At 34.3% G+C, this 144,179-nt stretch overlaps 8 protein-coding genes and 1 pseudogene across 21 annotated transcripts; 7 read left to right on the top strand and 2 right to left on the bottom strand.

Annotated features, from left to right (window-relative positions):
• Nucleotides 1-3,110: 3,110 nt before the first annotated feature.
• On the top strand, nt 3,111-14,963 carry LOC115955929 (O-glucosyltransferase rumi homolog). Of its 2 annotated transcripts, none has more exons than XM_031074342.1 (6): nt 3,111-3,293; nt 5,771-6,321; nt 8,143-8,335; nt 11,954-12,018; nt 12,160-12,373; nt 14,437-14,963. In XM_031074342.1, the coding sequence occupies exons 1-6, from the start codon at nt 3,138-3,140 to the stop codon at nt 14,701-14,703; spliced, it is 1,446 nt and encodes a 481-aa protein (XP_030930202.1). In that variant the 5' UTR covers nt 3,111-3,137; the 3' UTR covers nt 14,704-14,963. The 2 variants fall into 2 exon arrangements, with proteins under 2 accessions (XP_030930202.1, XP_030930201.1); XM_031074341.1 differs by having other exon boundaries at nt 11,939-12,018.
• Nucleotides 14,964-21,675: 6,712 nt separating this feature from the next.
• On the bottom strand, nt 21,676-22,757 carry LOC115957007. The gene is made up of 2 exons (XM_031075256.1): nt 21,867-22,757; nt 21,676-21,750 (listed from the first exon to the last, which is right to left on the bottom strand). The coding sequence occupies exons 1-2, from the start codon at nt 22,755-22,757 to the stop codon at nt 21,676-21,678; spliced, it is 966 nt and encodes a 321-aa protein (XP_030931116.1).
• A 19,567-nt stretch (nt 22,758-42,324) lies between these two features.
• LOC115957006 lies at nt 42,325-44,625 on the top strand. The gene has a single exon (XM_031075254.1). The coding sequence runs from the start codon at nt 42,325-42,327 to the stop codon at nt 44,623-44,625; it is 2,301 nt and encodes a 766-aa protein (XP_030931114.1).
• Nucleotides 44,626-44,765: 140 nt separating this feature from the next.
• LOC115955931 lies at nt 44,766-46,813 on the top strand. The gene is made up of 4 exons (XM_031074345.1): nt 44,766-44,957; nt 45,038-45,140; nt 45,227-45,983; nt 46,732-46,813. Exons 1-4 carry the CDS (start codon nt 44,860-44,862, stop codon nt 46,743-46,745), a joined length of 972 nt encoding a protein of 323 aa, XP_030930205.1. The 5' UTR covers nt 44,766-44,859; the 3' UTR covers nt 46,746-46,813.
• On the top strand, nt 46,736-54,986 carry LOC115955930. 2 transcript variants are annotated; one of them, XM_031074344.1, is made up of 7 exons: nt 46,736-46,864; nt 47,526-47,770; nt 47,881-48,105; nt 53,000-53,092; nt 53,194-53,295; nt 54,403-54,792; nt 54,965-54,986. In XM_031074344.1, exons 1-6 carry the CDS (start codon nt 46,747-46,749, stop codon nt 54,661-54,663), a joined length of 1,044 nt encoding a protein of 347 aa, XP_030930204.1. In that variant the 5' UTR covers nt 46,736-46,746; the 3' UTR covers nt 54,664-54,792; nt 54,965-54,986. The 2 variants fall into 2 exon arrangements, with proteins under 2 accessions (XP_030930204.1, XP_030930203.1); XM_031074343.1 differs by lacking the exons at nt 46,736-46,864; nt 47,526-47,770; nt 47,881-48,105 and adding exons at nt 49,375-49,503; nt 50,165-50,409; nt 50,520-50,744.
• Nucleotides 54,987-62,800: 7,814 nt separating this feature from the next.
• On the top strand, nt 62,801-81,935 carry LOC115957005 (annotated as a pseudogene).
• Nucleotides 81,936-87,354: 5,419 nt separating this feature from the next.
• LOC115955867 (protein STRUBBELIG-RECEPTOR FAMILY 2-like) lies at nt 87,355-91,717 on the bottom strand. 9 transcript variants are annotated; one of them, XR_004084213.1, is made up of 5 exons: nt 91,039-91,717; nt 90,911-90,942; nt 89,629-89,721; nt 88,110-88,175; nt 87,355-88,015 (listed from the first exon to the last, which is right to left on the bottom strand). XR_004084213.1 is itself a non-coding variant. In XM_031074246.1 (5 exons), the coding sequence occupies exons 1-5, from the start codon at nt 91,159-91,161 to the stop codon at nt 87,949-87,951; spliced, it is 273 nt and encodes a 90-aa protein (XP_030930106.1). In that variant the 5' UTR covers nt 91,162-91,715; the 3' UTR covers nt 87,355-87,948. The 9 variants fall into 9 exon arrangements, 3 of the variants coding, with proteins under 3 accessions (XP_030930106.1, XP_030930105.1, XP_030930107.1); XR_004084212.1 differs by having other exon boundaries at nt 89,629-89,714; nt 91,039-91,716; XR_004084214.1 differs by having other exon boundaries at nt 89,629-89,714; nt 91,147-91,714.
• Nucleotides 91,718-110,865: 19,148 nt separating this feature from the next.
• LOC115954841 (O-glucosyltransferase rumi homolog) lies at nt 110,866-119,836 on the top strand. Its single transcript, XM_031072799.1, has 6 exons — nt 110,866-111,007; nt 112,374-112,924; nt 114,618-114,810; nt 116,990-117,054; nt 117,195-117,408; nt 119,364-119,836. Exons 1-6 carry the CDS (start codon nt 110,927-110,929, stop codon nt 119,631-119,633), a joined length of 1,374 nt encoding a protein of 457 aa, XP_030928659.1. The 5' UTR covers nt 110,866-110,926; the 3' UTR covers nt 119,634-119,836.
• A 14,698-nt stretch (nt 119,837-134,534) lies between these two features.
• Nucleotides 134,535-142,954, top strand: LOC115958393 (protein O-glucosyltransferase 1-like). Of its 4 annotated transcripts, none has more exons than XM_031076809.1 (6): nt 134,535-135,076; nt 140,040-140,605; nt 140,800-140,992; nt 141,086-141,150; nt 141,232-141,457; nt 142,569-142,954. In XM_031076809.1, exons 1-6 carry the CDS (start codon nt 134,939-134,941, stop codon nt 142,929-142,931), a joined length of 1,551 nt encoding a protein of 516 aa, XP_030932669.1. In that variant the 5' UTR covers nt 134,535-134,938; the 3' UTR covers nt 142,932-142,954. The 4 variants fall into 4 exon arrangements, with proteins under 4 accessions (XP_030932669.1, XP_030932668.1, XP_030932671.1 ...); XM_031076808.1 differs by having other exon boundaries at nt 142,566-142,954; XM_031076811.1 differs by having other exon boundaries at nt 134,536-135,076; nt 141,247-141,457.
• Nucleotides 142,955-144,179: the final 1,225 nt, after the last annotated feature.

The raw sequence follows: 144,179 nt of genomic DNA, 5'->3' as shown, positions 1-144,179 counted from the left end.
ACATCTTAATGTTCCTAATTATATATCTCTATGTTTTCTCAATATATATATGTGTGTGCGCGCGTGTGTGCACGCATTCATGCTATTTAGAGCATTGGATTAAATTGTACTACTAAAAGAGGAATTAGCACCATTGTGTAGACTAAACCTTTTGCTTAAAGAAGTTTTTTATTCTGTTTTGCTAAAAGAATTTACCAATAAGATTTTTTTTTCCTGTTTTTGAGAACAAATGATCTGTTTTTTAAATTTTTAAGCAATGCATAAGCAGATTTGGTATCTTCCAATCTAAATTGCAATGTGAAATGCAAAAAACTTAATTCAATTTTAATAGGGTAAATTTCAAATTACACCCCTAAAGTTTGGAGGTGTTTGAATTTTACATCATGAAATTTCAGAATTTGAATTTTACCTCCCGAAGTTTGGGAGTATTTGGATTTTATATCCTAATGTTTCAGAATTTGTATTTTACCTTCTAAATTTTAGGAGTGTTTAGATTTTATTCCCTAAAGTTTGGGAGTGTTTGGATTTTACACTCTAAAGTTTTAAAATTTGAGGATGTAAAATCCAAACACCTCAAACTTAATGGGGTTAAATCCAAATTCTGAAATTTCAGGGTGTAAAATTCAAACACCTCCAAACATTGGAGGTGTCATTTGTAATTTACCCATTTTAATATAAAGAACTTAGACAAATGATGTCACAAAAGCTTATATAGCTAAATATTAAGAAATCAATCAAAAGTCAAACGTCTTCGGTTTTATGTACATAATTATAGATTATGATTATATACGAGACGATAGATTAAAGATATTATATAATATTAATCCATTATTTTGCATGAGTACTAAATGTCTCTCACAATTAAAAATAAATAAAAAAATCCAAAGCTATTAAACACAAGAGACAAAATAGGAATCTTGCAATTCCCTCCAATTCCCTCCAATTCCCTTCCATTTTGTGAAACACAATATATGATATTTATTTTAAGAGTTTGAATTTGGTAAGGACCTGGTGTAAACCCCTTAGTTTACCCCTCCAATACCGCGGCACCACATTAGCGTTTTACAAATAAATGAATAGAGCCTCCCACACACAATATTTCCTCCCTATTACAGAAAATCAAATCCTATTGAATTAAAAGCTCTTGCTCCTACCATGGAAGGACCACCACCTTCAACCCCACAAAGACGCCACTGGAATCTGAAAGGCGATCATTAAACCCATCCCTCCAATTCCATTAATGCAAAAACCAAAATCCCTTTATCAAACAAGCCAAATCTCAAAGTTTCTACCCAAAATATCACCTATGTTGCTAGACGATGGTCCCTGGAGTTGGTGAAGTTGCTGTCACTCCTTTTGATGCTACTACTACTTAGAGTGTGTTTGGATACTATTTATTTTATTGAAAACTTATTGCTGAAAACAATAAAAAAAATTAATTTTTGGGTTACCGTTCACTCCCCTAAACATTGTACATTTGCCTTAATGCACTATTCATGTCCCCCCATGAACAATGCAAGAGGCGCTGGTAAAAAAAAAAAAAAAAAAAACAAAAAACAAAAAACAAAACGCAGACGTAAGGAGAATAATTTCTATCCAAATGCATACTTATTCTATTTATGCCAAAACCTTTCTTTAGCGATTTTAGAGCTTGCCCATAAGAACATCTCCATTTATCTGAGAGCTTGAAAAAATAAATGAACCTTGCACATAATTTCTAGACTGAAAATCTTTTGGAGTTTAGCTTGAAACCTTTCCTTCCATTACATCTCATTCTCCTGCGGTCCTGCTGTTGACATCCTTCCATCGTAGGAAGCTAGGAGCTTTGGTTTTTTAATTGAATGGGATCTGATTTTCTGTAATAGGAAGGAAGTATTGTGTGTGGGAGGTTCTATTCATTTATTTGTGTATCATTGTGAAATACTGATGTGGTATCATGGTATTGGGGGTGTAAATCAAGGGTTTTACACCAGTCCTTATAGAATTTAAACTCTTATTTTAAATGTCATGTATCTTACATCTAAATAAAAATGAGAGGACATAGTTCTCGTTAGCTCAATTAATAAAGTCTTTTAGGGTATGTTTGGTTTAGTGAATTTTAGGGAGGATGGAAAAAAAAAAAAAAAAAGAGGGGAGAGAAAATGGGGGATTAAACATTTTTGGTGAGTGTTTGGTTGGAAAGAGAGGAAGGAAAAAAAAGACAAAAATGTTTTCTCCCCAAAATGGGGAGAAAACTGGGTGGGGATTCTAAACATCTTGATTGATAAAAATGCCCATGTGCACTTGCACACAGGCAATTCGTTTAGTTCTTTCTTTCTTTTTCTTTTTAATTTTTTTTTTATTCTTTTGATTTCTTGGGCTGTGGGTGTGATAGTTGTTGTTGTTATTGGTTTTTTGTTTTTTGTTTAACTAGACATGATTTTTTTTTTAATAAATTGGGTTATTGCTTTGTTTTTTGGTCGTTTGTCACTTTTTTTGTTTTAATAGGGCATTATTTTTTAATAAGGGTATATAAGTAAATTTAAATAAACTTACTTTTTCCAAACCTCCACTTTTCCACTCCCAACCAATAAAAAAAGAGAGAAATTAAAATATTTTCTACCCTCTACCATTTTCTATCCTTCCACTTTTCCACCACTCCAACCAAACGGACCCTTACGATTGAATGAAAAATCTGAGGTTCTGTTCCCGCTTATACGAAAAATTGATTGGTGTCTTAGTCTAATGATAAAAAATAAAATTATTAGAAGTGGACGCCATAACTTGAAATTCTATAAAAAATAAAAAATAAAATGAGAGGAAATTGAAAGATTCAATGGATGAGATATTATGCCTGATAATTAAGTCATACATCAAACTTCAAGCTAGCCAAATGGACAGCCTTGTTAGAAAGTCTAATGGCCACAGATTTTAGAAGAAAAGTTAAAAGACGAATTTGGACAAAGAATTGATTCTCCTATTTGGTATTGTTGTTTGTTTAAATAACAGTACACATATTTTCACAACATTTTTACACTCACATGTATTTTCACAACATTTTACCAATTTTATTAGAAATCTCTTACCGACTTAAACCATTATCACTATTTCAAGTCAAAGAGATAGAAATTTAGTGGTTGTTATATATATATATATATATGGATATGGGAACTTGTTTTCATTCGGTTTTCGGGTTTTGGTCACAAGGAGCTCCATTGTGTGGTCATTTTTCGATGTCTTATGGGAAGAGATGGGCCTCCATAACTATTTTCATCTTCGTCTTTGTCATCAGCTTTGTCTATTGGATTGACAAGGTACGTCCCTCCCACGCTATCTATTATCCTCTCAAGTCCCAAGTTTGTTTGTTTTTCTTTGCTTATTAACATAGTTAATAACAATTTCTTTTTCCTTTTAAAAGTTATAGAGGTGTTTTACGTGGTTGTTGACCATAACCTTCGTTACAATGTCCAGAGTTTTCTCATTTTCCGAAGTCATAAACCAAAGACCTGTATGTTTATTGTTGTCTATATTGATCAAGCCCACTCTTGATAGTCATGTCCTAAATCACTCACATCTCATCTTTATATTTAAACCAAACATCTACTGTTTTTTCTATCTTACCCTGCCCTTCGGCAAGTTTGGGCCGTTTGGCCACCCAACACCAATATCGGCGACAACGACGACTACCAACGACCGAAGTCAATCATTGCTTTGGGAAGAGAAGAGAGAAATTAAAGAGAAAGGGACCTTGGGTTTTTAGGAATAGAAATAGAGGGAGAAAATTAAAATTATTATAAAAAAAAAGGATAAAAGGTACTAGAGTAATGAGTCATGCTATTTTTGATAATGACTAATGAGTAATGACCATTTGAATCTATCTTTTAGCTAGGTTCCATTATTGCCAGGACTAACTATGGAGAACAGCTGTAGCATTTTTATCAACTTGCTCAGTGGTAGTTATCAAAAAAAAAAAAAAAAAAAAAAACCTGCTGAGTGGAAACTAGTGGGATGCAATATGGTTTTTATGAGTGACTTGCAGTGATTTGACTAGAAAAATAAAGGAAAATTACACGGCGCAAGACTTGTGTCCAGTGAAAATTTTCACTGGACATGTTGGATCTTGGACACGTATCCTACTCTAACTTCTGCCGAGGTTTTACATTATCATACTTAACTCTTATCTAGTTTAAAATAATAGGTTTTACTACCATAAATTATATTCCAAACAACACTTTGTACTCTAAACTTTTAGAATACATAGTTAGTACCATAAACTATAACATGTGTTACACTTTGCATCTTGCTATTAATTTTGCTGTTATCTTGGATAGAAAACAAAAGTTTAGGGTGCAAAGTGTGATTGGAAGTATAGTTTAGGGTGATAAAGTATAATTTCTCTTTTATTTTTAAGAGATTGAGAAGATAGACAATTGAGTCTTTTTACATGATGCCATCCAAGATAATGGCAGAATTAATGACATGGTGTAAAGTGTAACATGAGTTATAGTTTAGAGTGCAAATTGTTCATTTTGAAAGTTTAAGATGCAAAGTGTAATTTTGAATATAGTTTAGGGTGATAAAGTGTAATTTTCCATAAAACTATCAAATTATAGATATAACCCCTTCCCCTCTAAATGATCGGAAAGGGGTTATAAACGTCTTAAATTTTATCCTCTACTTTAATTGTTGTCCACTCAACCCCTAATAAGAAATTCAAGATTTTTTTAAGCCTTTTCTTATGGGATTTTTTAAAACTATTTTTTTAGCCATTTAGGAAAGGTTAGTGTCTTATTTTAAATTAGAGGGAAATATAAGTGCAATAAAAAAAAAAAAAAAACTTTAAGGGAAGTCAGTATAATTTTCCCAAAAATAATATGGCTAGTCGGGAGTGAATGTTCTTTTGGTTAATATTGGTTAGCCCTGTTCTTAATTTCTTGAGTCTAAAGAAACAATTGAAAGCCATTATATATATAGTTTTTAGTATGTATTGCTTTTAGAATCCAATTCCCATAATCTATTACACAATATTTTATTTTAATGGCCTTCGTAATCGAGTGGCATCTTGGATTAGACTTATGACTAAGGATAAATTAGTACTATTTTTTTAGACTACTACACCTTTTACTTAAAAGAAGTTTTTTTTATTCCGTTTTTGCTAATCAAGACTCATAAGCTACACCAGATTGGCTAACCTAGGAATTATTCAAGGTATATTCCCCTATATTTACAAAACTTTCAATATCGTTGATCTTGGAGAAAGCTCAGTTTGAGATTTTGAATACATTGGTCCCCACTTCCTTTGGCTAATTAATTAGAACTAAAACCCTGTTTTCAAAACTTGATTTGAAAGGGTGTGATAAGCAGATTTGATAGCATCCAACCTAAATTGTAGTGTGAAATACAATAAATTTATTCAATTTCAATTTAAAGAACTATCTATTAACAGTCATAACTAGCTGAAACTAAACTTATAATTTGTGCTTTCTTTTTCGCTTAAAGAAAACAAGTACAATCTTTAATTTGAAAGGTATTACATTCACAATATTTTTACAACATTTTCACAACAATCATAGGTGATTGATTGATATTGGTTCAAATTTGAACTTATCATTAAGATTACTTTTTTGCCCCAACATGTACAATAACAACCAGTAACAATCTGACACTTAAGATTTGTTATAAAAACGTTCTGAAAATGTTGTGGACATATCATTTATCATTTTCTCAATTGTGCATTTTCAATTAGAATGCATATATTTTTCTTATAAGTTTCTTCATTTTTTTTTTAAAGTCTGCCTTAACAGGTAACTACTTCTTTAGGACATTTGCAACCACAATAAGTCCTAAAAAGTCCTCTGTCCAAGTTGAGTTTCCATTCAAATTCAATTGCTCCAATTTGAACTTAACATGTCCAACCAATTACCCGGTGACAATTGAGAAAGAGGGATCATCCCCTGTGGCATGTCCAGAGTACATGCGGTGGATTCATGAAGATTTACGGCCATGGAAGAGTGCTGGAATCACGAGGGACATGGTGGAAAGTGGAAGAGTTTATGCAAATTTTAGACTTGTTATTGTAAAGGGAAAGGCTTATGTTGAGAAATATAAGGGGTCATATCAAACTAGGGATGTCTTTACAATATGGGGAATTTTGCAGCTTCTGAGGTTGTACCCTGGGAAGGTACCAGATTTGGAGCTGATGTTTTGGTGTGGAGACGAAACCGTGATTAAAAAACGTGACCACCAAGGGCCTAAAGCCACGTCGGTGCCACCGGTGTTCCATTATTGTAATGATGATGAAACACTAGACATTGTCTTCCCTGATTGGTCCTTCTGGGGTTGGTAAGTTTCAATTCCTTTTCAAATTTAATTACAATTTACTTCTAAGAAAAATTACAGTTTGATTGCAAAAGTTACTCGGAGCATGGGTGTTTTTGCTACATATATACAAAATAGAATACCATGTATCCAACCCATGTGAGGGTGGTTACATATATATCAAATTATCAAATACATATAGTATGACTCTCACAAGAAGTGATCCTCATACACTATTGGGGTTTACAAGTTTTGGGAGACCAGTAGTATGTAATGAAAATAGCAAATATTTCCTCCAAAAAGAGGAATGCGACAATAAGTATTTATATAATGAATGTATACAACACAATTTCGCGTCTAAACATACACTTGTAAATCACACAAACATGTGATTAATACCCATAAGATGAGGTACTCGTAAACTCACACCCCTAAAATTTCTTTATAGCATGGTTGCTGTTGATATATTGAATAATACATTTGTGGGGGGTAAAAGACCAGTAGGCCCATGTCAATGTCTATGTTGGGCCAAACGCCTAGCCCAAGGAAAAATCCCTCCTCGACCATGGGGAGGAAAAACCCCTACTCGGCCATGCGGAGAATCCTCCTTGGCCATGTGGAGAATCCTCCTCGGCATGGATGTAGCCGAGGATAAAGGAGACAACCTGCCACTGGTAGCGGCACTCCAAATCGTTTCACGGAACAAGAAAAGTACTAAAACAGAAAAGGACAACGGAGAAAATGGAAATGTCAGAGGGAAAAGCTGCCATGACTGCACTTAGTGCCTTGTGTTTCACATAGCTATGCTTTTCTACCTTTACAACCATTCTCAACAACTGGAGGGAAGGGCTGATGGGACAAGTACCTACCCAAGGAACCCCATTCAGAAGGAAGGAAACTACTATAAAAAGGGAGGGTAAGGAGACAGAGGGGCGGGGCTAAGACCCCCCATCACATCAAAGGCACCAGAAAAAGCTCTCCGGATCGCGCCGAGGACCAATCCTCTCTGGTAAACTCAGTCCATGAAGAATACCGTGATTACCGTTGTCCATACACTAAAGCCTAGCTCTTTGACCCACTCTCTACAAATTCATTGTACCGGGCTCACTAGTCTAAGGTCCCATGCATCTTGGGCCTGCCTTGAAAAACGTGACCCTACAACATCAAATAAATATGGTTAATTATTTATTTCAATCTGATTTAAAAAAAAAGAATTATGTACTCCAACTACAAGGAGATATATCCAATAATTTTTTTAATTAGGTATGATTTAGTAATATACAGTGTATATACTGTGTATTCCTCCCTTTGGATGTTCTGGCCTAAGAGATATATTGTTTATTCCCAAAATTAATAGGATTTGATGAATCAAGGTGAAGGTAGCCTTTCTTTGCACTGTCCAATAAAAGGAGAATAGTTTTGCAAGATGGTCCGATTTTATAATTATGAGAACCGCTATGTTCATAATATTTTTATAATAAATCATATGTGGTAAGTTGTTATTGGTTCTAATTTGAATTTACAACTTAAATTACTTTTTTGCTCACCTGTAACAATCAATAATAATTTACTACCTAGGATTTGTTGTGAAAGTGTTGTGAAAATATTGTGGACAACATTTCTCTATAATTATAGGCTTACTGATCTAATTAAGTAAACTTGTAAAAAAAGGGTTATACTTCTTTGTTTTTTCATATGATTCAGCTTGTACAGGTGGTTATTCTAAAATAATAATAAAAATTATAATAGGAGTTGCACTCCTTTGTTTTCTCACATGATTCATAATTATAATAAATTTTTTTTTTTGGTTCAAAAAAATAATTAACAAAAATTTTCCTTTGTTAGGCCTGAGATTGATATAAAGCCATGGAGAACTACGTTGGAGGCCCTAAAAGAAGGCAATAAAAGGATCGAATGGAAGGATAGAAAACCCTATGCCTTCTGGAAAGGAAACCCATACATGTCTCGAACAAGAATGGAACTTATGAAGTGCAGGATCTCTGACAAACAAGATTGGAATGTTCATTTATATATCCAAGTAAATTTCTTTATCAAATTCCTTGATTTTTATTTTAAGGAATATTCATACAATTCTAGAATTAATGGGTGGATGAGTTTAGTTATCGGGACATTTTTAATAATAATATGTAGTAAAAGAAAAGATATTAAATACCAAATGTAAGGACACAATTTTTAACGACCAAAGGATGGGCTCGTATATAAAAGGGGCCCGAACAATACGATTTGTAGAGAGTGGGCTTTGGAAGGCTGGATCTTGGTCGTTGGGCGACGGCTTGGTTGAGATTTTCATGGAAGCCCATACAAAGGTAAGTTTGGCCTGCATGGCTAAGCTTTACCCGGATGTGATGAGAAGATCTTTCTCCTCGGAATTAGTCCGAGGAGCGTCTTGTCCTCACCGTTCTTCTTTCTCATGAGTTCGTTCTCCCCTCCTCCTTTTTTCTCTGGTTCTTCCAAAAAGAGTCCCTCCTCTAGAAAAGAGTCCCCCCCCTTTTTCAATACCACGAGCTTCCCTTTTATACTAGTATTTCCTTCCCAATCTTCATCTACGTGTCCGTTTCCCCTTGTTCAAGGTGGTTACTTGTCTTATCAATCCTCACATCAGAGTGGTTGGGGAAAGCTGGATAGCAGGGTATGAGTATGGGTTTGTCAGGCGCTGGGCTCCATATTAAGGTGCTGGCAGCCTTCTCCCCTGTGCTGAATCTGTCCTTTTCCTCAGGCCTTTTTGTGAGATGTTGGGCATAAAGTCGTCCTCGGCAATATCCTTGGACCTTTCAAGGAGTTTTCATTGCGCGTTCTTTGCATTAGGGCTCCTCGGACTGGGCTTTGAGCTTTTAACACAAAATGGGCTGGGACCTCAGATTTTGGGCCCCACACCAGAGTTGGATACAATTTGAGTTATTTTATGGTAAAAATTTAAATGAGTTTTTTCATATTTAATTATCACTTAAATAATATTTAGTTTATTAACTATCAATTTAGTTAATATTTTATATATATTATATTATATTTTTATTATTAACCACCGAATATTCTTATTTTTAGTATGATTAATTCACTTAAGCAATGTTAAGGATATTATAAATTTTACTACATAAGCCTTACATAATAATGTATCAGCAATTGAAAAGACTGATTCAAATATTCATTTATTATATTGTTTATGTAACAACAATCACATTCTTGCCATTTAAATCTGTCTACAGTGGGTTAATCCTGTTGGGGATATTACACAAAGTAATGATGGAAGAACAATGTCAATAAAAAAGACAAACAGAAAATAGATAATTAGGAAGCATAATATCGTTTTTCTTAGACAATATTTGCCCCCACACTAATATTGCTAAAGGGTTATCACAAATTTGTCCCCAGGATATAACTAAGTTGTTGGGTTCTACAGATAGCAATTCTAGAGAATGACCACATGATTTCTTGTGTTTCTTTGTAACCTTTATTTAAACCTATAGGATTCTATTTCACCACAAGGCATGTATGAAGAGTTAAAATGTTTCATAAAATCGTTCACAATGCTTGAAACATTTTCAAACGTTCAGAGTAGTTACTGAAAATTCTGCAAAAAATTTAGTTTTACAAGTGTTGAGGTCTAAAAAATCACAGTATTGCGCCAAGGCCCAAAACAGCACAAAGGATTGAACTATAGAAAAAAATAAAATATTTGGGCCTTCAAAAAAAGGAAAGGGAGGAGAAGCTCAAGCCCATCAAGGGTCATAAGGAGGAACCCAAATCCATGAATGGGTAAAGGTCTCATGAAACAAAGGGAAGAAAGAAGCCTAGCCTGCCAAGGTCAGAAAATCACTAGAGAGCCCAGGGAAAAAATTGGGCTGCGATACTGGGGATTCCCAGGAGCTTGGGATCCTTGGGACATGCAGCAAAGTTAGGTTTGGATTAAGACAGTTTAGAGCGGGTGCTAAGAAACATAAGGAACAAGAACAAATATGTCCTTGTCAACCACCCAATGATGCAGTAAAGGGGTCAGAGGGCCTGGGAACCAACAACTCATGAGTAAGAGCCTAGTACCTCAAGGAACTCAGGAAGAAGAACCAGGAAGGAAGGAGGCTTAGGATCTTTCGGCCTGACGGAAAAGAATCAGCTCACATGGGAAAATGACAAAAGAGAAAGCAGCCAAAAAGTGGGTCTGAAAAAGTGGAATCTAGAAACTTTGGAGAAGAAAAGAACAAAAAGCCAGCCTTCTAGGACCCCCAGATCGGGAAAGTCAGCTAGAGGCTTTTGAAGAAGAAATCTCAAAAGAAGAAAATAATGAGGAATGAGAAAAGGATCAGCATTCAATGATTCTAACATAGCATTGGTTCTAGTATCTAGGGGAGCAAATGGAGGGAATCAGTGGTATCTCGGAAATCCTAGGATGACACTATAAAAGGGGAAGTAACCAACATTGAAAGGGCATTCAACAACAGTGAATTAGAGTAAAATCATTGAGAAAACTCTGTCAGAATTCAAAAAGAAGAGAGAAAAGAGAGGGAAATACCACTCGGTATCCTCAAACAGCCACTAGAGAACACACTTGGATTCAAAGGGATTCAAACTTTGCAAGTCTTAGAGGCCTGAAGAGCCATTTAAGTCTGTGATTTTTAAACTTATTTGGACCTTGTAACACGTCCTAGTGAGCATAGTGTATTACACAATTAAGAAAGTAATGAAGTATTTTATATTATTTTAAGGATCTCTAACGCTTTATTTTACGTTCTTTCTTTATCATTGCGTTCCTTTGTTGTTTCTTGCTATTCAATGCATATATTTCTTGTATGTTAGCATGTATGTGTTGTAGAATTTTTGCTCTGTGCACCACCTAGTTCGAAATTAGCCAAATTTAGCCGCGATGAACCAAGTCCAGTCCCTTAAAACAATAAGTATTGAGCCCAGGATCCTTATTTCTACTTGGACCTATGTGCTAAAAAAAAGAACCCACACAACAAGTCTCAATTGATCAAGAGTTCCTTTTGATCGATGGAATGTTCTTTTCGATCTATTGAACAGGAATCGAGCATCGATAGAACCAGGCTGAGACTCCAAAACAATTTCACTCATCACTTCGATCGATCGAGGAAAGATTTTGATCGATCGAAAATACTAAATTTCGAATTTCACTTAGAAAATTCCAGAACTTAAAATTTCACTTTATAAACTTTATGAAACAATATTCTCCAAACTCAAATATAATTATTACAACCTATTCATTTATATATCTATATATATAACAAATCCCACATTGGAAAATGAGTGTGAATTAAAGAGGTTTAAAACTTGTGCTGTATAACCAAGAGTTAGGCCATTTTGGATATACACCACTGTCGGTTTCTTTAAGACCTTTCCCCCTCTTCTCGTGTGTGTGAGTATGTGTTAAAATACTCAGTATTCTTAAAAAAAAAAAAATGTCTACAGTAATTCTCTTGATCTCAGTCCATTCATTGTATTTACTTAGTTTCGTCTATTTACTAGACTCATGAATTTGGCAACCATGATTAATAGATTCTTATACTTTAATTTCAACTTTCAAATGATGAGGAGTGTCACTAGGTTTTGTTAAGAGGAGGCTTATGATTCATCAGCAACAATTTCTTTAATAAATATTTATTTCAACTAGTTTATTTGTATTCAGGATTGGGGAAAAGAATCTAAACAAGGATTCAAGAACTCAAAACTAGAAGATCAATGCACCCATAGGTAAATATTACGCTTCTTTAATTTCTCAACAATTTCTTTTTCTTCATTTTTCTTATAATTTCCTTTGAAATATGTCATAATACATTCATAGTGTTATTAATGACATTATTTTCTGTTTTGTTTGCCTTTTTCCATCTGAAGATATAAAATTTACATAGAAGGATCGACATGGTCAGTGAGTGAAAAGTACATTCTAGCTTGCAATTCCATGACCTTGCTACTGATGCCTCAGTACCACGAATTTTTCACAAGAAGCTTGGTGCCCATGCAACACTACTGGCCCATCAAAGTAACTGACAATATATGCAGAGATCTTAAGCTTGCTGTCGAATGGGGCAATAATCACACCGACAAAGTAAACCTCTTTTCTCTCTTCCCCTATTGACACAACCAAATTTAGCCTGTGGACATGCATGTGTGGCTTTGCTTTCCTCAAACAGTTATCTTTTCTTGAATTATGAAAAACATAAACAAATGTAGAACACATATATAGAAATGCACTATTTAAAAGTGATAGTTTTTAGACCCCTTAAAACACAATTGATTTAACCTAGGTAATTAGTCAAGTTGTTACTTAGTTCAATTTAACAAATCTAGGTTATCACAATTACAAAGATCATATCATGCAAAGTAGCGGAAAGATAAATAACATAAGATATGATCACCCAGGAAACCAAACCGGTAAAAACCTAGGGAGGATTTGACCTAGCTATCCTCAAGGTAAACTTGAATCCACTATCTTGAAAGAATCGAAGTTCATACAATAAGACTTACAAGCCCCCACGCTTGACTTCTTATTGCTACCAACCAGTAAAATTTACTGACACGACCACGTGCAAACTCCGAATCCACGGACTCCTTCTTTCTTGGATTCACCACCAGATACAAGCACACCCGCTTGTGTTTTCTTTAAGCTTCAATGGCAGCAACCGAGTTGATCATCAAGGTGTAGAAAATATCTTCTCCTTGAAAACCTTAAGTTTGTGTAAAGGAAAGCTCCTCTAGATCTCACAAGAGATTTACACAAACAGCAATATGAGCAACACTAAAACGTGGCTAGGGTTTGCCTTTTATACTTAGAACAAATTAAAAAACCCTAAAACGTTTTAAACAACTAGGGGTGAGTTGGAAATCTGCAGAAAAAAACATTCTGCCCGATATTCGATCGATCGAGCCTAAGCTTCGATTGATCGAGCCAGGCCGAAATGCATAATTCTTTTTGCATTAGCTCGATTCCAACTTTACATAAAATACACAACTTTGAGCAAGACTAAAACACTTCTAAACACATTATTTTGATCATGGTTTGCCCATAATACACATTAGAGTTCTAAATACATAAATACCTAAGTCTTTAGAACCTAACAAAAAGCCTTCTCAAAATGGTTTTAATTGTTTTTGTTAATTTTTTATTTTTCCTTAAAGAAACAACATGATTTTTCTGATTTTCTCGTAGGATGCTTGTAATATACTTAGTAGTCTAGTATGACATATTTTGGAAAAGAGTGATGATAAGAATACTACAAATTTTATTACATAAACCTTGCACATATTACTGACATTTCACTGATCACAAAAAACTAATTTGAAAACATTAAGACTACTACCAATTTTACTACAAAGATTGTAAATGTCACTTTAATAACATAATAAATAAATTGGTTAAATTATTAGTTTGATCCTCCAACTACTAAGTAAAGTCGGCTAAAGTACAAGTAACACCTTTGGCTCTGAGGTTTGAGTTAATGTTAGCCAGGTCAAAAACTTTTCAAAGTTGACCAAATATATTGGTCCTAAAGCCAAATTGGACCCTAAATTGTTACTTATTTTTCTCCTTTCTCTCACAGTGATTAGAGACCAAATTAATCAGTTTTCAAAAGTTTTGAACCCGATTAACATTAGCTCAAACCTCATAGGTGTTATTTGTATTTTACCCAATAAAATTTAATTTGATCTCTCAAGTCCTCATCTATTAATTGTATCAATGTAGTCATTCAACTTTCAAAATCAAGTCACAACGTCATCCTTATGTCTCCCCCATTTAAATTTTAATGGAATCAATAGTTGAAATTTATTTAACTTAAGAATATTTACACTTTCGACAACCTAACTTATGCTATATTTCCTACATTAACTATTTTTTTTTTGGTTTTGTTTTGTTATTTTGACTTATTTAATTATAAAACTTATGTAGTAAAATTTGTAATATCCCTAAAATCACATTTATTTATTGTATTTTTAAAGTTGTTTTGATTACATTCATTGTCATGCTAGTTTATAAGCACTTTGATCGTCAATAATGGAACCCAACGTGCACTATGTTTCTTATTTTGGTGCTAGACATGCTTCAAATTTCTTTGTTTCTTTATCTAATTGTTTTTCTTCACAATTCTGTCCCCTCCAACACTATTATTTCAGGCACAGGCTATTGGAGAGGCAGCAAGCAAATTCATTCAAGAGAATCTTAAAATGGACTTTATTTACGACTACATTTTTCACTTGTTAAGTGAATACTCAAAGCTCTTGAAATTTGAACCAACAATTCCTCTAGGAGCGCTTGAGGTCTGTTCAGAAACAATGGCATGTCTAGAGGGCAATAAATTTTGGAGGATTAAGAATTTCATGGTGGAGTCCATGGTGAAATCCCCTAGGGATACACTTCCATGCACAATGCCTCCTCCTTAATGATCTTCCAAGTTCCAGCTATTGATGCCATTTCTCGATATAAAATATAATGACAGAAGTGGGTATGTGGGAGAACGAATATTGGGAGAAACTAGTTAGTTGAAATACAATAATAAGGGACTTTGTTGTTTGTGTTTGTTCGTTTTGAAGCTTAAAATATGGAGTATAATGCAGTATTTAATTTCTCGAACTTCCATTTGGCTTTGAAGGTTATTCTAACAAAATTTGTTAATTAAAAGAAAGAAAGGGCTTTGAAGGTTGGGGTAAGGACTGTGGAATAGAAATCTACATGAGTTGGGCCTGGTTTCTAGGCTTTGAAACTTTATTGATACATTTTAGTATAAGCTCGAACTTCTTAAGGGCATCATGGTGCTAAGTAGGCTTGTACATAGTATGGTGCAGTCAGTTATGGGAGTGTTTTTTGCACAACACCTATAGGGTGGGGTTTCCCCTCTTGCTTGACCGTGCCTCACTAGTGGAGGAGTAGGGACCAGTGTACGCAAGGTGCAATTAGTTCAGTTAATTCCTCCATTTTCTCAAGAACCAAATACAATGCAGTTAACTCTCCCAAACCATGCACATCATAATCATTAAATAGCCCAAATATTCCCAAAAAAAAAAAAAAAAAAAAACAAACAAACAAATTCTCAATCTCTCTCAAAAATGTCTTCTTTCAAATTGCAGAAAAAAAAAAAAAATTTTTTTTTTGGGTATGATCAGGATAGTAGTTGATGTAAGAGGTCATGTCTAGTACAAGTATTTCTCTTTAATTATTAATGAATTGTGTACATACACCTGTCTAAACAAAGAGTTTTATATCATTTATAATAGCTATAGTGCATGATTGATACCAATCATCATAATAATTTAGGTAAGAGGATTTCCTCTAATTTCCTCTCATTTTTAGCCGGAGATGCAACACATGATTTTTATTGATTTTTAAATAAATCATATCTTACCTCTAAATAAAAATTAGTAGGAATGAGTAGATTCAGTTGGATTGGAGTTCTTCCCATAAAATTATTAGTTCATTAAGGTATGTTGAAAAAGAATGCCTGGTAATACTTGTGTTCATGAAATCCACACTGTATGTTGTCATTCTTACATTGAGTTTGGAAGGAGCAAAAGATGAAAGAAAAGGAAGTCTAGGAAGGAAATGTAGCTTCTTCTCACTACAAAAAAGTTGGTTTTTTATTTTATTTTTTATTTTTAGGGCCAAAACCGTTGGAAAAAGTCTGAAAGGCCCTCAAAAAATATTATTTTGAGGCTTTGGATGACCCTTGATAACCTTTGAAACAAATTTTCTCGAAAAAGAAATTTTGATGACCTACATGACCTTCAAAACAGAAATTTCAACACCAACATGACCCTTGAAACAATTGCTTTATCTTTATCTTTATTTTTTTTAAAATAGTAGTTGTATGGAGTAGTTTATTTCGACAATTCTTCTGAAAAATCGTGACCCATGAAATAAGGTTGCTTTAAATCAAGCGCGTACATTATTTAGCGTTTATCTCTAGGGTGTTTTGTGAACCTTCGAAAAATGTGAGTTGAAACAAATCAAGTTTCTTCTAGTGTCTATTTGGTTGACAAGAGAAAAAAGAAAATGATTGAAAATTGAGGAAAAACAAATTTGTCCGAGCCCACATATTATAATCTGTCCAAATTAGTTGATACATTTTTTTTTTGTTTTTTTGTTTGTTTGTTTGTTTTTGTTTTGAGAATTTGAGTTTATATCAAAATACAATTTATATAGACATGTATTCAAATGTGCCTATCAATTATTTGAGGAATATAAATTGTAAATTTGTGATGAGGTTTAATTATCATAATAATATTTGTAATTTATTTCTCCATTAATTATCTAAGTTATTTTTTTATATAATAAATGTTAACTCATTAATGAATTATATTTGAGAATAAAACCTTATTAAACTCACATCTTAATGTGTCTACTTATATACTCTATGTTTGTTTCATGCATTCATGTTGTTTAGACTTTAGAGCATTGATAGCAGATTATCTAAAGTGAGTAAAGGGGGCGACAATTGAGAAAGAGGAAACCAATCAATATTTTAACATGATGATTGAAGCAATTATTATAAAGTCATCGTTATTTGTTCAAAGAGTAATGTTACTGTTACAAACTATTTTACAATATTTTTACAAACTATTGTTGTGGCCAAGTTCTTATTAGTTCTTATATGGGCCCACTATTAACATCATTTTTTTTTATTTACTAATAATCACTCACTATATCAGTAATTTGTAAAATTTTTTGTAAAATTTTTTGTATTTCTAGCATTTTGCTTGTTCAAATTCTATCATATCTATTAAAAAAATATTCTCAACTTTTATTATTATTATTATTATTTTTTGGGTGGAACTTTCACTTCTATGTGTATACCCAATAGTATTTTTAGTAGTATATTTGGATTGAAGGCAAGGAGAGGATAGTTTTAAATATGCTTTAAAAAAAGGGAAAATAGATTTCTAGATTAATTTTTAAGGATTTCCATTTTCTTTAATGGTTCTTTCAAATATCTAAATGTACACACCCCATTAGCCACTCATGGAGGTCTATAAAATATATATATATATATATATATTATGGGAATAATCTTTATATCTACATAGAGGATAATAACAAAGGAGTTTTATATTTAATTTAAGAAAAATGCTGCATCCATAACATTTTCACAATAAATTTTTGTTGGTAAGTTGTTGCAGGTTTTTAATTTGAATCTATCATTGAAATTATTTTCTTGTCCATCAGTAACAGCCCGTAAGTGCTGTAACAACCTATCACCTAAAATTTGTTATAAAAATATTGTAAACATAGCATTTCACTGGAGTTAAAAACACATTCTATTTTCCACGGTGTGAGAAAACCTAGTCTCTTCTGTTCCCCTTCCGTTGAACTCAAGGAGCAACTCTCACAAAATTTATGGTTTCCAATCGCTTGGGTTTCTATCAGTGCATGTAAAATTTTATTTTGTTCTTTCGTTTTGTTTTTGGTTTTTGTTTCAATTTTTTTTGACAGATGAATTCGAGAAAAGATTTATAAAAAGTGCCAAATTGCATTGAATGCCGATGATATAACTCAGCCATTCTCTGTGCCTATCAAATCTCTATTTTGCATTTTGTTTCACAAAATTTCTTTTCCTGATAATAAAATTAATTGATTAATTAATTAAGGAAAAAAGAAAGGAGCAACTTTACTTCTCTATCAACTCACTCTTCTCTTTTTGGTAGAAATCAATCACTTATGGTCTGTTTGGTTGCCATGGATTTGGATTTGAGGGGGCCCAAATCAAAATTCTTTCTTTCGGTAAGTTAAAAGAAATGGATTTGGATTGGCCTCAAATCCCACTAGAATTTGATAGGCCCAAATCCATAGATTTCAAATACCCTCAAACATGGTGGAATTTCTGAAATCTCTCATGCACGCTCCTCTATTTCTCTCTCTACTTTGGCTCGCATTTCTCTTTCTTCCTTGCAACTCAACAAGCTTCTTCTTCTCTCTCTTTCTCGCGACAACTTTAGGTTTGTCTCTCTCAACTCTTATCTTCCTCTTTAACCTCTTTATTTCTCTCTTTCTACTAAATCTAAATCCACAAAGGCTGTGTGTTTTTTCTGTGGGTTTCATTTGTTTTTGTTTTTTTGTTTTTTTTTTTTTGTTTTTTTTAGGTGGGTTTGTTTGGGTTTCATTTGATTTGTTTGTGGGTTTTATTTGGGTTTCATTTGATTTGTACATAGGTTTTGTTTGATAGTATTTTCTATGATTTGTTTCTGGGTTTATCTTTATTTTCTATTTATGTTTTTGTTTGTGGGTTAGAAATGCAAATTACATGTTTAATTAAATGCTTCTGTGAACTGTCTATGAGTTGTGTAAGTAGGACTTTTACTCTGTTATGTCCAACGGGTAGTGAATGGAGCTACTAGGTTCACATGGCTTTGTTGGATGTTCATATTTGGTAGTAGTTTAAAACAATGTTCATATTCTTAGCTTGTGTGAGTTTTGCTGGAAATAAAACAAAATACTGATGGGCCTTTTCTCTCTTACTCTCACAAACACTCACATAGTACTTAGTGTATAGAAGAGACTCACACTCACAAATTAAATAAAGGGAGAGAGAGTGGAGAGGGAAGAGTTAGAACTCTTTAAATTTTTGTATTTCTCTTCAACTCTTATTTAGAACTTGACGGATAAATGGGTTTATACAGTATACCATCCAATGTTTAACTCCCACTACATTTATTTTTCTAACTCTTACATTCATAAATCCCACACATAACTTCAATAAACCTCCCACTACATTAACTTATGAAACTCACACTTATTTATGAAAGATTAATTAAAAACAAGTTTAACTTCTAACATCCCCCCTTAAACTTGTTTTCTTGATTACTCCAAGTAATGCTTGCAGCTTGTTGAATGTGTCATACTTGAGTGGTTTAGTGAGTATATTTGCAACCTGATCATGTGACTTCATGAAATCAAGATGAACTTCCTTTATTGCAATACATTCTTGGATAAAATGATACCTTGTGTCAAAGTGCTTGCTTTGGTCATGAAAGACTAGATTCTTTGCAAGAGCTGGTGCTGACTTATTGTCCACAAATATCGTCGTAGCTTCTTCTTGAAACATCTACAACTCTTTCAATAAACTTCTAAGCCAAATTGCATGACAAACACCGGAGGTAGCAACAACGTACTCAGCTTCACAAGTGGAAAGCGTTACGATTGGCTGCTTTTTGGATGTCCATGTAAATGCAGTATCACCCATATAGAATACAACACTCGTGGTACTCTTTCTATCATCCGTGTCTCCGACCCAATCACTATCACTGTAGCCAACAAGTTCAAAATATTTAGAGGGTGAATACAACAGTCCATAATCCAGTGTACCTTTTTAATTAGTGAAGAATTCTCTTGGCAATCTTCAAATGAGTCATCGTCGGTGTTTCCATGTAACGACTAACTAGTCCAATGCCGAAAAGAATGTCTGGTCTTGTGCATGTTAGATACCTCAGACTTCCAACCAAACTCTTGAAGAATGTTGGATTAACCTTCTCTTCATCGTCATGCTTTGACAACTTCACTCCACATTCTACAGGGGTGCTAACTGGATTGGAATTTAACATCTCAAACTTCTCGAGAATATCCTTCGCATAACCTTCTTGGGAAATAAAAATTCCATCCTCCATCCACTTCACTTCAATGCCTAGATAATAGGCCATAAGTCCAATATCTATCATTTCAAACTCCTTAGTCATTGCTTTCTTGAAGTCTTCAAACATACTTGGATTGTTGCCAGTAAAAATCAAATCATCTACATACAGACAAACAATTAAGATATATCCATTTTTATGCACCTTACAATAAAGCGCATGTTCATGTGGGCATTTAAAAAACCCATTAACTTGAAAGTAGTTGTCAATTCTACTATTCCAAGTTCTTGGTGCCTATTTCAGGCCATATAGAGCTTTCTTCGACTTCAAAACTTTATCCTCCTACCCCTCTACAACATAGCCTATAGGTTGCTCAACATAAAGTTCTCCCTCAAGGTAGCCATTCAAAAATGTGGATTTTACATCCATTTGGAAAATTCTCCATTGATTCTAAGCTGTTAAAGAAATTAGCAATCGTATAGTTTCCAAATGAGCAATTGGGGCAAATACCTCATCATAATCAATACCTTGCCGTTGACTATAGCCTTTCACCACCAATCTTGCTTTGTATCTCTTTACCTCTCCTTCTGCATTCTTCTTCAACTTGTACACCCATTTTACACCAATTGTCTTCTTTCTAGTTGGAAGAGTTGCAAGCTCCCATGTATCATTCTTCTTTATTGCCTTGATCTCTTCGTCCATAGCATTTCTCCATTTTTTGTCTAGCATCGCTTCTTCAAATCCTGTAGGTTCACAATCAACAAACAAACAAAAAAAAAGTGTTACATCATATGTATCTCTATTAAATCATAAAGATCTTGAAGACTTCTCATTTTTCTTGGTTTTTCACTAGAACTTCCTTCTAATAAAGATGATGATGATGGACTTTCATGAATTGGAGATGCTGCTGCTGGTGATGGAGGTGGAGTGATAGGCTCTTCGTGAACTTCATTCCCTTTATCTTCCTCTTCAAATAGAGGAAAGAAATCATACTTCTCCTCTTGGGTGCTCCAATCCCATGTGCCTTCTTCGTCAAATTCCACATCTCAACTAACAATGACTTTTCTAGTGCTCGGATTATAGAGTTTATAGCCCTTAGAGCTTGGATCATAGCCAATGAACACATACTTCTTGCTTTTATCATCTAGCTTGGATCTTTCTTGATCTGGTACATGTGCATATGCAATGCTCCAAAACACATGAAGATGGGAAACTATAGGCTTCTTCCTACTCCAAGCTTGTTGTGGGGTTTTTCCTTGTACACTTCTTGTGGGGCAACAATTGGACAAATAGATTGCACAATCTATAACTTCAGCCTAAAATTCTTTTGGCATTTTCTTGCTCTTTAACATGCTTTTGGCTATATTAAGAATTAAATTATTCTTTCTTTTTGCTACACCATTCTGTTGTGGTGACCTCGGAACTGTTAAAGGGCGGCGAATCTCATTTACTTCACAAAATTCTTTGAATTCATTTGAGGTGAATTCACCTCCTCTATAAGATCTTAAGACCTTAATTTCATGGCCACTCTGCTTTTCTATAAATGCCTTAAATTTATTAAATGCACCAAATGCTTCAAATTTTTGCTTCAAAAAATAAACCCACGTTTTTCTACTAAAATCATCAATAAAGAGAAGAAAGTAATTACTTTTACCAAGTGACAATGGCTTGATAGGCCCACACACATTAGTATGAACAAGTTGCAATGGCTTGGTTACTCTTGTACTAGCTTCTTTTGGAAAGCTCTTCCCTGATTGCTTGCCAATGAGACATCCTTCACAAAGCTGGTTAGGATGCTTAATGGAAGGCAATCCTCTCACCATCTTCATTTTTGTCAACATCTGTAGTCCTCCAAAGTTTAAGGGCCCAAATCTTAGATGCCAAAGCCAAAAAGAATCTTTAAAACAAGCCTTCAGACATCTAATAGCATCAATTTGAATATTTAACAAGAACATTCTATTTCTTGTCATAGGCACATTAACTATCACATTATTTTGATGATCCCTTATTAAGCAATTGCGATCTTTCAACTGGATATCGTAGTCTTTCTCAAGAAGTTGTCGCATACTCAAAATATTAGTTTTTATGCTTGGCACATAATATACATCAGAAATAAATTGATGATCTCCAATCTTTAAATGGATAAGAATTTTACCTATCCCCTTCATTGAAACTTTGGATGAGTCACCAAAGGTAACATTCCCGACCACCGATTCATCAATCTCCATAAACATCATTTTATTCCCACATATATGTTTGCTAGCACCAGAGTCAAGATGCCATGCACCACTTTCTTCTCTGTCTTCTCCTTTGTATGCCAACAACAAAGTCGGCTCCACTTTTTCATTCTTATTTTCAACATAGTTAGCTTTCTCCTCAACAGTGTTAGCGGTATTTTTACATTCAGGAGCATAATGCCCATACTTTTGACAATAATAACATTTGATATTAGATTTATCATACCTTCTTCTATATGGTCTTGAGAAACTTCCTCTTCCACGATCTCTTGTGGATTGTGAACTTTGACCCCTCTCTTCATAATTGGGAGAGTTTTGACCATTCCTTCCTCCAGATCCTCTCCCTCTACCATGTCCACGTCCTCGGCCTCTTTGGCTACTTTGCTCCAAAGGCTCTTGCTTCTTCTTATTGAGCCTTTCTTCATGGGCTTGTAATGATCCCATGAGCTGGTCAATGGTCACTGAATCCAAGTCTTTTGATTCCTCAATCGCCACAACAATATAGTAAAACTTAGAAGTTAATGACCGTAGGATTTTTTCTACCACACGGACATCATCCAAGTTCTCACCATATCTCTTCAATTGATTTACAATTGCTAACACCCTTGAAAAATAATCTGAAATAGATTCAAATTCTTTCATGTTCAAACCTTTAAACTCACCTCTCAATGTTTGAAGGCGAACTTTCTTCACTTTATCAACTCCCGTTAGAGAGTTTTTAAGAATCTCTCATGCTTGCTTGGATGAAGTTGCATTTGCAACTTTCTCGAACATAGTTTCATCCCAACCTTGATAGATAACGTAAGAGCTTGTTGATCTTTCTTTCGAGCCTTTTGCAAGGCTTCCTTTTGGTTTGGGGTCAAAGATTCTTCATCTTGTCACTCCACATAACCTTTCTCCACAATCTCCCACACATCTTAAGATCCAAGCAATGCCTTTATTCAGATACTCCAATTTTCAAAGTTTTGTTTGGTAAGTTGAGGAAATTGGAATGACACCATCCCATTAGCAATAGCCATTCTCACCACGAACAGATTGGCTCTGATACCACTTTGTTGGAAATAAAAACAAAATACGGATGGGCCTTTTCTTTCTTACTCTCACAAACACTCACATACTACTTAGTGTATAGAAGAGACTCATGATAGGCCAGGAATGTATTGACTCCTTGTGATGAATTAACCAATTTATTAGCCAAGTTAATTAATTAATCCAATTAACATGCAATACGTGTGGTAGCACAAACAAATCACCAACTAAGTTAATATGTAGCGGAAAATAAAGTTGACATGGTGATTTGTTTAGAATGGGGAAAACCTCCAAGTCAAAAACTCCATTGGGTGATTTTAAGGTTACCACTCCTGAGAATCCACTATTATCACAACAAGCGGTTACAAGTAAAGGAATCCCAGTACCTTATACCAACCTACAGTTGAACCCTTACCCAATACACAATTGGACTTGTTCTGTAGTGATAATCTCTCATTTTCAATGTAATGCTCCCAGTACGTGACTAACCAATTAATGCACGGATCCAAGTACGTGACTAACCACCAACTTGAGAAGGATGTTGGCTGCAAAGTTTTTCGATTCATCAACATGATGAAGATCATGAAGCTCCTTGGTTACAAAACCCTACAGTGTACAAACGTAGTAGCTTCTTCAAGAGAAAGATAAACTAGGGCATATGTCTCCGGTCACAAAATGCTTGTGAAAAACCTTTGCATCAAGTTGCACTTACTTGCATCAGTTGTGACGGCCTTTAAAATAATCCTTATATATGTTTAGGGTTGTGAGAAAAGAAAGCCTAAATAATTATACACGAATTTGTGTGAAATCAGATCTGAAAAACTGATTTTCGTAAATCTCGATAGATAGGTTATCTATCGAGTAGCTGTCGAGCATTGGGCTGAAGATCCCTTTTAAACCTTGATAGATGCTATTTGTCGAGTTAGCTATCAAGCTTTAAAATTCAGCACTTCTTCACTTGTTTCTTGGACAGACTTGCATGACTTTAACAATTGGACTTGAACTCTTGTTCCTTGAAGTATTAAACACATCCTAGATCTACTCAATTACAAGTAAAGTGTGTTTTGTCAAAGGATTAGCCAATTGTAAATGACATATGTTCCTAACATGATTCACATATGTCCTAACAACTCACACTCACAAATTAAATAAAGGGAGAGATAGTGGAGAGGGAAGAGTTAGAACTCTTTAAAGCTTTGTATTTTGTTAGGTTCTAAAGACTTAGGATTTTATGTATTTAGAACTCTAATGTGTATTGTTGGCAAATCATGATCAAAACAATATGTTTAGTCGTGTTTAGACTTGCTCAAGGTTGGTTCATTTATGTAAAGTTGGAATAAGCTATTGCAGAATTTATTTATGCTTCTCAGCCTGGTTTGATCGATCGAAGCTTAGGCTCGATCAATAGAAAATCGGGTCAGATGCGTTTTCTGCAGAATTCCAACTCAGCCCTAGTTGTGTTTTAAAACGTTTAGAGTTTTTTAATTTGCCCTAGGTATAAAAAGAAAACCCTATCCACGTTTTAGTGTTACTCATATTGCTATTTGTGTAAATCTCTTGTGAGATTTGTGAGGAGCTTTCCTTTACACAAGTTTAGGATTATCAAGAAGGAGATTCGTTTAAGAGCTTGATGATCATTCAGTTGCTGACATAAGAACTTAAAGAAACACAAGCGGGTGTGCTTGTACTTGCTGGAGAATCCAAGAAAGAAGGAGTTCGTGGTCTCGGAGCTTGCACGTGGTCGTGTCAGTAAGTTTCTACTGGTGGGTAGCAATAGGATGTTAGTGGTCTAAGTCCTGTTGAACAACTTCGATTCTTTTATAGTGGATTCAGGTTTACCTTGAGGATAGCTAGGTTAAACCCTCCCCAGGTTTTTATCAGTTTGGTTTCCTGGGTGATCATATTTTTATGTTATTTATCTTTCCGCTGCTTTGCATGATATGATTGTTTTGATTGTGATAACCTAGATTTGTTAATTTGGACTAAGTAACAACTTGGCTAATTACCTAGGTTAATCCAATTGTGTTTTTAAGGGGTCTAAAAACTATCAAGTGGTATCAGAGCGGGTTGCTCTCTTGTTGTTGATCTTTTGATCACTGAGCTGATCCTTGACTCCTGTTGTCATGGAACATGGACATTCTCTTATTATTCCTCCTCACTTTGATGAGAATGACTATGCTTATTGGAAAGTAAGGCTAAAAACATTCCTAAAATCAATTGATGAGAAAGTCTGGAACTCCGTCGAATACGGATGGGAGAATCCCACTACTCCTGTTAGTGAGTGGCAAACTTCTCAAAAAGAAGTAGCCGCGTTTAATAGCAAAGTTATGAATGCTATCTTTAACGCTATTTCTATGGAGGAATTTAAGAGAATCTCTAATATTGAGGTTGCTCATATTGCTTGGAATATCCTCCAGATTGTGCATAAAGGCACAAAGGCTGTCAAAATCAACAAATTGCAGCAGTTAACTTCTAAATTTGAAAGCATTAGGATGTCTGATGATGAATCTTTTGATGAATTCTATGCTAAAATTAATGATATTGTTAATTCTGCATATAACTTGGGTGAAATCTATGATCAACCTAAAATTGTTAGGAAGATTCTTAGATCTTTGACTGAAGATTTTAGACCCAAGGTGACTACCATCACTGAGAGTAAGGATGTGGACTCCATCCCTGTTGATGAACTTGTAGAATCTCTTCAATCCTATGAGTTGGACCTACCTAAGACTAGCAAATCCAAATCAATGGCTCTTAAGTCAGTTAATGATGTTGATGTTGGTGGATTTGATGATGAGCTCTCTGCTACAGAGATTGCTTACCTTACCAAGAACTTTAGGAATTTCCTTAGAAACAACAACAGAAGGGCAAGAGATGAGAATACTGTTGAACTTAGAAACATTAGGAAGAATGATCCCACTAAGGTTAACAATACTGATAAACCTAGAGAAAAAGTAGGTCAATCTTCAAATAATTCTATGGGTCCTTAGTGCTTTGGATGTCAAGGGTATGGTCACATGAAATCTGAATGTCCTACCTACTTGAAGTCTAAGGATAAGGCTATGGTTGTAACCCTTAGTGATGGTGAAGTTTCTAATGATGAGTCTGGTTATGACGAGGATGGAAACTTTATTGCTTTCACTGCTACTGCTGTAGTCAATGAAAGCATATTTGCTGAAGAGAACCCTTCTGATGGGGAACTCTTTGAGGACGCAGATCTTCAGGAAGCCTACAATAAACTTTGCAAAGTTGCTGCAAAGGATGCTATGAATGTTGAATTAGGCTTGAAGAAAATTGCATCTCTTGAGCTTGATAAGAAAAATTTGCTTGTTAAACTGTTTGATGCTACTAAACTTTTGAATAATGTGAAGACTGAGAACATGTTTTTAATTGATAAAGTTAAGAATTTGGAACATGAGCTTTCTGTTGCTAGAGAACAATCTAATAGGTCTGCTAGTTCCAAACTTGATCATATGCCGAGTGTTCAAAAGTCTCCTTCTGATAAAACTGGGTTAGGTTTTGTAGAAAGCATTAACGTGTCTACACCCAATTCCACTATCTTTGTTCCTTCATCTTCTTCTGAACCCCCTGTGAGTGAGGTTGTCAAACCCTTAGAAGTTACACCTCCTAGGAAGATTAGGGTCGATCTGAAAGAGTCTAAATCTAAGCAGCCTACCCTTTCTAAGGACAAGTCACATGATAAGCCTGCATGGGTTTGTCATTTTTGTGGAAAGTCTGGACACATTCATCCAAACTGTTATAAGCTACAAGCTGCTAAGAGAGCAAACAAACCAAAAGTACCTGTAACTCAAGCACAAGATCCTATGGTACTCATTGGTAAATTGGTAAAGGCTTTAAACCTTTATTCCAATCCTGGAGTTGGTAATCATTCCCATGTGAATAAGAACTCCAATGCTCGTGGTGCATCTAAAAAGTTTTGGATGCAAAAGGCTCAATCTAATTTAGTCCTTCTGACATGGTCCTTGTGCTTCATTTCTATTCTTTTTGACCATTGTTCTTTGGTTTTTGTTTTCTCTGTTTCTAGGATTTGCATTGTATAATATTCATGCATTTCATTCTAGATTGTTTTTGTTTATTTTTTAATAAAAAAAAAAAGAAAGAAAGAGAAAAAGGAACCAAATTGTGTTTTGCACTATTTTCTTGGTTTTTGAAAACAAGGTTGGTCAATTTATTTTCACATAACATGTCATTTGTACCTTGTTTAGCCTTGATGAGCTCATTTATTGCACTTTACTAGTTGAAACTTTGTAGTGCATGTTGTGTGGGAAAGATGTTTATGGTTTTGATTACTTAGTCTTGATTTTGAAGTCACATGTCTATGACTGTCGGACTTGAACCTTTAGAGAAAGGCATAAATAACCATCTCACCACTGTTCACTAGCCAATCATGAACACCTTAGTGCATATCGTAAGATTTTGTGCTTGAGAAAGTGTAGCACATGCACAAAAAGAACATAAGGTGTAGTCTTGGTTTAAATGCTAAAATTGGTGTGTACATTATTGGACTTAATGTTAAATCAATCAAACAAAATTTGTGCGTACACTATAAGGTAAAATCAAGAAACTTACATGATTGCAAGCCTATGTGATTTTGGCATCAAGCCTAACAGTACATACCAATTTTAAGTATTAAGCAATTTAAACCGAGGCTTCACCTTATGTTCTTTTCGTGCATGTGCTACAGTTTCTCGAGCACAAAATCTTATGATATGCACTAAGGTGTTCATGATTGGCTAGTGAACAATGGTGAGATGGTTATTTATGCCTTTCTCTAAAAGTTCAAGTCCGACAGTGAAAAACATGTGACTTCAAGATTAAGACAGAGTAATCAAAAAACCATAAACATCTTTCCCACACAACATGCACTACAAAGCTTCAACTAGTAAAGTGCAATAAGTAAGCTCATCAAAGCTAAACAAGGTACAAACGACATGTTATGTGAAAATAAATTGACCAACCTTGTTCTTCAAAAACCAAGAAGAATAGTACAAAACACAATTTGCTTCCTTTTTCTTCCCTTTTTTTTTTTTTTTTTTGGTTAAAAAAAACACCTAGAATGAAATGCATGAATGTTATGCAATGCAAATCCTAGAAAACAAAAAACAAAACCAAAGAACAAATGTCACAAAGGGTAGAGCAATGAAGCACAAGGACCATGTCAGAAAGACTCAGTTAGTTCGAGTCTTTTGCATCCAAAACCTTTTAGATGCACCATGAGTATTGCATACCAACTCCAGGATTGGAATAAAGGTTTAAAGCCTTTACCAATTCACCAATAAGTACCATAGGATCTTGTGCTTGAGGCACAGGTACTTTTGGTTTGTTTGCTCTCTTTGCAGCTTGCAGCTTGTAACAGTTAGGACATATGTGTCCAGACTTTCCACAAAAGTGACAAACCCATGCAGGCTTATCATGTGTCTTGCCCTTAGATAGGGTAGGCTTCTTAGACTTAACTCTTTCAGATCAACCCTAATCTTCCTAGATGATGAAACTTCTATGGGTTTGACAACCTCACTCACAGGGGGTTTGACAGTTTCACTTACTCTCTCACTCACAGAAGGTTCAGAAGAAGATGAAGGGACAAAGTTTGTGGAATGGGGAGCAGACACAGAGATGCTTTCAACATAACCTAAACTGGATTTGTCAGAAGGAGACTTTTGAACACTCAACATTTGATCAAGTTTAGAACTAGCAGATCTAGCAACCGATAAATCAAGTTCCAAAGATTTAACTTTATCAAGTAAAAGCATATTCTCAGTTTTCACATTGTTCAAAAGTTCAGTAGCATCAAACAGTTTTACAAGCAAATTCTTCTTATCAAGCGCAAGAGATTCAACTTTCTTCAGGGCAAGTTGAACATTTATAGCATCCTTTGCAGCAACTTTGCAAAGTTTATTATAGGTCTATTGAAGATCTGCATCCTCAGAGAGTTCCCCATCAGAAGGGTTCTCTTCAACAGATATGTTGTCATTGACTACAGCAGTAGTAGTGAAAGTAATGAAGTTTTCATCCTCATCACAATCAGACTCATTATCTGAAACTTCACCGTTACTAAGGGTTACAACCATAACCTTACCCTTAGACTTCAAATAGGTACGACATTCAAATTTCATGTGACCATACCCTTGACATCCAAAACACTGAAAACCCAAAGAATTATTAGAAGATTGACCTACTTTTTCTCTAGGTTTATCATTATTGTTAACCTTAGTGGGATCATGCTTCCTAAAATTTCTAGGTTCAGTAGTGTTTATGCCTCTTGCCTTTCTGTTACTATTCCTGAGAAAGTTTCTAAAATTCTTGGCAAGGTAAGCAATCTCTGTAGCAGAGAGCTCATCATCAAATCCACCACCTTTAACATCATCAACTAACTTAAGAGCCATTGATTTGGATTTGATAGTTTTGGGTAGATCCAACTCATAAGATTGAAGAGATCCTACAAGTTCATCAACAGGGATGGAGTCTACATCCTTACTTTCAGTAATGGCAGTCACCTTGGGTCTAAAGTCTTCAGTTAAAGATCTAAGAATCTTCCTAACAATTTTAGGTTGATCATAGATTTCACCCAAGTTAAAAGCAGAATTAACAATGTCATTCAATTTAGCATAGAATTCATCAAAAGATTCATCATCAGACATCCTAATGCTTTCAAATTTAGAAGTTAATTGCTGCAATTTATTGATTTTGACAGCATTTGTGCCTTCATGCACAGTCTGGAGGATATTCCAAGCAGTATGAGCAACCTCAACATTAGAGATTCTCTTAAATTCCTTCATAGAAATAGCGTTAAAGATAGCATTCATAGTTTTGCTATTAAACACAGCTGCTTCTTTTTGAGAAGTTTCCCACTCACTAACAGGAGTAGTGGGCTTCTCCTATCCGTATTCAATGGAATTCCACACTCTCTCATCAATAGATTTCAAGAATGCTTTTATCCTTACTTTCTAATAAGCATAACTATTCCCATCAAAGTGAAGAGGAATAACTAGAGAGTGTCCGTGTTCCATGACAACAGGGGTCAAGGATCAGCTCAGTGATCAAAAGATCAACAACAAAAGAGCAACCCCCTCTGATACCACTTGATGGTTTTTAGACCCCTTAAAACAATTGATTTAACCTAGGTAATTAGTCAAGTTGTTACTTAGTCCAATTTAACAAATTTAGGTTATCACAATAACAAAAATCATATCATGCAAAGTGGCGGAAAGATAAATAACACAAGATATGATCACCTAGGAAACCAAACCGGTAAAAACCTGGGGAGGATTTGACCTAGCTATCCTCAAGGTAAACTTGAATCCACTATCTTGAAAGAATCAAAGTTAATACAATAAGACTTACAAGCCCCCACGCTCGACTTCTTATTGTTACCAACCAGTAGAACTTACTGACACGACCACGTGTAAGCTCCGAATCCACGGACTCCTTCTTTCTTGGATTCACCACCAGATACAAGCACACCCACTTGTGTTTTCTTTAAGTTTCAATGGCAGCAACCGAGTTGATCATCAAGGTGTAGATAAATCTTCTCCTTAAAAACCCTAAGTTTGTGTAAAGGAAAGCTCCTCTAGATCTCACAAGAGATTTACACAAATCGCAATATGAGCAACACAAAAACGTGGCTAGGGTTTTCCTTTTATACTTAGGACAAATTAGAAAACCCTAAAACGTTTTAAAACAACTAGGGCTGAGTTGGAAAATCTATAGAAAAAAACATTCTGCCCGAACTTCGATCGATCGAGCCTAAGCTTCGATCGATCGAGCCAGGCCGAAATGCATAAAACTTTTTTGCATTAGCTCGATTCCAACTTTACATAAATGCACAACTTTGAGCAAGACTAAAATACTTCTAAACACATTTTTTTTTATCATGGTTTGCCAACAATACATATTAGAGTTCTAAATACATAAATACCTAAGTCTTTAGAACCTAATAGAGACAACTTACATAGAGAGCGTTTGGTTTTTGGGAGTGAAATGAGGTGGTGGCGACGAGGTGGGTTGGGGTTGTTAAGTGGCATTGAGGAGGTGGATTGCGGTTCCTAGGTGGCGGCCATTGAGCGTTTGGTGGTGGTGGTGGTGGTGGGGTTGTTGTGAAAGCGGCGACGGTGGTGGGATTTTGGGTCTATGATTGAGAGAGAGAGAGAGAGAGAGAGAGAGAGAGAGAGAGAGAGAGAGAGAGAGAGAGAGAGAGAGAGAGAGAGTGAGATAGAGTTTAAAAGATAAATTGTGTTTGAGCTGGGTGTTTGGGTGGGATTTTGAGTCTTTGAAGAGTTAGAGAGAGATACAGTGAATAGTGTGTTTTGGGTCTCTGAACAGTTAGAGAGATAGAGTGAAATGAGATAGAGAGATACAGTGTTTTTGTCAAAAATGAAAAGGTGCTAAAAATGAAAAGCCAAAAAAAAAAAAAAAAAAACAGAGGGAAGATTTGGGGAGAGATGGGGAGTTAAAGGGTCTATAGTGGCAATCTAACCCGCTACTATAACTAAGAAACCGCGCCACAAAAAGTAGTCCCTATTGCGGCGATCATACAAACGCCGCTACAGATTGCATATTGTGGCGTTTTTCCCTATTGCCGCTATAGTATCTACGCAAAATGATATATTTATTGCGGTGGGTTTTTGGAGTGCCGCTATATCTAATTTACTGCCGCTAAAACTCTATATTGCGGTGGTTTTATGTTCCGCCGCTATAGGACGCTGCCAAAGACTACACCTATAGCGGTGGTCCAAAAACGTTGCAATAGTACAGATTTCTTGTAATGCATGAATCTCATAACGTGAATCTCAATATATTGAATCTCATAACAATATATAACGTGAATCTCATAAAATTTTTAATCAATTAAAAATCACTAAAATTATAAGCATAAAATGTAATGACAAATAAATAAGATAATTACTAATTCCTTAGAGAGAAAAATTATAGTGAGTTGAGAAAAGTACACAAATAATCTTTGATGTTTGAAGAACAATAAGAGTACAACTTCCTTTCCGAAACTGGGTAGAAACTCGAGCTAATAATGTGTTGTGAAATAATAAAAATAGATAAAACTAAATAAGAAGAAAACAAGAAAGATATATTGAAAAACTCTTGTATTCAAGTGGTCATCCATAATCCTTTTGATTTCTCTTAGATATCTACAATAACAGTAAAGAAATCCCACATATATATAGAACCTTAAAATGCTTGTAGAGTTCATGGGATAAGGTTGCAATAATGAGTACAATTATGGATATACATCTCCCCTATATGCTTTACATATTTCAGATTTCACACATCCCAAATAACCCTTTCATTGCCCAAGCTTTACACATTCCAATCAAAATTTATTTCTAACAAAAAATATATTTTATTGACCTTAAATCTAAATCCAAATCCAAATTTAAGTATCCAAACAATAGAATTTCAAACCCTTCATTGTTTAAAAATACCCAAACAAAGAATTTTAAAATCAATGGATTTCAAATTCAAATCCAGATCCAAATGTTGCCATCCAAACACAACCTTATAGAAATCAAACAAGTTTGGTTGTCTTGCTCTAATAGGAGTGGTGGTGGGATCCCATCAAGCGTTAGATCTCATCACAAACCTACTGGTAAACAAATTGTTCTCCCATCAAGCTACTGTTAAACAAACTGGGTCCCCCATCAAGCTTTTGATCTGAATATTATCAACCTAAGGAAAAGGGTCTCCAATCTACAAACCCAATTCACAACATGGCCAAACTTCATGGCCGGCCTCTTCGATCAGTGGGTAAAAGAGGGGAATTCATGGCTTCATCAATGAAGGGTCCGAAAGGGAAGATTCAAACTAGCTAGGAGCTCCTAAATTCTGAGAAATAGAAGTCTGCATTTTCTTTTAACTCCGTTTGGTGTCTCCATTAAAATAACCTCATGGATTAATTTTAAAAAGGGAACCCAATGTATAACAAATAAGGTACTGTATCTAAATTTTGCCTTTTAACTCCATTAGTGTTTCTATCAAAATAGCCATATGGCTTAATTTTAGAAAGGAAACTTAAGGTATAGCACATAAGGTACTATACCTAAGTTCTACCCTTTATCTTATTATTATTATTTTTTTAGAGAGTCTCAGCATAGCATTTCTCTTATTTTATCGACTAAGGGCACATTTGGTTGTGTTTCTATTACAATGTATAGTTATTCCTTATGAATAACTATTCTTTAAAATGAAGAATAATTATTCCTTATTAAGATGACCATAATAGCTATTCCTTAACCTCCTTAATAGCTAAAAATATTAAAATCCCAAAATACCCAAAAATATTAATGCTCTATTATTCCTTGTTACCAGGTTCTCTCTCTCTCTCTCTCTCTCTCTCTCTCTCTCTCTCTCTCTCTCTCTCTCTCTCTCTCAATGCTTTGGTATGCATCCACCAATCCAATGGACCAATATAACCCAACCATTTGAATTGTTTTTCATGAGTTGATAACTTGATTTGTTGTCTTTTTCTTTTTCCAAACTTGAGTTGTGAGGAATTCATGTTGACAAAATTTCTAACCTAAGTAACTTACCCAACCTACATGTACAATTAAAATTTATTTTTAAATATAAATATGTAATTTAAAATTGCTCGTTTGATTTATTTTGAATTATGAGACTTAGGTTAAGTTTATTACTTTAATTTATTTTGCTAGTTTGGGACTTAGTTTGATGACATTGGAATATTAGTTATAATTATACAAGATAAAATTATTTATTAAATAATGGAGTTGCATGGTTGAATGAAACATTAATTTTTTTTTTATTAGGCTCAACAAAATGGTGCAAACTCAACTATCATCCTTAGGTTGGTTTTAAATCTATCATCCTTAGGTTGAGATTTCTCAACTGGAGCAAGTTGGTTAGATTTGAAAATTTTATGATGATATATATAAAATCAAAATTATTTGACTTTTGGTTAATCTTATAATATTATGTCAAATTAGGTGCACTACAAAAAAACTGACCTATTGCGGCGTATCTATTGCGGCGGGTGCGAAACCCGCCGCTACATGTAGCCTATTGCGGCGGGTTTTGGGCCCGCCGCTGCACATGAGATCTATTGCGGCGTACTACTACGGCGGGCCAATGGCCCGCCGTAATAGGTATGTTTTAGCGGCCCAAAGGATGGATATAGCGGCGGTCAATGGGCCGCCGCAATAGACCCTTGCATTTCGCCCCAGACCTAAATTTTCCCACTGTTTTTTTTTTTCCCCTTTTCAGTTTTAGCGCCTTTTCGTTTTTAGCTCGTCTCCCACACAGACACACTCTCTCTCAGACACTTCGAGAAGCCCCTCCCTGTTTCGTCTCTACCACTACCCACAAACCCACAGCCCAGCCACCACCACCCACAACCACGGCCATCACCACCACCACCCAACCCCCAACCACTAAATCACAAACAAAAACATGTAAGCCCACAGTCACCGCTAGCCAACCCAACCCACAACAAACCCACAGTCACCACCAGGCACCATCAGCCACTCACCTGCCACCACCGTAAACCCCAACCCAAAATCAACCTACCACTAGCCACCACCCAACCCCCAACCACCAAATGACAAACAAAAACATGTAAACCCACAGTCACCGCTAGCCAACCCAACCCACAGCAAACCCACAGTCACCGCCAGGCACCATCACCCACCCACCTGCCACCACCGTAAACCCCAACCCAAAATCAACCTACCACTAGCCACCACCATCACAAAACACCCATCAGAAAACAAAAACCTAGCACCAAATCACCAAATCGCAAATCGCAAAACAACCACCATCACAAACACCAAATACGATCCACCACCAAACTTTGACCCACGACCTAGACCCACCATGACGAAGTGACCCACAGTGACTGCCGAAGCACTGTGACGCACCCATGGGAAATCGGTGAGAGAGAGAGAGGGACGAGCAAGAGAGGGCACAAAATATTGAAAGCCCAATCCAACATTTCAACTTAACCTAATTCAGGAAAAAAGAAAAAGAGAAAACTTTAAGACCACGTCGCCGCCGCCGCCATCGGCCACCCATATGAGTCTCACACCAGCTAATCAACCCATTGCGGCAGTGACTGACCCATCCCGCATCTCATCTGCTTCAAGTATTTTTTTTCTCTCCTTCAACTTCAAAGCCTAACATTGATTTTCATATTTAATTTGAATATGTGAATCTGTGTTTTTTCTCTCTCCACTCCTTAATGTTTGTGAATCTTTGATTGTGGGTTCTTTTTTTTTTTTTTTTTGGCTGAGGGTGATTGTGAATTAAGTTTGAATTTGTGAATCTGTGTTATGTAATTGTGTTTGGAGTCTCTGTGTTTTTTGTTTTTGCAGCTGCTGAGTGTTTGAGATTGTGAGTGTGTTCGATAAATTCATAGTAGTGGGTTAATAGTGTGTTAGATATACTCAATATTGTTATTTTGGTATATGCATATTCCTATTTCATTCGCTAGATCTAGGTCTTCTATGATTCTGCAACCACAAAGTTTGCACTGCATTTTGATTTTGTTTTTGCGTTTTCTTTTGGGTATTTAATGGGTGTTATTGCAAGTGTGATGATGAATGTGTGTATTTTGGTGATTTGGGGTTTGGCTAGGAATGAAAATACCAATACAAATATAGCTCTCCTTGAAAAAAAAATTAAAAAAAATAGCTGACTCTGTGAAGATTGAATTAAAAAAAAGCAGGCAACTGTAAAAATGGCGGTGGAGGTTCCTGTTAAGGGTAAACGGAACATCCTCATCACCAGCGCCTTGCCTTATGTCAACAATGTCCCCCATCTTGGAAACATCATCGGTTGTACGTATCTCTTAATAATTATAATATTCCTTTCCATTATTATTAGCAAGCTTGTAGGGAACAAAACAAAACAAACCCAATTTTATTGATGGAGATCGCCTAAAAGTACTGCTTCTTTTTTACTTTTACTTTTGAGTTTCTAGGGTTTCAGTCACGGTCTTGTTTGGTTTTGCTTTATTATTATTATTATTTTTTTGTTAAATGCAATTGGGTATCAGCCATTAAAGATGATCTTCTTGGGTATTAGTGTGTATTCTAATTCAGAATAGTCTGTAGCTTTTTAATGGTAATTCCTTGTTGGCGGTTCAAGTTTGTGTTGATCGTGTGAATTTGCTTTCTTCATAAAGAAACTCTTTGTAGGGCTTTGTGGAGTTTTGAGATTCTCATTGAATATCACAAAGTGGTGGAGATTTAAGTTGTTGTTTTAAATAAAAATAATTTCCATGATTGATTATGCTTCTGATTGTTTGCTGGGATTTTATGCTATATGTGTATTTGTTGTTTTAAAATTTGAAGGAGTACTAAATGGTGCACTGTGTTTGTGTGAGGGAGAGAGCTTGCTTTTCTGAAACCCAACGTTTGTGATGGTGGAAAAGGAAGATAAAGGAAGGAATTATCACTTTAAAGTGATAATTCAAGTCTTATGTTGGAATAAATCATGTGGCCCAAATGGCATTACTTTACTTTTTTTTGAGAATGGCTTTACTTTACTTTTAAGCAGAAATGTGGTAGGCTTGCATTTCTTATTCATTGTGGACTATAGATAATAACAAACAGGAAGCCCATTGAGTAGAGGTGGTGGAGATGTTATCAACACCAAATGAATAGAACGAGGCACTTTTATTGATTAGTAAACTTCATTGACAACCTACTTTGATAGTAAAAAAGAGACCTACTTTGAGAGGACAAAAGAGTCAGGAATCAACTTAGTCCAACCCCTTGTGATTGGAGTTAGGACATTTTCAAGTAGGCTTAGCTAGTGACACCACCTTCTTTTTTTTTTTTTTTTTGTTGAGAAATGACACCACTGTTATTATGCACCTCTAGGTGTTTCTAATGGAGACATCGAGGATTCAAATCTCCCTTCCCCCAACTAATGAATTATCAATAAGCAGTTATGAAAAAAAGTTGTCTTCTCATTTCATTTATTTGTCCAAAAAATTTAGAAGCATCTTATGGAATGGCAATTATTTATTTATCCTTTGTCTAAATCAGTTATCATTGACTCTTGATCAAGCTCTTCATTCTAAACAGCTAAAAACTATTAGAGTTGGTAGACATCCTATCCTCTTTAATCATGTTTTATTTGCTGATGACATTTTTCTTTTCTCTCATTCCACCATTCCTGATTGCAACACTCTCCTAAATATTTTTCATAACTTCTATAACATCTTGGGTCAGGTTTGTAGTAAAGAAAAATAAAAAATCTTCTTTTCCAAGAAAACACCAACACAGATGCAACAAACCATTGCCACTCATCTTCAAATGCCAATAGTTACAGACTTAGGAAAATATTTAGGGATGCCTCTTCTTAGGACTAGGAAAACAAATAATGCCTTCACCCCTGTAGTTGATAGAATCAACAACAAAATTTGTCATTGGCAATCCAAACTTTTGTCCCAAGCGGGTACACTGTGCTCATCAAATCTGTTCTATCACCACTAGCCTATTACAGGATGCAAACTACTATTCTCCCAAGAGGAGTTTCTGGTCAACCACGGGAGATTCAGATTTGAACTAGGGGGTTCAAGTCATGAGCCAAGTTTAATTGATCCACAAACCAATGAAACCCATATTAGAGCTGATCCAAGAACCAACAATAACAACTATGACCCGACCTTTGTCACTAAAACCCACTAGCAAAACCTACATGCAATCCCAATTCTGGAGGGGCAGCCCATAATTGTTGAGCCCATAGAAGGCAATTTAAGCCCTTTTGAGCTCCTCAACCTAGGACCAGGACTCTCATCACCTATAAGCTCTATACCCTCATCTCCATAGAACACATACCTCAGCTGCAGTGAAGCATGGGACTCAACAATAGAAATTGAAACCATCAAAGTGAGCTTTAGGAAACGAATCAGAAAGGAAATTGGGAGTTTTGGCAGAAACATTAAACAAAGGTTATGCTGTGCACTATTTCATAAAGAGGTTCTTCAGGTGAGAACTTTGATAGCTCCAGAAATATCAATAGATACTATGTACTTGAGAATTTAGTAAAGTTTTGTATCATCTTTGTAATTGAGGGTTTAGAGTCACTTGCTTATTAATTGATTGTGTCATGTGCTTAATTGTTGATTAGTTAGAAGCTATGTGCTTTACAGTTAGTTAGCTAGAAACTATTCACTGACTTGTCACCCCTTTTATACTTTCACTTGTCTTGGTATGCTTGTCTGATGGCTATGGTTAATTTTGCAGCTTAAAGATCAAGTGCAACTCTGTAAAGAACAAGAGGCAATATCACAGGTTATAAACATTTGTTCACGCCATTAAATTAGAACTTAAAATGCATGTACCAAAATTTCTTTTATTTTTTATCCATGTTTACAACATATTTAATTCAACTGTTTGCATTTCTTAAGAATTCTATTTTGAGGATTCACTTTTTTTGTTTCTGAGTTGTACAGTGCCTAAAAACACCTAGTTGCGCTGATGGGTCTGATCAAATCTTGATAAACATGGTTAATGCCTGAATGCTTCTTTTATGTTATCTGTTATAAGTTCTGTATTTGTATGTCAAAGGCTGAATTACTGTTAAATGTTGCATAAAAAATAATTTTTTCTTACCAACTCATGGTTAATTAACACTTGCTTGATAGTGGCTGCTAGCTACTTTTATATTTGTTAGGGGTGTCTATTTCTTTAGAGAATATGTTAGCTGAATGCAATTACTTTCCCTTGTATTCTATATGATAGGAGGCTTTGTATTGTTTTCTATTTTTGTATAATAAAAATATGATATTATATAATTAAAATGTGTATCACTATACACCAAGCGATTCACTAGCAACCTATGTAGTTAAAAAATGTCACATGACTATCATGAAGGCTCACATTATTATATTTTTAAATTAATTAATAAATATTTATCATAGTGGTTACATGCAATTTAAATCCGATTAAGCTGCTTGCATGTAACTTTTAGGCCAAAGATTTTTTGTTTTAATTTTTTATTATAAAGGTACCAAATTACTTGACACATCAACACAAATTATCACAAGCATAACAACTTGCTTGATAATGTCGGCTTCAGACACTTTTTTTAATATTTTTATATTTTAATTTTTAATTTTTGATTTTTTATATATGAGTAGAGAAATATAGTTAACAATTAATAAAAAAAATCTAATGCAAAATAACATGAAGATTGAAGAATGAAACTTCATATCATTATTAACATTGTATGACAAAATGTAATCCCAAAATTGTGTACAGTGACGCAAAATTCTTTGGGGTTTTGGTTTGCTTTAAGGGATTGCTTTGCTTCTGCTACTGTGTGTTTGTATGTGAGAGAAAAAGTTTGTTCAGCCTCAGACCAATTTCTTCACAATCCCAAAAATACCTTCTCGTCTTGTTCAGGTATCTCTCTCTCTCTCTCTATCTACTTTTCTTTCAATTTTTTAAGGTATTGTAACATTGAATTTGTTTGTGCATATGTCTATATAACTATTGATATATGTTGTTTTTATTTCCTCGGATTGGTGATTGTGGGGATTTGGAGCTTGAGAACTCTAGAGAAACTAGGTTCCATTGACCAGAGACTATAGCCATTGAAGATGCTGTCAGAGTTCTATTGCATGGTTTAGGGGAGGATATTAATAGAGAGGGTCTGAAGAAGACCCCTTTTCGTGTTGCCAAGTCACTTCGTGAAGGAACCAAAGGTGCTTTTTTTAACCTTCACTTTGTTGAATCTAACTGCCTTTGTAGTCTATTTTCACCATTGAGTTAAGTCATATTCAAGCATGATTTTCAGTCCTCTAAAAGAAATTATCACATCTGAGATACTTCTAACTAATCACATGTAGGACAGAGATGTTAGATTGGGATTGATTAGAAGGAAAGTACTTGAAATATTCTGTTTTTAGTTAACCAATTGTCTATTGATAGACATTGCTTGCTAGAGCCACTTTTGGCTGCCTTAATGTACCTTTTGTTTGAAAAGATTGTATTTAATCAGTATATATACCAGTAATACTGTTAATAGAAGTGAATAATTACAGGAAGTATCAATATAATGATAATCTTAGTCATAGTGATAACAATTAATCATGGCAATAATTGATGTTCATGAGTTCTATTCTTTGGATTTATTTCCAAGCAAGCTTCTGGTTGTGTGAGGATGAATTCCCTGTTCCATGGATTTTCTTCTGCATCCTGTCTTTTTAGTTTGCTTTTGTTGTCAAACAATGAATCATTACCAAGAATGTCATATTTCAAAGCAATTATTTTGTATATTTGGCTTAGGGTAAAAGGACTTTTTCATGTTGTGAATGTATCAATCCAACTATATATATGCATATTGTTTTTTTTTTCTCCCCAATTTTCTAATATTAAACTCTGATATGTACTTTGTTCTCGCTAATACTCTGCCCCTCACTTCACAATTCAAAATAGCTCACGTACACCATGATGTTTGTATGTATGTATATATGTATGTTGTATGTTACTTTATCTTATGTATGCCAGTGTATACCAAAAATAAATAAAAATGCCCATCTTTATAAATTAATGCATGTGACATACATTTTTTTTGGTATTGGGCGCTGAGAGAGAGAGAGAGAGAGAGAAAGGGGCAAGCATGACCGGACAGCTGACTGGTGGTGTCCACAAGACAAGACATAGATAAGCTAGTCTTGCTGATCTGGATTATGAGGTAGCAATAATGTTATGATGCTTGGGCTGTGGCTGGGGCTGGGGCTGGGCTCGGTCAATTTTCTTTTTATTTCTTCGGGGGGTGGGGGCGGTGTCGCCAATTAAATTTGCCACTCATGTAGCATGTTTTTGAAGGACGCACCTCCTCGCCACCCTTTTGTCATTTTTATTTAGAGGATAAGAATTTCATTTATAAAATTCACTACATGATTACTTTTTATCCATCGACACTTAAGAATTAATTAATTTTTTTATATTTAGGAACTCTAGATCTCTCATTCCAAGAGACTTTTTGGTATCTTTAATCATGTATTTAACCATATATGCCTCATGTTCAAAATGATTTTCATTATTTGAAATGTTTGATTTTCAAGCAAGTTGTGTTGTGTTCTTAAAGGCATGTTGTAATTCATGAAAAGTGCATGATATAGAGTCCTTTTCATCTTCTTTTTGATTGGTTTTTTTTTCTTTTCAGTGGGAGGGAATGTGATAAACACTTTGAGAGAGAGAGAGAGAGAGAGAGAGAGAGAGAGAACTATGGGTGTTTGGCTTGGGTTGTCACCACTCACCACCACAACCAAAAGCGTGGTTTAGGTTTCATTATTTTGTTTACAAAGAAAGCCTCTCTCTCTCTCTCTCTCTCACACATATATTATAGCCAGTGACAAGAATAGAATAAAAGTATAGAAAGCCAGTAAGTAACTGCAATTCCCACATGAATCCACCTCTTGTCCTTTTTCTCTTTTTTCAATAACAAAGTGGCATTAAAATAATGTTCTTAATCAGCCATTTTTGTTCTTTTCTTTGCTTGGTCCACCTCTCTGTTAGTTAACAGCCTACACATTACACCTAAGCAACATTAGCTATCATCCAGTACTCCATGACCCACAAGCCTTTACAATGCTCCAAATGGTTCTGAATCTTCTGATACACTACTTTAATTCAACTTCTCAACTTGGGGCATGTGAAGTTTGGTCTAATCAAATGTTAATGTAGAAAATCCGATCAGAATTTTCTTCTTTAATTGATTCAATATGATTTGCACCAATGCTAACTTCTTCTTTTTTCTTAAGAAGGAAAAAAAAAAATTAATTTACTAGTTAAACAAAGAGGGAGTGTTGGTTGTTTTGTGTAATATTAGATGATTGTTGTTGAGTTGTTTTTATTTGATTAATTCATTTTAAGGGCTTTTCTCTATCTTTTTGACATACACATGTGAAACGCTAAAATAGAATTGCATATTTAAAGAGATGAGCTCTTCCTAAAGAATATTGTTACTAACGATGTTATAGTTGCCAAATGTATTGATAACTTCCTTATGCATTTAAATTCATTGTTTGATTAGGAAAATAGCTAAAAGTGAATGATTAAAAATGATTTGTTTCTTAAATTAAAGTGAAATTGTGTAAATGAAATGTGTGTTAACTCTTGGTTTTTGTTTTCATGACATCACATTATAGGTATTTTTTGTAAACTACTTTATAGCAATGGATAAGAGTTGGATGAAAATTACCAATAGAAGGTCGCAAGAATATTTAGATGGAGTTCAACAATTTTTGAATTTTGCATCTAACCATGCACATCCAGATGGAACGATTTCATGTCCGTGTAGAAAATGTGTGCATACAAATTCGTGGCCTATAGATGTTGTACAAGCTCACTTAGTATCAAAAGGGATTTGTAGGGGTTATAATCCTTGGATTTTTAATGGGGAATCATCGTCTGCAAAGACTTCTACTGAAATTCCTAATAGTTATGTCCAAGAAAACCCGATAGAGTATGCTGATCTTCGTGACATGTTGCATGACATGTTTCCCATAACAGATATGGCATCTGGGCCAACGGAAGAAGTCCCTAGTGTGCACCAGCCCACAGAAGGTCCTAATGAAGATGCAGTTCAGTTTATGAAATTGCTTGAAGATGCTAATCAACCTTGTTATGAAGGTTGTAAGCATTTTAGCAAATTGTCAGCCATTGTGCATTTGTACCACATGAAGTGTCTTAATGGTTGGACCAACAAATCATTTACCATGTTGCTGCAATTTTTGATTGATTTTGTTCCTTCAAATGCTAAATTGCCAAAAGATTGTTATGAGGCTAAGAAGATTATTAAGGATCTGGGCTTGAGCTATGAAAAGATTCATGCTTGCCCTAAAGATTGTATTTTATACTGGAAGGACAATGCCAACCTTGAAGCTTGTCCAAACTGTAACCTTTCAAGATGGGAAAGTGATGAGTCTAAAGGTCAACAAAGCACTAATGCTTCCTCTAAGAGAAGAAAAAAGAAAGCTGCAAAGATCCTACGGTGGTTTCCCTTAAAGCCAAGATTGAAGCGACTATTTATGTCTCCTGAAACAGCCAATCATATGAAGTGGCATGCTAATGGTCGTGTGAATGACGGGTTAATGAGACATCCTGCTGATTCTGAGGCTTGGAAATCATTTGACTCTAAGTACATAGAGTTCTCATCCGAGCCTCGTAATGTAAGGCTTGGATTAGCAGCCGATGGATTTAACCCGTATGGAAATATGAGTACTACTCATAGTACATGGCCTGTCATTTTGATCCCATACAATCTCCCTCCATGGATGTGCATGAAAAAGTCTTATTTTATGTTATCATTATTGATTCCTGGTCCAACCTCACCCGGGAATGATATAGATGTGTACTTACAACCTCTAGTAGAAGAACTGAAAGAGTTATGGGATGTTGGAGTAGAAACGTTTGATGTGTCTTCCAAAAAATCTTTTCAAATGCATGCTGCACTATTATGGACCATAAATGATTTTCCTGCATATGGTGATATCTCGGGTTGGAGTACCAAAGGTTCTCTTGCATGTCCCTCTTGTAACTATGATAATCAGTCTCGTTGGTTAAGATATGGAAGGAAATTTAGTTACATTGGACATAGGCGATTCTTGGATAGGGATCATAAATTTCGTAAGCAAAAAAACTCATTTGATGGGCATGTTGATATGAGATCAGCTCCTATTACAATATCCGGAGGGGAAATCATGTTACAAACGGATGCTGTAGCCGATCATGTGTTTGGGAAGAAAAAAGTTAATTTGACCAATAAAAGAAAAAGAGGGGAGGAATCATTAACTGTGTGGAAGAAGAGAAGTATACTTTTTACCTTGCCGTATTGGGAGGACCATATGTTGCGTCACAATCTTGATGTGATGCACATTGAAAAGAATGTAGTCGATAATATAATTGGTACATTATTGAACTTGGATGGCAAGACAAAGGATAATTTGAAGGCACGTCAAGATTTAAAGGATATGGGTATAAGAAGTGGACTTCACTTGGAAAAGTTTGGGAATGATCAGACACGTATGCCACATGCTTGCTACCATATGAATGCTAGTGAAAAAGATGGTTTTTTGCAAGTTTTGAAAGATGTAAGAGTGCCAGATGGATATTCTTCGAACATCTCACGTTGCGTTAAACTTAAAGAATGCAAAATTAGTGGGTTGAAGAGCCACGATAATCACATCTTAATGCAACAACTTTTTCCAATAGCAATACGCGGATCTTTGCCCCCTGAAGTGAGTAGGAGTTTAATTGACTTATCTTGTTTCTTTAGGGAGATATGTTCTAAAGTACTAAATGTGGAGGAACTTGGGGCTCTAGAGAAGAGAATTGCAGTGACATTGTGCGAGTTGGAAAGGATATTCCCTCCCTCTTTCTTTACAGTGATGGTGCATCTAGTCATGCGTTTGGCTAGTGAAGCCAAAGTTGCTGGCCCAGTTCATTATCGTTGGATGTATCCTATTGAGAGGTAACATATATTAACTTGGTCTATTTGGTTTTATTTAACTTACCAATTTTCCGTTATTGATCTTGGGTCTTCCAATAGGTACTTATCAAGACTTAAATCTTACGTGCATAATAAAACCTATCTAGAAGGTTCCATTGCAGAAGGGTATATAGCAGAGGAATGTTTGACATTCTGCTCACGCTATTTTAAATCTGTTGAAACTGCATTCAATCGGCCTGTAAGGAATGTTGAGGAATCCATGGGTGCGGTGGTAAGCATTACACTAGATTCAAATTCATGGATCCAAGCACATCGTTATGTGTTATTCAATTGTGCAGAAATAACCCCATTTCGCGAGTAAGTTATGTCTTTGCGTATCCTTTAACTACATTCCAATATAATACTCTAGATTAACACTAACATGTTTGTCTACGCAGTATACACATAGCGGAGATCAAGGCTGGTTTGCCTTTTGATGTGAGTGATAATGTTATTCAAAAGCAGCATATAGAGGAATTCTGCAGTTGGTTTAGGGAATATGTAAGTAAAGCATATATATATAGAACTATTTTTGGTCGTAACACTTTAGATAGTATACTTATAATAAAAGTCTTTCTCTATAATAGGTGATGTCAATGGATGCCTCTGAGAGAAAGGAACTCTCTGATAAAGTTAGATGGTGTTCTCGATATCCAGATAATGAAGCAAAACGGTTCAAGCGTTATGTCCTAAATGGTTTCAAGTTTCGCACCAAAGATTCTGAGACAGCTAGGAAAACTCAAAATAGTGGAGTTTGTGTTGTTACTGAAGGTGGTGCTACTTATTATGGTGTACTAATCGATATTATTGAGTTAAACTATTCTGATAAGTATCGATATGTATTATTCAAATGTCAATGGGCTGATGTTATTAGTGGGAGAGGATGCAAAAAAGATGACTTTGGATTTCCCCTTGTTAATTTTTCAAGATTGATACACACGGGTGATCGATTGATTGACGAACCTTATGTATTAGCATCTCAAGCTTTGCAAGTATTTTACGTGGAGGATGTGAGACATAAAGATTGGATGGTGGTGGTCAAAACAAAACCTAGAGAGGTGTTTGATGTTGGTATTGAAGTTGTAGATGATGATGAAGAAGTGGATACATATATGGAGAATGTCCCTTATAATGTAACTACTGATGATGCATGTGATGATGCAAATGACAATCATGCTTGGGCTCGAGTTAATGAAGAAGGAACCATTTATGATACACCATTGATTAGTGAGGATGAATTGCTTGAACAAGATTTTATTGATGATGAAGAGCTTAGTGATGATGTTTATCAGTCTACTGATGATGAGTCCAATGATGATGAATCTAGTGATGATGACTTTAGTGGTGATGACTCTAGTTAATACTTTTGTATCGCTCATTATATTTTAGGTCTTGGTTTCCATGCTTGTGAAATTGCATGAAAATTTATCTATAAAACTTTATCTTATTTTGGGTATTTTGATGGTGTAATCTGGCCTTTAGTTTCCCTTTTATGTTCTTTAATTTGATTGTTAGATGCTGAAATTTGTGGTATATGCTACTGAAATAAGAGAGATATTTAGGACTCTTGTTGAAAATATTGTATTTGCGTTGTTTAAGGGTAATCTTATATAGATTTGCTTTATGAGAAGTTTTAGTGTTGCAATTACTTGTACCATTAATTGTCATTGTGCTAATTATATACTTGTTTATTTTAGACTTCAGTGGTGATGATGAGTCTAGTTATGATGACTTTAGTGGTGATGACTCTAGTTAATACTTTTGTATCACTTATTATATTTTAGGTCTTCGTTTCTATGCTTGTAAAATTGCATGAAAATTTATCTATGAAACCTTATCTTATTTTGGGTATTTCGATGGTGTAATTGTTTCTTTAGTTTCCCTTTTATGTTCTCTAATCTAATTGTTAGATGCTAAAATTTGTGATATATGCTACTGAAATAAGCTCAATATTTGGGGCTCTTGTTGAAAATATTGTATTTTCATTGTTTAAGGGTAGTCTTATATAGATTTGCTTTATGAGAAGTTTTAGTATTGCAATTACTTGTACCATTAATTGTCATTATGCTAATTATATACTTGTTTATTTTAGACTTTGACTCTTGAAATGGGAAAACGAAAGACAAAGCTGCGCACTCGTTCCAAGAGTGTAACATTGGAAAGAGCTTCTTCACAAGATGTGGATGAAGTGGGGAATCAAGAAATACATGAAGCTTTTACACAAGGTATGGGCTTTTTACTCAATAGTTTACCATTTATACACAAGATATGGGCATGTAAGTTGTGAACCCTTATACACAATACCCTAATTTGTATTATGCACTATCAACAATTTTAATTTAAAAAAAATGTAAGTGCCCCTTAAATTGTAGTTTATTTGCCTGATTTTCATACTAATTAATGAGTTATACCTATAAGCCTATAACTAGTCTCTTCTATTCCTGCCCAAAAAGGCCCCATTCATTTTGAAACTTAACTTTGATCTAATACTTTTGTACACAGGACTAGTCTAAATCATGACATGTAGGCTGTAGCCAGAAAGAAACATGTCTTATAAATCTAAAGGATTGGCATACCCAATACTAATACACTGAATCCCATCAAAACTTTTGATGTTATGATGTTTATGTTGTGTTTGGATTCAAGAAGGAATTCTTGGTATATTGATATGAATAAAAATGTAAAAAAAAGTGTCTTTATATAGGCAAACATATGAGTACTATACAAGTAATATGAGTGTAGTATAAGTATAATTCAGCATGTTTCTAATATTTTGTTTTCTTTAGCATATAATGACCACTTGTTTAATAGAATATTTACACTCATCCTTAGCTTTGTATGCCTTGTTGTTTGACATTGGTTGATATTATATTCTTCAAAATTCAGATGTGCAGCCTCCTGTACGTGTTACTCGTGGGCCAAGCAAGTACTTGGATATTTGGGATCTTCCCGATGAAGAAGAAATTGAGTTGCCGCTAAATAGTATGCATCAGCCAGTTGATGAGGGGGCGAGGACTTTCACTGGTTTCTTGGGTACGATTGCGCGGAAACCTCACATGTGCCCGATAAGATTTCTTAATTGGAAGAAGGTAGCAGAAGAATTTAAAGAAGAGTGTTGGCGTCTTGTAGAGGTATTAAAGAAGTTATAATACTTATAATTATGACATTTCGTACTAAGTTTTACATAAGCATTTTAGCATGAAAATATTTGTAATTTGATAATTTAATTTTTTGACTGTAGCGAAAATACAGTGTCCCTGCTGATCCTATTGCATATGCGGCTTTGAAGACATTTACCTTGCAAAAAATTGGGAAGTCTTGGAGGGATCATAAGTCTAAGTTGAAGAAACAATATTATATTCCTCATTCAAGAAACAAAGCATGCGTAAAGAGCCACACACCCCCGGGATGCATAACACAAGATTGGGAAATACTTGTTGAGCATTGGTATACCGATGATGCAGTGGTATGTTTGTTTTCTCTCTCTTTTCCATCATGGATCATATGAAAACAAGAATGATTGTTGAGAAATTGAGAGAATAATATTGGATTGCTTTAACATAGGATTTGTTACTTTTGTGGACTTTTTGGTGAAATTAGTATATATGAGAAGTTGTGTTTCATATTTCATAAGATAAAATTCAACAAAGCTCTTTGATGGTGTATAGTTTGTTAGTACTGAATTAGATGGCTTGTCGTTGTTTTATGCTAAACTCCTTTTGTGGCTTCACCATTGTTATATGCTTAATCACAAAGCAAGCATGGCAAACAGTCTATACTCCTGTTCTAGTACGTAGATTGTATTGAAAAAATAAATAAATAAAAAGAAGATGGGACATAATGGCATAACACTCTTTGAAAAATTTGGACCCAACATGACTATACAGTCTATACTTCATTTAGTTTAGCCTTAGAAATAAGGTCAATTTACATTTTGAAATAATGATGAAAATATAGATTTGCTTTATGAGAAGTTTTAGTGTTGCAATTACTTGTACCATTAATTGTCATTGTGCTAATTATATACTTGTTTATTTTAGACTTCAGTGGTGATGATGAGTCTAGTTATGATGACTTTAGTGGTGATGACTCTAGTTGATACAAAATAATTGTTTCTTTAGTTTCCCTTTTATGTTCATTAATTTGATTGTTAGATGCTGAAATTTGTGGTATATGCTACTGAAATAAGAGAGATATTTAGGACTCTTGTTGAAAATATTGTATTTGCGTTGTTTAAGGGTAATCTTATATAGATTTGCTTTATGAGAAGTTTTAGTGTTGCAATTACTTGTACCATTAATTGTCATTGTGCTAATTATATACTTGTTTATTTTAGACTTCAGTGGTGATGATGAGTCTAGTTATGATGACTTTAGTGGTGATGACTCTAGTTAATACTTTTGTATCACTTATTATATTTTAGGTCTTCGTTTCTATGCTTGTAAAATTGCATGAAAATTTATCTATGAAACCTTATCTTATTTTGGGTATTTCGATGGTGTAATTGTTTCTTTAGTTTCCCTTTTATGTTCTCTAATCTAATTGTTAGATGCTAAAATTTGTGATATATGCTACTGAAATAAGCTCAATATTTGGGGCTCTTGTTGAAAATATTGTATTTTCATTGTTTAAGGGTAGTCTTATATAGATTTGCTTTATGAGAAGTTTTAGTATTGCAATTACTTGTACCATTAATTGTCATTATGCTAATTATATACTTGTTTATTTTAGACTTTGACTCTTGAAATGGGAAAACGAAAGACAAAGCTGCGCACTCGTTCCAAGAGTGTAACATTGGAAAGAGCTTCTTCACAAGATGTGGATGAAGTGGGGAATCAAGAAATACATGAAGCTTTTACACAAGGTATGGGCTTTTTACTCAATAGTTTACCATTTATACACAAGATATGGGCATGTAAGTTGTGAACCCTTATACACAATACCCTAATTTGTATTATGCACTATCAACAATTTTAATTTAAAAAAAATGTAAGTGCCCCTTAAATTGTAGTTTATTTGCCTGATTTTCATACTAATTAATGAGTTATACCTATAAGCCTATAACTAGTCTCTTCTATTCCTGCCCAAAAAGGCCCCATTCATTTTGAAACTTAACTTTGATCTAATACTTTTGTACACAGGACTAGTCTAAATCATGACATGTAGGCTGTAGCCAGAAAGAAACATGTCTTATAAATCTAAAGGATTGGCATACCCAATACTAATACACTGAATCCCATCAAAACTTTTGATGTTATGATGTTTATGTTGTGTTTGGATTCAAGAAGGAATTCTTGGTATATTGATATGAATAAAAATGTAAAAAAAAGTGTCTTTATATAGGCAAACATATGAGTACTATACAAGTAATATGAGTGTAGTATAAGTATAATTCAGCATGTTTCTAATATTTTGTTTTCTTTAGCATATAATGACCACTTGTTTAATAGAATATTTACACTCATCCTTAGCTTTGTATGCCTTGTTGTTTGACATTGGTTGATATTATATTCTTCAAAATTCAGATGTGCAGCCTCCTGTACGTGTTACTCGTGGGCCAAGCAAGTACTTGGATATTTGGGATCTTCCCGATGAAGAAGAAATTGAGTTGCCGCTAAATAGTATGCATCAGCCAGTTGATGAGGGGGCGAGGACTTTCACTGGTTTCTTGGGTACGATTGCGCGGAAACCTCACATGTGCCCGATAAGATTTCTTAATTGGAAGAAGGTAGCAGAAGAATTTAAAGAAGAGTGTTGGCGTCTTGTAGAGGTATTAAAGAAGTTATAATACTTATAATTATGACATTTCGTACTAAGTTTTACATAAGCATTTTAGCATGAAAATATTTGTAATTTGATAATTTAATTTTTTGACTGTAGCGAAAATACAGTGTCCCTGCTGATCCTATTGCATATGCGGCTTTGAAGACATTTACCTTGCAAAAAATTGGGAAGTCTTGGAGGGATCATAAGTCTAAGTTGAAGAAACAATATTATATTCCTCATTCAAGAAACAAAGCATGCGTAAAGAGCCACACACCCCCGGGATGCATAACACAAGATTGGGAAATACTTGTTGAGCATTGGTATACCGATGATGCAGTGGTATGTTTGTTTTCTCTCTCTTTTCCATCATGGATCATATGAAAACAAGAATGATTGTTGAGAAATTGAGAGAATAATATTGGATTGCTTTAACATAGGATTTGTTACTTTTGTGGACTTTTTGGTGAAATTAGTATATATGAGAAGTTGTGTTTCATATTTCATAAGATAAAATTCAACAAAGCTCTTTGATGGTGTATAGTTTGTTAGTACTGAATTAGATGGCTTGTCGTTGTTTTATGCTAAACTCCTTTTGTGGCTTCACCATTGTTATATGCTTAATCACAAAGCAAGCATGGCAAACAGTCTATACTCCTGTTCTAGTACGTAGATTGTATTGAAAAAATAAATAAATAAAAAGAAGATGGGACATAATGGCATAACACTCTTTGAAAAATTTGGACCCAACATGACTATACAGTCTATACTTCATTTAGTTTAGCCTTAGAAATAAGGTCAATTTACATTTTGAAATAATGATGAAAGATTATATATGTTCTGTGAAACGTTTTTTATTTGCTTGGTCTTGAATTTATTATTATTTTCTAGACAATTGGAGTGTTGCCATATTTTGTTTTATCATTAGTATTTTACCATCCAATGTACGTAATACTAAATTTTTTGGGTTTCATGAAGCCTGACTTGCAGCAACTTCAAAAGTATTATTCAAAAATGAATTTTACGTTCTCTTCTATTTGATAAAATTGGAGATTCCTATCGTTAGTCATATTTTAAAAATTCTTTTAATCTCACATTTTAATACAAAACAATAAAAATAATAATAAAAAAACTCACCTTTTTAACACCCATTGTTTTCACATAATTCACCTTTGGTTATTTCTCTTTTCTCTTTTGGAAAGTATAATTTGGTGAATATTGTCAAGTGAAGAGAAAACATAAGGATAGAGTTTATAACAAAATCATTAAAGTGACTATGGTTAGCTTGGTTAGAAGATTAACTACCAGTTTTGCCAATAGGTGTTGTTACTTGGTTCTTTCTATTCTACTCAACCTTGGTTCATAATCATAATAATAATAATAACAACTTGAAGAAACAACAATTTTTTTATATCTTATTTCAATTATTTGAATAATTATAATATAGATATTATATCAAGGAAACATACACACAAAAAATTTAATAACTATTTTAGTTATTTTGTTTAAAAAAAACTCTTTTGTAATTTGAACTCGTTGAGAATTGATAAAATAATTATTATGTATAAACATTAGAAAAAATAAAATTTTAGAATTTGGTGAATTTGTTTTTTTTTTTTTTAAATAATAAAAAAATAAAAAATAAACATAACAATATTTGGCTTCTTCTTTTTTCGAACGTGCATGTGACTTGCTACAATGTTCTGTAGTGCCTGTATAGGGTGTCAATGCCTTGAATACAAAGTTAAGTATCAACATAAATCTTTTAGGTCGATGGTGGACCCACCAACCAAGCTCCCTCATAAATCTTATCTGTAATTCAATTAAGAAAAGTAAAATAATTGAAATATGAATTGGATTAACAAATTAGTCATGTTGCTTTCATGCAAAAGTCATTTGTTGTCCGGCCCACCATGTCATCTGGCATATGATGGCACGACCCACATCAAAACCATCTAAAGTCCAACTAGTATATGGAAGATATAACCCATAACAATTAAAAAAGTTAATTTATGATTCATTATCAATCACATGTAATTTTATGAATTCCAAATATTTACCAGAATATTGGCAAAATATCCATAAATCCTAGAAGAAAGGTCTATAACAGCCATTGTCAAGCTTCTTCATCACAAAGCAAGCATGACAAACAATATTAACTGCAATTTTTTTTTTTTTTTTTACTTATCAAAAAAAATTTGCAGTTTGGTTTTAGTGTATTTACAAAAATGATTAAGCATTTAATTTTGTTTGCCATGCTTGCTTTGTGATGAAGAAGCTTGACAATGTACTGTGTGAAGATCATATTTTATGCACATGAAAGGTAGACTAGAGATTCATTGTTTTATTCAATGTTTTATGTTATGCAAAGTTGAAATGACATATTGGAATTTAATGAATGATACTTAATTTTTATTTCATGTGAAAAACTCATGATTATGATAAAAGTGGCTTTGGATTTTGACATATTGGATTTTATTTAATGAATGATACTTAATTTTATGCACTTCATATTGTTTGCATTTTGGCTTTAGCTAAAAGTGGCTTTAGATACTCAAAGCATACTGTATATAAACATATAATTTTGTTGAATGTAGTTAGAGTCAGATAAGAATAAGGAGCGTCGTGCAAAACAGGATGACTTACATACTGCTGGTTCTTGTAGCTTTGCTGTGCACGCTGCAAAAAAGGTAATAAGTATTATTACTATTTTCTAAATGATTTTCACTTCTCCTAAAGTTTATGTGGAACTGATATTTATCACTATATAAATATGCTGTTCTTAATGTAGGCAAAAACGGATGGACGTCCTGTAGAGCGTGCAGTATTATATCCAATACTACATACTCGTAAAGATGGATCTGCAGTTAATCCTGTAGTGAAAGCAAAGATGGTGAGTAATTTCTCCATTGTAGTGGGGGGTAAACAAAATAGGAATTCAATTAATGATAATTGTTGTTAATGATTGATGGTAAAATTTGATGGTTCTTAGTAGTGTAGACCAGTAGTTTGTGCCTAGCTTTGGAATGATAAAGAGAGAAGTAAGCTCAAAGCTAATTATGTCATGGCTATTGCTAGATGTGTTTTTACTGTACCATTATAAATATCTTTTTTTTGTCATTGAATTAAAGAAGGGTAAGTATATACTATTATCAATGTTTCACCTTCATGATTGAAATGATGGGATTAATATGACACCCTCCTTTTTTTTCTTTTAAAGAATGATTTCATGAAAGGTGTAACTCCCTCCGATTGATTAGGTTTGAATTGCCTAGACATTTCTTGAAGAACCAGATACAAAATAACAAGATGTAATTCCAATGTTTCCATCAGGTGACAACATTTTTGAAGTTGACATTTTTCCACAACATACACATATACATGTGGAATTCATTACATAGGTGAGATGACCACACAAATCACACTTCTCAACCTTGTTTGAATGCTGCTTCAATAGCACTTCAATTTTGTTAATGCTAGATTTATACAGAAATCCTAGATAATCAATAATGCTGTCCTTGCATGTGCCTTCTATAAGGTTTATCTCAAAAGACCAGTTAATCAATGTTGAATCATCACCATAATCTACAAGTTTTAATGAATTTAGAGACCCATCTAAGCCAATATTGCTTGCTTCCATTCTATAAATATAACTATGTGATGATGAGCCAATATTGTTTGAATGCTTGCTTCCATTCAGGTAGCTTTTTAGTTTGAGAAACCATGGTCCACACTTTGTCAATGGGTGCACCTAGCATGATTACCAACTCATCCATTCCATTTCCCATTTCCCATTTCCAATTCTTGCAACAAAGTGAAAATTTGAAACTCACAATTTGTTGATTAAACTCAGAACTAATTTCCTTGCCAGCAGTATGGATAATCTTTCTTATATTGGTAGTTGCTTGTCTCATCCTATATATATGTATATATATGTTGTAGTGTCATTTTAACTATATGATTTCTAACTTTTTCTGTTTTGTTCAAACCCAAATATCAGGACAAAATGAAGGATTTGTTGGATGATTCTTCGAATCATTTGCAGTCATCTGAGATAACTGGTAGTATTGTATGGTCAACAGAGGATGTGTTTGCCAAAGTGATGGGTAAGGAGCGCAAAGGTCGTATTCGTGGGGTAGGATTTGGTCCAAGCCCAAGTGCTCGAAGTAGCAAGACTGCTCTCACAGACATTGAAATACACTCAAGTCAAGCAAGGGACAATGAAGTTGCACAACTGAAGGCTTCCTTGGCTACTATGTAGGATAAACTTGAAAGTTTTGACGAAATGAAGGAAAGACTTAGTCAATTTGAAGAAATGGAGCAAAGAATGGAGCAAAGAATGGCTCGCATGTTTCAACAAATGCAACAAAGTTCTTCCCAATGCAATCAGGTATATTAACAAAGACTTAGTCAATGTTTTCTCTTTGTAAGCACTCCGTTGTTGTTGTGAGTGCATATAAATGTCTTCATTTAACTTATTTCCATTTTTTGCCTTAGTAATATTTTCTTCTCATCCTATTTCATTTATGTATACTTATTGAGTTATCATATTTTGTATGTAGGATGTTCCTTTGCCTCAACAATCTCCAGCTCTCCAAAAATCGTCAGCCGCATCCTATCAACCAAGTAGTTTATAAATTTTATCTTGGTGTTCAAGAACTTTTTTGTGTACAAAGAACTACGGAAGACCAACCACATTTTTTGCAAGTGTTGGATAGCGGTTGCTTTAGTCAAAGGACCACATCTTTTTTTGTTAAGCTTATGATGGTGGTTATAGATAAAAGGACCACATCTTTTTTTGTTAAGCTTATGATGGTGGTTATAGATAACGTTATATATGTATTTGATAATTGATACTTCTATATTAATATTACGTTAATTTGGAAACATTTGTAGTGTTGCTAATTAATTACAATTGTGGTAATGTGTTAGTAGAGCTAAAACTGTTACAGGTTTGAAATAGCTCTGAACAATATATTTGTCACAGGTTTAAAAAATATCTTCAGTGAGAATGGTAGTTTTAAAGCCCACTGAGGGAAAAAAAAAAAAAAAAAAAAAGGCCTATAGCGGCGGTCGAAAAACGCTGCAATAGTTCAGATTTTGCAGTTTAAATAAACCCTATAGCGGCGGGCATACCCGCCGCTAAAGGGGCAATTAGCCCGCTTTACTGAATCGCCTATAGCGGCGGGATACCTCCCGCCGCTAAAGGTGGACACAATAGCGGCGGGCATACCCGCCGCTAAAGGGGCAATTAGCCCGCTTTACTGAATCGCCTATAGCGGCGGGATATCTCCTGCCGCTAAAGGTGGACACAATAGCGGCGGGTATATCCCGCCGCTAAAAGTCAGTTTATACGAATTTGAATGCCATATGGCGGCGGGTTTATGCCCGCCGCAATAGATCAAAATCACCGCTAAAAGTTGAATCTATAGCGGCGCTTTTTTTCCCCGCCGCTATAGACCTATAGCGGCATCGCAAGGGTGGCAGGATCACCCGCCGCTAAAGGTCCATTCGACCTTTAGCGGCGTTTTTTGGCCCACCGCTATAGGTCGTTTTTTTTGTAGTGGTGTAACTTTAAGCAATGTTATACAACTCAATATTTTTTAATTGGATGCAAATTTTAACAAATTTACCATTAGATTACATTATTTTCGTATATTCTAAATGCTTGCAAAATTTCATGGTAATAAAAAATTAATAGCCATGTCATCAATCAATTGTTGAAATTCAAGTTTTTGTGGTTTAAAATAATGTCTAAAAGATGAGTATGAATCAAATGGTAAATAACATTCAATTGACATAAAAATTGGCATGAATGTTAAGAACATATAGAATATATAATTCAATGGTAGAATTTTCAAAATATGAATTCTATAACAAGTTATTGGGGTGGTGTAACATTGTTTATACACCAGGTGTGACTTGAACCCGACCTTCTATATATATAATTTTAGTAAATTATATTAGACTTTTTATTAATCTTAGTACATTATATTAATGTGTAATTTTATATACAAACAATAAAGGCCTATTAATAGAATATAAAGTTCTATAATGAATATGTGAGAGATTGCACCCCTGGCCCCTTTTTATAAGATGTTGGGTGAAATCCATGTAAATGGGTGGAGTCGTGTTGTTGCCTCTCAAAATGGAGGTTCGACTAGTTATATTTTCCCCTTTAGATTAAAGGTTTTACAATGAAGTTGCCACTTATTTAATTATTGGAATAAATAAGAAAACCAAAATTGAAAAAAATTCCTCATTTTATTTATTTGAAATTGAATTTATATTGATCATAGGAAATTACATGGTTTTGGTCCTAGATACAATCTAAGATAAAGTACGTTGCTTTGTTTCCTAGTTACAATCTAAAAATCGAAAAATACATGGATAAGCATTTGATCTACTAACCCTTGATCTAAACTCGGAGGCTATGTTACAAGGTGGGAAGGTGTTAGGCACCCACCTTACCCGGTAAACCCGATCTTCTAGACTATGGTGGCCAACATTCATATCACATCATCCAATATGTTATCAATCAATTTGCATGTTGAATTTAAAGTGTGTGCATATGATAAACCCTAATTCAATTTATTAAGCATTTCATTTGGATTGACAAATAAATTCTAGTGAATGTGTGTAGATGGTGATATCCTAGATTCAAGAATTTAAAAGAATTATTAAACAAATATATTTTTCATGTTTTTTTATGTGGATTTAAGATCAAAACTAGTGTCATGCATGAACATGTGATGAACAACCAAGACCATGTGAAGAACATATAAGAAAAATTAAGAATATTCAAACATATTCAAAGGAATTTAAATGATTATTATCATGTTTTAATCTTAAACTCTCATCATGGCAAACAATTAGGGAAAAAAATTATACTTTCATGCAAGATCCATATGGTGAAGGAGGAGACTCTTGAGGGAGGTCCTAAGAATGGAGGAAAAAAAGAGTTAGGAGAGGAAGAGTGAGTCTCAATCAATACGTTGAGTCTAGGGAAGACCAAGATATGACAAGACTACTTAACTTCACTAGAATTTAAGAGAGGGGAAGAGAGGGGTTTTTTTGTGTCTTTGAATGAAGGAGAGCAGGGGGGTTTATATAGTAGTGGTAGAGGAAATATGAATGGAATGTCATTTAATGAGAGTTGATAAAGAATCATGAACATAAACTTCATTTTAGCATTGGGGGAAATCTGGTGCATTAAATGGAAAGATTGGTGGGAGTGAGGAGCAAGCCAAAATTCGGTTTTCCCGTAGCTGCTGTAACAACCTGTAAAGCCAATTTCGAATAATCATATTTGACTCAATTATGATCGGAATTGTCTCATTCTTGTACTCAAATTGAAGCCTTGGATGTCTAGTTTCTAGGAAAATTAACCTCATTCACAGATTCAAAATATTCTGAGAGATATTGATGAAATGGTGAGAAGAGGTTATTTGTTAGAAAATGATTTCAACACAATTAACATTAATCACTCCAAATTAGCTACCAATTAACATTAAATGACTCCAATAACTCCCATTTCAGACTTAATTGGTTCCAAATTTACCTTAATTAAAAGACAATTGCACAAATTACTCATTGAATAATTAATGTTTAACTATCTAGTTAATTAGGTGTATGCAACCTCACCATAAAATGTAGTCCTAACCAATCAAATTATGACACATCATTAATCCCAAATTGATTATAATTATAACCAATCGGAATCAATTGTTCATAATCACATATAGTCGGACTCAATTTGTGATAGTGCATCTCAGCCATTAAAACTTGATTTGATGATAACTTTCAATCTGATAGTCCGATTAGGGCTTATGACTAGTTGATTTGATCGTTACAACATCAAGATCATTTTGGTAAAATGAGGTTAATGATCTAATGACCAGAATAAAGATGCATATTTCCAAGGTGAAATTACCCTTTTACCCTCCATGTGAGGTTAAATGTGGGTTGCAAAATAGGATGTCAACAGAATACAAATTCTCTATACTACTTTTTGTGTTCCAATTTATATTCCACCCATCACAACTTACCATGTATTTAATTGTCTTTCCTTATCAAACAGCCAAAACTTAATATGAAAAAAAAAAATCAAATACATGACAAGTTATGATTAATGGAACACGAAAAATGATATAGAGGATTTGTATATCCCTATTTTTACCTTTTAATAAGTTTTTTGAAAATGTTTTCACTTTTTTCACAATTTTTTTTTTGAAAGAATTTCAACCTATGGCGTCCGCTCTTGATGATAACTCTTTATCACTAGACCAAGACACCAATCAGTTTTTGGTGTAAGCGGGGATTGAACCCCAAATCTCTTATACAACCATCAGAAACTTTACCAGTTGAGCTAACTGGAACCCACAAACTTTTTTCACTAATTTAAATTAATGTTAAAAAATCATTTTTATTTTCAACTCTTTTATTTTCATAAACTTGGCAAGCTCAACACATAGGAGAGGCAACAAGCAACTTCATATAGGAGGATCTAATGATGGACTAAGTATATAATTACATGTTTCATTTGTTAAATAAATATGCAAAGCTCCTAAAATTCAAACCATCTATACTTCGAGGAGTGGTTGAGCTATGTTTAGAAATGATGGCTTGCCCAGCTAAGGGTACATGGGAGAAATTCATGGTTGAGTCCATGGTTAAGTCTCACAGTGATTTAACCCCATGCACCTTGCCTCCTCCTTATGATCCTTCGTCACTATGAGGTTTTCTTGAGAGAAAGGATAAATCCATAAAGCAAGTGGAAATGTGGGAAAATAAGGGTATGTTTGGTAATTGTTTTTCCCCCTTTATTTTCTTCTTCCAAAACCAATTTTCTATTTTTGAGACTAAAAAACTTGTTTGGCAACCCAAAATGAACAGAAAACAAAAACTATTTTCAAAACTCAATCTATGAAGGAAGCTAAAAACATGCAAGAGATTGTTTTCAGTTTCTAATTTTCAAAAATCAATAAAAACACGCATTTAATTAATGAATCTGTCTCATTTAATGAGTTAGCATTAGAATTCAAATTCTAGTAACAACATATTTTAGTATTTTCTATTTTTTTCTTAAAAAAACTATCTTTACTAAACAAACATGTTTTCTATTTCAAAAATACAAGAAAATTGTTTTTTCTTTATATTCTCAAAAACAAGATTTTAAAAATAGAAAACAAAAATTGTTACCAAACATAACCTAAGTATTGGACAAATCTAAAAAGAAGCAATAAATGCCTTTTTTGAGTTTCAACTTTCATTAAATGTTAGGATTATTTTAATAAAGAAAAAATAGAAAATAATATTTGTAATCTATTTCCCCATTAATAATATAAATTAAATTTTTACCATAAATGTTCACCCATCAATAAATTATAGGCTAAAATGCAAAACATACCCTTTAAGTTTCTTTAGAATTCATTTTAGTTCTCTAACTTTGCGTTTGTTCATTTCAGTCCTCGAAGTTTCAAATTTGTTCAATTAAAGCCTTTCCACCAACTTTTGTTAAAATTTTTTGAAAAATATAATCTAGAAAATATTTTTCAATCATTAATTTAATTTTTTTAATTCAAAAAATTTGAAGAAATATTTAAAAATTTTGAAAATTAAATTACAACATATAACAAAAGTTGATGAAAAATTCTTAATTGAATAAATTTGAAAGTTAGAGGACTGAAATGAACAAAAGCAAAGTTAGAGGATTGAAATGAATTTTGGTAAAATATAGAGGGTGGGTTTTGCATTTTAGCCTAAATTATACTTGAGAATTAAAACCTTATTAAACTCACATCTTAATGTACTTAATTATATATCTCCATGTTCTTTTTTATTCATTCATGTTGTTTAGAGCATTGGTAGCAGATTATCTAAAATAGGTAACCAAACACCTAAAAACTTTTCACACCAATTTACCCATTAACTTACTCATACATGTACCCATTTAAGTTACAATGGTCACCTATATTTCGGGATAGGAAATTTGATGTTGGTGAAAAAGAAAGTTGTTTCCTAAAACATGAAAAGTAACAAATAGGGAGAAAAATATAGGTAAACTTGTTGGTGCAAACACAATAATAATGGAAATAACACAAAAAGAAACTGAATAATACTTCTGAATATTATAAATTTAAAAAGAAAAATTACACAACACTATTTGGACCGAGGCGCGGCACTTGCTCTCTTTAAGGAGATTCAAGCCCTTGGTTGGCTAAACTTTATAATCGGTGCAGACTTTCTCTGACTTGTCTCCCCCAGAATACAACAGCCCAATAAGTGTCATATGGTTAGAACAACCTCTGCACAAAGTGTTCAAGCCCAAAATTCCACCAAAAAGAACACCTTCCCTTGCCAAGAACCTGTCTTTCTTTTTTTAGTGTATATTGCAGTTGTGTGGATTAGGTCTGAATAAGTCTATTTATAGGCTCAATGGGCCTCACGAAATTACTACCCAAATTAATTTGATTAATTAGGTCCATTATTTTGATATAGTGGGTGTTACAAGATTAATTGTTGGATATTAATCTGATGGGCTGGAGTTACACAATTAATGTTGAGATACCGCCACTCTTCACCTCCCCCTTGCGCACGTATCTAGCCCAATATCTGAGTCAATTCATATTAACCCATTAATCACCACAATTAAAAAGTATAAAATAATCTCTTTCCTTTTCAATGTGGGATTAAACATTTTCACTAACTCCTCATCTTCCATATTCACTCCCACATCTTTACATTATGTTGTAATATTTATTCATTTTAATTAATTAATATTAAAATGCTCCAACACAATTGTTCTAAAGCAGGGAAAATTATTGAATACTCCAGAAGTACCATAAATGCATACTCCCCCCTCTCACATTAATTAGTGAGATCCACAATTATGTGAAAGAGGGGAGTACGCATTTATGGTACTTCAGGAGTACTCAATAATTACCCTTAAAGCAGTAACCCAAATGAACATATAGTAAAAAAAGTTATGGTAGTGGACATTTAAAGGCATGTTTATTTAGGAGTTTATGACCACTTTATTAAATTTTGTTGGTTTCCTTTTAAAGAGAATTAATTGATAATGACTAAAAGGAATTAATGAAGGTTAGAGGAGTCATTTTATTCATACTCTTGTATGCATCTTTACTTTTACAAAAAATGGCACGTGTCATTATTATAGGAAAATGTTTGGCTCCAAACAGATTTGGAGCTTTGGACTCCAACCACTAATAGAAAATAACATGTATCCCATCATGTGCAATGCACGTAATCCACTTGATTGGTTAGGTTAAGTGAGCCATGTGTAGTGTACATTAATGACAAATGTCATCTTTCAATTGGTGCTTGGAGCCCAATGCTCTAAACATGTTTGGAGCCAAACTTTGTCCATTATCATATGTAATGACAAATGGACACTTGCCCTTATTTTGTGCAACCATCAGTTTTAAGATCTAACTTTTATAATATATACTAGTTGGTAATCGGTGCAATGCACAAAATTTTTTAATATAATATATATATATATATATTTTGTCTAAATATAAAATTTTAAAATTAGGATAATTATTAAGAATTTATTATAAATGTGGTTGAATATGGAATTAAATACTCTACAATTAGGAATTTATTATAATTGTATACTGAATAATATATTTACCATCAAAATAAAATAAGATGTACAAAGATTCTAATGGAAGGATTTAAATATTGAATGAAATATAATGTGAAAAATTTTATGTCGCAAAATATTATCAAATCAATCAAAAGTAAAATGTTTTCAATTTTATATATTAGGGAAAATTACACTTTACCACCCTAAACTATACCTCATGTTACACTTTAGACCCTAAACTTTTTTAATGCACTTTTTGCACCCTAAACTATGTCTCATGTTACATTTTGCACCTTGTCTTTAAGTTTGTTGTTAACTTGGATGAAAATTCAAAGTTTAGGGTGCAAAGTGTAATAAGGAGTATAATTTAGGATGGTAAAGTGTAATTTATATTTTGTTTTTAAAGCCTTGAGAAGAGGGGACAGCTTTACATTTATTGTCACATTAAATGGCCAACTTTATATTTATTGTCTTGAGAAGAGGGGACAGCTTTACATTTATCGTCACATTAAATGGCCAACTTTATATTTATTGTCATAGTAATTTGTAAACTTTATATACTAAAACTTTAAGTACATTGAGTATTTATTGTCACGATAGTTTGTAAACTTTTATATAATAGTACATTTAACATTTTCCTTATTAGAAAGTCTATTGGGCATAGAATTCAGAAGAAAAGTAAAAAAAGAAGAAGATGAATTTGGACAAAGAAGTGGTTCTTAATAAACCATTATCACACTTCTAAATTAAGAAGATAGAAATTGAGCTGGTTATTAATGTAAAAGGTATGGGAACTTATTTTCATTCAGTTTTCTTGTTTTGGTCACGAGCAGCTCGATTGTGTGGTCATTTCTCAAAGTCTGCTAAGAAGAGATGGGCCACCATCACTATTTTCATCTTATCATTTGTTAGCATCTCCCTCTGTTGGATTTGGATTCAAAAGGTAAGTCCCTCCCAATTAAGTTTGTTTATATGTTTGTTTGTTTCTCTTTGCTTATTAGCACAGATAATAGAAAAAAAAAAAAAATTGATTTGCTTGCTATATATTTTTGGAAGTGAAATGAGCATTGAGTGGGGAAAAATACACCCTGTTACGGGTGCATGTTTCCTCTCCCTCACATCTATGGGGAGCAAGAAACATACACTCGTAACAAAGTATACTTCCTCGTTGAGTGGGGTTTTGTTTCTTCTTTATTATTATTATGAAGGTGTGGGGGCATTGGTGAGTGGTCACTGGTGACCATCCAATTTTATTTATTAAATAGGGTATAGGGATATTTGGGAGCTATTATAAATGATTTCTTGGTTGGTGACCATACTTATTTGTAAGAACTTTTGCAAAAAAATTAGATTCACTATTTTTTAACAAAACAAAAATTAGATTCACTATAGATATGTCATTCTGCATAACTTTCATGACATGTCAAGAGTTTCTCACAATCATAAAACAAAAGCCTGTATCAATTCTTGTGATCAATTGAGGATAGGCCCCCTCTTTATAGCCATATTTTAAAGTACTCACATCTCAATTTCAAAAATTTAATTATAATTATGTCTTAGTCCGAGTGGATATAGCATTTATCTTCTACATGTCCATGGAGTTTATTTAAATTAAAAATATACTTTCTTCTATTTTTATGGATCATGTGGGAGAAAGCTCTGTTTAAAAAATTTGAATACATTGGTCCCACCTAAATTTGACTAAATTTTGTTATACACTCGTTATTGCACATTTCATATACACTTCACACTCTCATAATTTTAACTAAAATCATGTTTTCAAAATATGATTTGAAAGAAAGTGATAAGTAAATTTGGTAGCTCCCAACTTAAATTATAGTGTGAAATGCAATAAATGTATTCAATTTCAATCTAGAGAACTATCTATTAACAATTTAACAGTAATAACTAGAAGAAACTAAATTTATAATTGGTGCTTTCTTTTTCGCCTAAAGAAAACAAATATAATCTTTAATTTTCTCGGTTGCGCATTTTCTATTAGAATGTATACATTTTTCTTATATAATTTCTTCTTCTTTTCAAGTCTGTCATAACAGATATTGTAACCACAACAAGTCCTAAAAAGCCCCCTGGCCAAGTTGATTTCCCACTGAATTGCTCCAATTTGAACTTAACATTAACGTGCCCAACCACTTGCCCGGTGACAATTGAGAAAGAGGAATCATCTCCTGTGGCATGTCCGGAGCACACCCAGTGGATCCATGAAGATCTACGGCCGTGGCAGAGTACTGGAATCACGAGGGACATGGTGGAAAGTGGAAGAGTTTATGCAAATTTTAGACTTGTTATTGTAAAGGGAAAGGCTTATGTTGAGAGATATAAGGGGTCATATCAAACTAGGGATGTCTTTACAATATGGGGAATTTTACAGCTTCTGAGGTTGTACCCTGGGAAGGTACCAGATTTGGAGTTGATGTTTTGGTGTGGAGACGAAACCGTGATTAAAAAACGTGACTACCAAGGGCTTAAAGCCACGTCGGTGCCACCAGTGTTCAATTATTGTAAGGATGATGAAACACTAGACATTGTCTTCCCTGATTGGTCCTTCTGGGGTTGGTAAGTTTCCTTTTCAAATTTAATTACAATTTGATTGCAAAAAGTTACTTGGGGCATAGGGTTTTTTGCTGAATATGAAAATGATATCATATATCCATTTCCATGTGAGGATGGTTTACAGGTATCAGATATATATGATATAGTAGCTCAATATATGTAGTAGGTTTCTCACAAGTGAACCTCGTGCGTTATTGGGGTTTACAAATTTTGAGAGATCCGTTGTATGCAATGGAAATAGAAAATACTCCCTCCAAAAATGGGTGTATTCAACACTCCCTTCACATATATATTAAACACACGAACAATTGTAAATCTCACATACCTAATATTGTATATCCATAAGATGAGGTACTCGTAAACAGTAAACTCACCCCCATAATTGTTTTGCAAGATGGTCGACGTTATAATAATAGCTTTACTGATCTTTCTTTTTCTTTCTTTTTTTTGATGAGAAATACTTGAATTTTATTAATAATGAAAAAATAGCAAAGCATCCTGAATCATTGCGGATTCAATAAAAGATGGAATTTCTTCTATCCAAGTTACAAAGTTATCAAGACCATTGGCGTGGCATGCCAAGAGGTGAGCTAGTGTGTTTCCTTGTTGCTTGACGTGCAGCATTTGGTGTTGTCTAAAGTGCTGTAGCTTGGCGTGGATACCTGTGATGATATTTTCAATACTGATGGGTACCTTTGACTTGTCCAAGAGAGCTCCAATAAGGACTGAACTATCTGACTCGAAAGTGACTTCTTGTAGGCCAATGTCCTTTGCGAAAGAGATGGCTATGTCCATTGCTTTTGCTTCAGCTTCAAGTGGACCCAGTGGCAGCGGAAGTTGCGTGCTCAAAGCAGCAAGCACGTCACCCACATGGTCCCGAATAATGATCCCAATGCCGACCGACTTTGTGTTCTTCAAAACCGCAGTATTCATGTTGACTTTATAGCATGGGAACATAGGAGTGGTCCACCTAACTTCTTCTGCAGAACTGGGATTGCAGTACCGAAAGTGTGCAAGGTGGAAGTCATGTAGCATGGATCGGGCTTTCATAATGATGTCATGACTGGACTGCCGAGGAGAGCCAAGTCGAGTTTTGTTCCTATTATACCACATGCACCATGGAATCATGATTAGCAACTCAAGCATGTCCTTACCTGCATGTTGAATGAAGATAAGGTGCCAGAGAAGGTCCACATATTCCCTGAAGCACACGCCTCTAATGTCCAGTGGTAGACCTGTAGCTATCCATGTGTCACGAGCTTTGATGCACTCCCAGAACATGTGTCCACTAGTTTCCTCCCCAAGGCGGCAAGCTTCGCACGTGGCATCCTCTATAACCCCACGATGATAGAGATTGACTTTGGTAGGGAGTATATTGCGACAGGCTCTCCATGCAAATATTTTGAGTTTTGGTGGGACGTTAAGACTCATCATTGGAAGCTCGTGCCGCATGGGTATGATTTAATAATGAAAGGGCTACCTTATAGGCACTACGAACTGTGAAGGTGCCTCTTGGGGTGTAGGCACATACCAGTCGGTCAGCAGCTTGACTATGGCTGCGTGGCATGCTGAGGATCACATCGGAGTCATCTTGCATGAAAATATGCTTGACCAAGCCACTCCTCCATTCGCCTGTAAGTTCATCCAACAGTGAACTGACCCTTGCATCTCCAGGCAAGGTATTTGGTGGTGTTGTGGGGTGAAAAGAGGATGGTCATGGGAGCCACCTGTCATGCCAAATCCGGGCAGAGTCACTGTTACCAATCTGCCATCTGCAACCTTCCCTAACGACACACTGTGCTGCGATGAGGCTTCGCCATGCAAAGGATGGCTTGGAGCCTAACTCAGCTTGTAGAAAATTAGTGTGTGGAAAGTATCGGGCTTTTAGAACACGGGACACCAGAGAGTGGGTGTTGATTTGTAGTCGCCATCCTTGTTTGGTGAGGAGTGCCAAGTTGAAGGATTTGAGATGACGAAAGCCTAAACCACCCATTTCCTTAGGAGTATAGACTTTGTCCCAAGATAGCCAAGCCATTTTATTTTTTCCAATGGATTGTCCCCACCAAAAAGCACGGATCATGCTAGTCATTTCATCACAAAGCATATCCGGAAGCTTGAAGACACTCATAGTGTAGGCTGGGATTGCTTGAGCCACCACTTTAATGAGCACTTCCTTCCTTGCTTGTGAGAGCATTTTCTCTTTCCAGCCAGACAGCTTGTTATCAAGTCTCTCTTTTAGTTCTCGGAAGGTGTTCTTCTTCAATCTACCCACCAAGGAAGGTAGTCCCAGGTATGTCTCATGTTGTTTTATGACCTCAGCTCCAAAACGTTGCTTTATGTCTTCCTGAATGTCCAGTGTGGTGTTGTGACTGAAGAATAAGGTAGTTTTGTCTCGGTTTATTTTTTGGCCAGAAGCATGTTCATACATGTCCAAGACTTGCTCAAGATGGGTGCATTCTTCCTTTGTGGCCTGGCAAAAAATGATGCTATCATCTGCAAAAAAGAGGTGTGAGATCCATGGACCTTGTGGGCAGGCTGCTATTCCATGAAGTGTGCTGGTTGAAGTGGCTTGTTGGAGAAGAGATGAGATTCCTTCTGCACAAAATAAGAAAAGGAAAGGGGAAATGGGGTCTCCTTGTCTCAAGCCCCTAGATAGGACAATGTGTCCACGGGGTCTGCCATTCAACCTGATTGAGTAAGTAACAGAAGTAACACATTGCATCATAAGGTTTACCCATCTACCATCAAAACCCATTTTTATCATTACATCTCTAAGGAAGCCCCATTCTACCCTATCAAAAGCTTTACTCATATCAAGTTTCAAGGCCATCTCCCCATTTTTACCTGTCCTCTTTTGATTTAGATAATGCATGGTCTCAAAAGCAATAAGAATATTATCAGTAATAAGGTGTTCAGAAATAAAGGCACTTTGATGTTCACTGATAATTTTTGGGAGGAAACGTTTTAGTCTATTAGCAATGACTTTAGAGGCTAGCTTGGAGATGACATTGCTCAAGCTAATTGGCCTATACAGTGTTATCTTGGTGGGATTTTTTATTTTTGGAATCAAGATAATATGAGTTTCATTAAACTTTGGTGGAATGATGCCCAAATTAAGAAAGTCAAGTACAGATTTTGTAACACACTCACCAGATAGAGACCAAAAGTGCTGAAAGAAAAGGGGTGGCATACCGTCAAGACTTGGTGATTTTTTTGGGTGCATCTGTTTGAGTGCTTTGTGGACCTCATCTGCTTGGAAAGGTTGAAATAAAAATCTGTTCATGGAGTCAATGACCACTGGTTGGATGGCATCAATAATTGTAGATGTGCCAATGGGCCTGTTTGTTTCGAATATATTAGAAAAATTATCTAATATTATATTCTCCACAGTTTGGTCATCTTCTTGCCACACGCCAGTATCGTCAGTAAGGCCATGGATGGTATTTCTCTGCTTGCGGTTTGAGGCTTTCTGGTGGAAAAAAGATGTGTTGCAATCTCCATCAGTGATCCATATGTGTTTTGCCTGTTGGTGCCACATAGTATTCTCAGCATCCAACCAAGAGTTGAGTGATTTACAGACACTCTGTATCTGTTCGAAGTTGTGCTGTGGGTTGTGTTCAAGGACTTGTAGTTCCTTTTCCAACTGAGTGATCTGCCTTCCCACGTGGCCAAATTATGTTTTGTTCCAATGAGCTAAACGTGCCTTGCAATTGTCAAGGCAGTTGGTGATAGGTACACCTACAGTTTTGCATAAACCCTCACTTCAAGCTTCCTGGACAACTTCGGCGCACCGAGGATCCCTTAGCCACATTGCTTCGAAGCAAAATGGACGTTGGGTTCGATGTCATGGATGGTGTCTGTGGGGTTGCAAGTGTACTGCCAACATGGAATGGTCAATGGTGGACATGGAGATGTGGTGGACCGTGGCATTCGAGAAGAGAGCTTTCCATGAAATTGTGGCTAGTGCTCGGTCAAGGCGAATGTGGATTCGGCCTTCAATAGGGTGGTTCCGAGACCAGGTGTACAAAGAGCCTACAAATCCTAAGTCAGTGAAGCTGCATGTATAAATGACAAAGCGAAAACGATCCATCTATTAGGTAGGGCGTAAGGAGCCTCCACTCTTTTCCGTGCGACTAACAATTTCATTATATCACCAAGGCAAAGCCAGGGGAGGTTTGTAGAGTTCCGCAGAGATTCAAGCAAAGTCCATGTTTCCTCTCGTTTGCATGTTTCGGGGTGGCTGTAAAAACCAGTGAGTCTCCACTTTGTACCTGTACTATCACAAACTATATGAGCATCAATAAACCAACGGGAGAAATTTTGGACGTGTACCTAAGTTCCGGGTTTCCATAAAAGAGCAAGACCGCCACTGAGACCATCTCTTGAGACTATGAGGCCTTGGCTGTAAACCCAATCTTGTTTCATGTTATATAGTTTTTCTGTGGTGAGCTTTGTCTCCATCAAGAAGACACAAATGGGATCTTTTTGCTGCATTGCTCTCTTAAGAGCTTTAACTGTTCGGGGGTTCCCAAGCCCCCAACAGTTCCAACTTAAAACACTCATTGTTCCTGGCGGTGCTGCCTAGCAACCACCGTTGATCCCAGGTTGTCAGCCATGAGTTTCCCCAAAGCTTTTGCTTCTTCCTCCAAAGTCCTATGTTTTTTCTGAATGAAAATGGCACTCTAAGTATCAAGAACTTGACTTTTGCGTTTTGGGCCCAGTATGGGCTCATTTGAGGATTCCATTGCATGGGGGGTGGGGGGGTTAATCCTACACCAAGTTGCAATTTTTGGGCCCACAGTTTGTATGGTGCTGAGGTGAGTGGAGGTTTTGGCATCGTGTTGTGAGTCAGGGGATTTCGACGCAATGATTGTGTGTTGGTCGTACTAGTGGAAAGTTTCCTCAAAGTTGGAGCTTTCCTTGTGTGGTACAGTTGACTTGGGAGCATTTGAGAGGGCATAAGTCTCAGGTTTAGGGTCTTGTGCCAGCTATGTTATTGGTGTCATGGAGTTTGGATTTGGAGAGGAGTTTAATGCATGGTCAATGTCTGTGATGTGTGAAAGGAAAAGATCAGGGTCAGATAATATTTCCTTATTTGTAGGCATCGATTTTTGGGGTGTAGCTAAGGGTAGTCAATGGGTCGGGTCGGGCCGGCCCAGCCCATTTTTACTTGGCCCATGGGCACAATGGGCTGGGCATAATGAGCTATTAACTAGTTAACGGGCTGGGTCGGGTTGGGCCGAAAGAGAAAACCTTAGCCCATGACCCTGCCCATGGGCAATGCCCATTTTGTCTTTAGTGAGCTGGGCTATCGGGTTGGGCCTAATAGGCTACCCATGGGCTTGTGTTAGCATATTATTTTATTATTTTTATAAGGAAAGAATCAATTTTTTATAAGGGAATAATCAATCTATTTTTTTTAAAGGAAAGAATTAAAGAATTTAATACTTAATTACAAATTTTTTTATAGTCAAATCTATTTAATTTTTTGTTTTGTTGATGGAAACCTATTTAATTTTTTTTATTAAGGCTTTCAATAATTTTTTATTTTTATCTTTAATACAAAAAATGTCAAATGGTTAATTCAAATTTGCTAGACTACTAGAAAAATATATATTTAGTAAACTAAGTTTAGCACAATTACTTTGAGTATCTTAGTCGTTGAAGGAGTTCATAAGAAATTCCTCTATAATATTTCAAAATCAATCCTTCACACACTTCCTATATATTTTTGTTATGAATTATAAGTTATTAGGCTAGACTAATGGGTTGGGCTACTGGGCTAGCCCACCAGGTACCAATGAGCATAAAAACTAGCCCGCGGCCTGACCCACTGGGCTAGTGGGCTACCCATGGGCCTCATTTACAACAGGTCAGGCCTCTCATTAGCCCGGTGGGTCGTCGGGTTTCTGGGGTGGGCTGTGGGCCGTGAGCTATTTGATGACCCTTAGGTGTAGCGTGATTCTCAGGTGGTATTGATGATGGTGTTTGCTACGATGGGGTGGCCGTTATGGTTGACGGAGGTGACAGTTTTGTTTGTGGTGAGGGTGTGGGGCAGTGGTTTGGAAGAGGCAGTGGAGTGTGGGAGGTTCTACTGTTCACCACCTGAGGTTGTTGTATGTTGGTGGTGTTGGCCCTCAACCAAGGACCGTACTGCTGATCATCCTTATTCAGAGTGCCATCACTATCAAGCCAGGCTTTATAGTACTTCTCATCGTGGTTTAATAAGCCACACCAGTAGCAGAAAATTGGCATCTTTTCATATTGGATTGAAATCCACAAAGGTTCAGAGTTTCCCATGTCCACAAATTGGCCACGTGAGAGGGGCTGGCGTATATCGGGATTGACGTGAACTCTAATATATTTTCCGCAGCATTCGCCACTCGGAGAGGTATCAACCTGTTCAACTCTACCCCAGGTCCGTCCGATGGCTTCCACTGATTCATGCTCCATAGGCTTATAAAGACCAATAAGATACTTATCAAACAACCATGGTTGTTGCGCTAGGATCTTGAGAGTATCGGCCTCATCAGAGAAGAGGAGTAGAATTGTGTTGGATCCAAGGTCTCGGATTTCGAACTCCTGGGTAGAATGCCACATGCTTCTAACTGTTCTTGATAGCACCTCGATGTTGACTTGACGTTTGGTGAAGAGATTTGCAATAAGAACTCTGGCATTGTCTTCTGTGGTTGGTGCTAGTGGGACCGTTTGACTCTCTTATGTGTTGAGCGACAAGCGGGCCCACTTGCCAGTCAATTCATCCATGGTATGAGTTCAGAGATTGTGAGAAGGATGAGAAGGAAATACGGGTCAAAGGTGTGGTGTGAATGCAGAGAGTGTAAGGAAAGAGAGTGATGAGAAGGAAGTACAGGACCAATGGTGTGGTGTAAGGATAGGGTGGGTACCGGGTTTCCACCAATGAGGGGAAAGAGGACCTATCCAATGATAGTACTAGGGTTTCACCATCAAGAGTGCCGTCCAGAGACAGCACTAGTGAGAGAAAAGCCCAATAGCTTTACTGATCTAATTAAGTAAACTTGTAAAAAAGGTTACACTTTTTTTTTTTTTTTTTTTTTTCATATGATTCAGCTTCTAACAGTGGTTAATGGTTATCATAAAATAATAATGTTAATTATAACAGGGGTTGCACTCCTTTGTTTTCTCATGTGATTCATAGTTCTTATTATTATTATTATTATTTTTTCAAAAAAAATCATTAACAAAACTTTTCCTTCGTTAGGCCTGAAGTCGATATAAAGCCATGGGGGACTACGTTGGAGGCCCTAAAAGAAGGCAATAAAAAGATCAAATGGAAAGATAGAAAGCCCTATGCTTTCTGGAAAGGGAATCCATATGTGTCCAAAAAGAGAGTAGAGCTTATGAATTGCAATGTCTCTCACAAAAATGATTGGAATGTTCGTTTATATATCCAGGTGAATTTCTTTATCAAATTCCTTGATTTTTATTTTAAGGAACATTCATACAATTCTAGTACGAGTGGTCAATTGTTTAGTTATCCGGAACTTTTGCTAAGAATATTTAGTAAAAGAAAAGACATTAAATACTTGTACATCAAACAGGGTTGGCTTAATACAATTTCAGGCTTAAAGAAAAAATTTAAATGGGTGTTTTCATATATATATTTAAGTATCACCTAAATAATATTCAGTTTATTAACCATCAATTTAGTAAATGTTTTATATTACAAATTTTTATTAACAACTCATTATTCTTACTTTTAGTATGATTAATTCACTTGAAAGATGCTTGGGATATTATAAATTTTACCCCATAAACCTTACAAAATGACTCATCATCAATTAAAAAAATTTATTAATTCAAATTCATTTATTACATTGTTTCAGCAACGCCAACCACATTTTTGCCACATCAGTTTGAAATTTTTTTTGTAATAAAATTTGTAGTTGTTTAGCATTTTTTATTCACTTAATGGTGATTTGGTTGGATTTATATTAATCTATATTTATTTTTGGGAAAATGTTAATAGCTATCACAAATTTTATTATAAAAATCTTACAAATAGATATAGAAAAGAATGTGAATGGTTGCACTTCAAAAAGATAATAAATGAATATTTGGATTACTTATTGTGATGGTGACATTGAAATTTGCAAGCTCTCTGAAGTAAAATTTGTAATATTTATAATATCACTCAATTTCTCAAGCATTCTTAAAAATGGGGGGGGGGGGGGGGGAGTAACAATTCATTTATATATATATTTAAAAAAATAACTTATGCCCCCTCTCTTGGGGGGCCTTTCTCTAGTAGGGGCCCTAGGCCTAGGGTCGGTGGGCCAGCCCTAACATCATTGACATGTTTGGTTGTCAAAATTGTGAAAAACACATGTAATTATCTTAATGAAAAACTAGATTAGTTATCTCATCTTTACTTTTCATGAAAAAAAAAAAAAAAAAAATACCCATTGAAGTGGAAGGTTTCTTCAAACAATAAGTAGCTAAGGGGTCATCTGTTTAATTAAATGATATTGAGCATCTTATCGAGAAACAAGTAAGCTATTTCTTTGTGAAATTGTGCATAATTTCATATGTGGAAATTATGCAAAGATCTTGTTTGATCCTATTTTGGGAGTAGAAATAGTGTTTTTTTCCCTCTTTAGAAGAGATAGTGTGAAAGAAACATATAGAAAAAAAAGTACTACGCAGACAGGCTTTTGAGAGAAATTTGGAACATATTTATTTCAACTATTTTATTTGTATTCAGGATTGGGAAGAAGAATCTAAACAAGGATTCAAGAACTCAAAACTAGAAGACCAATGCACCCATAGGTAAATATTGCACTTCTTTAATTTTCTCAAAAACTTATTTTTCTTCATTTTTCTTATAATTTCCTTTGAAATATGTCATAATACATTCATAGTGTTATTAATGACATTATTTTCTGTTTTGTTTGGCTTTTTCATCTGAAGATATAAAATTTACATAGAAGGAAAGACATGGTCAGTGAGTGAAAAGTACATTCTAGCTTGCAATTCCATGACCTTGCTATTGATGCCTCAGTACCATGACTTTTTCACAAGAAGCTTGGTGCCCATGCAACACTACTGGCCCATCAAAATAACTAATAATACATGCAGAGATCTTAAGCTTGCTGTGGAATGGGGCAATTATGTCACCGACAAAGTAAACCTCTCCTACTCTCTTCCCCTCTTGACACAATCAAATTTAACCACATGTGGACATGCATGTGTGGTGTCTTTGTTTTCCTAAAACAGTTCTCTTTTCTTGAATTATGAAAAACATAAACCAATGCAGAACACTTAAATAGAATTGCACTGTTTAAAAGCCTTCTCAAAATGGTGTTAATTTTCTATTTTTCCTTAGAGAAATAGCACGATTTTTTCTGATGTTCTCATGGAATGCTTGTTATATACATAGTAGACTAGTGCTATACATTTTGGAAAGAGTAATGACAAGGATACTACAAAATTTACTACATAAACCTTACAAATTATTGACGTATCACTAATAACAAAAAACTAATTGAAAAATACTAAAACTGTTTGTTTGTCTAGACCCCTTTAAAATAAATTGTTTACACCTAGTGAATCAGCCAAGTAGTTACTAAGATTAATTATGAGATCTAGATTAAACAATAGTATATCATATCATGCACAACAGAAAAGTAAAAGACACAACGATATGATCACCCCAAGAAAACTATTGAAACTAAATGTTTCAAGGTAAAAACCTGGGGAGGATTTGACCTAATTTTCCTCAAGGTAAACAAATCTACTAGAAAGAATTGAAGTTTACAAAAGATTTAACTCCTAAACCTAATGCTACCTCCAATAGAACTTACTAACACGACCACATGTATCTTCGACTCCACAGACTTTTCTCTCTTGGATTTGTTGAACAAAAGCTCTCACACTTATGACTTTGAGATCCCACTCAAAGGTTTCAGATCACCAATTGTTGTTGATCTTGTAGCAACAACTTGATTACACTAGTACTTGATTATAGATCTCATTTTGGTAGACACTTGTAGAGTTAGAAGGTTACAGAAACCTCATAGATCTCACAGGGGTAACTCACAAGTTTTCCAAGAGTCTTCAAAACATAGTTAGGGTTTTCCTTTTATACTTAGAAGTGTTGGACTAAAACCCTAAATGTTTTCACGGGCTTGCGCTTGGTTTAAAATCTACAAAATTACCTTTTCTGCGATTTTCGATCGGTCGAGTCTAATTTTCGATCAGTCAAGCTTCACAAAACTTAAACTCACCTTTCTGCAACTTGAATGTTCTTGAATCTTGATTTGTACAATCTTGAGTAATGTCTAACACCTAATCTAGACATGTTTTTGTTCTCGCTATTTGCCAACATACACAAAATAAAAATCTAAACATTTAATCCTAAATATTTATAACCTAACAAAAACTACTATCAATTTTACTAATCCTCCATCTATTATCCCTCAGCTATAAATTGTGTCAACGTAATAATTCAACTTTCAAAATCAAGTCACAATGTCATCCTTAGGTCTCCCATTTAAATTTTAACGTAATTAATAGTTGAAAGTTGATTTAGCTTTAGAATTTTCACACTTTCTATGGATATCTTTTAACTTATGCTCTATTTGTTACATTAACTAATTTTGTCAATCTCATTAAGATTTAAAAGAAGAGAAGTTTCATAATGATATTACTTGATATTGAAACTTAAGGGACTAAGTCTATTCAACTAACAGTTGGGGGATTAAATTAACACAACTAACACTCAAGGGACCAAATTAAACTTTATCGCGTAATTTGATGACCATATCAGTAATTTAACCCAAATAAATGTCTTAATTTATATTTTCTATGATTGATGGCTCATTAATTTATAAAGCTTATAGAGTAAAATTTGTAGTATCTTTAACATTACCTTTATTTATTATGTTATTAAAGTTGTACATATTACATTCATTGATACGTCAGCTTATAAGCAATGTAACAGTCAACAATGGGACCCAACATGCACTATGTTTCTTATTTGGTGCTAGACATGCTTCAAATTTATTTATTTCTTTATTCAATTGTTTTTCTTCACGATTCTATCTCCTCCAACACTTATATTTCAGGCACAGGAAATTGGAGAGGCAGGAAGCAAATTCATTCAAGAGAACCTTAAAATGGACTTTGTTTACGACTACATGTTTCACTTGTTAAGTGAATATGCAAATCTCTTGAAATTTGAACCAACAATTCCTCCAGGAGCGTTTGAGGTCTGTTCAGAAACAATGGCATGTCTAGAGGGTAATAAATTTTGGAAGTTGAAGAATTTCATGGTGGAGTCCATGGTGAAATGCCCTAGGGATACACTTCCATGCACAATGCCTCCTCCTTTATGATCTTCCAAGTTCCAACTATTGAAGCCACTTCATCAAAGAAAATAAAATATAATGAGAGAAGTAGGTATGTGGGAGAATGAATATTGGGAGAAACTAGTTAGTTGAAAATTTGAAATACAATAAGGGCCGTTGTTGTTTGCGTGTGTTTGTTTTGAAGCTTAAAATTTGGAGTATAATCCAGTATTTAATTTCTTGAACTTCCATTTGGGCTTTGAAGGTTATTCTAAGTTTCTAACAAAACTTGTTACTTAAAAAAATAGGGGCTTTGAACAGGGCCAGCCCAAGGCCTAGGCCTAAGGCCCCACCTAAAAACAAAATTTCCCTTAGGGAAAAAGGCCCCACTTCCCATGGTTAAATGCCTAAATTTTTATAAAATTACATGTATTTTTTTAAAGGTTATTCATTTTTTTTATTAGTAATGTTAAGGATACTTCAAATTTTACTATTGGCTTATAAATTGCTATGTTATTAATTACAAAAAAGTGATATAAACATTCATTAGTTAAATTGATGAAGTTCATCAATGAGAGTCAATGTCACATTATATTTTGAACATTTTATAGTGCTTTTAATTAGCGCATTTTTCTTTTTCATCTATTAAGACTCTCAAAATATAAGACCAATAGAACCTTAACCCAATTGAAACCCTAAAATGTTTCAAAAAGATGTTGTAAATGTGTAAAATCATCAATTATAGATTAGTCTCCCCTAATAGTTTGAGACTTTAATTTTTGTAAATTGATATCCTACAAAGCTACACACCAAATAATATATATATATATATATATCTCTCTCTCTCTCTCTCTCCCTCTTAAAAACAAGATGTAAGGACCAGGTTTGAGTCCCTAGCCCAGACGATGGATGGACCTTGGCCCAAAAAGCCCAAAACAATGAATTTGTAGAGAGTGGGTTGGAAAATTGGGTTAAAATGAGTTGGATCACAAATAAAGTGGGCACAATTGACAAGAACAGAGAAAATGATTGAATTAAATTAGAGAAAATCGTCCTCGACACAGTCCGAGGAGATCAGTTCTTATATATTCCCTACAAGTTTGATTACAGAGTTGGTTCTTGATTGCTACAGTGTTTCTCTTGTGATTTTTCGATCCCCTATCCATGGAGGATCTCTTACGTTATATAGTTCCATCTGGACGATCTTGATCCTACATTTGTTGATCATTTGAGTCACTACATGAATGTTTGTCCCATCAAACACCCTCTCTAGCCTTCTGTGAGTTGTGGTAGTCAAGGCAGCACTGTTCAAGGGTCTTCTCCACATAAATGCGGCCAAAAAATTAGATATAGGGCATTTAATGCAGTGGCAGCAACTTTTCCTTAGATATTTCCTAATTCCCCTTTTTCCAGTATGTTCATAACGCATGTCCTTCTCAATGAAATTTCCTGAAAGGTCACTCTGAGTGATAGAATATACGTTTGATCTGTGCTTCATTTATCCGAGGAGACAATCCTCCTCAGACCACCTTCCCCAACATTTCCACTTGCATGTTACTTATGGGACTCTGAACTTAACACCCTTACTATTGTTTATTCGTCCTCGGACCAATCAACGTCCTCGGCCAAAGTCGAAGACCCAATATACAATTTTGGGCCCCTATCCCTACACAAGATATAAAAATAAAAATTAGATTACAACTTTACTTAACTATGCATTGTCATATATCCAAAATAAATCATCTTTTTTAATCGTAATATATTTTTATTTTTTTTTATTAATATTTATAGTTCAACTATGATATTCAATTCTCTATATGAAATTAACATTAGTTTTGTTGGTATTATTCATCAAACTATGTATTTAATGTATCAAATTAACCTTAATTTGATTAATATTAAATAATTTTGTTTAATAAATATTTACATATTAAAGGTCCTATATAGAGTTTTCGCCTTAGGCTCCAAATTATGTTAAGCCCCCTGGCTTTGAAGGTTGGGGTGTGGAATAGAAATTTACATGAGCTAGGCTTGGTTTCTAGGCTTTGGAACTTTATTGATATATTTTGGGAAAAATACCAAGACACCCCTTGAACTTTGAGTTAATGCTCATTACACCCCTAAACTTTTAATTTGGCCAATTTAGTTCTTAAATTTGCGCAAGTGCCAAATAGAGCAAGGAAGTCAATACCATAATAGAGGCTGTACTGGTTTGGTCACCGATACGATATATTTCGAATATCGGTCAATACTGGTGTACCGTTTTGGGTTTACTGCTATTTTATATTTTATTTTATATATATATATATATATATATATATATATAACTAACAATAAATGTGAATTTTTGTTTAATTGACTAGACATTTGAAAAAAAATTATAAGGCAAAGTCTAGATCTCTTTTTTACTCAAATCCGAAGTTGTTGCACATGTACAAGCCAAAGTATACCCGCCAACATTTGTTACTACTTTTTTTTAGTTTTTATTCTCTTCCACTATATTTAGCATCTTTTATTATTATTATTATTATTATTATTATTATTATTTTATTTTAGCTCTTCCCATTTTCTTTTTCTTTTTTTCTCCTCCTCATCACAAGCCTGTCCTAATCACCTAACACCTACCTCTAATTTCCAAGAATGTTTTATCTTCACACGTTTAAACTGAACTCTTCAGTTTTCTAAGTTCATTCATTTATTTATTTTTACTTCTGATCTATCTCATTCAAGAGAAAGTGTTAGGTTCTAAGTAATTAGGAACTAATGTATTAAAACTTCATTTTGTAATGTTGGCAAACCATAATCAAAACGTTTTAGTCTTGTTTAGACTTATTTAGACTTGCTCAAAGTATGTGCTTTTATGTAAAGTTGGAATCGAGTTACTGCAGGATTTACTGTGTAAATCTGCCTGGCTCGATCGATCAAGAATTAGACTTGATCGATCAAAAGTCGTGCAAATTGTTTTTCCTACAGAATTTCCAACTTAACTCAAGCCCATTTGACGTGTAGGGTTTTATGTTTTGCCTTAAGTATAAAAGGGAAAACCCTAGTCACGTTTTAGGGTTGCTCTTTATGTTGTGTGTGTGAATCTTCTATGAGATCTAGAGGTGTTTGCCTTCACATACACTTAGGGTTTCCAATCTCAAGATTGATGTCAAGAGCTTGGTGATCAACTCAATTGCTGCTTTCAAGAGCTTAAAGATACACAAGCGGGAGTGCTTGTACTTGCTGGAAATCCAAGAAAGAAGTAGTCCGTGGACTCGGAGCTATCACGTGGTCGTGGTAGTAAGTTTCCTACTCGAGGTAGCAATAGGATGTTAGTGGTCCAAGTCGCTATTATGTAAACTTCAATTCTTTCATAGTGGATTCAGTTTACCTTAAGGATAACTAGGTTAAATTATCCCCAGGTTTTTTACCAGTTTGGTTTTCCTGGGTTATCATATTGTTGTGTTCTTTATTTTCCGTACTTTACAATAATATGATATTTGTGTTAACCTAGATTTGATAATTTGACTAAGTAATCACTTGGCTAATTAACTAGGTTAATCTACTTGTGTTTTAAGCGGTCTAAAAACAAATAGAAAGTATACCATGTTTTGGTAATACCAACTTAACATCTGCTTTGGTATTTCTTACCCAATAAATGAGTGACACCTGTTTTAAAAAATCACATCAGACTACTCCAATAAATGATTAATTTATCTTCCCGATAGTATAGAAGATTGTGATTAATTTATTGAAGTAGTCTAAAGTGGTTTTTTGAAACAGGTGTCACTCATTTATTGAGTATGAAATACCAAAATAGCTACTAAGTTGGTATTACTGAAACATGGTATACTTTCTCCTCGTTTAGTTTGGCCAACCAAGTTTTAAAATTCCTTGAGTTTTATGCAAAACATGTTTGCTGTTTGTGAATTTAAGGATAATTGATTGAAAACCTTATTTTTGGGAAATCTGGATTCAATACAAATGTTTTCTGAAGAGCATTCCATCTCATACTCATGCATTTTATTTATAAAATACTATGTTTTGAGGAGTTTCTACATAAAACTGCTCTGTTTTTCAAAAAATTGTGTTTTCCAGATTTTCGATCAATCGAATCTGTTTTTCGATTGATCGAAAATGCGATTTAAATTTTGTTTTGAATTTGACCTACTCAATCGCTGTTGGATCAATCGAAAGTGATTTTTAATCGGTTGAATCTATTTTTCGATCAATCGAAAATCGTATAGAGAGTTTTTTAAAACCTTTGTTTCTCACGCGTTCAAACACTATTTCAAAACTTTCAAAAGCTTTTCTCTCTCTATTCGATCGGTTTAAGATTCCAAGCAAGATTTTTGTCATTTTTGCCCAAATTTATTCAAGGGTTTTTGTCCTTTAAGGCCGGTAAGACCTTTTTGCCCCTCCTTTTTCATTTATTTCCATGTTTCATGCATTTTAGGGAGAATGTCGAACCTATGAAAATTTGGGATTTTTGTTGATTTAAGCCTTTTCTTTGGAAATTGATCAATGGGTTTTTGTTGTGGGACAATATAAAACTGATCTTTGTGAATTGATTTGATCAATTTGATGATTTGTGAAAAATTGAAATTTCTAGGGCTTGAAACTACCCGATTTGGGGATTTTGTTCAATTGTGCTTAATTCAATGAAATTGGCTTGATAGATTGATCCATTTGATCATTATAATGTGTTATCTCTCTTGTGTAATGGTCAATCGATCAATTAGTTGGGTTTTGTGAAAATGGGTTTTTCAAATTTTGGGGTTTTTGATGTAAATTCAATGCTTAGGCCATTTTTGTGATCTTTGAGTAAAATTGAACTTATTCTCACTACATTAGAGCATGCATCATGTGTTGTTATTGTTCATACATCATATAGAATTGTTATTTCTATATTTTTCTGTGCTAACTTGCAATCTACCCTTGGTTTTTCTGTTTTTTTCGTTCTCTTCTATGTCTGTCTTTCTGCTCTTTAGCATCATGTCTAGGAAGACTAGAGCTAATAGGAAATCCACCTCTACTTCTTCCCCCACCTTTGATAGTGAGAGGTTTTTGAGTGAGAAAAACCAGGAAGCTTATGAGAAGCTGAACCTTCGTAGGAACATTTAGGCTGAAAGAAAGGTTCTGTTAGACGAACTAGATGGTGAGATTAGGAGAAACTTTGACCGTCGGGGCTGGTTACCTTTGTTGGATGTTAATCATCCTCCTCTGGCTACCTTGATCAAAGAGTTCTATTCAAACCTCTCTATCCAATCATATGATTCCAACACTTTTGTGAGAAGTTGGATACGGGGTGATGAGTACACCATTACTCCTTCAGTAGTGGCTGCTGCTCTTGGGGTGCCATTAGTCCAGCATCCTGTTTATCTGTACGACGAGTCTCTGTCCCTTGATGACATTATGTCATTTATTACTGGTACTACTATCCAGTGGGGTTTTAATCCTCGGATCACCTCTCACGAGTTGACCGAGATTCACTATTTTTTCTTTCGGATTTCTTACCACTCCATTTGGCCTATCTCTCATCTGCACACCATTCCTTTGGAGAGAGGTGCATTTTTGTATGCCCTTATCTCTGATGCTCCTATGAGCTTTCCTCATCTTTGTATTTGTTCTTTGATTAAGGTTCATAGGAGAAGTTCTACTGCTCATGCTTTTTTCTTCCCCATTTTTATTCACCGGATTTTGTTACATCTAGGATTAGATGAGTTTCTGGTGCCTAAGCCTGTTCATATTATCGCTCCTATCGGTGCCACCTTTTTTAGGCAGAGGGCTGCTTAAATGAGAGCAAGCTTTAAACACCCTAGGGTTGAGTCTTCTGTTATCGCACCTCCTCCTCCCTCTTTTACAGGTGATACTACGGCTAAAGAGTCTGTTGATCCTAATGTTGTTGCTGCTGTTCCCCCACCGTCTACCTCAGATGATTCAGACATTCGTTGTACGTTGGAGATTGTCATGACCGTTCAAGCGGCTCATGGTCAGCTTTTGGTGGACATGCTTAATGAGCTTTGTGCCTTGTGAGTAAATTTGGAGCATTTTAGACGGTCACCTCTACCATCTCCTTTTGATGATGAGTGAGTGCCCTTTGGCAATTCGTCACAAAAGGGGGGAGTACATATGTAGGGGAGATTTTGTTGTTAGGGGGAGATTTTTGTGTTTTGGAGTTGTGGAGCTTTTAGATTGTATCTAGGTGCTTCATTCTGTATTTACATTTTTTGGCTCATGATGTATTTTTGTTTTTGCTTGGGTTGTTCATGATAAGTGGAGATACATCGATGATATATGTTTCTTGTTTCACATTGTTTATTGATTTATATTTATAAGGTTATTCATGATATATGTCTTTATTTGTTATGTTATGTGAAATCAAGAAGTTACTTTATTTTACTTGTATTTTCCACACATGCATTTATGTGTTTGTTAAGTGTTACAGGAATATACAAGTTGATTCAGTCGTGCTGTTGTCTACACTTGCAACTGATAGATGGTAGTTAGGTTGAATTTGTTGTCCTGGGAAATATTTTTGTAATGGGCTGTTTTTATGTAACTTTGAGCAATTTGTTTAGTTTGTGTTTTGTCACGAATTGCCAAAGGGGGAGTTTGTTAGGTTCTAAGGAATTAGGAACTAATGTATTAGAACTTTATTTTGTAATGTTGGCAAACCATGATCAAAACATTTTAGTCTTGTTTAGACTTGCTCAAAGTATGTGCTTTTATGTAAAGTTGGAATCGAGTTACTGCAGGATTTACTGTGTAAATCTACCTGGCTCGATTGATCGAGAATTAGACTCAATCGATCAAAAGTTGTGCAGATTGTTTTTTCCGCAGAATTTCCAACTCAGCCCAAGCCCGTTTGATGTGTAGGGTTTTATGTTTTTCCTTAAGTATAAAAGGGAAAAGCCTAGCCACGTTTTAAGGTTGCTCTTTATGCTATGTGTGTGAATCTTCTGTGAGATCTAGAGGTGTTTGCCTTCACATACACTTAGGGTTTCCAATCTCAAGATTGATGTCAAGAGCTTGATGATCAATTCAGTTGCTGCTTTAAAGAACTTAAAGATACACAAGCGGGAGTGCTTGTACTTGCTGCGAATCTAAGAAAGAAGTAGTCCATGGACTCGGAGCTATCATGTGGTCGTGGTAGTAAGTTTCCTACTCGAGGTAGCAATAGGATGTTAGTGGTCTAAGTTGCTATTGTGTAAACTTCAATTCTTTCATAGTGAATTCAATTTACCTTGAGGATAGCTAGGTTAAATCCTCCCCCAAATTTTTTACCGGTTTGGTTTTCCTGGATTATCATATTGTTGTGTTCTTTATTTTCCGCACTTTACAATAATATGATATTTGTGTTAACCTAGATTTGATAACTTGACTAAGTAATCACTTGGCTAATTAACTAGGTTAATTTGGTTGTGTTTTAAGGGGTCTAAAAACAAATAGAAAGTATACCATGTTTTGGTAATACCAACTCAGCATCTATTTTGGTATTTCTTACCCAATAAATGAGTGACACCTATTTCAAAAAACCAAATTAGATTACTCCAATAAATGATTAATTTATCTTCCCGATAGTATAGAAGATTGTGATTAATTTATTGAAATAGTCTGATGTGGTTTTTTGAAACAGGTGTCACTCATTTATTGGGTAGGAAATACCAAAACAGATGCTGAGTTGGTATTAACGAAACATGGTATACTTTCTCCTCCTTTAGTTTCACCTCACCTCTTTCTCTCTAATTTCATCTCCTCTCTCAAGGTGGCACGACCAACCAACTACTCATTGGCGTTGCGTCTCACTATCAATGTTAAGGGAAGAACATACGAAGAAGGTAGAAAGTATAAATTAGCGCGATGAGAAGTAGAGAGAACTGTTTGTGTGTCTAAGTTAGGTACCGGTCCGGAATTTGTTTTCTAGCCGAAATCCAGTATATACGCCGGTACTGTCGAAACGAGTCTAGTATGTCTGGTATTTAAACTGGTACGAAATACGCTCGTTTTTGTTCTGGCCTAGCCTATGGTACGGTATGAAATAGATTTCCTTGAAATAGAGTCATTTGTTAGATTGCGGTTTATTATCAAATGGCTGAAGCATTAAAAATAATAATAATAATAATAATAATAATAATAATAATAATAATAAAAGCATTGAAAATAACAATTTCCATTATCTAACTCAAAACAATTAAAGATCAAGCACGTGTATTATCTAACTTTTCAACTAGTAAGTTCCAATTAACCACTAAAGTACAAATATGAGATTCATATTTGGAATAATAAACCCAAAACACAACCCAAATGCAAATAAAATCAATCTAACGAAATCATGCCAATGATCATTACGAACTCTAAAGATTAAATGGACATAGAGACAAATTGAAACAAATTACGTCACTAAGAAAGCAAACGCTTGATTATTTGACAAATTGAAACAAATCCATTTGATACATATCTTTTTTTTTCTTTTTTTGACCAGTTCATCATCAAGGTTAATCAAATGATTGATTGTTTTCCAAGAAAAAAAGAAAAGAAAAAAGAAATATGAAATCAAAGGGCTGTTAGTTTGCTGAGAAAATGAAAGCAAAGATTGGAGAAAAAGAAAAAAACCCAAAAGTCTAGATCAATTGTGAGTTCAACCAGTAGTGGCTATCGAACGTTAGTACCATGAATAGCGGAGTCAGCGACTCCAAAGGCCAAATTGGCAGTGGTAGTTCGAACTCTGGTGACTCTACAGCTTGGATGAGACTTGAAAGACCCTCGCTCTCCTCTCAGCTTCTCTCTGGTTTCTCTCTCCCAAATAGTGCAATTGGATTTTTTATTTATTTACACGTGTGTATCACATGAGTGACTAACTTCTCTTTAAACGGCAGTCTAACAAATGCCTCTATTTGGTACTTGTGCAAAGTTCAATGACTAAATTGGCAAAAATAAAAGTTGAGGGAGTGTAATGACCACCACCCTAAAGTTCAAGGGGTGTCTTCGCATTTTTTCCATATATTTTAGTATAGGTTGGAACTTCTCAAGGGCATTATGGTCTTAAGTAGGCTTGTGCATGGTGCGGTGCGGTTAGTTATAGGAGTGTTTTTTACACGACACCTATAGGGTGTGGTTTCCCCTCATGCTTGACCGCACCTCACTAGTGGAGAAGTAGGGTCCAATCTACGCAAGGTGTAGTTAGTTCGGTTAATTTCTCCATTTACTCAAGAACCAAATACAATGCAGTTAACTCTCCCAAATCACATCATAATTATTAAATAGCCCAAATATTCCCCAAAAAAAAAAAAAAAAAAAAAAAAAAAAAAAAAAAAAAACAAACAAACAAATTCACAATCTCTCTAAACAATGTCTTCTTTCAAATCACAAAAAAGAAAACTAGACTAAACCTAAGCCATAAAAGATAAAACAAAACTATCGAAAACAAAAAAATACATAAACAAACTTGATAGAAAGCATTGCAAGGAGGAGCATCAAAAGCCAAAGCCTGCTAGGAGCAAGTGGGTGAGGTTGATAGGTAGGGGGAGAGAGTGAGGAGAGGCAAAGACGCTGCTAAGATCCTAGGCGAGAAATATTAAAGAGAGAGAGAGAGAGAGAGAGAGAGAGAGGTGAGGAACTAAAATGGGGATCTAGATATATTTAGGGTTTGTAATTGAAATGATGTCATTTCAGGTTTTTTATTTTTTAAAATCTAATACCAAAATGACATTTTTTTGGAACTAATATTAAAATTAATACAGGTTCAAACGACGTCGTTTTGGTATTAGATTTAAAATTTGTAAAAACCCTAAAGTTTCCTAATACCCAATATCTCTCTAACGCCATTTCTCCTTCTTCTTCCTTGCCTTTCTCAAACTCACACTTTCACACCTTCTCTCTACTGAAACCTATAGTAATTCTATATATAAATTATACATATGTTAAATTATAGCAAATAAATACATATACACACCGGTGCAATGCGATTTCTTGTTGGAGTTCCAAATAGCTGCCGATTGCCCACTGGCCACCTTCAGTATGCCTAAATCTCTACCAACCATCACATCAAACACTTACAATGGAGCTTTGTATTGTTTGGATCGGATCGGTTCAGTGCCAACTGGTTTCATCAGTATAGAAGAATTGGCTATTGAAGTAGAACAAAAAACATCAACTATCCATCCTCCGATCTTCATCCTATTGAAGTATTGATACCTCCAATTTATCCTTTTGTAAAATAAATTGTTTTCATACTTTTTGAAGAAATTTATGTATTCAAATGGCAAATAGTCCAAATGTGAACATAAGAATTCTTAAAAGTAGAATTAAGAGTGCCAAATTTTGGCCAAAGTAGAATTCAAAATCATTGGCCAAATTTTGAATTAAGAGGACCAAACTTCTAAAGGGGAATATGATTTTCTCCATTTCACGGTTGAAACTATTATTTCTTGGATTTGATAATATACATAGTGCTAGAGAGAAAGAGATAAATTTACCGCCATCAATTTGAGGGGGTTACGGGGAATTTTACATAGGCTTCACTTAATTTTGTTAGGGCTGAGAGCCTGAGACCAATATAAAGCTGTGAAGAAGTGTGTTAAATGACAAAAAACAAGGCAACACAAGAATCAAATGGAAGGACACGGTGCCCTATTGGAGAGTGAAAGGCTCAAATTTGAAAAAACCTTTTGGAGTGCAATGTCTTAAACAAAGATAACTGGAACACTTGCCTATATACATTAGTTAATACACATTCTTCTCATTTACTCCCAAACGTTGATCATTCTCACTTTCTGATCCTATAGTACACATGTTGTATAAAATATTTCTTGTATAATGTGTTCTAAACTTGTTCCCTAATTTCGTCATCATATTCTGGTTCAAGCCCATTCGATGGGCTTGCATTGTCAAAATTTGAAAGTAATTTACTCCCCTAGCTTCAAGTTCAAATTTTACTAGACCACGGCCCAATAGCCCTTCGTGAGCTGCCACACCTTCTCATTCTTGTCATCTTAGCTGTGTCTCTGACAGAATGATTTTTTTTAATCAACAAGATCATGATGAAGATAGTAGTTGATATAGTAGGTCATGATTTCTAGTACCACTACAAGAAATTTGGTTATTTTCAACGGTTGAAACCATTGAAAAAAGTACAAAAAACCGCCGAAAATAGCATTTTCAACGATTGAAATGACCGTCGAGAACCGCCATTAATAACTATGTCGAGAACATTTTTCTACCGCCTATGCAACCGTTGAAAAAAATGTTAACACTTTTATCAATGGTTAATACGTCAAAGTATTATTATAAAAGTATGCTTGTTACTTTTTCCACATGCATTCAACCGTTGGTAAAAGGTACTTTGTGATAAATTTCAATGGTTTGTAAACATTGAAATAAGTATTTTCTTTAGTAAAAAAAAATTGAATGCACTTTTTCATATTTATCAAAATTAGTAACTTGATTTAAAACATAAACGTAAACGCAATTGTTTAATTCCAAATTGAATTACAATAGCCATTCAACTACTCTTTTTAACACAATGAAACAAATTGTACAAATCAACATAACTCAACTACTCTATCTATTGCCCTTTACATTTTTAAATTTGAAACATGAATCACTACTTGCTACACAAAACCTGTTTTGAATAATACACTTAAAAGTATTTACAATAGCCAATCCTTGAACACTAAAAGGTATTTGGAGAGTTCTTGTTTGCTGCATAATTTGCTACATACCTTCATCAAGATCATCACCAACTTCATACCTCCTCAAGATTCTACTAGCATCAACAACATCCTCTTTGTATTTCATGGAATATTGTACTTTGCATTATTTTCTTTTCACTTCAAACGCCAGGGAAAAGGAAATATAAGGATCAGGTGAAGAACACATACATCTCTCTGAGATTCTATAAGCCAGTAAAGACATTGTCAATTGGTCCAGATAACTAATTATGGTTTAGATTTCTCCAAGAAAAGAATTAAGAGATTCTGATTGAATAACCAAAAAGCAAAAGCAATTTAGTAAATAGGCACTTAGGGGGAGAAGTAACTCACTGATGTTAGAGACATTTCATGGCTGGTAGAGAGTGGGGAATATTTTGTCTCAAATAGTTGTATGCCATATTTCTGCATTCATGAAAAAGTAGAATAATCACCAAAAACTTGAAAGAAAAAAAAATTAAGCATACAAGAATCACAATTTACAAAACAGACATCCTACATATTTGTGGCATTGGGAGGTAAGCTGTATGGAATTTCACCCTGAATGTTATTGTAGCTGACATCCCTAAAGAAGAAACCAGAATAAAGAATTATATAAAAAATGCTGGTACAACTTCAATAAGAGATAAATATAACAGGACATATTCACTAACAAGTATTTCAAATGATGCAGGTTATTAAGTTGGCCCCCAATAGGTTTAGTCCTTGAATTTTACTGCATAAAGGGTTGTAGAACATAGAAGGGTAAGGTTTTGGGCCTTTTTGAAAATGTGGCATTGTTAATAGAAAAAACAGGTTAGCTAAGTGCATTACAGGTGTATAGCAAATAAATCAAAACATGACACTCCTATCCATGACTCCTCACATGAATCCCCACCATCCACTCCCCATCCCTTAATATACAGCCTTACCTACTTGACCATTGACTACTACTATTTCAAGGCAGTTAAGCACTTTTTCACCTTAACCTATAGCTTAGAGATCTTAACAAAATAGGTTAGCTAAGAGGAGCATATGGATGCTGCACATTAAGTTCAAAATTTAGAGTACTCAGTATCACATGCTCAGCCTCAATCACTAGCTCATGATATTGCTCAAACTAGTCCTGTTTAACACACTACATGTCAACATAAGAAAAATATTCAAGTTATCATTAGACAAAATAAATACCTAATTGACAAAACAGTTGACAAAATTAAATGCCTTAAATTTAAAATTAAATGTCTATTTAATTTATATGAAGTAAAGCCATTCATCCATAATATGGTTTTTACATGTTGACAAAATTTTGTAAAAATTCTTATGGGATATCGTAGACATCTCAGTTCCTTTTACATTTAAACTTAACTTGCTGAATTAATTTTTTTTTTTTTTTTTTGAGGGGGTGGGGTGAAGCTATGAAGAACTTACAGTGGGGAGCGGATAGGACAAGAAAGAAATATCCTCCTTATGAAAAATTTCACAAGAAGCTCTTAGTACATTGTTCAAAGGGTGTGGGGTCTACTCAGACAAGGAATTCCCAGTGACAAGGCCGACCAAACATAAATGACAAACCAAAGGATTCTAATACAACATTTAAATTACTTTATGGAAACATGAAAAACAAGGCAACCGGCCATAGACTTGAAGCAGACAAAAATAGTTGATTGCAGGTTGTAGTTTATCCAAATTAGTCATGCAATTGATATGGAAAATAGATGCTGGAATACTGAACTTATCAGCAACTTATTTTCAAGAGAAGACAGATGCAAATTTGGATATTCCTCTTAACAAGAGATAAAATAATATGGAGTTTCACACTGCATGGTCGGTTCACGTTTAATTGTGCATATAGTGTGGCTAGTGAGGCTAAAACAATAGGCAACAAAAAGAAACCATTTTTGGTCAGCACTGTGGAGGACCAAAATTTTAAGAATCACATTAAAGTCTTTGCATGGATGGCATGTCATAATGCAATTACCAAAATGAGTGTTGTCGAAAAACTGCTGGAACAATTACATTAATAAATTCAATCTCACCTACTAAAAACAATCAAAGTAGCATCATTGCCTCCATCATTCATCGCATTAGTTCTTGAGTCAAATCTATCCTTTGGACGGGGTTTCTGTAAACTTATCAAACATAACTAATCAAGACAAAATCTGATTTGTTCTAAAGAACTAAAAGGTTGATAAGATGACTTAGAGTTGATAGGAAAACTACTAGGGGCTTAGGGAATAAATAACAAGGTCCCTATAATAATAATAAAAAGGAACAAGTTAATCATCCATTGATTGTACAATAACAACTCAAGCATATGTTACGTAAAATTTATTTCCCCATGGAGAAAAATTAACAAGAACAAGAGGCCAAAAAGGGGGGGGAGCAAAATAAATAGTTGTTAGCTTATCAAGCTGGGCACCCCTTGTGTCAACTTCCGATAAAAATTAAAAGTAAAACGTCAAACTAAATTGCTTTTAAGCCAAGCTCAATTGTAACTTTTCTATTAAGTTTTCAATTATAAATGATAGTCAGTCATCAACCAATTAGTTACAGCTCAATTGGCACTTTCTCCTCTCATAATAAAGGGACGGAAGATGAGGTCTTGAATACTGGGTTCGAGACCCATTGGGTGTGTGTACCCACTGAGTGTGTGTGCGTGTGTGTAACTTACCAATCAAAATAGATGGTCAGTCATCAATAACCTGCTATTCATAATGGGTTTTCGGATTCTTGCATAAGCAATGAAGATTCCAAGGATTAATAAAGTGCCTAAAAAGGATTTAGCTTTCAAGGGAAGTATCACACCCGTGTTTTCTAAACAAAAACTTATCATAAATCTCTCACAGTTTGAACCATCATCCAACTCAAGATACAAGTTTACATTCTACAACCATCATTGTCATTGGAAACATGAATTCGTGATTCAGCCAACAAAAAACAGAGTATCTAATAATAAAAAATGCAAGCCAATTAAAAAAAAAATGCAAGTAAGCTTCATTCTCAATGCTCAGTACCATATATTGCACATATGCTGATAATTAAATGGTAAGAATATCCTTTTACATATTCAATCTCAAGAATTATTTCATAAAAATTAACAAAATTCATTATTAAAGCACATTTGATTGGAAGAAAAACAAGCCGTAAAGCACACCCCAATATCAACCAATCACTATAAATTAACAACAAAAAAAACTACTATGATCACTAATTTGGCAGAAAATAACTGAACGCCATAGAATTCCAATTAATAATAATAAGAATAATTGAAATTAGGATTAGTTATGGAACAAAGAACAAAAATTAGAAGAAACTTACTTTATTAGCTTGACCATCCTTTGTAGTAGACTCTAAAACAAAACACAAAGCCATCTAAGAAAGATACAAAAACCTATATATAGGCATATACACAGGAAGAGGGAGAGAGAGAGAGAGAGAGAGGGAACCTTGGGGGTTTGGGGAGAGAGAGGAAGTGAGAGAGAATTTAAATATTCACCCTAAAATTTTCCCAGGAACCAAACATTACAATTAATAAACAAAACATGAAAACGCACCGAATTTGTCTCCATTGAAGAATCGAGACAAATCAGGCAAAATGATCTTAGTGTCGCAGTGGCAATTGAACTTGAAACCCTAGAAAATTGGGGGAGATTAGATGAGGTAGGCTAAGAGTAGAGGAGTTGACAGAAGACTTCAACTTCGATTTTGTGAGTGACGGTGAGACAGAGCCACCGCATTGAGAGACCAATAGCTATGCAATTTCCATGACCTAGAGCTTCGAAATTTCCATGATTGAGAGCTATGAAATTGGCTTTGAAATTTCTAAGGCCCTGTTTGGTAGAAGCTAAATAACATATTTTCAGTTTTTAAACAACATTACACACATTTTCACACACTTTTTTACCCACACGTTTTTCAAAAACCTACCAACAACGTTATTCAAACTTTTCTTCCAAACGGCCCTAAGTTTTATATGACAGAGATTTGAGCTACTAGAGAGAAAATGAGAAACTGTGAGAGCTATCTATAAAACTTTGATTTGTTCTGTAGTTTTATATAAGTTCCGTGTTTCTAATTTTCAACACTGACAACCGTAGATAAAAGATGTAGTTTATCTTCTACATTCATCAAGCCCATGGATAAAACTTCTATTTAAATTCTTTTTATACTTGTTTCAACAGTTGAGTACTGTAGAAACTTAGGAGTTTTATTAACATTTTTTAGTAACCGTTGATAAAAAAAATGTTTAAAAAACTAAACTTTGTTGTAGTGTGCAAGTATTTTCCCTTTAATTATTAATGAATTGTGTACATACACCACTGATAGCAATCATAATAATAATTTATGTAAGAGGATTCCCTATAATTCCCTTTCATTTTTAGCTGAACATGCAACACATGACATTTATTGATTTTTAAATATATCGTATCTTACCTCTAAATAAAAACTAGCATGTAGCCCGTGCTTACGCATGGCAACATTAATAATTGTGATGATAAGATGTTCATCTTGGTAGATTCGGTTTCCACATTGAGCATTATGAATGGAGGTAACTTGACACCAACATTTAAAAATCAAATTGGACATATAGCACAAAATTAAACTACAATTAGAAATTAGTTTGATTCGATTTGAATTCTAAAATTGTACTTCAACTTAATATGATAAACATGATTATATTTTTGTCCACTTTTAACAAATTAACAAAATCTTAATCCAAACACACTAAAAACTATTAAAAAAAATAAGATTCAAAGAAATCTTGGTTTATTTTTAATTTCTTATTTTGTAGGTTTTTTTTTTTTTTTTTTTTGTAATTTGAGATATTAATATAAGCTACAGTTTATAAAATGCTTCATCAACATATGAGATTATTGTTTATGTGGTTATTTCAATTTTGATAGTTAAAAACGCAATTTCAATTATTGGGATGGCAAGTTGCAGGCTCTTGGTTGTTGGAGCTGTAATGTATAGTAAAGCCAAGAACAAATTCAAATGAAACTTGTGTGTGTTATCATCAAGCTAGCACATTCAATCATCCTTTTACTTGGCATAGGGGACACTATCAAGATTTCGATACCATGGTTCAACCTCTTGCTAAGCTAATGCCTTTAATTTGCCTACATAACTTTTACTATTTGGAAGTTAAAAGATAGTTTCCATTATTACACACCATCAAAATTTAATAGGAAGCAAGTTCTATACAAAACCATTGATCTCCACTTATTAGGTTGCATTATTAGCTTTTGTTTCAGGGTATTGCTAGGCCTAATGGATTCAGTCATTTCTTTTTAACCCTAAGACTCTTCAGTACCGTGGGTTTCAATTAGCTCAACTGGTAAAAATTTTTATGGTTGAATATGAGATCCGGGGTTCATTCTTCACCTAAACGAAAAAGTGATTGGTGTCTTGGTTTGATGATACTGAGCACAATCATCAGAAGTTGATGTTATAGGTTGAAACTCTATAAAAAAAAATAAACTCATTGGTGTCATACCTTGATTAATTACTGAAATATTTTTCAATATTTTTTTAACAAATTCATTATTAGAATCTAAGTTATAGTGTTGTATGGGAGCTGTACAATGTTTATTAATCTAACCAACGTGTTTAATAATTATTTGTGCCTTCCACAGAAATTAGAACTTAACATGTTTGATAATTATTATTATTATTATTATTTTCATGTTGATAATTTTTAAAATAAATTTTTAACAAAAAGAATAAAATTTACATCCAAATACAAATAGAAAAAAGAAAAAAGCATTATGAATCAAACATCTCTGACAACAAAATTTCATGTAAACAGCCAAAAATTGTTCTATCTTTCTCTGTCCATCATGAACCTCATGTGGCTGTAATAATAATGATAGAAATAAATTACAGTAAATTATTCCACAGGGTTTTATCCACTTGAATTTTTCATCTATTTAAATGATATCCACATGGAAAACCATGGTTACATCAGATAAATACAAAATAGCCCTTGTTAAGACACATTTTAATGATTCTCAAAGCACCAAAATACAGCAATGCTGAAAGAAAATGTCTTTAAAAGAATCGCAATTTGTGCATGGATTCTGACATTTTTGCTTTATTTTCAAACCAAATGTTATTACCATATCTAATTCATATTTTTGCAAAATACATATATGGCATAGCATCAACCCAATACATATTGGATCCCCATCCAAAAAGCTAAAGAGTTACGTACGTAGATATGTGCACATTTTTTTAATAAAAAAAGTCTTACTTCTAATGGACTCTAGTTTGTGTGCCTATGTGTGTTTGTAGAAGTGGGATCTACGATACATAACTTAAACCATTTTGGCTCGCTTGGAGTAACCTAAAAAGTCTCATTCACAACATGTTATAGCTCTTAAGAGAACTGAATCTAAAATTTTATCTTTTTTTGGCGATTCATGTCGCACAGGAAGTCCAAGACGAAGGCAACATCATCGGGTTAATGACAAGAACTGATCATTGAGATTGGAATCTTCTTGGAGACGCCAATGAAGCGTAATGTATGAGAATGTGAAGCAAGGAAGAGTGGGATTGAACATTGTGTTTGAACCTGGGCTTGCTCTCATAAATCCAAAAGGAGGAGGAGAGGGCGGTGTGTGGATCTAGTTGGTAGAGGTTGAGAGAGAAGAAGGAGGAGACATGGGATGATGATATGGAATTAGGAAGAGGAGATGAGGTTTTATTTTTAAAGTCTTTCTCATTGGACTCCTTAGTTCTAGTAGTGGTATTAGAAGAGCTCCAAAGTCTACTGAGTTCACCAATAAAAGTGTGCAGGTGGAATGTTCTTGCTTAGGCCAATGAGCATTATTATTGTGGTTTTCTTGGCTTCCGTGTTTTTTTTTTTTTTTTTTTTTGAGAATGAAAAATTGGGGCCTTTATGGCTATATTACACCCCCGGGCAGGGCGCCAGGTGGCCTCGAATGGGGTAGCCCGATCTCGGGGGCCCGCTTGTACCACCTGTGTGGGAAGTTACCCCACTAAGGATACCCAACAACGGACTCCTGCGGGCAGCGGGATTCGAACCTAAGTGTGGTGCACGAAGCGAACGAACCTTACCCACTCAACCAAGCCCCTGTTGGTGGCTTCCATGTTAAATGTTAATGCATCATTTATTTTGGCACAAAAATTATAAAATTTAGATAAGACATGTGGCACAAAATTGGACTCCAATTTATAATCTAATTAGATTTTTTTGAAAAAGTTTTGGATAGGACAAGTGGTGCAAAATTGAGAATCCAATTAAAATCTAATTGGATTTTCTTTCAATTTTACCTATTAATATATACATATATATATATATATATATATATTTATAGATTAGTAGGAATGAGTAGATTCAGTTGGATTGCAGTTCTTCTCATAAAATTAGTAGTTCATTAATAAAGTTCTGATCTATTACCTATGTTGAAAAAGGATTCAAAAAATTAAAAAGGTATGTTGAAAAAGAATGCCAAGTAATACTTGTTTTCATGAAATCCACATTGTATGTTGTCATTCTTTCGTTGAGTTTGGAACGGGCAAAAGATGAAAGAAAAGGAAGCCTAGGAAGTATATGTAGCTTCTTCTCACTACAAAAAAGTTGGTTTTTTTTTTTTTTTTTTTTTTTTTTTTTTTAGGGCCAAAACACTTGGAAAAAGTATGGAAGGCCCTCAAAAAATATTATTTTGAGGATCTGGAAAACCCTTGATAACCTTTGAAACAAATTCCCTCAAAACAAAAAATTTTACACCTATGCAACCTTGAAACAATTGTTTTATCTTTATCTTTATCTTTATCTTTATTTTTTAAAATAGTGGTTGTATGGAGCAATTTATTTTGATGATTCTTCTGAAAAATTGTGACCCATAAAATAAGGTTGCTTTATATCAAGCGTGTTCATCATTTGGCATTTATTTCCAGGGTGTTTTTTAAACCTTCAAAAAACGTGAGTCGAAACATATCAAGTTTCTTGTAGTGTCTATTTGGTTGACAAGAGAAAAAAGAAAATGATTGAAAATTGAGGAAAAACAAATTTGTCCGAGCCCACATTTTATAATCCATCCAAATTAGTTGATACATTTTGATGGTTTTTTCTTGTGAGAAATTGAGATTATATCAAAATAAAATTTATATAGCTATGTATTCATTTTTTTTTTTTTTTTTTGAGAATATATAGCCATGTATTTGAATGTGCCTATCAATTATTTGAGTTATATCAATTCTAAATTTGTGAAGAGGCTAGGTTTAGTTATCATAATAATATTTATAATTTATTTCTCCATTAATTATCTAAGTTAAAATTTTCTTTTACCATAAATGTTAACTCATTAATGAATTATATTTGAGAATTAAAACCTTATTAAACTTACATCTTATTGTGTCTACTGTTAGAACATATGTGAATTATGTTAGGAATATATGTCAATATAAAATTGGCTAATCTTTTGACAAAACGCACTTTACTTGTAATTGGATAGATCTAGGATGTGTTTAATACTTCAAAAAACAAGGTTTCAAGTCTAAGTGTTAAAGTCATGCAAATCTGTCCGAGAATCAAGTGAAGAAGTTCTGGATTTTCAAGCTCGACAAATAGCATATATCGAGGTTTAAAAGGCAACTTTTGCCTGATGCTAGACAGCTACTCAATAGATACCTTATCTATCGAGATTTATGAAAATCAGATTTTCAGTTCTGATTTTCATCCAATCTGTGTATAAATGTTTGGGTTTTCTTTTCTCACAACCCTAAACATATATAAGGATTACTTTAAGGGCCGTCACAGCTGATGCAAGTGAGTGTAACTTGATGCAAGTGAGTGTAACTTGATGCAAAGGATTTTCACAAGCATATTGTGACTGGAAACAATTTACCCTAGTTCATCTTTCTCTTCAAGAAGCTGCTATGTTTGTACGCCATAGGGTTTTGTAATCAAGGAGATTCGTGATCTTCATCATATTGATCAACTGAAGAACTTTGCAACTAACATCCTTCTCAAGTTGGTGGTTAGTCACGTACTTGAATTCGTGCATCGATTGGTTAATCACGTACTGGGAGATGTGCATTGAAAATGAGAGATTGTCACTACAAAACAAGTCCAATTGGGTATTGGGGTAAGAGTTCAATTGTAGCATGATATAAGGTATTGAGATTTCTTTACTTGTAACTGCTTGTTGTGATAATAGTGGATAGTCGGGAGTGGTGACCTTAAAATCACTCAGTGGGGTTTTTGCCTTGGATTTTTTAACCATTCATAAACAAATCACCGTATCAACTTTATTTTCTACTACATATTAACTTAGTTAGTGATTTTTTTGTGCTACCATGCGTATTGCATGTTAATTGGATTAATAAATTAACTTGGCTACTTAATTGGTTAATTCATCAGAAGGGGTAAATACATTCTTGGCCTATCATCTACTTATATATCTCTATATTTGTTTCATGCATTCATGTTGTTTAGACTTTAGTGCATTGGTAGCAGATTATCTAAAGAGACTAAAGGGGGTGACAATCTAGAAAGAGTAAACCAATTGATATCTTGGCATGATGATGAAAGCAATTATTATAATGCCAGTGTTATTTATTCAAATCCTATCATATCTATTAAAAAAATATTCTCAGCTTCTTTAATTATTTATTTTTGGATTAATTGTAAATTACACCCCTAAAGTTTGGGGTGTTTGAATTTTATACCCTAAAGTTTTAGAATTTAAATTTTACTTCTTGAAATTTGAGGTATTTGGATTTTACACCATGACATTTTAGAATTTAAATTTTACCCCCCTAAAGTTTGGAAGTGTTTAGATTTTACACCCCCAAATTTTGAAATTTTAAAACGTAAAATCCTAACACTCTCAAACTTTAGGAAGTAAAATTCAAACACCCCTAAAATTCAGAGGGTAAAATCCAAATTCTAAAACTTTAGAGTGTAAAATCCAAATACACTCAAACTTTAGAGGTGAAATTTGCAATTTACCCTTTATTTTTTTTTCGTGGAACTTTCACTTCTATGACTGTGTATACCCAATAATTTTTTAGTGATGCATTTGGATTGAAGGCAAGGACAAGATACTTGTAAAAATTCTTTTTTAAAAAAAAGGGAAAATAGATTTCTAGATTAATGTATGGATTTCCATGTTCTTTAATGTTTCTTTCAAATATTTAAATGTACGCACCCCATTAGCCGCTTATGGAGGTCTATAATCTATATATCTTCTTCTTCTTCTTCTTCTGCTTTTTTTTTTTTTTTTTTTAAATGGGAATAATCTATTTATCTACAATGACAAAGAGATTAAATTCTATAAGAATGTGATATAAAAGCCAAGTTTTACATCCTTCAATCCCAACATGTCATATTATTATATTACATATTAAAAACTAGACACAATCACACCCAATTAGAATGACTTGGTTTAGGTCCAGTGCATCTAGTGCACTAGACTCGGTTAGATGGTGACACGTGTCTAAAAGTGGACACATGTCATTATTTCAACGGGTCCAGTACTACTAGACACTTCACCTAAGCCCCTGACTCATCAATTCTAATACTCATTTAAAAATCCAACTCAACTGTGAGTTTATAGAGATGTTATTATATGTGATAGGATGTATTGAGTTTTAAGTAAAAAAATTGATGTGGCAATCTCTTATTGGATGGTGTAAAACATGGATTTTACACCTCATCCTTATCAAATTCAAATTCTTAATTTAATGACTAAAGTTATATGGTAGATGGAGAGATAAATGCTATGACAAATGCATTGAATTATGTAAATGGAAATATCATAACTGGTTTAGTGGTCAAATTTGTTTTAATAACAATAACTTCAGCTAATCTATATATATCATAATTGGTGAAGTTGAGAGAAACTCAAATTAGAATTACAAATTAGAGTTCTAATTTTGCACCATGTGTCCTAAATTATTTATTCTTAAGGAGTCTTATTTCTTAATGTTAGAATCAAATGTGGGACTACATCATAAATATTCATCTAAGTGAGTTATTAAGTATAAAAACCAAAAAAATTAGAATAAATGAATCGTAAAAAAAAAGTGCTTCACAATATTTTTTTTTTTTTTAAATGGACAATTTATATTTTATACCTAATAATATCTTTACAAATTTTTTTAAAGAGTTAACAAAATATAAAAATGACTATCAATAGTATTTAAATTATATATATATGAATTATATTATGCATCTTATTATATATCTTTAAGTGTATTCATGCATTTGCATGAAGTTACAAGCTAGTTAAGGTAACGTTTAAAACCTATGATTTATAATTGAATAATAAAATTATTGGCCACTAACATTCATAAAGTACTTTTGCCAACTCATAAGGGAAAGTCCTTTATTGGTTGTAGCTATGGTTATCAAAATCCCGATCTGGATCCTACGATCCTACGATCCTACGATTTTACGATCTTACCTGTCCAAAACGATCTAGATCTTTCAAAGATCATAGCAATTGTTCAGGATAATATGATTCTAATGATTCCAAACGATCTTGGTTTCTTGTGATCTTCTTTGACTTGACAAAAGGCTTAGTTGGACTCAAATGAAAAACAATATCCCAATAGACCAAGTTTTGCTATTCTAATGTAGAGAGATAGAGTGTTAGTTGAACCCAAACGAAAAATAACATCCCAATTGAGTGTCACATTTTGAGGTTTTTGGCCTCTTTAAATGATGCTTATAAATGGATATAATGATGTATGGTAATTACATCAAATGGATACAGAGTTTTGGTTTTTTTATGAATGTATAATTTACCTGATTATTTAACATACCAATTTGTTTTTTTTTTTTCTCAAATAATGTAGGATCTTACGATTCATGATCCGATCTTATAATTCACGATCCGATCTTATAATTCACGATCTGATCTTATAATTCACAATCCCACCTACTTCCCACGATCTTACATAGGATCCCGATTTTGACAATCATGGTTATAGTTAATAGCTCAAGTCAATATTTTGTTATTAGATGTGAATTTTGATAAATTCATTATTGGATTATATTTTTTTTCTTGGACAAAGGCTGACGTCAAATTTAGTTGTAGTCTAAGGCTACAAATCCCACTAAAAAATTAACATGGTTACATATTTTAAAAATCTAACCATTTGATTGCATGTTCTTTATGTTGTTAAAACACATATAAAATTTCGTGTTAATCGGATGTTGTTTAATATTTACTATTCAATTTATAAACTTATATTTTATGTATAATTTTAGACTACAAAAAATTAAAATCTAAACATTTGACTGATGTCATAGCTATTAACATTTGAAATTTTAGAAATTTTGCAAACATGAAAGATATAAGAAGAAATGAAATAATTTGGCTACAAAATTAGTTGTAACCTAAAGCAACAACTCCACTCAATATCTTTTTATTGGACATGAATTTTAACGAATTCACTATTGGATTAATTACATTTTTTTTTATATATTTCATGCTTACAAAATTTCTAGAATATCAAAGATCAATAATTATATTATCAACCAAATATTTCAATTTCAATTTTTGGTAGTCTAAAATTATGCATAAAATATAAGTTTATAGATTGAATAGTAAATAGCATTTAATTGACATGAAACTTGACATGCGTGTTAAGGATATAAATAACTTACAAGCCGACGATTGGATTTTCAAAATATGTAGTCATATTTGTTAGGTTCTAAGACTTTAGGAACTAATATATTAGAACATCAATTTGTATTATGTTGGCAAACCATGATCAAAACATAGAGTCTAGGTTTAGGCTTGCTTAAAATATGTTTATTTGTAAAATTAGAATCAAGTGATTGCAGAATTTATTGGACTAATTCTACAAGGCTCAATCGATCGAAAATTAGACTTGATCGATCGAATCACGTGCAAATTTGTTTTTCTACAAAATTCCAATTTAGCCTAAACTCTACGTAAACGTATTAGGATTCATGTAAAACACTCCTATATATAAAGGAAACCCTAAAACGTTTTTATAAGTTTTTTTAGAGAGAAAAGAGTGTGCCTCTTTTTGTATCTAGGGTTTTGTACCCAAAAGAGCTCTCTAAGGACTTAGTCGCCTTATGTTGTGTGTGTGTGAATCTTTTGTGAGATCAAGAGGTGGTTGCCTTCACACATACTTAGGATTTCCAAGATTCAAGATTATGTCAAGAACTTGGTGATCATTCAGTTGCTGCATTTAAAAAGCTTAAAGATACATAAGCTGGTGTGCTTGTACTTGCTGGGAATCCAAGAAAGAAGTAGTCCGTGGACTTGGAGCTGTCACGTGGTCGTGGTAGTAAGTTTCCTACTCGAGGTAGCAATATGATGTTAGTGGTCTAAGTCGCTATTGTGTAAATTTCAATTCGTTCATAGTGGATTCAGGTTTACCTTGACGATAGTTAGGTTAAATCCTCCTTACGTTTTTATCGCTTTGGTTTCTTGGGTTAACATATTGTTGTGTTCTTTATTTTCTGCACTTTACAATGATATGATATATTTGTATTAACCTAGATCTGATTAATTTGACTAAGCAATCACTTGGCTAATTAACTAGGTTAATCTGGTTGTATCTTAAGGGGTCTAAAAACGTACAATATTAATTTTTTAGTTGAAGTTATAGCCAATGCCAAAACCAAGTTTATAGCCAAATTTTTAACAAATGTGGGTTACATGAGAAAAATGGAGCAAATCCTTAGATAAGTGAAGTATCAACTTTCAAATCACGTGTATGCAACGTGAATTCAATTAAACTACAAGTAGGCTTATTGTAATCACCCTTTTATCAAATACCCAATGCACCAGCCCTATTGGAATTGACCTTTTTACATATGACTGCTACTTCAGTCGTAGTCTGTGGTGTTGGGGAAAGCAATTGGCTTGTTTGTAGAAAAGTAATAAAAAACTCTAACAGAGCTTACTCTCCCCTCATAAATGACTGCAAGTCCTCCTCAATTAGTTCTAGCACTTCAAGGTTAACCACGTGTGCCGAGAAGCCAATAGAGTCGCAAACAAGCTTGGCAAGGAAGGCTGTTCCCACCCTTTTGATTTTGTTATTCTAGACTTTCCCAATTCTGAAGAACTATGTAATTTTTGGAGCTCAGATGCTTCGGGTTGTACACCTTAAGGCGTTCTGCCACAAAATTGTTTGATTTAAATAGTTAATGTTATATGAACCACACCACCACCACCACCCCCCCCCCCCCCCGGGGCAACAAAAAAAAACCCAAAAAAAAAGAGAAGTAATATAACATTGATTTGGACCCTTCAATTAGGTGCAACTTAACACCGAAAAAGACTAAACTGCCCTAAGAATAGTCAACTACTTAATGAGCAGTGAGGGATAATTTTGGACTAGCAAGTGATATGAACACATTCAATGGAGTGTACTAGACTTGTCAATCGTGATTTGATTTCTATCTATTTGATAATTTGATAGTTTAAAGGAGGAAGGGATTGAATGCCGGACATGTCCATTAAAAATACCAAAAGGTACTAATTATTTAAGTTATAATGCTCATTTTAATACTAATATTTCACATTACACCTGCCTAAAAAAAGAGTTTAGATCAGGAATAATAGCACAACTAATAGTAATCATAACTCATTTTTATATTTTTGATCTTGTATTAATCATATTCATTGTTACCACAGTTTATAAGATTTTAATAATAAAATTATCACCATATTTATATGCGCTTTGCAGTCTATATTTTCAGGTACTACTTACAGTGACAAGCCAATCCAAAGAGCAACAAGAAAATCGCCAAAAGAATGCCAGAATGCTCTTACAGACCTGCCCAATGCTCTAAACATTTTTAGTGCCAAACTTTGTCCATTATTATATGTAGTGACAAATGGACACTTGCCCTTATTTTGCACAACCATTAGTTTTAAGATCCAATTTTTATAATATAAACTAGTTGAAAATCAATGCAATGCACAAATTTTTCTAATATAATATAATTTTTTATTTTTTCTAAATATTAAATTTGATAATTAGGATATTACAAATTTATTATAAATGTGATTGAATATGGAATTAAATACTCTACAATTAGAAATTTATTATAACTGTATACTGAATAATATATTTACCATCAAAATAAAATAAGATATACAAAGATTCTAATGAAAGATTTAAATATTGAATGAAATATGATGTGAAAAAATTTATGTGGAAAAATATTGTTAAATTAATCAAAAGTCAAATGTTTTTAATTTTATATATACTAGTGTGTAATCCCATGCATATGTATGGATACAATTAAAAATAAACACAATCAAACAGTTTAAATTATACATTTTATAAGATGTTCAAATTATACATGGTATTAGCTTACACTTTTTTAAACTATACGTTTTTAAATTATGTAATGGTTTCTCATTATATATGTGTGTGTGCGCGCGCACGCACGTGTGTGTAATTTAAAATTTAATTGGATTTAGATTCTTCGATTTTTATACCCAATAATTCACTTGCCACAAAAATTAAAAAATTAATTGGATTCCAATTGTAATCAAATCTAGAATCTGAAAAACTATTTCTTCACTTTTTAATTGGTGTTATTCGGTTCTTTATATATTAAGTCAACAAAGTGTGCAATGCATAAAAAAAATTTAATAATATAATTTGTTAAAAAAATGATTTTTCCTCTCTTTAATTTAGTATATAAATATAAAATTTAATAATTATGATGGAGTAATATAAATTTATTATGATTGTATTAATGTATATGAAATTTTTTGACGTGAATTCCAATTAATTCAGCTAGTGTGTAACCCCGTGTATATGCACAGATACATTTAAAAACAATCACAATTAAACAGTTTAAATTATACATTTTAGAAGATATTCAAATTATATATGGTAATAGTTTACACTTTTTTTAAACTATATGATTTTAAAATATGTAATGGTTTCTCGTTATATATATATATATATATATATATATATATTGTAAAGACACGATTCGTGACGGACCGTAACAATGTTGGGCTCCCAGCCCGCCTCCAGGAGAAAGACTCCTAAGGCGAAGACGACTTAACCATGTATGGATGTCACGTAAAACCCACCGTTTGGCGACCAAGGCCTAGCCTTTCAAACCCACGCTCTACAAATGATGTTGTTTGGGCCTTTTTACGTGCGAACCCAACACTGTTACGGTCCGTTACGAATCGTATCTTTACATATATATATATATATTTTTTGTGTATAATTTAAAATTTAATTGGATTTAGAATCTTAGATTTTTGCACCCAATAATTCTCTTGCCACAAAAAATTAAAAAAAACTTGGCACAAAATTGGATTCCAATTGAAATCAAATTTAGAATTTGGAAAACTATTTCTTCAATTTTTAACTGGTGTTATTCGGTTTATTATATATTAAGTCAACAAAGTGTGCAATACATAAAAGAAATTTAATAATATAATTTGTTTAAAAAAAATTATTTTTCCTCTCTTTAATTTAGTATATAAATATAAAATTTAACAATTATGATGGAGTAATAGACAATTATTATGATTGTATTAATGTATATGAAATTTTTTGACGTGGATTTCAATTAATTCAAGTAGTATGTAACCTCGTGCATGTGCACAGATAGAATTTAAAAAAAAATCACAATTAAATGATTTAAATTATAAATTTTAGAAAATATTCAAATTATACACGGTATTAGCTTACATTTTTTTTTTTTAACTATACGTTTCTAAAATATGTAATGGTTTCTCATTATATACTAGCACATAATCCATGCAAATGCATGAATGCATTTAAAATTAAATACAACTTTTATTATAAAAATATAAATAATTAGTTAAATATTTTTTTTATATTTAAAATAGCATGTAACATGTAAGGACACAATTCTCTGGCGGCCCAATAAGGATGTTGGGCTCACGCATGAACGATCCCTCACAATATGATTTGTAGAGAGTGGGCTTGAAAAGCTAGCCGTTGGTCACGGGGCGGCGCCCGGTTCTGGTTTTAGAGGAATTCGTGTAGAAAAAGGATTTGGGCTTGAACGTTTAAGCCCTACGGCGTCGCATCCTATGGGATGGGCCTCCTCGGAATTGATCCGAGGACCATTAGGGTCTTACCCCGGTTACCCGACGATGGGTTTTTCTGTAATCTCAGGTGTTGTTAAGATGTTCTCACCCAGATCGTCTCCCTTTTTTGGAGGTGGAATCGGCCCCCCCTTCGATTTACTTTCTTTCTTCTTTTATACTCGTCTGCGTTCACTGTCCTTCGTCCACGTGTAGGGTCAATCTTTACAGGACTGATATTTGTCCCATCAGTCTAATCCCAGAATTGTTGGGGATGGTTGATAAGGCTGCAGAGTACGGCTCTGTCAAGTGCAGAGTCTTATCTGGAAGGGTAGTAAGGATAACTTCCCCCAAGATATTTTGGATCTCCTTACAAATTCGTTCCTATACCAGTTTTACCCCTTTATTCCGGTGGGATTCTGGATCTGCCGAGGACTGGACTGTCCTCGGCTGCCTCCCAAAACTGTTTTGTGCTGTATTGTAGAGCTTGGGCCACAGCTCTCCTCGGCTTGGGCATTCGGATTTTCCAAGAGCAACTGGGCCTGGCCCTTAAATTATTGGGCCCCACAATAGCCCCTCAAAACCCTGCTATCCGACTTCTGGGTTGGAAAGGAGGGTTTTGGTAAACCCGGGCCTTTAGTAGGGCTTATTTAGTTCAGCCCCGCATTAATGTGGGCGGTTTTCATCTGTCCAGGAAATTCGCTGGTTTACCAGATACACCTTTTAATTCGCTCGTAATCTACTCCTGCCGTTTGGCTATCCAAGGTGCGCCTTCAATGGCTTCCCTTTACGAGGTTAATTCACGTTCGGCGGCTCATCTGATGGGGTGGGGAAGTGGAACGGACATACCTTTATTCTTCAGATTCCTTTTGGAAACCTGAATGAATTTAATTCCCTTCGTTTTGCCCTTCCTATAAGAAGGCAAGCAGGAGGCCATCACTTTCGTGTAGACCCATTTCCATCCTTCTGAGATCTGAAACCCATAGCCTCCTTTAGCATTTGCTTAACCCGATTGTTATACACCATATCATTATACATCTACCATAACGAATGATGAAGGAACCATGCCCCTCCTCAAAACACCATGTTCTGATAAAGCTTGAAATGGCTCGGTCAGGGCAAGGATGGCGCAGACTTAAGATATGTCCCGCCTCTCTTTCAGCCAAAATCCGAAGCAGGGACTCATCACGTCCAACTTTCGGCGTGATTGAGTCGAGAACTCCCTTCATCATAACCAACCGCTCTCTTATGAGCTCACCTAGTATGGCCCCGGCGTGTTAGGAGTCAGGACCGAAGCAGGGACCAAGTGTCTCTGCTTCTTCCTTTCTTCGTTCACTGGTGGCCCTCTCCGCCTTCCTTCCCTAGTCTTCCCAGCACCAGATCCATTCTGGTGCTTTCTCTTCTCCCTCTTTTGCTCCCTTTCTTTCTTTTCATCTCTTCTCTCTTCTTCTCCTCCTTCCTTACTCATGTCCTCCATCTTCTTCATTCATCTCCTCCATCTTCTTCATTGATTTCTTCCTTACTATTTCCTTCTTCATTTTTTCCCAAAGAAGGTTCTTGTCGTAATATGAGCAGTATTGAGACAGAGATTGGAGAGACTTTGAAGATGAGTTTAAAAGACACCTGACTGTTTACATATCTGTACTACGGATGTTATTGTTGCTTAGGCAGTTCACATTTTGTATAGGCTTGTTTGAGCCCCTCTTTGTACGCTATAATAATTTTTCGTATTAATAAAAATTTGTTGTTATTTCATTTCACATATTCTGTCTCTTTGTTTTTATAAATTTGCAAGTGCTGCTCGGCTCAATAATATCGCATCTAAATCAATGATGACTAAGACCGAAATACTTAATAATAAAAAGATGTCGCCATAACTTTAATAGAATTGTTTGACATAGCAATTCGTACCTGTAAATAGCGATACTTGCCCGAAACAAAACTGAGATTAGAACTGGATGTTCTATGTGGTGTAGGAAGTAATTATTTGAAGGCATATCACCCGCAAAAGTGAACAGCCCCTTTAGGCTGCCGAAATAGCGGAGCGTCTCGCCATCATCCGAACACTCTTATTGGCCTTAACACTTTACAGTAGTTGAGCCGAGGACTTTCCCTATCCGAGCAGTTGGTTTCCCCATAGGCTTGAGTCCGAGGACCATGCAAGGCCTTGGTACTGTCCAACACTTGTAAGCTTTCTTTTTTGTACTTGGTTTCCCATAGGCTTGAGTCCGAGGACCATGCAAGGCCTTGGTTCTGTCCAAAACTTGTAATATTTCTCTTTTGTACTTGGTTTCCCCATAGGCTTGAGTCCGAGGACCATGCAAGGCCTTGGTTCTGTCCATGGGCCCCTGTGCTGAACGGGTCTGGGCCGCGAATTTACTGGGCCCATAAATTGGGGGGTATTTCCGTAGTCTTAGGTCACGCGGTACTTTTTGGGCATCCCAGTGTTCGAGGTGTGCCTTCACGAGGCTCCTTTAATCTTAGGGTTGCAGACGGCATTAGAAATCGAGCCGGAGACATTTTGTCTGTAGCGTTCCTTGGAACGCTGTGTGAATTAAGTGCCATCACCTCATCTTTTAAATAAATAGGAGAGAAAGTTGATTTACCTTCGCACAAATCCTTCAGTCTCCTCTCCTAGTACATCATGTTTGAGGCGAGGGTTGGGGCAAAGGAGCTCTCTCCGCCACAAAGGCGCCGTGTCTTCCTGAGACTCCAGATAGTGAGGTACGGGCAAAGGAGGCATAGACTCAAGAGAATATTCCAGTTCGAGAGAGGGGAAAGGATGTTTCTCCCTCTTTTAGTCAAAATCCGAAGCAGGTTCTGGTCATGCCAGATTTTTGGTATGTCTGAAGAAGGAATTTCCGCCATCAGCGCCGTCTGCCTTATAGCAGGCAAATTTTTGCGGGGGCTTCCCAACTTCCGGCTCCCTGCACCTTTTCTGTAGATGGTGTTAGCCTGAGGTCAGGTTCTTTGGCTGCCTGAGTTATGGGCATGTAGAAGCGTCGAGGAATAGTTTCCTTAGACGACATCTTGGAACAGTAGCCAATCTCTCCTCTGAGCTATCTCCTCGGCATCATCTTCACTCTTTTGTACTTTTCTTTTGCTTACGCAGTTAACTCTAATGTAAGCTTGTTTCAGCTTTTATTGTACACTGTACTGTTCTTTTGTCTTAATAAAAGATGTGTTTATTTCTTTATACATACTTTTTTTTTTGCAACAACCACTTTGGGCCTGAATATTAAGTCTAAGCCTGCCTTTAACAATATTCTGGGCAGAAGAATACTTTAACACAAATCCTTATTAGTTTAAACTCGCAAATATTATCAAGTATAACAATGGTAATCCTCAATAGATTAAATTCATGGAACTAACCGAGATAGCTGTTGAGTGCTGCGCGATGCACGCTAGACCAATTCCCGAGAACGATAAACTCTAAACAATTCGTCCGAGATGATAGTTGAGTAGCGAAGGACTTTGTGCTTTCGGGTAATATGCTGTACCGTAGCGCATCATTCCCTTTGGCACGGGGGATCCGAGGGTAGACCGGGGAACCCGTGCAATTAAGGGATTGACCCAACTGTTAACGAGGAGTTCTCTTCGGATGGATCTTGAGGTTTATGTGCCATAGTACTTGGTTTCCCCATAGGCTTGAGTCCGAGGACCATGCAAGGCCTTGGTTCTGTCCAAAACTTATGATCTTTTTATGTACTTGGTTTCCCCATAGGCTTGAGTCCGTGGACCATGCAAGGCCTTGGTTCTGTCCAAAACTTGTAGATTTCTTTTATACTTGGTTTCCCCATAGGCTTGAGTCCGAGGACCATGCAAGGCCTTGTTCTGTCCAAAACTGATGATCTTTTTGTACTTGGTTTCCCCATAGGCTTGAGTCCGAGGACCATGCAAGACCTTGGTTCTGTCCAAAACTTATGATCTTTTTATGTACTTGGTTTCCCCATAGGCTTGAGTCCGAGGACCATGCAAGACCTTGGTTCTGTCCAAAACTTATGATCTTTTTATGTACTTGGTTTCCCCATAGGCTTGAGTCCGAGAACCATGCAAGGCCTTAGTTCTGTCCAAAACTTATGAGATGTTTTTTATGTACTTGGTTTCCCCATGGGCCACAGCTCTCCTCAGCTTGGGCCTTCGGATTTTCCAAGAGCAACTGGGCCTGGCCCTTAAATTATTGGGCCCCACATAACACATGCATACATATATATATATATGCATTTAAAATTAAATACAATTTTTATCATAAAAATATAAATAATTAGTCAAATTATTTTTTAAAAAAGTAAACATAATTAGTCACATATTAAATTCTTACCTAAATTTAATACTACTTATGATTTTTTTTTCTAATTTTTAATATGATAAAACGTGTGGTGAACTAATACAGCGTAGGCGTGTAAAAGCAGAATCTGTAACACACAATTACTACAACTCTTCTACGAAACCTAAGTTTCACAAGAACACTAGGCTAGTAGGCAAAATAATAGAGAAAGCATCTCTAACAAACTTTTATTAATCAACGCATAACAATTATCAACCTCTTTACAAAAAGTATTTATAGAAATATAATTTCTCCTACACCTTTTAGGAAAAGAAATAATAAACCTACTTCTATTTGAGAAAGGAAAAATAATTTAACTAGGAAAAGAAAAACAATTAAAATTCTAATTCAACAAGGAAAAAGAAAACAACATAAAATATTAAAATATTTTATTCTCCATTAATCAATCTGCATCATGAACTTTGTTTGTGGTGATTTTTATTGAGTATATGTGATTTTTTTTTTAAATTTTATAGTTCATTAATATTAGATTCTTAATGTTTTGCACTCATTAACACACTCGATACAAAGATTAAATAACTTAAGTGGATAATTATGATGTGGTCCCCACATAAATTTAGACACATGGTGCAAAATTGGATTCCAATTTCAAATTATAATTAAACTTGCTCTAAATTTTACCTATTAATATATATATATATATATATATATATATACGAGTGTGTGTGTGTGTGCATGCATGTGTGTTATTTAAAATTTAATTGAATTTAGACTTTTCGATTTTTGCACCCAATCATTTACTTGCCACAAAAATTAAAAAATTAGATGAATACAAAATGTAAAGTTGAATTCCAATTGAAATCAAATTTTGAATTTAATTGGATTTGAATTCTTCAATTTCTATACTCAACTTAGACAAATAACACAAAATTAGGTTCTAATTTAAAATTCTAATTAAACTTTTTCTGTGTCTTTCCTATATATATATTAAACTCTTAATATTAATTTATATTAAAAAAAAAAAACATAAGTAATTCCCAAACCCCATTTCATAAAATCACAAAACAAAACACAACAATCCCACAAAGAAAGGAGACCCCCATCAACAAGAACATCATAGAAGCGAACATCGTCTTCACGGAAAGCAAAGGAGGCGCAAACGATGGCGCCTACGGAGACTTTAGAGCAATCAGAGTCTTGGACCTGTACGGAAATGGGTCTGAAGCGCTCCCTCAAGTTGTCAATGTCTCTCTTGCTCTTCTACTCGCTTCCTCTCATAATCTTGTCGTACTCATCCGAAAACCCACAGAACTTCACCCTCAATACGTCGCCGTTTTCCTCCGCCACCACTCTCACGCTGTACCACGCGTCGTCCACGTCCGCTCTGTACTCCATCCACGACGCCATGTCGTTTTTCGACTCTTTCCTGTTGTTTTTTTTTCTCGCTTTCCTGAGCGCCTCTTCCCCCTTTTTTTTAGAAGATGCCTCCTCCTCCTCCTCCTCCTTCTCGAGCGGTGGGCGTGATAGTTTTTTTATATATATTTTTAACAAGATATTATTATTATTTTTTTATAATAAATTAGGTTATTGCTTTTTTTTTTGGTCGTTTATTTGTTTTTTTTTTTATTAGGCACTATTTTTTTAATAAGATATATAAATAAATATATACATACTCATTTTGTCCGAACCTCAATTTTTTCACTTTCAACTAAACCAAAAATTAAAAATTAAAAAAAAAAATTTACCATCCATCATTTTTTATCTATTTACTTTTCACTATTCTAACTAATCGGTCATTTATGATTGGATGAGGGATTTGAAGTTCAATTTTTCCTTATGTAAAAAATCAATTGACATCTTAATTTGATAATAAAAAATACTATTATAAAAAACGGATGGTATAAGTTGTATATATATACACAACTTATGAGAACTTGTTTTCATTCGGTTTTCTGGTTTTGGTCAAAAGGAGCTCCATTGTGTGATCATTTTTCGATGTCTCTTGGGAAGAGATGGGCCGCCATAACTATTTTCATCCTCTTCTTTGTTATCAGCTTCGTCTATTGGATTGACAACGTAAGTCCCTCATACTCTTCTTTGTTATCTGCTTCGTCTATTGGATTGACAAGGTAAGCCCCTCCCAGGCTATCTATTATCCTCCCAAGTTTGTTTGTTTTTCTTTGCTGATTAACATAGTTAATAACAATCTCTTTTTCTTTCAAAAAGTTATAGAGGTGTTTAACGTGGTTGTTGACCATAACCTTCGTTACAGTGTCCAGAGTTTTCTCATTTTCTGAAGTCATAAACCAAAGGCCTGTATGATTATTGTGGTCTATATTGATCAACCCCACTCTTGATAGTCATGTCCTAAATCACTCACATCTCATCTTTATATTTAAACCAAACATCTACTTTTTTTTCTATCTTACCCTGCCCTTCGGCAAGTTTGGGCCGAAGTCAACCATTGCTTTGGGAATAGGAGAGAAAATTAAAGGGACTTTGGATCTAGGAATAGAACTATAAAAAATAGATAAAAGGTACTAGAGTAATGAGTCATGCTATTTTTGATAATGACTCAAGAGTAATGATCATTTGAATCTATCTTTTAGGTTCCATTATTGCCAAGGCTAACTATTGAGAACAGCTGTAGCATTTTTATCAAGTTGCTGAGCGGTAGTTATCCAAAAAAAAAACTTGCTGAGTGAAAAATAGAGGGATGCAATATAAATTATATTCCAAACAACTTTTGTGTTTCAAACTTTTAGAATACACAATTAGCACTTTAAACTATAACATGTGTTACACTTTATATTTTATTATTAATTCTGTTGATATCAGAAAAGGTAAGTGTCTTATTTTAAACTAGAGGGAAAGATAAGTGTAATAACCTTAAAAAAAAAAAAAAAAAAAAAAATTAGGGGAAGTCAGTATAATTTTCCCAAAAATAATATGGCTACTCAGGAGTGAATGTACTTTTGGTTAATATTGGTTAGCCCTGTTCTTAATTTCTTTATTTTTTAGAAGACCGTTCTTAATTTCTTGAGTCTAAAGAAACAATTGAAAGCCATTATATATTTTCTTTAGTATGTATTGCTTTTAGAATCCAATTCCCATCATCTATTACATAATATTTTATTTTAATGGCTTCGTAGTTGAGTGGTATCTTGGATTAAACATATGACTAAGGAGAAATTAGTGCTATTTTTTTAGACTAGTACAAGCCATTGCACAAGGAGAAAAGTTTTTTTTATTCCGTTTTAATTCCTAAATTAGTCAATGGCGTGCAGTTTACGAGTATTTTAAGACTCTCTTAAAAGACTCGTAAACTGCACGTCATTGACTAATCTAGGAATCATTCAAGGTATATTCCCCTATATTTTGAACACTTTGGTCCCCACTTCCTTTGACTAATTAATTATCGTTTCTTCATTGTTTTTTTAAGTCTGCCTTAACAGGTAACTACTTCTTTAGGACATTTGTAAATACACTAAGTCCTAGAAAGTCCTCCGCCCAAGTTGAGTTCCCATTCAAATTCAATTGCTCCAATACGAACTTAACATGTCCAACCAATCACCCGGTGACAATTGAGAAAGCGGAATCATCCCCTGTGGCATGTCCAGAGTACATGCGGTGGATTCACGAAGACCTACGGCCATGGAAGAGTGCCGGAATCACGAGGGACATGGTGGAAAGGGGAAGAGATTATGCAACTTTTAGACTAGTGATTGTAAAGGGAAAGGCTTATGTTGAGCAAATTAGGGGGACATTTCAAACTAGGGATATCTTTTCAATATGGGGAATTTTGCAGCTTCTGAGATTGTACCCTGGGAAGGTACCAGATTTGGAGTTGATGTTTGTCTGTGGGGACGAAACCGTGGTTAAAAAACGTGACCACCAAGGGCTTAAAGCCACGTCGGCGCCACCGGTGTTCAATTATTGTGAGGATGATGAAACACTAGACATTGTCTTCCCTGATTGGTCCTTCTGGGGTTGGTAAGTTTCAATTGCTTTTCAAATTTAATTACAATTTCATTCCAAAAAGTTACTTGTAAATCTCACATATTTATTAAACACACAAACACTTGTAAATTTCACATACCTAATATTGTATATCCATAAGATGAGGTACTCGTAAACAGTAAATTCACCCCATAATAATTTTCTAAGATGGTCGACGTTATAATAATAGCTTTACTGATCTAATTAAGTAAACTTGTAAAAAAGGTTATACTTCTTTGATTTTTTTGGGGTTGCACTCCTTTGTTTTCCCATCTATATATATATAAAACCAAAACTTTTAGAGCTCTCACATTTTTACATCAGCATTATTAAAAAAAATAATAATAAACATCTTTTTTTTCCCATCAAACACAAATTACAAATCTCGATACTTCTTGAAAAAAAAAAATTCTCTCTTCTCATCTCTCTTCTCCCTCCTTCGAAGCAGCTACCGTCTCTCTCTTTTCTTAGCCTTTCAACCAAGGGAGTGAATATGGGACTGTCCTGGTTGGTACAGCCAATATATTTCGTACCAGCACTTTGACTGGCACTAATTTAAACACAAAAACACAGTCCCTTACCAAGCATAAAGAACTTCGGCCATTGCTGCTGAGAGAAACCTTCGTCCATGGACCAATACTTGATGCAATGGCTGCCAGTTATATAAGGAAACAAAGAGAGATCTGCAACTTGTATGAGGAAAGACTAAAAGAGAGTGAAATATATGTTTTTATTTGAAATTAGATCTTAATTTACCCTTTGTGGACATGGAGTAGTGTGTCAAATAGTGTGGAGAGGTAACGTGTGTTAGTGGTTGAAGCCAACTGTGAAGTAAAGAAGATTATGCGAAGAAAAAAGTGGGAAGACAGTAAAAAGGAAAAATAAAAGATATTAACACGTAGGAGAGTAGATAAATCATAAATATAGTTTTTTTTTTAATGGATTTGGTTTATTTTCAGTAATTTTTTAATAGAGAATCTTTTTTTATTATAAATACACAATAGTAAGTGGTAGTGAGTTTTAATCTCCACCTTTTATTTAATTAGTGGATGATATGACAGTTTCTCATTAAAAAAGGAAAAAAAAAATTCAATTAAAAAAATATTGAAGATAAGACAAACTTTTTTTTATAAGTCTAAATTAATATATAGATATACATTTAGCTTGCGGCTTGGTTTAAAAAGCTTTTTTTATTTTTTATTTTTATAACTATTTAGCTTATTTTTGCTACTATTTAGTTTATTTTTACTACTATTCATGAGTCTCATTATACTTTTTAGTATTATTCATGAGTCCTACTGTACTATTTCAGCTACCTTCTGGCTTTATCTATGGTACTTTTAACAAAAAAATTTTAGTTTCAACTAAATAAACTGTTCCTAAACAAACACTTAGAGTGTAGAATTTTTTTTTAATCAGGTATTAACTTCTACGGTGGATAAAAGAAAAAGATAAAAATTAAATAAAGATTAAAGATAAAGATAAGAGAGAGAAAAAATAGAAAGAATAAATCAAATCAAATAGGAAAAAAATAGAAGATTGTGTGTGTGATTGAATAATCTTCTAAGTCATATTTAATAGCTTTTCCGTGCATCGCATGGGTTAGCGACTAGTGTGATTCATAGTTATTCTTTTTTCTTTTTTGGTTTAAAAAAAAAATCATTAACAAAAACTTTTCCTTCGTTAGGCCTGAGGTCGATATAAAGCCATGGGGGACAACGTTGGAGGCCCTAAAAGAAGGCAATAAAAAGATCAAATGGAAAGATAGAAAACCCTATGCTTTCTGGAAAGGGAATCCATATGTGTCTCAAAAAAGAGTAGAGCTTATGAAGTGCAATCGCTCTAACAAAAATGATTGGAATGTTCGTTTATATACCCAGGTGAATTTCTTTATCAAATTCCTTGATTTTTATTTTATGGAATATTCATACAATTCTAGTATGAGTGGTCAATTGTTTAGTTATCCGGAACTTTTTGCTAACAATATTTAGTAAAAGAGAAGACATTATGAGGGCGGTTGGGCTCTGCGTCTGTGCGTCTGCGTTTTCTCCAATTCACGTTTTCTCCTTTTCTTTTTTTTTCTTCTTTTTTTTTTGCCCACATTTGTTGACTTTGTGAGACAAATTTTACTGTTATGAACAGTAAATGTACTGTTCACGTACTGTGTTGACACTGTTCACGTATTAAAAAATATTAAAAACGGGTCCCACGGTACTATTTACACATTTAAAAATTATTTTGCTACAGTGTTTTCAGTTTTCAATTTTCAATTTTCAATTTCAACAACAATAAGCTCAATCCAAATGGACCCTATATACTTGTACATCAAACAGGGTTGGCTTAATACAATTTCAGGCTTAAAGTAAAAAATTTAATGGGTGTTTTCATATTTAATTATCACTTAAATAATATTTAGTTTATTAACCATCAATTTAGTAAATGTTTTATATTACAAATTTTTATTAACAACCCATTATTCTTACTTTTAGTATGATTTATTCGCTTGAGCGATATTTGAGATATTATAAATTTTACTACATAAACCTTACAAAATAATGTGTCATCAATTAAAAAAATTAATTAATTCAAATTCATTTATTACATTGTTTCAGTAACACCAATCACATTTTTGCCACATCAATTCATAATTTTTTTGTAATAAAATTTTTGGTAGTTTAGCATTTTTTTTATTCATTTAATGGTGATTTGGTTGGATTTATATTAATCTATATTTATTTTTGGGAAAATGCTAAAAGATATCACAAATTTTATTTCAAAAATCTTACAAACTGAAATAAAAGAGAATTTGAATGGTTGCATTTCAACAAGATAATAAATGAAGGGTCAGGCTTAGGTCCAGTGTCCAGTAGTACTGGACCCATTGAGATAATGACATGTGTTCACTTTTGAACACATGTCACCATCTGACTGGATCCAGTACACTAAATGCGTTGGACTTAAACCAAATCCATAAATGAATATATGGATTACTTCTTGTGATGGTGACACTAAAATTTCTAAGCTCTCTGAAGTAAAATTTGTAATATATATAATAATAATAATAGGTGAAACTGAGAGAAATTCAAATTAGAAATTTAAATTAGAGTTTCAATTTTGCATCATGTGTCCTAAATTATTTATTCTTAAAGTGTTTTATTTCTTACTTTTAAAATCAAATGTGAAACCAAATCATAAATATTAATCCAAGTGAGCTATTAAGTAAAAAAACTAAAGAGTTTAGAATAAATAAATAAAGTGCTTCACAATAAGTTTTTTTTTAAAATGACAATTTACGTTTGATACCTAACAATATTCACACAAAATTTTTTAAAGAGTTAACAAAATATAAAAATAACTATCAATAGTATTTAAATTATATATATATATATATATAGAAATTATATTATACATCTTATTATATATCTTTAAGTGTATCCATATATATGTATGGAGTTACAAGCTAGTATTTATAACATCACTCAATTTCTCAAGCATTCTTAAAAGAAGAGGGGGAAAAAAGTAACAATTCACACACACACACACACACACACACACACATATATATATTAAAAAAATAAAAACTTATGCCCCCTCTTTTGGGGGGGCCTTTATCTAGTAGGGGTCCTAGGCCTAGGGCCGGTGGGCCAACCCTAACATCATTGACATGGTTGATTGTCAAAATTGTGAAAAACACATGTAATTATCTTAATAAAAAACTTAAATTAGTTATCTTATCTTTGTTTTTCATGAAAAAAATACCCATTGAAGTGGACGGCTTCTTCAAACAATAAGTAGCTGAGAGATTATCTTTTTAATTAAATGATATTGAGCATCTTATCGAGAAACAAGTGAGCTATTTCTTTGTGAAATTGTGCTTAATTTCATATGTGGAAATTATGCAAAGATCTTGTTTGATCCTATTTTAGAAGCACAAATAGAGTTTTTTTTCCTCTTTAGAAGAAATAGTGTGAAAGAAACATATGGAAAAAAGAACTAGGCAGACAGGGTTTTGAGAGAAATTTGGAACATATTTATTTCAACTATTTTATCTGTATTCAGGATTGGGGAAAAGAATCTAGACATGGATTCAAGAACTCAAAACTAGAAGACCAATGCACCCATAGGTAAATATTGAACTTCTTTAATTTTCTCAACAATTTATTTTTCTTCATTTTTCTTATTATTTCCTTTGAAATATGTCATAATACATTCACAGTGTTATTAATGACATTATTTCTGTTTTGTTTGGCTTTTTCATCTGAAGATATAAAATTTACATAGAAGGAAAGACATGGTCAGTGAGTGAAAAGTACATTCTAGCTTGCAACTCCATGACCTTGCTATTGATACCTCAGTACCATGACTTTTTCACAAGAAGCTTGGTGCCCATGCAACACTACTGGCCCATCAAAATAACTAATAATACATGCAGAGATCTTAAGCTTGCTGTGGAATTGGGCAACAATCACACCGACAAAGTAAACCTCTCTTACTCTCTTCCCCTCTTGACACAGCCAAATTTAGCAACATGTGGACATGCATGTGTGGTGGCTTTGTTTTCCTAAAACAGTTCTCTTTTCTTGAATTATGAAAAACATAAACCAATGCAGAACACTTATATAGAAATGCACTGTTTAAAAGCCTTCTCAAAATGGTGTTAATTGTTTTTGTTAATTTTCTATTTTTCCTTAGAGAAATAGCACGATTTTTTCTGATTTTCTCATGGAATGCTTGTTATATACATAGTAGACTAGTGCTATACATTTTGGAAAGAGTAATGACAAGGATACTACAAAATTTACTACATAAACCTTACAAATTATTAACGTATCATCAATCACAAAAAAATAATCGAAAAATACTAAAACTGTTTGTTTGTTTGTTTAGACCTCTTTAAAACAAATTGTTTACACCTAGTGAATTAGCCAAGTACTTAGATTAATTATGAGATCTAGATTAAACAATAGTATATCATATCATGCACGTCAGAAAAGTAAAAGACACAAAGATATGATTACCTAGGAAAACCAATAAAACTAAATGTTTCAAGGTAAAAATCTAGGGAGGATTTGACCTAACTATCCTCAAGATAAACAAATCTACTAGAAAGAATTGAAGTTTACAAAAGATTTAACTCCTAAACCTAATGCTACCTCCAGTAGAACTTACTAACACGACCACGTGCAACTCCGACTCCACGAACTTTTCTCTCTTGGATTTGTTAAACACAAGCTTCCACACTTATGACTTTGAGATCCCACTTAATGGTTTCAAATCCCCAATCATTGTTGATCTTGTAGCAGCAACTTAATTCCCCTCGCACTTGCTTATAGATCTCGTTCCGATAGACACTTGTAGAGTTAGAAGGTTATAGAAACCTCACAGATCTCACAAGAGTAACTCACAAGTCTTCCAAGAGTCTTCAAAACGTGGTTAGGGTTTTCCTTTTATACTTATAAGTGTTAGACTAAAACCCTAAACGTTTTCACAAGCCTGACCCTGGTTTAAAATCTACATAATTAACTTTTCTGCAATTTTCGATCGGTCGAGTCTAATTTTTGATCAATCGAGCTTCATAGAACTTGAGCTCTTCTTTCTGCAACTTGAATGTTCTTGAATCTTGATTTGTACAATCTTGAGCAATGTCTAACACCTAATCTAGACATGTTTTTGGACTCCATTTGCCAACATACATAAAATAAGAATCTAAATATTTAATCCTAAATATTTAGAAGCTAACAAAAACTACTATCAATTTTACTAATCCTCCATCTATTATCCCTCAACTATAAATTGCGTCAATGTAATAATTCAACTTTCAAAATTAAGTCACAATCTCATCCTTATGTCTCCCATTTAAATTTTAACGTAATTAATAGTTGAAAGTTGATTTAGCTTTAGAATTTTCACACTTTCTATAGATACCTTTTAACTTATGCTCTATTTGCTACATTAATTAATTTTGTCAATCTCATTAAGATTTAAAAGAAGAGAAGTTTCATAATGATATTTACTTGCTATTGAAACTTACGGGACTAAGTTGATTCAACTAACAGTTGGGGGGATTAAACTGACACAACTAACACTCAAGGGACCAAATTAAACTTTATCGCATAATTTGATGACCGCATCAATAATTTAACCCAAATAAATGTCTTAATTTCTATTCTCTATGATTGATGACTCATTAATTTATAAAGCTTATAGAGTAAAATTTATAGTATCTTTTACATCACATTTAATTATTATGTTATTAAAGTTGTACATATTATATTCATTGATACGTCACCTTATAAGCAATGTAACAGTCAACAATGGGACCTAACAAGCACTATGTTTCTTATTTGGTGCTAGACATGCTTCAAATTCATTTATTTTCTTTATTTAATTGTTTTTCTTCACAATTCTATCTCCTACAACACTTATATTTCAGGCACAGGAAATTGGAGAGGCAGGAAGCAAATTCATTCAAGAGAAACTTAAAATGGACTTTGTTTACGACTACATGTTTCACTTGTTAAGTGAATACTCAAAGCTCTTGAAATTTGAACCAACAATTCCTGTAGGAGCGCATGAGGTCTGTTCAGAAACAATGGCATGTCAAGAGGGTAATAAATTTTGGAGAACTAAGAATTTCATGGTGGAGTCCATGGTGAAATCCCCTAGGAATACACTTCCATGCACAATGCCTCCTCCTTTATGATCTTCCAAGTTCCAGCTATTGATGCCATTTCTCGGAGAAAAATAAAATATAATGAAAGAAGTGGATATGTGGGGTAATGAATATTAGGAGAAACTAGTTAGTTGAAAATTTGAAATACAATAAAGGCCTCTGTTGTTTGTGTGCATTTGTTTTGAAGCTTAAAATTTGGAGTATAATCCAGTATTTAATTTCTCGAACTTCCATTTGGGCTTTGAAGGTTACTCTAAGTTTCTAACAAAAATTGTTACTTAAAAAAATAGGGGCTTTGAACAGGGCCGGCCCAAGGCCTAGGCCTAAGGCCCCACCAAAAAAGAAAATTTTCCTTAGGAAAAAAAAGACCCCACATCCTGTAGTTAAATGCCTAAATTTTATAAAATTATATATAATTTTTAAAAGGTTATTCATTTTTTTTCTTAGTGATTTTTTTTTTTTTGAAACTTTTATTAGTAATTTTTTTTTTTTACAAGATAGAATTTCTACTCTAACATAATCTAAGTGTATATGTATGTAAAGCTCTCTCTTAGAGACTTGAACCTCGGCCCTTGCCCCCCACACTCCACAAGTATTAATACTTGTGAAGTGACTACTGCATCAAGGGTGTGCAGTGGTATTAGTGATGTTAAGGATGCTACAAATTTTATTATTAACTTACAAATTGCCATGTTATTAATTACAAAAAAGTGATAGACATTCATTAGTTAAATTGATGAAGTTCATCAATGAGAGTCAATGTTACATTATATTTTGAACATTTTATAGTGCTTTTAATTAGCGCATTTGTACCACCGCACACTCTTGGTGCGATGGTCACTTCACAAGTATAAGTGTTTGTGGCGTGTAGAAGACAAGGGTTGGAGTTCAAGTCTCCAGGAGAGAGCTTCACACATATATTCACTTAGATTAGGCTATAGTAGAATTCTATCTTATATCAAAAAAAAAAAAAAAAAAAAATTAGCGCATTTTTCTTTTTCATCTATTAAGACTCTCAAAATACGAGGCCAATAGAACCTTAACCCAATTGAAACCCTAAAATGTTTCAAAAAGATGTTGCAAACGTGTTAAATCATTAATTATAGATTAATCTCTACTAATAGTTTGATACTTTAATTTTTGTAAATTGATTACCTACAATGTCACACACCAAATAATATTTATCTCTCTCTCTTAAAACAAGATATAAAAATAAAAATTAGATTACAACTTTACTTAACTATGCATTGTCATATATCCAAAATAAAGCATCTTTTTTAATCGTAATATATTTTTATTTCTTTTTATTATTATTTATAGTTCAACTATGATATTCAATTCTCTATATGAAGTTAACATGAGTTTGGTTAGTATTATTCATCAAATCATATATTTAATTTATCAAATTAACCTTGATTTTATTAGTATTAAATATTTTTTAATTAATATTTACATATTAAAAGCCCACAAATTAATATTTATAGTTCAACTATGATATTCAATTCTCTATATGAAGTTAACATGAGTTTGGTTAGTATTATTCATCAAATCATATATTTAATTTATCAAATTAACCTTGATTTTATTAGTATTAAATATTTTTTTTTAATTAATATTTACATATTCTTTTTAATTAGTATTAACTTTTTGCCTTAGGCCCCAAATTATGTTAGGGCCCCTGGATTTGAAGGTTGGGGTGTGGAATAGAAATTTACATGAGTTGGGCTTGGTTTCTAGGCTTTGGAACTCTATTGATATATTTTGGGAAAAATACCAACACACCCCTTGAACTTTGAGTTGATGGTCATTACACCCCTAAACTTTTAATTTAGCCAATTTAGTCCTTAAACTTTACACAAGTGCCAAATAGAGTCATCTGTTAGATTGCCGGTTATTATCAAATGGCCGAAGCATTAAAAAACAAAACACACACACACAAACTAAAGCATTGAAAATAACAATTTCAATTATCTAACTCAAAACAATTAATGATCGCAAGCCCCCCCCCCCCCCCCCCCCCCCCCAAAAAATGATCAAGCACGTGTATTATCTAACTTTTCAACCAATAAGTTCCAATTAACCGCTAAATATCAAGTACATATATGAGATTCATCATTCATGTTTGGAATAATAAACCCAAAACACAAAACTCAAATGCAAATAAAATCAATCTTACGAAATCATGCTAACGATCATTACGAACTCTAAAGATTAAACGGATATAGAGTCATAGAGACAAATTGAAACAAATTAACGTCACTAAGAAAGCAAACGCTTGATTATTTGACAAATTGAAACAAATCCATTAGACACAAATTTTTTTTTTCTTTTTTTGACCAGTTCATCATCAAGGTTAATCAAACGCTTCATTGTTTGCCTAGAAAAAAAAAATGAAATCAAAGGGCAGTTAGTTTGCCGAGAAAATGAAAGAAAAAAACCATCAAAAGAAAAAACAAAATAAAACAAACAAATTAACAATCTCTCTTAAAAAATGTCTTCTTTCAAATCACAAAAAAAAAAAAAAAAAAAAAAAAAGGACTAAACCTAAGCCATAAAAGATAAAACAAAACTATTGAAAAAAAAAATACATAAACAAACTTGATAGAACATTGCAAAGAGGAGCATCAAAAGTCAAAGCCTGCTAGGAGCAAGTGGATGAGGTTGATAAGTAGGGGGAGAGAGTAAGGAGAGGCGAAGACGTTGCTAGGAGCTTGGGCGAGAAATATTAGAGAGAGAGAGAGAGAGAGAGAGAGAGAGAGAGAGGTGGGGAACTAAAATGGGGATCTAGATATGTATAGGGTTTGTAATTGAAATGATGTTGTTTTAGGTTTTTTATTTTTTAAAATCTCATACCAAAATGACATTTTTTTGGAATTGATATTAAAATTAATATCAAGTTCAAACGACATCGTTTTGGTATTAGATTTAAAAAATTTTAAAACCCTAACATTTCCTAATAACCTATATCTCTCTAATGCCATTTCTCCTTTTTCTTTGTTGCCTCTCTCAAACTCACACTTTCACACCTTCTCTCTACAGAAACCTACAGCAATTCTATATATATATTATATGTATGTTAAATTATAGCAAATAAATATATATACACACCGGTGCGGTGCAGTTTCTCGTTGGATTTCAAAATAGCCACTGATTGCCCACCGGCCGCTTTCAATATGCCTAAATCTCTACCAACCATCACATCGAACACTTACGATGGAGCTTTGTATCAGTCAGATCGGATCATTTCAATGCCAACCGGTTTCATTAGTGTTGGTCGAATCTTGAACACACCTAGTGCTATGAAGAATTGGCTATTGAAGTAGAACAAAAAACATCAGCTACCCATCCTCCGATCCTCATCCTATTGAAGTATCCAAATGGCAAATAGTCCAAATGTGAACATAAGAATTCTTGAAAGTAGAATTAAGAATGTCAAATTTTGGCCAAATTTTGAATTAAGAGGACCAAACTTATAAAGGGGAATATGATTTTCTCCCTTTCATGGTTGAAACTATTATTTCTTGGATTTAATAATATACATAGTGTTAGAGAGAACGAGATAAATTTACCACCATCAATTTGAGGGGGTTTCAGGGAATTTTATATAGGCTTCACTTAATTTTGTTAGGGATAAGAGCCTGAGACCAATATAAAGCTGCGAAGAAGTGTGTTGAAGGACAAAAAAACAAGGCAACACAAGAATCAAATGTAAGGACACGGTACCCTATTGGAGAGTGAATGGCTCAAATTAGAAAGAAAAAAAAAAACCATTTGAAAATTGAAGTGCAATGTCTGAAACAAAGATAACTGGAACACTTGCCTATGTACATTAGTTAATACACATTCTTCTCATTTACTCACAAATGTTGATCATTCTCACTTTCTGATCCTATAGTACACATATTGCATATAATAATTCTTGTATAATGTGTTCTAATTTTTGGTTAATCCCATTAAACATCATGTGTTCAATTGGTTTACATGAAATTTATTTCAAACTTTTAGGTTTAAAGGAAACTTAGTAGAAACTCTAAGGTTTAAATAAAATTATAAAATTTTATAATAACTAGTAATAATATCCTTGTCTGATGCATGGATTAATTAAAAATATATGTGTGTAAGAAAGAAAATACTTTACTGATATTATCGAATGTAATGGGTAAGGTTTTTTCTTTCTTTTATTTATTTATTATTATTTTTTTTTTGGAGAAACACACACACACACATATATAAGGGAAGAGGGATGAGATAAGGGAATACACTCACACGCCAACACCAAATTATGTTAATGGGTAAGTTATATTATGTTAAAACACAAATTATAATAAAAATCAAAACAAATATTAAATTTCTTGCAACTTAAACAATAATGTTTGTATCAATAATAAACTATCCTAAGTATGTGATATGATATATGATAGTGTTACATACATAGACTTCATCAAACTGTTTAGCAAAAAACCTCATCAAACTAGTTCCCTAATTTCGTCACCTTATTCGGGTTCAAGCCCATTCGATGGGCTTGCCTTGTAAAAATTTGAAAGTGATTTGCTCCCCTAGCTTCAAGTTCAAATTTTACTAGACTACGGCCCAATCGCCCTTTGTGTGCTGCCACACTTCTCATTCTTGTCATCTTAGCTCTGAGTCTCTGACTGAATGATTTTTTTTTTTTTTTTTTAATCAACAACATGATGATGATGATAGTAGTTGATATAGTAGGTCATGATTTCTAGTACAAGTATTGTCCCTTTAATTATTAACGAATTGTGTACATACACCACTGATAGCAATCATAATAATAATTTATGTAAGAGGATTCCCTATAATTCCCTTTCATTTTTAGCTGAACATGCAACACATGACATTTATTGATTTTTAAATATATCGTATCTAACCTCTAAATAAAAATTAGTAGGAATGAGTAGATTCAGTTGGATTGGAGTTCTTCCCATAAAATTATTAGTTCATTAATAAAGTTCTTATCTATTACCCATGTTGAAAAAGGATTCTAAAAATTAAAAAGGTTTGTTGAAAAAGAATGCTCGGTAATACTTGTTTTCAGGAAATCCACACTGTATGTTGTCATTCTTACATTGAGTTTGGAACGGGCAAAAGATGAAAGAAAAGGAAGCCTAGGAAGGAAATGTAGCTTCTTCTCGCTACAAAAAGTAGTTTTTTTTTTTTTTTTTTTTTTTTTTTTTTTTTTTTTTTTTTTTTTAGGGCCAAAACTCATGGAAAAAGTATGAAAGGCTAGGGATGGCAATGGGGAGGGGCGGGGCCGAAGGATGAGATCTTCGCCCCCGCCCCGTATGGATTTTTCTTGCCCCATCCCCGCCCCGCCCCGCATGATGGGGAAAATTTCTTACCCCATCCCCGCCCCTTAAGGCCCCGCAAAGACCCGCGAAGCCCCGTCCTACACCGTAAAATTTTATTTCTTGTTAATTTTCCCTACAACTATTACCATTTTTTGAAATAAAATGACATGTTTCAATAATAAAAATATACTTGAAATTATAAATAAATTTATCTTATCAAATCAAACTAATTTTTAGCAAAAACTAAATAATATTATCTAAATGTTTAACAAGACAATATCACAACAAAAATCTCATAACATGATAAAATAAAATTTTAACAAGCTTAAAGAAAAAGTGTTGTTAAGCAGCCAAATGCCCACACAAAATTACAAAAACAATGACACAGACACATATTTAGAGCCACAAACCCGTAACTCATTAAAAAAAATTATATTATGTTCATGATGAAAAGTAAGTTGATAAAGACCGTATGAATCATGAATGAAATCATCAATTCAATAGTATATAAATTTGTTTCCAATAAAGACAAAAAAAAAAAAAAAGTTAAAATTGGTACCTTATTTCCAACTTTGCTAGAGAGAAAAAAGAGGTAGAGCCACGTTAGGTAGAATAAAATAAGTTGATGATATTTTTGTTTAAATAGTAGGGTTTTAGGGTACAATAAAATTACAATTTAACCCTTATTAATGCGGGGCGGGGCGGGGATGGGGCGGGGCGGGGCGGGGTGGGTCTAAAAAGTGTAAACCCATCCCCGCCCCGCCCTGTGGTGTGGGTCTAAAATCTCGCCCCATCCCCGCCCCACCACCTTTGCGGGGCGGAGAAAACCCGCACGGGGCGAAGCATGGAGGGGCGGGTCAAGCGGGGCGGGGAAAAATTGCCATCCCTATGAAAGGCCCTCAAAAAATTTTATTTTGAGGTTTTGGATAACCCTTGATAAACTTTGAAACAAATTCCCTCAAAAAAGAAATTTTGAAGGCCTACATTACCCTCAAACAAAAATTTCGACACCTATGCAACCTTGAAACAATTGTTTTATCTTTATCTTCATTTTTTAAAATAGTGGTTGTATGGAGCAATTCAGTTTGACGATTCTTCTGAAAAATTGTGACCCATGAAATATGGTTGCTTTATATCAAGCGTGTTTTTATTTCCAGGGTGTTTTGTAAAACTTCAAAAAACATGAGTAGAAACATATCAAGTGTCTTGTAGTGTCTATTTGGATGACAAGAGAAAAAAGAAAATGATTGAAAATTGAGGAAAAACAAATTTCTCCTAGCACACATTTTATAATCCATCCAAATTAGTTGATACATTTTGGTAGTTTTTTCTTGTGAGAATTTGAGATTTTATCAAAATACAATTTATATAGCTATGTATTCTTTTTTTTTTCTTTTTTCTTTTTTCTTTTTTTTGAGAATATATAGCCATGTATTCGAATGTGCTTATCAATTATTTAAGTAATATCAATTCTAAATTTGTGATGAGGCTAGGTTTAGTTATCATAATAATATTTATAATTTATTTCTCCATTAATTATCTAAGTTAAAAAAAAAATACCATAAATGTTAACTCATTAATGAATTATATTTGAGAATTAAAACCTTATTAAACTTACATCTTATTGTGTCTACTTATATATTTTCTATGTTTGTTTCATGCATTCATGTTGTTTAGACTTTAGTGCATTGATAGCAGATTATCTAAAGAGACTAAAGGGGGTGACAATCTAGAAAGAGTAAACCAATTGATATATATCTTGGCATGATGATGGAAGCAATTATTCTAAAGCCAGTGTTATTTATTCAAATCCTATTGTAGGGGTATTGGGCCCAAGAGCTCATTATCTATGTATATATTGGACCTGAGACCCAAGCCAAGGACAAGGGGCTATCCGAGGAGGAGTAAACATTGTTAAGGGAACCTATGTTAGAAAATAAAGAAGTTAGTTTTGATCATAATGGCCCAGGAGGTTGGGCCGAGGATGAATGCCTCCTCGACTAACCAAAGCCAAGGTCCGTAGAGGTGGTTTGCCGTCCAGGAGAATGTTCCAGGAAGTTCTATTGGTACAGATAAGTATTGCAAAAACAAAGGACAGAGGGGTGTCCTAAAATATCTAAAGAGAAAGCTGCTACCACCGCATTAAAAACTCTACAACTAACTCTCTGACCACATTAATGTGGAGGTGATATCTGAACAGTGGTTTTCAACCTTATAACTACTACATAAAGACTTTAGGAAGGTGCTAATGGGACAAGTATCAAACACCAACCATCTGATCTGCACGTGGAAGGTAAAGATGAAAGGGAAGAGAGTATAAAAGGAGAAGGAAGCAATGAAACAAAGAGATCGAGAAATCAAGAGAGAAACACGGTAGCAATCAGGAATCAAATTTGTAATCAAACTTGTGAGAAATATATAAAAACTGATCTCCTCGGATTATGCCGAGGACGATTTTCTTTAGTTTAAATCAATCTAGCTACCTGTTCTTGTTATTTGAATCCACTTTATTTGTTGTCCAATTCATTTTGCCAAGTTTTCCAACCCACTCTCTATAAATTCATTATTTTCGGCTTTTTGGACCTAAGTTCATCCATCTTTTGGTCTAGGGACTCAAATCTGGTCCTTACACCTATCATATCTATTAAAAAAATGTTCTTAGCTTATTTATTTATTTATTTTTGGATTAATTGTAAATTACACCCTTAAAGTTTGCAGATGTTTGGATTTTACATTCTAAAGTTTTAGAATTTAGATTTTACTTCTTGAAATTTGGGGTGTTTGGATTTTATACCATGACATTTCAGAATTTGGATTTTACTTCCTAAAGTTTGGAAGTGTTTGGATTTTACACCCCCAAATTTTGAAACTTTAGGATGTAAAATCCAAACACTCCTAAAATTCAGGAGGTAAAATCCAAATTCTAAAACTTTAGAGCGTAAAATCCAAATATGCTCAAATTTTAGAGGTGAAATTTGCAATTTACCCTTTATTTTTTTCGTGGAACTTTCATTTCTATGACTATGTGTATACCCAATATTTTTTTAGTGGCACATTTGGATTGAAGGCAAGTACAAGATAATTGTAAATATGCTTTAAAAAAAAGGGAAAATAGATTTCTAGATTAATATATGGATTTCCACGTTCTTTAATGTTTCTTTCAAATATTTAAATGTACACACCCAATTAGCCGCTTATGGAGGTCTATAATCTATTCTTTTCTTTTCTTTTTCCTTTTTCTTTTTTTTATGGGAATAATCTATTTATCTACAATGACAAAGAGATTAAATTCTTTAAGGATGTGATGTAAAACCCAAGTTTTACACCCTCCAATCCCAACATGTCACATCATTATATTACATATTAAAAACTAGACACAGTCAGGGGCGGCGTTACACACAGCCCAGGGGGTTCAAATGAACCCCCTGAATGCCCCCAAAACAAAATTATATATAAACTTTTTTTTTTAATTCTTTTTTTGTTTTGACCCCTTTAAAATAAAATAAAATTTTGAACACCTTGATCCTAATTTAAAAAAAAAAAAAAAAAATCCAATTGAAATCAACTGAAAGATGATCATTTTACTGTTGTTTTTCACAACATTTTCACAATAAAAGTTAAATAGTACGTTGTAATTGGCTTTTATCTAGACCTGTAACTAACACAATTTTTTTACCTACCATCTAGATTTTGTTGCAATATTTTTCTAAAAGTATTGTGTCAAATTGTTAATAGCACTACTCTTAAAATATTTAAATTTATAAGAAATAGAAAAAATTCAAATTTTCGCTCATTTGTTAATTTTTTTTTTTTAAAGCCCTCTCTCAGAATTTGGCTTACTTTGGCATTAACAACAAAATAAAGTTTTTTTTTTTTTTCCTTACACTTTCCTTTTACATTTGTGGTTTATTAAATGTATGATTAGTTATTTGACAAGAATGTATGATTAATTATATAATTCTATTTGTTTATGTATTCAATAGTTGTTGTCTTACCAATCTTTAAACTACTAATAATTTTTTTAGACTATTGTAAAATATAGTTGTATTGTATACTAAATTGTATGGAAGTGGTGTATAAAGGGAAAAAAAATCTAGTCATTTTATTTTTTTAATTCCCTATAAATTCTTAGCTCCACTAATGCTGACCTCCCTAGAAAAAAAATCCTAGAGCCGCCACTGGACACAATCACACACAATCAGAATGTCTTGGTTTAGGTCTAGTGCACTAGATGCACTAGACCTGGTCAGATGGTGACACATGTCTAAAAGTGGACACATTTATCATCTCAATAGGTCCAGTACTAATGGACACTGGACCTAAGCCTGACCCATCAATTCTAATACTCATTTGAAAATTCAACTCAATTGTGAGTTTATTGATATGTTATTATATGTGATAGGATGTATTAAGTTTTAAGTAAAAAGTTGAAGTGGCAATCTCTTATTGGATAGTGTAAAAAATGGATTTTATACCACATTTTTATCAAATTCGGATTCTTAATTTAATGGCTAAAGGTATATGGTAGATGGATAGATAAATGCTATGACAAATGCATTGAATTATGTAAATGGAAATATCATAACTGGTTTAGTGGTCAAATTTGTTTTAATAACAATAACTTCAGCCAATTAAGGTAACGTTTAAAAAATGATTTATAGTTTTTTTTTTTTTGATAAACAAAAAATGATTTATAGTTGAATAATAAAATTATTGGCCACTAACAATCTAACATTCATAAAGTACTTTTTGCCAACTCATAAGGGAAAGTCATTTATTGGTTGTAGCTATGGTTATCAAAATCCCGATCTGAATCTTACGATCCTACGATTTTACGATCTTACTTGCCCAAAACGATCTGGATGTTTCAAAGATCTTAGCAATTGTTCAGGATCGTACAATTCTGATAATTCCAAATAATCCTGGTTTCTTGTAATCTTCTTTAACTTAACAAAAGACTTAGTTTGACCCAAATAAAAAATAACATCCTAACAGACCAAGTTTTGTTATTCTAATCAAGGAAGTCAATATCATACCGGAAGCTATACCGGTTTGGCCAACAGTACGATATATTTCGGATACCGGTTAATACCGATGTACTGTTTCGAATTTACCGCTATTTTTTACTATTTTATACAATATACAAAGTTATATTTCTAATAACTCAATATATCACATTGGCAACTTTTTATATTTTTTTATGGAGTTATTAACTTTTACCACAACTCCTTATATGATAAGTTGTGAGGGATGAAAAAAATTGTGAGTGTATGTGGGTTCACATTTTCATCACTCACAACTCCTCAAATAACAAATTATGACAAAAGTTGTTTAAAATGTTGTAATATTAGCATTGTTCTAAATATAAATTCGTTGCAATACCATGACAATATGGCAATACACGTATATTATGTCATATCATTTGGGCTCAAAGGCCAAAGCTGAAAAGAAGTGATGGAGAGCTCATCTTTTAATCAAAAATGAAAAGCTTTCCATATTTCCAATGCTTGGCAGCTAGTGTCAGTGTACTGAGTCACATGGAGAGCTTAGGAAACTTCAAAAACAAATACAAAACAAAGAAAGAGAAAGTGAGAAACCAGACCATACATAACAAAGTTCAACAAAAATAAAAAGAGAGGGAGACGGACAGACCGACAGAGAAGAAGAAGAAAAAAAGGTTCAGCAAAAAAAAAAAAAGAGGGAGACAGACAGACCGATAGAGAAGAAGAAGAAAAAAAGGACGGAAGGAAGAAGAAGCAGTTGCTTCACGGCGCCACCCCTGCAACCCTGCTTCGTCATCGTCTTCTTCCTTTTCTCCTTCTTCTCTGTTTTCTTTCCTTACACATGAGACATTTCGTGTTTCGGCCCGGTATCCATTTACCGGCCGAAATAGTCGGATTTCGTCGGTACAGCCGGTACGCGGCCGATACGGCCGGTATTTTTTCCGATATGAAACAAGGGGATTATCTGTACTGGATTACTAGCCGGTACGGTATATACCGGCCGGTATGGTACGGAATTGACTTCCTTAATTCTAATGTAGAGAGATAGAGTGTTAGTTGAACCCAAACAAAAAATAACATCCTAATAGAGTGTCACATTTTGAGGTTTTTGGCCTCTTCAAATGTTGCTTACTAATGGATGTAATGATGTATGGCAATTGCCTCAAATGGATGCAAATTTTTGGTTTTTATGAATGTATAATTTATGTGATTATTTAACATACCAATTTGTTTTTTTTTTTTTTTTTTTTTTCAAATAATGTAGGATCTTACGATTCACGATCCGATCCTACGATTCACGATCCCTCCTTCCTCCAACGATCTTAAGTAGGATCCTGATTTTGACAATCATGGTTGTAGCTAATAGCTCAAGTCAATATTTTGTTATTAAATGTGAATTTTGACAAATTTATCATTAGATTATATTCTTTTCTTGGATAAAGGCTGACTTCAAATTTAGTTGTAGCCTAAGGCTACAAATCCCACTAAAAATTAACATGATTACATATTTTAAAAATCTAACAATTTAATTGCATGTTCTTTATGTTGTTAAAACACATATGAAATTTCGTGTCAATCGGATTTTATTTAATATTTACTATTCAATTCATAAACTTATGTTTTATGTATAATTTTAGACTACAAAAAATTAAAATCTAAATGTTTGACTGATGATATAGTTATTAATCTTTGATATTTTAGAAATTTTGCAAACATGAAGGATATAAGAAGAAATGAAATAATTTAGCTACAAAATTAGTTGTAAGCTGTTGAGGGCCATTTGTGAGAAAGAAAGCCCAATAACAAGGGCAACAAAGGATTGACAAAGTAGGCAGCAAAACCATTAAGCTCAAACGGCAGGAATAATGGATCACAGGTCCAAGAAATAAACAAATGGGTCTTGAAGAAGCAAGTGGGCTCAAAAAAGCTCGAAAAGAAAGAAATAGCATTCCATGGGCAGTGTATGAGGTAGAAAAGCGAGAAAGGGCCGCCGCAGGCCCAATGTAATGTAAACTAAGAAAGTAAGGGGTTTATGGCAAACCCATAAACCCCAAGGATGAGAATAAGGTTATTGGGCCCGGGAAGCCCAATGAAGTTAGTAAAAAATTCATGGGAGTGTGGAATTAGCAAATGGGCCGAGGAAGCCCAAAGAAAGCAAACGGGCCATGGATGCCCAAAGGGACTTAGGAGCCCATAAGTAAAAGCAAAACAGTGGCCATGTCAAGCCACTGAGAGAAGGAATAAACGGCTGGCCCAAAAGAGACCCAGCAGGATTAAGTTATTACGGTAGGAATAACAGTACAACATTGCAAGAAATAAAGAAAACCAAAGAGTGGGCCAAAGAAATGTAAGGCCCATCATCAGACAAAGTCCAACTCTTGAATGGAGCGGGAAAACAAAGAAAAGCCTACATAAGAGGTCAAAAAACACGGATGACAAGCCTCCAGATCACGACAAACGCACGAGCAGCAGACAGATTTTTGGACATATCTAAAAGGAAAGCACACGCAAGGGCCAGGCACCACCAGCCTGTACCCAGCCAATATGGGACGTGGTGGGGTCATGGGCCAGAGGTAAGAGGTAAAGGGGGTATGGTTTGGTGGTGGGGAGAGGGGAAAATACCTATTTTGTGGCTCCTGCCCAAGCCCTTTTGGGAGGTACGTCCTGTTGGGATGACAGACCACCCAAAAGATGCAAGGTTGAGGGGGGAACCGTTAGGTGCATGCCTTGAGGGAAAGAGAGAGAAAGCATTTACGCCGTGGCAGGTAAGAGTGCTACGATAGACTGACGAATGAAACAAACCTGCATTTGTCTGACAAGGGTGAGTGGTACACAGACGAATCCTTTGGTGGTCGGCAAGTACGTCTAGACCAGACAAAGGCGGTTAAGGGGCAAAGTGGTAAAATCTGGTCACGGCAGGCACTATAAAAGGACCCTTGCTGTGCCCTGTAGGAGGCATCGAAAAACAAAGGGTATTCACAGAGTAAAAGAAAACAAAATAAAAGAAAACAAGAGAAAGAAAAGAAAAAGATAAGAGAGAAAACAAAGGAAAAAAGAAAGATAATACAATAGGCATGCACCAGTAGGTCGATTTCCCTCTCTCCCCCTTCAAATCCTGCTCTCTTCCAAAACATAACAAGGATTCCTTTTGGGCATTAACCATTCAGGTCCGACTCCCTAAAAGTCATTAATCCCCACGGCAAAATCTTTTCCTGGGAGATTATTTGCATTGAGATGAGGTGTTCTCCCCTCTTTGATTTTGCTTCTGCGGACCAAACTTAAACTTGACTTTATGCTCATTCTTGATTAGTTCATATTACTTTCTTTCTCCTTTACTTTCTTTGTAAATGACATTGTTACGACTGTAATTATGTTTTATAAGTAGGGATTACTTGGCCATTTTTCATTAAATAGTCAGAGTACTCTGTTTTGTTATTATTATTATATCTGTCTGCCGTAACTCATCTGAAACAGTTCTGCTTACCGTAATCATACTCCTAGCAGACGAGGCATAGTTTGTGCACAAACTGGCCCAAATTGAGTTATAGTTGGACTGGTCTCAACTCCCTTACTCAGAAACATTCGGGCCCATTACCGCAGGAGGCAACCCAACCCAACGCAATACACAAAAAAGGCCCCTACATAACCTTAGGCTATAACTCTACCCAATATCTTTTTATTGGACATGAATTTTAACAAATTCACTATTGGATTAATTACATTTTCTTCTTATATCATTCATGCTTGCAAAATTTTTAAAATATCAAAGATTAATAAATATGCCATCAATCAAATATTTAAATTTAAATTTTTGGTAGTCTAAAATTATGCATAAAATATAAGTTTATAGATTAAATAATAAATAGCATTTGATCGACATGAAATTTGACATGCATGGTAAGGATATAAAGAACTTACACTTCGACGATTGGATTTTCAAAATATGTAGTTATGTCAATTTTTTTGGGGGAGTTATAGCCAATGCCAAAACCAAGTTTATAGCCAAATTTTTAACAAATGTGGGTTACATGAGACAAATGGAGTGAATCTTTAGGTAAGTAAAGTGCCAACTTTCCAATCATGTACATGCAACGTGAATTCAGTCAAATCACAGGGACATAAACTGTAATCACCCTTTTATCAAATACCCAATGCACCGGCCCTAGTCCAAAATCTTTTGCTAAGAAGCCAATGGGCCGGGGGGATTGGAATTGACCTTCTTACATATTACTACTACTTCAGTCGTAGTCTGTGGTGTTGGGGAGAGCAATTGGCTTGTTAGTTGAAAAGTAAAACAACATTGAATTAGATGCGCAGACAAGCTTGCTAAGGAAGGCTGTTCCTGTCTTTCTGATTTTGTTATTTTAGATTATCCTAGCTCTGCTGATTTATGTAATATTTTGGAATCAGATACTCTGACCTATACTCCTTAAGGCTACCAGCCATAACTCTGCCCTTCGATTAGGGGCAGCTTAAAACCGAAAAAGACTAAACTGCCTGAAGAATAGTCAACTACTTAATGAGCTGTGAGGGATAATTTTGGACTAGCAAGTGATATAAACACATTCAATGGAGAATACTGGACTTGACAATCTTGTCCTCACTTAGGCTTAGGCTCAAAAAGAGTTCTTATATTGATGGAAACTTGCAAGGGGTACTACAAGACATAGCTAGAGAGGAATTTCGCTTTCATACACAAATCACACATAACAAGTGGGTATAAGAAAGAGACTAACAATTGAAGGTTAGTTCTGCGGACTTGCTTTTTTGGATGAAAATTCTCTGGATGCTTCAATAATTTTCATCCCCTGTTTTGTCAACAATAATTTTGGATTAGATTAGATTAGATTAGATCAGACTCTATATGGTGAAGGTAGTAGGCTCGAAAATTAAATTCCGAAAGTCCAGCAGACCAATTATACCAATAGGTAACATCAATAGTCAACAGTTTGGAAGGCAAGGCTCTTGTTTTGCAGGTTTTTAAAGAAGGCCAACAGAAGCCCCATGAAAAGAAATAATGAGAAACAAACTCAATATGTTCTATCACAGTGGAACTTGTTGGCTACCAGTGAAGAAGAAAGTTGCAACAGCTAGCGTGGTCTTCATCTTCTTCCTCCTTGTCAGTGCTTTGGTATTTCTAGGCTGGATTGATATCGTAAGTCTTTATTCTTATATATTCTTTAATCCTTACAGTATTTTGTGATCAGCCATATAGCAAATGAACTTAAACACAGACTACACAGTCGACCTACCATTCTATTTGGGTAACAGAAAAACTTGCAATGGAATTACGAAAAAATCGGTTAAGGCAATCACTTTTGTCTTATCAAGCCTATATTCCCACAAAAGCCTTGAATCCAACCTTCGAATTTAGGAAAATAAATATTTTTTAAAGAAATTAATCTTGAAGTTGGATTTTTTTTTTTCTCAATTTTTTTTTTTTGGCTATGAATTCGTCTACTAAAATTTTAGATTAACTAAAAGTATTCTCGTTTCATGCATGGATTTATTAAAATATATATGTAAATGAAATAAAATATTTTACTAATACTATTGAATTCAGTGCCTAAGTTTTAATATGATAAGACTGATTATTGTTGATACCCATTTTCACGACACATTTTCTACAAGCTTGATTCAACCAAGCCCGACTTCCTTGTGGGCTTAATTCATGTATTATATTTTATTTTATTCTTTTAAACATGGCCCAAGTCTATGCAACTTATTGGGGGAAATTAAGAAAATGTGGTTTAGAGGGTATGGGTCGGTTCCTTTCGAACCTTTTGCATGAGCCTAACTCATACGTGCTACCAAGTGGGCAAGGGACACTCGTAGCACCTCAAGCTCATGGAGGTGGTCTTGTATCCAAAAATTTTCACTCCAAAACAACTTTTATGCTCTGGGTGACTATGACCCAACTTTTCTACTCTACCATTTTTTTGCCTAAAACACAAAGCTGACCCTAAGTGGCTGGCCTTATTTGCTGCAACAACCAAATGCAATCTCCAAGGACCTACTATGTCTAGAAAACATCAGCCCATGAATTCAGGCTACTTTATTTCCCAAATTATGCAAAAGCAAGGCATCCCTCTTACCCAATTAAATCAAATCTGACCATAGCTTCTTTGATTGATACCTTGGGGTTCAAAACCTCTTCTATTGACCAAAAACAATCACTTAGAGCACCCCAAGTTCAGTACAAAAGGCCTCAATCAGATTCAAAAGGAATTAACCACATTCTACCCACATATCTGAAACTTCAGAGCAAAAGTCCATTCAACTAGTCAACAATCTCACAATTTCAAAACTTGAGGGTGGAAATATGAGTATAGGGAAACTTTCCCTCTCTTCCTCACAACCTCTCTCAATTTCCTCTTCTTGCTGATTGTGAGTCGAAGTTTCAGACCTATTGAACCACGTTTTCTCCATAGAGTTGAAACTTGAGAGCAAAAACCCACTGAGCTAGGAAACATTCTCACAATTCTGAACCTTAAGGGTGGAAATATGAGTACGGGGGAATCTTCCCTCTCTTCCTCACAACCTCTCTCAATTTCCTCTTCTCGGTAACTGTGGGTCGAAGTTTCAGACCTGTTATGTTTTTATACTTTTTCTACACTTTTGTTATTAGCATTTTAATTCTCAATTGTCAAAGCACCATTAGCCTTTTGTTCATTATACATTTGGACTTTTGGACTGGATTCTCCACAATAAACACCTCTAAAGAACCCAAGGGGAGATTTTGGCCGTTCTCGCATTTTCAGCCCTTGTCGCAAAAATGTTCCCGACAATTATCAAATAAATAAAAATTTTAATTTTAAAATTTTGAAAATTTTGGTAATAGAGTTATAGTTGGAATAAAATTTCAATCAAGTAGTGCTTTGGAGTACTACAAGTTTTACTACATTGAGCTTACAAACTAATGCTTCATCAATAGCAAAGAGGCATTTTAAATATTCATTTATGAGGTGATTGGAGCCCACTAATTACATTCATTATCACATTAGTTTATAAGTTTTATGTAGTAAAACTTGTCACACCTTTATTATTTTCCATTTCAATTTATTGGATCTTGAAAAAACTCACATTCTTAAATCATGAGATTTACGGGGTATTTCATGGGTAGAGAAAACCATGACTTCTAAAACTCAAATTTTATTATATGAGATATCTAACATATCATGCGTTAGGAAACTTGTTCCCTAATTTTGGTCATCTTCTTGGGGTTCACGCCTATTCAATGGGCTTGCATTCTCTCCTTTTGTTTTGTTTTTTTTTTTTTTAATTTAAATTGTCCATTTCAACTATTTGATTTTAAATACTTCTGTCAAAATCTTTATTTATTTATTATATATTAAATTCCGTTTGGTTGCTCAGGGAAAAAAAAAAAAAAAAAAAAAAAAGAGTCAAAATTTTCCACAAAAATATTTAAAAAAAGAAAAAAAGAAAAGAAAAGAAGAAGAATACATTATTAAGTTATTGATAGTGTTCACGTTTATATCGAGTGAGAACTGATTTGCATGAATTGTAGTAGAATTACGGTTTCTGGGTTGAGTTTTGTGGTAAGACTGTTGTGTTTGGTTACTAAGAAAATGTGGGAAAACGAAAAGAAAGATTGACTCTGAACTGTAAATTGCTCAAAGGGTTTTCTCAATTAATTTACTAGGATAATAGTTAAATGATTAAATATAAATTCATCATTTCCTAAAAACTTTAGTTTTTTGGCCAATTGGGTAATTTATCTGTCATGGTTAGCAAATCTTTTTGCTTCCTTCGTGTGCTATACGTTCTAAATTTCTAATACCTGTTGTTGAGGGTTATTTGTGAGAATCCAAGTAGAAAGAAGAAAAGCCCAATGACAAGGGCAGCAAAAAATTGGCAAGTAGATGGCAAAACCATTAGGTCCAAGCAGTAGGAATAAGGATCACAGGCCCATGAAATAAACGAATGGGCCTTGAAGAGGCAAGTGGGCTTAAAGAAACCCGGAAAGAGAGAAATAGCATACCTATGGGTAGTATATGATGTAGAAAAGTGAGAAAGGGCTGCCGCAGGCCTAAAGTAATGCAAACAAAGAAAGTAAGGGGTTAATAGCAGGCCCATGAACCCTAAGGATGAGAATAAGGTAATTGGGTCAGGGAAGCCCAATGAAGTTAGTAAAAACCCATGGGAATGCAGAGTTAGTAAAAGGGTCATGGAAACCCAAAGAAAGCAAGTGGGCCAAAGATGCCCAAAAGAAAGACAAAAAGGACACAGGAGCCCATAAGTAGGAAAACCAATGGTCATACCAAGCTACTGGAGGAAAGAGTAAACGGCTGGCCTAAAGAGGTCAAGCAGGATTGAGTCATTACAGCAGGAATAACAAAATAATATGGCAGGAAATGAGAGCAATGAAGAAGTGGGTCAAAGAAATATAAGACCCATTATCAAATAAGGCCCAACTCCTAAGAGGAGCGGGAAATCGAAAAGCATCCCACATAAAAGGTCAAAGAAAACGGATGACAGGCTATGCAGGCAACCCTCCAAACTATGATAGACGAATGAGCAGCAAACAAATTTTGGACACATATAGAAGAAAGGCACGCTCAAGGCCCAGGCACCACCAGCCTGTACCCAACCAATATAGGGCATGGTGAGGTCAGGGGTCAGAGGTTCAGAGGGCATGGTTTGGTGGTGGGGAGTGGGGAAAAATATATTTTTGAGGTTCCGGCTCAGGTTCTTTCGGGGAAGTGTCCTGCTATGATGACTTACTACCCAAAAGAAGCAAGCTGAGTTGGAATCACTAGTTGCATGCCATGAGGGATAGGGAGAGAGAAAGAACCCAGATCGTAGCAGAAAATGGTGCCACGGCAAACAAACAAACAAAATACTCTTCTTTGTCTGGTGATGAAGGGGTGGCACACAGACGAACCAGTGGTGGTCGGCTAGTACACCCAAACCAGACAAAGAAGGTTAAGGGCTAAAACAGTAAAATCCAGTCACGGCAAGTACTATAAAAAGAGAGCCTTGCCATGAACAAAATACGGAGTAAGAACGAGAACCATAACTAAGAAATAGGAATTCAAAAAGAGATACCAAGAAATAGAAAAGAAACGAGTGAGAGGGAAAGAAAGAAAACAACCAGAAAGAAAATAAAGTGAGAATTAGAACGGCAGACATGCACCGGTAGATTGATACCCTCTCTCCCTTATGAAATCTTGCTCTCTATTAAAACCAAAAGGGGCCTCTATGCATCAACCATTCAAGTCCGTTTCTCTCAGGGCAGTTAATCTCCACGGTAGGATTTTTCCTAAGAGATTAATTATGTTGAGAAGGAACGTTCTTTCCTCTCTGGTTTTGCTCCTACAGACCAGATTTTAGTCGATTTCTTCATCTTCTGATTAACCATACATATTACTATTTGCTCCCTTTCGTTCTATTCTTTTCCTTCTGTAAAAGTGATTATTATTATTGTGATTGTATTTGGGGATTATTTGGTCATTTCCTACTAAGTAGCCAGAATTTTTTTTTTTTTTTTTTTATTATGTCTGTCTATCACAACTTGTTTGAAACAGCTTTGCCTACCGCAAGCATGTTCTTGGCAAACCAAGCTTAGTTTGCGCACAAGCCGGACCAAATTGAGTTGCAGCTGGACCGGTCCCAACTCCCTTATCCAGAAAACTTGGGCCTAGTGCAGCAGGAAGCAGCCCAACACTACTAGCACAGTCCACCACTTTACACCTGTCAGTTGTCATCTTAGCACTGATTGATTTTTTTTTTTTTTAGATCACTATCAAAACAGTAGGTGAGGGTCATGACTCATGATTTCTATTACTATTTGATAGTTTAGAGGAGAAATGGATTGAACACTGGACTGGACATGTCCGTTAAAAATACCAGAAGATACTAATTATTTAAGTTACAAAACCCATTTTAATACTAATATTTCACATTACAATTGCCTAAAGAAAGAGTTTAGATCAGGAATAATAGCACAACTAATAGTAATCATAATAATAATATATAAATTGTTAGTTCATTAATATTTTTTATATTGTTGATCTCGCTTTAATCATATTCATTGTTACTGCAGTATATAGGATTTTAATAATAAAATTATCGTCATATTTATATGCGCTTTGCAGTCTATATTTTCAGGTACTACTTACAATGACAAACGAATCCAAAGAACAACAGAAAAATCACCAATAGAGCAAGAATTCCCACTGAAATGCACAAAAGGAAACAAAAAACAGACCTGCCCAAAAAACTTCTACCCCACAACAACACACAATCCTGACCGTCCAATATCATCATCATCATCAAACAGAACGTGCCCATCGTACTTTCGTTGGATCCACGAAGATCTACGGCACTGGAAGCACACAGGAATCACGAGAAAAATGGTGGAGCGGGCTCGCAAGACCGCGCATTTCAGGCTTGTGATCGTGAAAGGTAAGGCCTACGTAGAGAAATATAGGGAGTCGATACAGACAAGAGACATGTTCAGCTTGTGGGGCATTTTGCAGCTTCTAAGGTTGTACCCTGGGAGATTGCCTGACTTGGAACTCATGTTTGATTGTGATGATCGACCTGTCGTCCCATCGAACGACTTTCGGGGCCCAAATTCGGGCCCACCTCCATTGTTTCGCTACTGTTCGGATTGGTCGAGTTTGGATATTGTGTTTCCTGATTGGTCTTTTTGGGGCTGGTATGTAAATCAATCGTGCTTACCTTTCGATTGCCATTAGTCGAGTTTGAAATATAATCATCTTCATATCATGGTTTAAATGTTATTTCTTGAACCTAATAGTAATAATATACCAAGTGATAAAGAGAAAGAGATAATTTAAGAGGGCAATTTTTGCGGAGAAATTTTACATAGGTATGACTTAATTTTGTTAGGGCTGAGATCAATATGAAGCCATGGAAAAAAGTGTTGGAGGACATAAAACAAGGCAACACAAGAACCAAATGGAAGGATAGAGTACCCTATGCTTATTGGAGAGGGAATCCAAGTGTGGCTCCTACTAGAAATGACCTTTTGAAGTGCAACGTCTCAGCCAAAGATGACTGGAACACTCACCTATATATACAAGTTAATATACATTCTTCTTGTTTACTCACAGATGTTGATCATTCTCCTACATATATATGTTGCAAAAAAAAAATTGATGCGCTCTAATTTCAGGAATGGGTGCAAGAATCTAAACAAGGTTACAAACGATCAAATTTAGAAGACCAATGCACTCACAGGTAGTTATAAAAACAAAGTCAAAGAACAATTTTATTTCCATTTGAACTATTCTCTTTTATCCTCTTTTTAATTGAGAAAAGTGTGCTTTGTGCCAGATATAAGATTTATATAGAGGGATGGGCATGGTCTGTAAGCGAGAAGTACATTTTAGCATGTGACTCAATGACATTGCTCATAAGGCCTCATTATTATGATTTCTTCATTAGAGGAATGGTGCCATTGGAGCACTACTGGCCCATTAGGGACAATAGCAAGTGCACCTCTCTCAAGTTTGCTGTGGAATGGGGCAACAATCACACGCAAAAGGTCTCTCTCTCTCTCTCTCTCTCTCTCTCATTTCCAAAATGTTTTCACTAAGGGTTGTGCATCCACCATTCCAATGGACCGATCTAACCCAACGATTTGAATTGTTTTACATGGGTTGATAACTTGATTTGTTTTCTTTTTCTTTTTCTGAACTCGAATTGTGTGGGAATCATGTTGACAAAATTTCCAATCTAAGTAACTTACCCAACCTACACTATTAGATTTTATTTTTAAATATAAATATGTAATTTAAAATTGCTCGTTTGATTTATTTTGGATTATGAGACTTAGGCTGAATTTATTACCTTAATTTATTTTGCTATTTTGGGACTTTGTTTGATGACATTGGAATATTAGTCATAAGTATACAAGGTACAATTATTTATTAAATAATGAAGCTTCATAGTTGAATGAAACATTATTTTTTTTATTAGGCTCAACGAAATGGTGCAAACTCAACGACACACAACCCAATTTGAATTCTTGCAAGTTGGTTGGGTTGGTTCTAAATCTATCAATCCTTGGGTTGAGATTTCTCAACTCCAGCAAGTTGGTTAGATTGAAAAATCTATGATGATATATATAAAATCAAAATCATTTGACTTTTGGTTAATCTTATAATATTATGTCAAATTAGCTTTTAAAGCCTAAAATTTTTTTACATTATTGTTCTAATATATATAATTTTTTTGAGGACTAATGTATATTTTTAATAGAATTTTATTTTTATTTCTCTTACTACATTATATTAATATGTAATTTTGTAAACAAACGCAATAAATACCTAATGAAAGAATATAAAGTTTCATAATGAATACAAATTCTCTATACTACTTTTTGTGTTTTAATTTATATTCCATCAAGCACAACTTGTCATGCATTTGTTTGTCTTTCTTTATAAAACAACCAAAGCTAATGTGGGGAAAAAAAAATCAAATACATGACAAGTTATAATTAGTGGAATACAAAAAATGGTACAAAGAATTTGTATACCCCTATTTTTACCTTTTAAGTTTTCAAAAATGCTTTTGCATTTTTCACTAATTTAAATTCATGTTAAGAAAATCATTTATTATATTTTCAACTGTTATGATTTTTGTAAACTTAGCAGGCTCAAGCCATAGGAGAGGCAGCAAGCAACTTCATACAGGAGGATCTAAAGATGGACTACATATATGACTACATGTTTCATTTGTTAAATGAATATGCAAAGCTCTTGAAATTCAAACCATCTATACCTCGAAGAGCAATTGAGCTATGTTTAGAAATGATGGCTTGCCCAGCTAAGGGTACATGGGAGAAATTCATGGTTGAGTCCATGGTTAAGTCTCCCAGTGATTTAACCCCATGCACCTTGCCTCCTCCTTATGATCCTTCGTCACTACAAGGTTTTCTTGAGAGAAAGGATAAATCCATAAAGCAAGTGGAAATGTGGGAAAATAAGTATTGGAAAAATCTAAACAAGAAGCAATAAATGCATTTTTTTGTGTTTCTACTTTCATTAAATGTTAGAATTATTTTAATAAAGAAAAAACAAAAAGTAATAGTATTTGTAATTTATTTCCATGTTAATTATATAGCTTAATTTTTTTACCATAAATGTTCACTCATTAATGATTTATATTTGAGAATTAAAACCTTATTAAACTCACATCTTAATGTTCCTAATTATATATCTCTATGTTTCCTCAAAAATAAAATAAAAAATCTCTATGTTCGTTTTTATGCATTCATGCTTTTTAGAGTATTGGTAGCAGCTCCTACCAAAAAAAAAAAAAGCATATTGGTAGCAGATTATCTAAAAATAGGTAACCAAACACCCAAAAACCATCCACATCAATATACCCATCAACTTACTCATACACATACCCATTTAAGCTACAATGGTGACCTATATTTGGGGATAGGAAATTTGATGTTAGGGAAAAGGAAAGTGGTTACCTAAAATACGAAAAGTAACAAATAGGGAGAAAATTATAGTTAAACTATTAGAATTACTCTAAAGTAGCAAACCAAAATGAATAGTAAAAAAAATTTATGGTAGTGGACATTTAAATGCATGTTTATTTAGGAGTTTATGACCCAATAGTAAATTTTGTAAGTATTTTTTTAAGGGGAATTAGTAAATAATGACTAAATGTAGTTAATGAAGGTTAGAGGAGTCATTTTAATCTTACTCTTGTATGCATCTTTACTTTTACAAAAGATGGCACATGTTATTGTTATAGTATAAGGTTTGGCTCCAAACATATTTAAAGCTTTGGGCTCCAAGCCTCCAACTACTAGTGGAAAAATGTACCATGTCATGTGCAATGCACATGACTCACTTGATTGGCTAGATTAAGTGAGCCATGTGCAATGTACATTGTGGGGGGGATTTTCCCACGCATACTCAGCTCATTGTCCATTTTGGGGAGTCAAGCCCGCACGGATTTGTCCTTGTCCCCGAGTGTGGGAACCTTGGATGGATAGATCTTCGGGCCAAGGGCTTGCCTTATAGCCTTTTACACCGCATCCTTGGAGTCCCACATCGGTTAGAGAAGCACCTCATGCATGCCTTATAAGCCCTTGGAGCAAGGCATGGTGTACCACTAACACATGCTTTTAAATGTGGGGGATTTTCCCGCGCACACTTAGCTCATTGTCCGCTTTGGGGAGCCAAGCCCACACGGATTTGTCCTCATCCTCGAGTGTGGGAACCTTGGATGGACGGATCTTCGGG

This window comes from Quercus lobata, chromosome 8, assembly GCF_001633185.2.
Source record: "Quercus lobata isolate SW786 chromosome 8, ValleyOak3.0 Primary Assembly, whole genome shotgun sequence".
Taxonomy (NCBI): domain Eukaryota; kingdom Viridiplantae; phylum Streptophyta; class Magnoliopsida; order Fagales; family Fagaceae; genus Quercus; species Quercus lobata.
Note: the sequence above shows the minus strand (reverse complement) of the source record. Positions and strands in the feature narration are given on the sequence as shown.

Excerpts from the sequence above, each read along its gene's own strand:
- LOC115955929 (XM_031074341.1), top strand. The coding sequence starts at position 3,138 with ATGGATATGGGAACTTGTTTTCATTCGGTTTTCGGGTTTTGGTCACAA. Across the intron at positions 3,294-5,770 it reads TTGTCTATTGGATTGACAAG|TCTGCCTTAACAGGTAACTA; the intron begins GTACGTCCCTCC and ends TTTTTTTTAAAG. Across the intron at positions 12,019-12,159 it reads GAAGATCAATGCACCCATAG|ATATAAAATTTACATAGAAG; the intron begins GTAAATATTACG and ends TTCCATCTGAAG.
- LOC115957007 (XM_031075256.1), bottom strand. The coding sequence starts at position 22,757 with ATGAAAGAATTTGAATCTATTTCAGATTATTTTTCAAGGGTGTTAGCA. Across the intron at positions 21,751-21,866 it reads TAAGGGATCATCAAAATAAT|ATTTGGGCCCTTAAACTTTG; the intron begins GTGATAGTTAAT and ends TTGGCATCTAAG.
- LOC115957006 (XM_031075254.1), top strand. The coding sequence starts at position 42,325 with ATGGATAAGAGTTGGATGAAAATTACCAATAGAAGGTCGCAAGAATAT.
- LOC115955931 (XM_031074345.1), top strand. The coding sequence starts at position 44,860 with ATGGGTGCGGTGGTAAGCATTACACTAGATTCAAATTCATGGATCCAA. Across the intron at positions 44,958-45,037 it reads GAAATAACCCCATTTCGCGA|TATACACATAGCGGAGATCA; the intron begins GTAAGTTATGTC and ends TTGTCTACGCAG. Across the intron at positions 45,141-45,226 it reads GCAGTTGGTTTAGGGAATAT|GTGATGTCAATGGATGCCTC; the intron begins GTAAGTAAAGCA and ends TCTCTATAATAG.
- LOC115955930 (XM_031074344.1), top strand. The coding sequence starts at position 46,747 with ATGGGAAAACGAAAGACAAAGCTGCGCACTCGTTCCAAGAGTGTAACA. Across the intron at positions 46,865-47,525 it reads ACATGAAGCTTTTACACAAG|ATGTGCAGCCTCCTGTACGT; the intron begins GTATGGGCTTTT and ends TTCAAAATTCAG. Across the intron at positions 48,106-52,999 it reads GGTATACCGATGATGCAGTG|TTAGAGTCAGATAAGAATAA; the intron begins GTATGTTTGTTT and ends TGTTGAATGTAG.
- LOC115955867 (XM_031074246.1), bottom strand. Across the intron at positions 88,176-89,628 it reads ACTTTGATTGTTTTTAGTAG|GGATGTCAGCTACAATAACA; the intron begins GTGAGATTGAAT and ends TTTCTTCTTTAG. Across the intron at positions 88,016-88,109 it reads CCTCCCAATGCCACAAATAT|AAATATGGCATACAACTATT; the intron begins GTAGGATGTCTG and ends TCATGAATGCAG.
- LOC115954841 (XM_031072799.1), top strand. The coding sequence starts at position 110,927 with ATGTCTCTTGGGAAGAGATGGGCCGCCATAACTATTTTCATCCTCTTC. Across the intron at positions 114,811-116,989 it reads ATGTTCGTTTATATACCCAG|GATTGGGGAAAAGAATCTAG; the intron begins GTGAATTTCTTT and ends ATCTGTATTCAG. Across the intron at positions 117,055-117,194 it reads GAAGACCAATGCACCCATAG|ATATAAAATTTACATAGAAG; the intron begins GTAAATATTGAA and ends TTTCATCTGAAG.
- LOC115958393 (XM_031076808.1), top strand. The coding sequence starts at position 134,939 with ATGAGAAACAAACTCAATATGTTCTATCACAGTGGAACTTGTTGGCTA. Across the intron at positions 140,606-140,799 it reads GATTGGTCTTTTTGGGGCTG|GGCTGAGATCAATATGAAGC; the intron begins GTATGTAAATCA and ends TAATTTTGTTAG. Across the intron at positions 141,458-142,565 it reads GCAACAATCACACGCAAAAG|CAGGCTCAAGCCATAGGAGA; the intron begins GTCTCTCTCTCT and ends TTGTAAACTTAG.